Source organism: Pipistrellus kuhlii, unplaced genomic scaffold, assembly GCF_014108245.1.
Source record: "Pipistrellus kuhlii isolate mPipKuh1 unplaced genomic scaffold, mPipKuh1.p scaffold_m20_p_32, whole genome shotgun sequence".
In the NCBI taxonomy this organism is placed as follows: domain Eukaryota; kingdom Metazoa; phylum Chordata; class Mammalia; order Chiroptera; family Vespertilionidae; genus Pipistrellus; species Pipistrellus kuhlii.
Window position 1 is genome coordinate 1,449,583 of NW_023425532.1, and position 139,350 is coordinate 1,588,932.

General features: G+C 48.8%; 8 protein-coding genes and 1 long non-coding RNA gene across 21 annotated transcripts in view; 2 read left to right on the forward strand and 7 right to left on the reverse strand.

Moving 5' to 3' along the window:
- Positions 1-794: 794 nt before the first annotated feature.
- On the reverse strand, positions 795-10,026 carry WDR13 (WD repeat domain 13). Of its 3 annotated transcripts, none has more exons than XM_036460589.2 (10): positions 9,527-9,645; positions 9,179-9,258; positions 8,337-8,577; positions 6,932-7,041; positions 6,683-6,813; positions 5,341-5,648; positions 4,182-4,362; positions 3,941-4,082; positions 1,417-1,535; positions 795-1,066 (listed from the first exon to the last, which is right to left on the reverse strand). In XM_036460589.2, the coding sequence occupies exons 2-10, from the start codon at positions 9,217-9,219 to the stop codon at positions 882-884; spliced, it is 1,458 nt and encodes a 485-aa protein (XP_036316482.1). In that variant the 5' UTR covers positions 9,220-9,258; positions 9,527-9,645; the 3' UTR covers positions 795-881. The 3 variants fall into 3 exon arrangements, with proteins under 3 accessions (XP_036316482.1, XP_036316481.1, XP_045426352.1); XM_036460588.2 differs by lacking the exon at positions 9,527-9,645 and adding an exon at positions 9,367-9,501; XM_045570396.1 differs by lacking the exon at positions 8,337-8,577 and having other exon boundaries at positions 9,527-10,026.
- Positions 10,027-20,996: 10,970 nt separating this feature from the next.
- RBM3 (RNA binding motif protein 3) lies at positions 20,997-24,167 on the reverse strand. Of its 2 annotated transcripts, none has more exons than XM_036460652.2 (7): positions 24,029-24,167; positions 23,321-23,440; positions 23,024-23,130; positions 22,282-22,378; positions 22,083-22,176; positions 21,598-21,681; positions 20,997-21,442 (listed from the first exon to the last, which is right to left on the reverse strand). In XM_036460652.2, exons 2-6 carry the CDS (start codon positions 23,421-23,423, stop codon positions 21,624-21,626), a joined length of 459 nt encoding a protein of 152 aa, XP_036316545.1. In that variant the 5' UTR covers positions 23,424-23,440; positions 24,029-24,167; the 3' UTR covers positions 20,997-21,442; positions 21,598-21,623. The 2 variants fall into 2 exon arrangements, with proteins under 2 accessions (XP_036316545.1, XP_036316543.1); XM_036460650.2 differs by having other exon boundaries at positions 21,598-21,684.
- A 1,099-nt stretch (positions 24,168-25,266) lies between these two features.
- Positions 25,267-56,522, reverse strand: LOC118731784 (EBP cholestenol delta-isomerase). 5 transcript variants are annotated; one of them, XM_045570398.1, is made up of 6 exons: positions 56,367-56,522; positions 55,113-55,475; positions 51,583-51,619; positions 51,326-51,456; positions 50,056-50,282; positions 25,267-25,324 (listed from the first exon to the last, which is right to left on the reverse strand). In XM_045570398.1, the coding sequence occupies exons 2-5, from the start codon at positions 55,411-55,413 to the stop codon at positions 50,059-50,061; spliced, it is 693 nt and encodes a 230-aa protein (XP_045426354.1). In that variant the 5' UTR covers positions 55,414-55,475; positions 56,367-56,522; the 3' UTR covers positions 25,267-25,324; positions 50,056-50,058. The 5 variants fall into 5 exon arrangements, with proteins under 5 accessions (XP_045426354.1, XP_036316534.1, XP_045426355.1 ...); XM_036460641.2 differs by lacking the exon at positions 25,267-25,324 and having other exon boundaries at positions 49,907-50,282; XM_045570399.1 differs by lacking the exon at positions 25,267-25,324 and having other exon boundaries at positions 49,907-50,282; positions 55,113-55,433; positions 56,367-56,500.
- On the reverse strand, positions 28,970-44,860 carry TBC1D25 (TBC1 domain family member 25). The gene is made up of 6 exons (XM_036460546.2): positions 44,582-44,860; positions 41,654-41,763; positions 40,338-40,492; positions 31,083-31,210; positions 30,788-30,976; positions 28,970-30,543 (listed from the first exon to the last, which is right to left on the reverse strand). The coding sequence occupies exons 1-6, from the start codon at positions 44,699-44,701 to the stop codon at positions 29,182-29,184; spliced, it is 2,064 nt and encodes a 687-aa protein (XP_036316439.1). The 5' UTR covers positions 44,702-44,860; the 3' UTR covers positions 28,970-29,181.
- On the forward strand, positions 56,088-66,926 carry LOC118731800. Its single transcript, XR_004991966.2, has 3 exons — positions 56,088-56,213; positions 62,320-62,427; positions 66,785-66,926. It is a non-coding gene; the product is annotated as an uncharacterized LOC118731800 (long non-coding RNA).
- On the reverse strand, positions 58,651-69,487 carry PORCN (porcupine O-acyltransferase). 6 transcript variants are annotated; one of them, XM_036460600.2, is made up of 16 exons: positions 69,332-69,486; positions 68,908-69,018; positions 68,507-68,679; positions 66,920-67,112; positions 66,540-66,583; positions 65,959-66,140; positions 65,748-65,878; positions 65,616-65,633; positions 64,366-64,380; positions 64,140-64,265; positions 63,883-63,983; positions 62,493-62,569; positions 62,338-62,401; positions 62,143-62,228; positions 61,007-61,117; positions 58,651-59,084 (listed from the first exon to the last, which is right to left on the reverse strand). In XM_036460600.2, exons 3-16 carry the CDS (start codon positions 68,640-68,642, stop codon positions 58,983-58,985), a joined length of 1,386 nt encoding a protein of 461 aa, XP_036316493.1. In that variant the 5' UTR covers positions 68,643-68,679; positions 68,908-69,018; positions 69,332-69,486; the 3' UTR covers positions 58,651-58,982. The 6 variants fall into 6 exon arrangements, with proteins under 6 accessions (XP_036316493.1, XP_036316491.1, XP_036316494.1 ...); XM_036460598.2 differs by lacking the exon at positions 68,908-69,018 and having other exon boundaries at positions 69,332-69,487; XM_036460601.2 differs by lacking the exons at positions 64,366-64,380; positions 68,908-69,018 and having other exon boundaries at positions 69,332-69,487.
- Positions 69,488-87,290: 17,803 nt separating this feature from the next.
- FTSJ1 (FtsJ RNA 2'-O-methyltransferase 1) lies at positions 87,291-97,017 on the reverse strand. The gene is made up of 13 exons (XM_045570401.1): positions 96,603-97,017; positions 95,098-95,240; positions 94,754-94,823; positions 94,534-94,627; positions 93,900-93,978; positions 92,380-92,432; positions 92,241-92,294; positions 92,052-92,154; positions 91,866-91,949; positions 90,671-90,774; positions 90,392-90,580; positions 90,131-90,172; positions 87,291-87,622 (listed from the first exon to the last, which is right to left on the reverse strand). The coding sequence occupies exons 2-12, from the start codon at positions 95,216-95,218 to the stop codon at positions 90,140-90,142; spliced, it is 984 nt and encodes a 327-aa protein (XP_045426357.1). The 5' UTR covers positions 95,219-95,240; positions 96,603-97,017; the 3' UTR covers positions 87,291-87,622; positions 90,131-90,139.
- A 7,958-nt stretch (positions 97,018-104,975) lies between these two features.
- Positions 104,976-114,668, forward strand: SLC38A5 (solute carrier family 38 member 5). The gene is made up of 16 exons (XM_036460596.2): positions 104,976-104,999; positions 106,834-106,887; positions 106,965-107,040; positions 107,412-107,527; positions 107,616-107,689; positions 108,390-108,482; positions 108,622-108,700; positions 110,182-110,264; positions 110,625-110,683; positions 110,783-110,920; positions 111,089-111,168; positions 111,812-111,912; positions 112,167-112,282; positions 113,413-113,557; positions 113,645-113,748; positions 114,238-114,668. Exons 2-16 carry the CDS (start codon positions 106,835-106,837, stop codon positions 114,337-114,339), a joined length of 1,419 nt encoding a protein of 472 aa, XP_036316489.1. The 5' UTR covers positions 104,976-104,999; position 106,834; the 3' UTR covers positions 114,340-114,668.
- Positions 114,669-138,681: 24,013 nt separating this feature from the next.
- Positions 138,682-139,350, reverse strand: part of LOC118731795 (putative protein SSX6) — a 10,779-nt gene continuing 10,110 nt past the window's right edge. The window contains exon 4 of the mRNA XM_036460658.1: positions 138,682-138,821. Coding sequence (XP_036316551.1) covers positions 138,682-138,821 — 140 coding nt within the window. The remainder of the gene's footprint in view (positions 138,822-139,350) is intronic.

Consider the following 139,350-nt stretch of genomic DNA (forward strand, 5'->3'; position numbering starts at 1 on the left):
GGATCGGGCCGGGCTAACCTCATTCCCTGCCACATCGACCTCTGCCAATACCCCAGGGGCACGTTCCGGCCTCCGTGCCTTCGCACTGCTCTGTCTGCACCGTTCTCCCCCAGGTATCGTGGCTCTCTCTCTCACTTTTTTCGGATCTCTGTTTACCTTTCACAGTCCGGGATGTCTCCCAGGGTGACGGCACCCAAAAGAGCCCAACCTTCCACACCTGCACCGCCATCTCCTGGCCTCACTTTCTTTTTTTAAAAATATATTTTATTGATTTTTTTACGGAGAGGAAGGAGAGCCAGAAACATCAATGAGAGAGAAACATCGATCAGCTGCCTCCTGCACAGCCCCCATTGGGAATGTGCCTGCAACCAAGGCAGATGCCCTTGACCAGAATTTAACCTGGGACCCTTCAGTCCACAGGCCAACGCTCCATCTGTTGAGCCAAACCAGTTAGGGCTCTCCTGGCCTCACTTTCTTTTTCCTCCCGACGCCCATTTCCAGCTGGCCTATTATCTATTTCCGTGCGACCCCGCGAGGGAGGGCAGGGATTGGTCAGTTTAGGTCACAGCTTACCCCGAGCCTAGAACAGTCCCTGACCCATAGGACATACTTAGCAATGTCTGTCAATGCACGACTGGGAAACCCTCAAGGTGGTGCCTCTGACGAGGCAGACAGACAGTCAATGGCTGCTGAATGAGAAAAGAAATCAGAGCACACATGCATGAAGAAATAAGGGAACCCCTGCCCTCTCCCCCCTCCCCTCCCGTGCCCCCAGCAGCCCTGGGAGCCAGCTGTGGGCACGAGCACAGGATCTTTATTTACAAACAGGAGGCCGGAGCGCGGGCCGGGTGGGAAGGTGGGCAGGGTGGGGCTGGAGGCTCCTACTTCTGCTCCCGCCGCCAGACGATGACCATGCCGCTGGCGTCGCTGGAAGCCAGCAGGCTCTCGTCGCAGTTGAAGCTCACGTCCAGCACCGGGGCGCTGTGGCCCTGCAGCTTGTTCACCGCGGCCTTGGCTGCCCGCTCCACGTCGAAGAAGTGCACGCACATGTCCTCGCTGCCCGTCACTGCGCAGGGGCGGACAGGCTGTCAGCGGGTGGTGCAGGAGGTGGGGTGACCCCAGGGAAAGTCTCTGAGGTTCCAGCATGCCTGGGGGGTAGGGGGCCCCTTCCTAGACGGAGAGGCTAACTGGCCCTTTTGGTTCTACACGGAGAGATTGATGAGAGAATCCCTCTCTGCAGTGCGGTGTCTGAGCTGGTCGGGGCTCTGTGTTCCAAGTGCAAGGCCGCTGGGGTGGGAGGGGTCTCAGGGCCCGGAAGGCAGCGCCTCAGGGTGTCACGATGTCTGAGCCCCATCAGCACCGGCCTGGTCTCTGCCTGTCCCCGGCCGCCCAGACGCCCGGCCCCATGGCACTCACCCACGCAGGCGCCCTGGCGGAAGGACATGAGCGGGCAGAAGATGCTGCGGACGGGGTGCGAGCTCTGCTCGATGGGGAAGCTCCTCTTCAGCTGCAGGGTGCCCTCGTTGTCCACCACCCTGAGGAGGGGGAGAGCGGGTCAGGGCAGCCTCAGGCCCCGAGGGGGACCCGTGCTGTGCTAGTCCGTGTCCCTGTCCCTGTCCCTGCACCGAGTTCTCTCAAGGCTCATGAAATCCAGTCCTGGGACCAGTGCGTCAACCTGGAAAGCATGGCTGGTGTGGGGTTTAGTGACTATTTGGACACTCTATCTGTGTTTTTAAAAATATATATTTTATTGCTTTCCCACAGAGAGGGAGAGGGATAGAGAGTTAGAAACATCGATGGGAGATAAACATCCATCAGCTGCCTCTTGCACCCCCCGCCCCCACTGGGGATGTGTCCGCAACCAAGGTGCATGGCCTTGACCAGAATTGAACCTGGGACCTTTCAGACTGCAGCCCGACGTTCTATCCACTGAGTCAAACCGGTTAAGGCTGGACACGTTACATTCAAAGTTGTTAACATGCTTGACTGTGGCAGGCGGTGGCCAAGATGTTTCCCCGAAAATAAGACAGCCTCCGAAAATAAGACCTACTTACAGGTTTCCTTCTGAGTGAAATATAAGGCATCCCCCCGAAAATAAGGCCCCCCTTAGGCTAAACATGAGAGATTTGGTCCACTGATTCTGAAAGAAATGGAGTCACAAGAAATTCACCAGGAAATTCAGGAATTGGATTGTTATGATGATGTTCCAGAAGATGATGACATGATTGTCATTGAATAAATGAGTAAATTCTTGATACTGTAGGATTCACAGTTTGTCCGGTTTTTGTTGACAACTACCGTACTACCGTACCGTATACAGGTAATAAATTTCCTTTATTTTCATTTAACAATAAATGTGTACAGTATTGTTCTTCATGGAAAAATAAGACATCCCCTGAAAATAAGACCTAGTGCATCTTTGGGAGCAAAAACTAATATAAGACACTGTCTTATTTTGGGGGAAACAGGGTAGTAAAATGGCAAGCATCCTGTCGGGCAGTGGCCTTCAGGCATAGCTGCATGATACCTAGGGAACTTTTCAATATACCAATGCCCAGGTTGCCCCAGAGCTTCTGAAATCCCTGGCCCCATCCGGCCAGCATGGCTCAGTGGTTGAGCATCGACCTATGAACCAGGAGGTCACTGGTTCGATTCCCGGTCAGGGCACATGCCGGGATTGTGGGCTCAATCCCATGTGGGGCATGCAGGAGGCAGCTGATCAGTGATTCTCTCTCATCATTGATGTTCCTATCTCTCCCTCTCCCTTCCTCTCTGAAATCAATAAAAACATATTAAAAATAAAAAAGAAATCCCTGGTCTGGAGTGGGGCTTGGCCATGACTTAATTTGTATTATTATTTTTATTGCTTTTAGGGTGGAAGGGAGAGAGAAAGAGATTAATGAGAGAGAATCACTGATCAGCTGCCTCCTGCACCGTCCCTACTAGGGGATCAAGCCCACAACCTGGGCATGTGCCCTGACCTGGAATCCAACTGTGACCTTTTGGTTCCTAGGTTGACACTCAACCACTGAGCCACACCAGCTGGGCCTGGCCATGACTTTTGAAGTCCTTCAGGTCATTCCAACATGGGGTCCAGGCTGAGAACTGCATTTGGTAGCATGATATATGTGAGTGGGGACAGAAAAATTTCCCTCTTCAAAAAAAAAGGAAAACGGGTCACTGCTCTATGGGGCCCTAGTCCATGCTATGCCTCAGTTTGCTCATCTATAAAATGGACATGATAAGAGCACCTACCTCACAGAGCTTATGAGGATTGAATGAGATATGTATGAGGTGCTTTGAAGAGGACCTGGCCCCAGTAACTGCTCCCTAACTGCTAGCTACTGCCATTACTATTTTTTTTAAACATATTTTTATTGATTTCACAGAGAGAGGAAGGGAGAGGGAGAGAGAGAAACATCATCGATGAGCCCTAGCTGGTTTGGCTAGGTGGACAGAGCATTGGCCTGTGGACTAAAGGGTCCCAGGTTCGATTTCCGTCAAGGGCACATGCTCTGGCTGTGGGCTCGATCCCCAGTAGAGGGCGTGCAGGAGGCAGCTGATCAATGATTCTCATCATTGACGTTTCTATCTCTCCCTTCCTCTCTGACATCAAAAAAAATGTCTTTAAAAAGAAAAAGAAAAAGAAACATCATTGATGAGAGAGAATCATGGATCGGCTGCCTCCTGCACACCCCCTAGTGGGGATCAAGCCTGTGACCCAGGCCTGTGCCCTTGACAGGATTCAAATCCAGGACCCTTCAGTCCACAGGCCGATGCTCTATCCACTGAGCCAAGCCGGCCAGGGCTGCCATTACTTTTTACGGCTACTACTGAGGTCATCATAATAGGAGGGGGAGGAGGAGGGGGAGAGGGAGAGGAGCAGGGGAAGGGGAGAAGGCCTCTCCCCATCTCCAGGTAGCTGAGGAGGGAGACCCACCTGTAGAGCAGCAGCTTGTTGAGACAAGCATTTATGAGCAGCGAGGGGTCTCGGGCCTCGCGGCTGACCCAGGAGCGGGCAGAGATGCTGGTCACAGGGCTGCCTTCATGCACCACCAGGCGCTTGGCCTTGGTCAGCTTCCCTGCGACCACGGAGGGGAGAGGAGGCCAAAGTGAGGCGAGGGCTGCGGACCAGCAGGGCGGGAGTGCGAGCACCCGGATGTGGGCCTGGGGCCGCCTACCTGTGGCCATGTCGAAGAGGAAGGAGAATACACTGCCTCGGTCATCCCCTGCCCAGAGCAGCCGGCCAGGGGCGTCGAAGGACAGAGCCAGGACCCGGCCTGTCAGCTTGCTGGACCCGCCCTTCACCTTCTTGCCCGTGGAGATGTTGACGACGTGCAGGTTTTGCTTGGCATTCCCGACCTGTGGGCGAGACCCACACACCGTCATCCCGCTCCCAGCCAGTCCCCCCTGGAGTCTGACCGCCGTGGGGCTGCTGTTAACGGGACCCACTTCCCTCTGCTGGAGTCTGATGCCAGCAGGGCCGTGGTGGGTAGACTAGAGGTGACCCAGGCCCACAATCCTCCCGAGCCAGCCCTTCTTATCATCTGACCACAGCACCCAGCGCGGCAGGGACCACAGGGGCCACAGACCCACAGCGTTGGCCTCGGCCAGTGCCCACTGTGCTCAGCAAAGCACAGGGCCGTCCTGGGCGCCAGTGGTCGGCAAACTCATTAGTCACCAGAGCCAAATATCAATGGTACAACGATTGACATTTCTTTGGGGAGCCACATTTTTTAAACTTCAACTTCTTCTAACGCCACTTCTTCAACATAGACTCGCCCAGGCCGTGGTCTTTTGTGGAAGAGCCACACTCAAGGGGCCAAAGAGCTGCATGTGGCTCTCGAGCCGCAGTTTGCCGACCACGACACTAGGCCCATGATAACAGCTCCCCTGCTGGTCCTCCCCGGAGCGTGATCCCACTGGGGCGGGGGCTGCTCCCCCTCCACCCCCCAGGGCCAGGCCAGGCTTCCTTTCCTCCTGCACTGCCCGCCTCTGACTCTATCTGAGGGTCGGACCACAGTGGAGCGTCCATTGAGAGATGAGGTTTCCATCTAGTGATCCTGCTCCACACCCAGCAGCCCCTGCAGGTGGAAATGGACGACCTACTGCTGACGGGACAAAGGGGTGGCAGACCCCTGGCCCCTACCCCCCGACTGGTCACCCCTGGTGTCTGTCTACCAGTGAGACCACCCCAATCCAAGACCTACATGTCCCCATTCTGGCTGGATTCCCTGAGCCTGACCACCAGGGGACCATGGCGATGGACTGGAGGGGATGCCCCAGAGCAGCTCTCCGGGCCCAGCACCCCGCCCCCGCGCCGGCACCCCGGAGCCTGACCACGGTGAGGTTGTTGTTGACCGGCTGGAAGGTGCAGCAGAGCAGCTCGGCGCCATCGGGGTCGGGGATCTCCCGGATGCAGCGGCCATCGTCAGAGGCCCAGATGCGCATGGTAGCATCGAGTGAGGTGGACACGAGGATGTCATTGGAGAGGGACCAGGCGAAGTCCGAGACGCCACGGGTGTGGCCCCGCAGCACGCGGAGCACGGTGGGCGGAGCGGGCACCAGCTGGCACAGGGAGATGCTGCCGTCGAGCGAACAGCAGGCCAGGCGGTGGCGGTCGTCATTGGCGAAGCGCACCCGGGGCACTGCAATGCCAAGGAGCCGCTGGTAGGAGCCAGCACACCCACCGGGTGCTTTTGTTTATAAAATTTCTGCCCGGCCAGTGTGGCTCATTGGTTGAGCATGGACCTATGTACCAGGAGATCACGGTTCCATTCCTGGTCAAGGGCGCATGCCCGGGTTGTGGGCTCGTCTCCAGTGGGGGGCATGCAGGAGGCAGCTGATCAATGGCTCTCTCATCACTGATGTCTCTCTCTCTCTCTCTCTCCCTCTCCCTTCCTCTCTGTAAAAAATCAATAACGTATATTAAAAAAATTTTTTTCCCGCCGAAGTGGGTTTGGCTCAGTGGATAGAGCGTCAGCCTGCGGACTGAAAGGTCCCGGGTTTGATTCCGGTCAAGGGCATGTGCCTTGGTTGCGGGCACATCCCCGGTAGGCGGTGTGCAAGAGGCAGCTGGCCGATGTTTCTCTCTCATTCACGTTTCTAGCTATCTCTCTCCCTTCCTCTCTGTAAAAAATCAATAAAATATATTTAAATAAATAAATAAATTTTCTTTTGTTAATCTAATCCTCACCCGAGGATAGTTTTCCATTGATTTTTAGAGAGCGTAGAAGGGAGGGAGACAGAGAGAAACATCGATGTGAGTGCGACACATGGTATGGTTGCCTCCCGCACGGCCCTGACCAGGGACTGGTTGTGGGCCCTGACCTGGGATCGGTAGGCCTCCCCCAAGCTCCCCAACCAGGCCGGGCTGGAGACTGCAGCTGAGGTTCGTGCCCTTGACCGGAATTGAACGCAGGACCTTTCAGTCCACAGGCTGAGACTTTATCCACTGAGCCACACTGGCCAGGGCTGTTGAGCCCCTTCATGGTAGACAAAATACCCAAGATTGTGCAGGCCCCTCTACAGAGGGCTTTTACGTTTGTGGAAGGTTTTAAGGGTTGGCAATGCCTCCTCCGGAGGTGGGCCAGAGACTGCGTTCTGGAAAAGAGTACAATGGGTGGTCGTGAGAGGTTTGGGGCAAATTCGTGGTGATGGGACTGGCCACCTACTGGCTCACCTGCCTCGTCCACGTGCTGGTCAAAAACATGGTACATGCCCGCAAAGGCGTAGTTCTCACTCAGCGACGTATCCCCAGCCATGGCTCGACTCGCTTCCGCTGCTGATGTGGGGACCACACTGCCAGGGGGCCTGGAACCCAACCAAGGGAGGAGGTGAGAGGAGGTAGGTCCTGGCATCCAGCCTGCCATTGCCCCTGGCTCCCCTCCTCCTCACAACCCGCCCCCCCTGCGTGGTCCCTGGTGCATACCTGTCCTCATAGACGGCGCGGTTCATCTGTGCCTGCAGCTGGTAGGAGCCTCGGCTGACAGAACGGCGGTGCCCGCGGGCCCCCAGGGCCCGAGGATCATCCTCGAAGTCCTGCAGGGAGGACCAGGGTGGGCGCATCTTGAAAAGGGCCCTCAAGAACCTCTGAGGTCTAGAGCCTTCAAAATATACCCAGGACCAGACCCCTCTCAGCCCATCCCCTGCCACCACCACCACCCACCTGTACCACGGTGGCTCTGCACTAGCTACCCCGCTCCCACATGGCCATGCCCGGGAGACACTCAATAGTGGTCTCTGAACGAGAAAACCACTCAGCTCAGTGTCTGGTTTCATTCAAGTCCCAGATCAACTTTCACCTCCTCAGAGGCCTTCCCTCATCATCCCCATTAAAAATAGCTTCCTGCCCTGACCACTTTGGCCCAGTGGAGAGAGCGTCGGCCTGCGGACTGAAGGGTCCCAGGTTCGATCCCAGTCAGGGGCATGTGCCTTAGTTGCGGGCACATCCCCAGTGGGGGTGTGCAAGAGGCTGCTGATCGATGTTTCTCTATCATCGATGATGCTTCTAGCTCTCTCTCCCTCTGTGTAAAAATCAATAAAATATATTTAAAAAATAGCTTCCTGCCCTGACTGGTTTGGCCCAGTGGAGAGAGCGTCGGCCTGCGGACTGAAGGGTCCCAGGTTCGATTCCGGTCAAGGGCATGTACCTTGGTTGTGGGCACGCCCCCAGTGTGTGTGTGGGGGTGCAGGAGGCAGCTGATTGATGTTTCTCTCTCATCGATGTTTCTCTCTGTCCCTCTTCCTTCCTCTCTGTAAAAAAAACAATACAATGTATTTTAAAAAAATAGCTACTTGCCTGGCCAGCATGGAGTGGCTCAGTGTTGAGCATAGATCTATGAACCAGGTCACGGTTCCATTCCCCGTCAGAGCACAGGCCCGGGTTGCCGGCTGGATGCCCAGTGTGGGGCGTGCAGGAGGCAGCTAATCAATGATTCTATTTCTCCCCCTCTCCTTTCCGAAGTCAATTAACCACTTATCTTTATCTTATCTGTATATGAGCATCCCTTTGTCTCTACAACAGTTGTTTTAGCCCCCTAATCTGCTTTATTTTTTGCTTGTTAGCATGTATCACTATAAGCAATGGTAATTATTGGATGTTTATCTGGTTTGCTATGATTATTGACCTAGTTATCATGTTTATTGCCTACCTATCAATGTGTTTATCTTATTTATTGTCTGTTTACCGACTTATCTCATGTATTATCTCCTTTGCCCTCTACTCATCCTAAGAGCTTAGAGCTGTGCCTTGCACATAGCAGGAGCCTGACAGGTCTGTTGAATAAACACGGAGGCAGGTGGCATGCTTGGCAGGCGGCGTGGAGGAAGCTCACCTCCATGCGGTCAAGGGTAGTGCGGCTGCTGCGGACGATGCTGTTGCTATAGGCACGGGCACTGCCTGGCTCAGAGAGGGGCCCGTAGCGCTGGCCCAGGAGCTGCCCACGCAGCCTCAGGTACTGCCGCCGCAGCGCCGGGGGGTGCCCAGCCTTGGCATTCTCCCGCAGGAGCTGGCTGCGCCGCCGGATGTACTGTGTCCGAAACTGCGGAAACGTCGGCGTGCGGTACGCGTTGTACCTGTGATGGCAGGAGGCAGGCGAGCAGCAGGCACAAGACAGACGGAATCAATCAACTCGGAGGGCAGGGAAGGAGGTGAGGTGTGTGGCAGGGAGGGGCCAGGATGGCAAGTGATCAGCAGTGCTGCTGGGGGTTCCTGTGGCGATGGGCAGGGGTGCGTGTACAGTGATAATGAACATGGAGAGGTCACGTGGGCATGTGACAGCTCGGCTGAAGTTGGTATGGGGTGACTGGTCAGTCTGACATGGCGAAGGGGTGAATGTGGGGCGGGGGGGGTCAGTATGGGTTGGTGATGGGATGAGACGGGGAGACGATGGCGGTAAGAGAAGTCTGGCGGACAACGGTGGGAAATAGGGTGTCACCGGCCTGAGCTCCATCACCTCCCCCCTCCCCTCCCGCAGAGGGTCTGCTGCCAGCCTCTTTGCGCATGCCCACGTGCCCGCCTTTTCCCAGCATGCTCTCTCGACCCTCTCCGGCCGGCCCGCGGAGGGCACACCCTGCCACTGCGCATGTCACCTCCGGCATGGCCGCGCAGCCGCACGGTGCCACCGCCCGGGCACCACGCCGCGGCCGCTCCCGGGGGATCGGCCCCGCGCCTCACCTCGCGTCTACGGCTAAGACCTGCTGCCACACCGCGGCCATTCCCCGGCCTCCTCCTCCGCCGCGTCCGCCCGCGGGCGCCTGCGGGAAAGGCCTGGGAGGTCAGCGGCTGCGGCGAACGGGGCCGGCTCCGCCCCTGCCGCCGGGCGATCGTGGCCGCAGACCGTGCGTCCCTCCGAGCCGAGATACCGTGAGATCACACCGCGCCGCCAGCATGGTCGGCGCTCCGGCCGCTCCTGGCAGCTCCGGGAGGGCCCGCGGCGGCGGCTCGGACCTCACTCCGCCCCCCCGTCGCCATAGCAACGCCCCTCCCCCAGCCTAGCAACCGCGCCCGGCCTTCCCCACCCACCTGGCCCCCACCGCCCCGCCTTCCCTTTCCGGCTCCGAGGACGGGGCCTGGATCGGGAGCCGCCTCCCGGGCTGCCTCCGGCTCTCCAGGCCCCCGGGGCGGCCCCGAGGCCGGCGTCACCCTTCCCCCTCTCCAGCTCCGGGCAAGATGGCTGCCCGCGGCCGGGAAGGGCCGCCCGGCGGAACGAGGGAGAGGAGTCCTCCCCGGAACGTGGGGAAGCACGCAGGCGCACAAGGCCCGGCGGCTTCCGGCAGGAGAGCGGGGGCTCCGCCCCTTCCATTCACCCCCTTCCCAGCCCCTGACACCCCAGAATGCTGTCCAGGGGCAAGGATGCGGATCACTCACCAAAAAGCAGAAATAGGACTTTCAGAAACAGAAACAGGATTTTCTTTTTTAAGTATCTTTTTATAAATTTCAGAGCGGAAGGGAGAGGGAGAGAGAGAGAGAAACATCAATGAGAGAGAATCACGGATGGGCTGCCTTCTGCACGCCCCACACTGGGGATTGACCTATGCCCGGAATCCAGCTGGGACCTCCTGGGTCATAGGTTGATGTTCAACCCCTGAGCCACCCAGGCCAGGCCGATTTTCTTTGAAAGGAGTGGTGTGTAAGCTGCTTTTTAGCAGCACACTTTAGCCAAGCAAAATCTGAAGCATAGAATAAAACCATCACACATGCACAGCCCCCTACAAAGTCCTCCAGTTCTTAGAGCGATTGATGGGCATCCGGACACACCAGGAGGAGAAATCCGTTCTGTGGGATGGATGTGTGTGTGTGTGTGTGTGTGTGTGTGTGTGTGTCTGTGTTCGCAGCACGCGGGGGAGGGGAGGAGGGGGTGGGTGGGTGTGCTGGGCTTGAAGCTCCTAGGCAACGGTTTGGGCATGAGTCTGCAAATAATTAGGCACAACAACCTCAGGAGCCTATCCGAATCCTCCTTATTTCAACTTCTCCCGGAAGCTGCACCTCTTCATCTTAAAGCGGTCAGGATATACAGCTTAGCAAGTTGAAATACAAGGTTTAGTACTTCCTATTGGATTTTAACATCAACTGCTACAATTCTCAAAATTGTGATTTTTTTACACGATTTTTTAATCACAAATACCATAATCTGAAAAATGTCCTAAAGCCACCTGAAACAAGGAGACACATCCAAGAGCATATTGCCGCCCTGGACAGTTTAGCTCAGTAGTTAGAGCACCGACCCGTGAACCAAAGGGTCTTAGGTTAGATTCCTGGTCAAAGGCAAGTACTTTGGTTGCAGGTTCAACCCTCCACCCCCCGCTGCCCCTAGTTGGAGCGCTAGTGGGAGGCAACCAATGGGATGTTTCTCTAATATGTGGATGTATCTCTCTCTTCCCCTCACCCATACTTTCCACTCTCTCTAAATATCAATGGGAAAAATATTCTCATTCATTGGGTGAGAATTAAAATAACATTTTTTAAAAAGCATATTGCCACCCTAACCAGTTTGGCTCAGTGGATAGAGCATCTGCCTTCGGACTGAAGGGTCCCAGGTTCGATTCTGGTCAAGGGCATGTACCTTGGTTGTAGGCACATCCCCAGTGGAAGATATGCAGGAGGCAGCTGATCAATGTTTCTCTCTCACTAATGTTTCTAACTCTCCATCCCTTTCCCTTCCTCTAAAAATCAACAAAATATTTTTTAAAAAGCATATTGCCTGCCGAAACCGGTTTGGCTCAGTGGATAGAGTGTCAGCCTGCGGAATGAAAGGTCCCAGGTTCAATTCCGGTCAAGGGCATGTTCCTTGGTTGTGGGCACATCCATGGTGGGAGGTGTGCAGGAGGCGCCTGACAGATGTTCCTCTCTCATCGATGTTTCTTTTTTTAAAAATATATTTTATTGATTTTTTTTACTGAGAGGAAGGGAGAGGGATAGAGAGCTAGAAACGTCGATGAGAGAGAAACATCGACCAGCTGCCTCCTGCACACCCCTACCAGGGATGTGCCCACAACCAATGTACATGCCTTTGACCAGAATTGAACCTGGGACCTTTCAGTCCGAAGACTGACGCTCTATCCACTGAGCCAAACCGGTTTCGGCCCTCATCAATGTTTCTAACTCTATCCCTCTCCCTTCTCTCTGTAAAAAATCAATAAAATATATGAAAGAGAGGAAGGAAGGAAGGAAGGAAGGAAGGAAGGAAGGAAGGAAGGAAGGAAGGAAGGAAGAAAAAGGTGGTGGGAAGAAATCACAGGAAAGTCAGCAATGCTAGGGAGATTGAATATCTGACTGCCAGAATTCTTTTAAAATATATATATTTTTATTGACTTGAGAGGAAGGGAGAATGAGAGAAAGAAATATCAATGACAAGAATCACTGATGGGATTGGTCAAGCCTACAACCCTACAGAATCAAACCATGACCTCATGGTTCCATAGGTTGATGCTCAAGCACTGAGCCACACTGGCTTGGTCTGTTGCTTTAAAAACTTTTCCCAAGGGGGGGAGCAGACACACACACCAAATAAAAATAAATAAAAACTTTGCCTAATAGCAGATCCATCTGCCAGAGGTAGATCTGGTGCAGAAATAATGTGAGTTAGAATGACCACAGCTGCCTCCTGCATCCATCATGCACTCTGCATTTTTTCAATTTCTGTTCTTTTCTAAGCATTTACACACTCTCATTGGCTTAAAAATAGGTTTTGAACAATAAGCTAACGATAGAAAGCACTTTCAGTTGTTGGGGAGAAATGGACAGAGATTATCAGCATGAATGGCAGGTCAGAGGGAGGGGAAAGGAGGGTCTCAGGACTGGAGGTGTCAAGTCCTGAGAATCTGTTCCTGGAGGCTGTGATGTTGGTTATAACCATGACCTCCAGAAAAGAAGCTCAAGCCCCCAGAGGACCACAAGTCCTCTGCACTCCAACAGCATCAGGGTTCTTTCGCTGTCAGAATGACAGATGAGGGTCCCAGCCAATTGAACAAACTAAACTAGATTTGGACAGAAAAGACAGGGAAGCCAGAGCTGTTTGAAGATCACACCACATCACAATAGCAACTTAAATGGTGGCAGAAACAGGCAGGGGCCATGTCTGTTCTGGATTCCTCCTTCCTCCATGTACCTTCGGCCTATCTGGCCCCCAGAGTTTATTTATTTATTTTTAATATATTTTATTGATTTTTTTTACAGAGAGGAAGGGAGAGAGAGACTTAGAAACATCGACCAGCTGCCTCCTGCACACCCCCTCCTGTGGATGTGCCTGCTACCAAGGTACATGCCCTTAACCGGAATAGAACCCGGGACCTTTCAGTCCGCAGGCTGACGCTCTATCCACTGAGCCAAACGGGTTTCAGCTGGCCCCCAGAGTTTAGAAATACAAAGGTGAGTACTGAGCCACACAGTCTGTGTCCACTGTTCATTACTAACAGAGGCTAAAGTGAAACCTGGAGTTGGCCAATCTTCAGGAACAAACAGGAGCATGATCTAAAAGCCTGGGTCGTTTGGGGTGCCAAGAATCAAGGCCAGAGAGGGACATTTGGGGAGACATGGAGCTGAAGTATAACTGGAACGCAGACACGGAGTCTTTAATTTACTTATCTCATCCCTGAAGTTTCTTCCTAAATGGGACAAGTGTGGGTTGAGAGATAAAGTCATAACTTAAAATTTTATCATTTCCCCTGAAGCCAAAGTTCTCACAGTGCTCAAAGTCTTTTTTTTTTTTAAGTATTTTATTAATTTTAGAGAGAGGGAGAGGGAAAGTGAGAGGGAGAGGGAGAGGGAGAAAAATCAACGATGAGAGAGAATCATTGATTGGCTGCCTCCTATAGCCCCACACTGGAGATCCAGCCTGCAACCCGGGCATGTCTTTGATGGGGAGAGAACCGTGATCTTGGTTCATAAGTCAAGGCTCAACCACTGAGCCACACCAGCTGGGCCCATTCTTGAAGTCTTAATGGTGAGATAACTCTCCACTGCCCGAGTCAGAAACACGTTTCCCGCAGTTGGGAAAAGCCTCCCAGGCCACTTGCACACTCTGGCAGGTGGAAGCAGGGAGCCAGCCTTCCAACACTTATCAATCAGGCCCCTGCAGGTACCAGGCACTGGGCAGCAGCAGTGACCCAGGGAAATGGTCTCCAGCCTCAGGGAGTTGCCATTTTAGCTGGAAAGATAAGCAATAATGACAATCATTTATAAATTGGTCCTTACTATCATGAAAATAGTTCCCTTAGTGTTGCTAAGCTGTGGAGGGAGGGGGAAGAATGATAAAGAAATGTAAACTGGGACCTGAATAAAAGGGAGCAATAGACACAAAGCTCTGAATGCTGACTGCGTGGACAAGGCCAGTGAGGCCAGTCAGGGACCGATTCCCGAAAGGGGACAATCACTTTGCAGGGCTACAAGTAGGGCTGCTCTGCTCTTCAGATCACAATTCCTGCCTGGCCAGCATCGCTCCAGGGTTGAGCATTGACCTATGAACCAGGAGGTCATGGTTTGGTTCCTGGTCAGGGCACATGCCCAGTTGTGGGCTCGATCCCCAGTGTGGGACATGCAGGAGGCAGCCAATCAATGATTCTCTCTCATCATTGATGTTTCTCTCTCTCCTCCCTTCCTAAAATATATATATATAAAACCCTCATATGCAAATAGACGAATGGTGGAATAACCAAACACCCGGTTGCTATGACGTGCACTGACCACCAGGGGGTGCATGCGGAACATGGTGGGAGTTGGCAGCAGGTGGCAGAGCATGGAACACGGCTGCAGTGGGATGGTGGAGCAGGTGAAAGGGTGTGGGGGGGATGAGAACAAGGCAGGGCAACGGTCACTGTCATTGGGGCGAGCCTCTGGTGGTTAATGAAAACTTTGCTCCTGCGTGCTGGCCCCACTTGCACCTGCTGCCAGCGCCAGAGCTGCCACTCGCACTCGCTGCTGTCGCCCTGTGCCAGCCCCCATTGCTTGGTGCCATCAGCAGGTGTGAGCGGTGGCAGTGGCAGTGGTGGGAGCAGGGCTGCTGGCAGACAAGGGACCTGGGCTGCGATGGGAGGAGTCAGGCAGGGCGGTGCTGCTCTGCCCACTGCAGCCTTGCTGCCCACAGTTTCCTTTCAAGGTGCATGAATTCATGCACTGGGCCCCGTGTGTGTGTGTGTGTGTGTGTGTGTGTGTGTGTGTGTTTCTATATTCATTTCAGAGAGGGAGACAGAAACATCAATGATGAGAATTGAAAACCACATCACAAAAGCAACTTAAATAGTGGCAGCTGCCCCCCTACTGGGCATGGAGCCTGCAACCTGGGCACGAGCCCTTGACCAGAATCGAACCTGGGACCCTTCAGTCACAGGCTGACACTCCATCCACTGAGCCAAACCCGCTAGGGCTATATATTTTTTTAAAGTTTGGCATTCCTTTTACTCAGTGAGAGCTTTAGGGCCAGCCTGTGGGCCTGGGAGAGACTGGATCCTGGGTTCTTCTCACCTTGTTCTGTCAATCACTGAAAGCATTATCAATACACTGCATGCATCTCTGCTTTTAGAACAGTGGTCGGCAAACTCATTAGTCATCAGAGCCGCAGTTTGCCCACCACTGTTTTAGGAATGTTAAGCCGCCCTTTCTTTCCTGGGATGTGCCCCACCTGGTTTTAATGAGCTCTTACTACATCCATCTCATGTAATTGTCACAACCACAGGGGGCAGGTGCACTACTGAGCCTCATTTTGAAGATGAGAAAAGTGATCCTTCAGGGGGTTTATGTCTCACGGTCACAGAAGTAGAAAATTTGAGAACTAGCATCTGGACCCTGGCAGGAAGCAGACCTGGACAGTGTCTCATCCTGGACACCAGAGACCACGTGGTAACCAGCCAGCAGTGTTGACAATAGTGCCCCCATTCCTCTCTCTCCTCTGGACACCCCCCTGCATCCAGTCCCTAATCCATTTCCTCTCTCTTGCAACCTTCTGCATATTACACACACACACACACACACACCCCGCGTGCCCCATGGGGAGAAGCTGAGCTCTTAGGCCTCCTCTCCAACTTTGTGTCCCTTGTTGCTCTTCCGCAGTCAGGGAATGTTCCAGCACACTGACTTAATGGCACATCCTCTGAAAACTGCACAGACTGTTCCTGGGATGTGGAGTGTTCTCTTCTGTATACTCACGCAGGGAACATGTCAAAGCAGCCCACAGCAATATTACTGACACCCAGCTTGCTGTGCCAGTACTGCGGTACTCACTCTGCAGACGCAGAAAGCCTTCCTTTGTCTTCACACAACCCTGGGGAGTTGGTACAAGTATTATCCCATGTCACAGATGGGGAAATGGAGGCAAAGAGTTACTTGCCCAAGACCACACAGTAAGCTATGGAGTTGAACTTGCACCCAGGTCGCCTGGCTGAAGAATCCTTGTTCTTTTTTTTTTTTTTTTTTTTTTTTTTTTTTTTTTTTAATTAAATATACTTTTATTTATCTTTTACAGAGAGGAAGGGAGAGGGACAGAGAGTTAGAAACATCGATGATGAGAGAAACATCAATCAGCTGCTTCTTGCACACCCCCTTCTGGGGATGTGCCCACAACCAAGGTACATACATGCCCTTGACTGGAATCAAACCTGGGACCCTTCAGTCTGACGCTCTATCCACTGAGCCAAACCAGTTAGGGCTGCACTGAACTTGTTAATCACACACCAAGCAAGCTCCACCTCAGGGTCTCCACCTCAGGGCTTGCTTTTTCTTCTGCCTGTAATTCTCCCTTCCTAGACGCAAAGCTGACAGATTTGGCCAATAGAGACCAGCCTTTGCTTGATTCAAGTGTTTGCTACTTTACATAGATCGCAAAAACAAGAATAGCCCTTGGTTTGGCTCAGTGAGAGCATCAGCTCACGGACTGTAGGGTCCCAGGTTCAATTCCGGTTCCCCGGCCCTAATTGGGGTGTGTGCAGGAGGCAACCAATTGATGTGTCTCTCTCACATCGATGTTTCTGTCTCTCCCTTTCCCTTCCAGTCTCTCTAAAAATCAATGAAAAAATATATCCTCGGGCAAGGATTAATAATAATAATAATAATAATAATAATAAAACAGGTTCATTAAAAAAAAAAAAAAAGCAATAGCCGAAACCAGTTTGGCTGAGTGGTAGAGCGTCGGTCTGTGGACCGAAAGGTCCCAGGTTCGATTTTGGTCAAGGGCATGTACATTGGTTGCGGGCACATCCCCGGTAGGGGGTGTGCAAGAGGCAGCTGATCGATGTTTCTCTCTCATGGACGTTTCTAACTCTCTCCCTCTCCCCTCCTCTCTGTAAAAAATCAATAAAATATATTAAAAAAAAAAAAAAAAAAAAGAAGCAATAGCCACAGATGCCAGCTCATGCTTCTTGGGTGGGTGACATTGAAACAAAGGGGCCGATGACTGCAGCAAAAGGGGTAGGACGCCCTGGGGCAGAGAAAGTGATTCCACGCGGAGCTATTCCACAGCCCGAGCCCTCCGACCTCCGACCTCCCCAGAAGCTAGGGCAGTGTTTTTCAACCTTTATTGGGCAAAGGCACACTTGTTTCATGAAAAAAATCACGAGGCACACCACCATTAGAAAATGTTAAAAAATTTGACTCTGTGCCTATATTGACTATATATAAAGTAATTCTCTTGAATAGGAATCAAATAAACACAAAGAAAGTATCAATATTTTATAATTACTTTATTATGAAATATTAAGTAAACAAAATAGTGAAAAATTATAAAATTCTTGTCTTGTCTGCACCTACGGCACACCAGGCAACATCTCGCGGCAAACTAGTGTGCCGCGGAACAGCGGTTGAAAAACGCTGAGCTAGGGGATGAGAAACGGCTTTAGGACAGTCTCTGGTAGACGGAGGTGTTAATGAGAGCTGGTCTCCAAGCCTTTCCTCACAAGCCTGTCATGTTCTGTGTTCCAAAGACCACAGTGTCCTGCCAATTCTTAGATAGGCTATCCTACCCGGCTTACGCAGAGCTGTGCAAGACAGCCAAACGCCATGGCGGAACCACTGCACTACCCCATCTCCTCCTCCTCGCTTGCCCTCCCTCTCTCTGCATCTCTATTGGAAAGCCTCCTCCCGAGTTGCCTTCCCCGACCACGACCACCCTTTGTAAATATCACATCCCTCACTCTCCATCCTGGCTCATTTTCCTTAATGCTTGCCGCGTCCCAATGTGACATTATGCACCTGTTTACTACATCATTGACCGTGGGCCCATCAATACAAGCACGATTCCTGAGGGAAAGAAATGTGTGTATCCTGCCGAAACCGGTTTGGCTCAGTGGTAGAGCGTCGGTCTGCGGACTGAAAGGTTCCAGGTTCGATTCTGGTCAAGGGCATGTACCTTGGTTGCGGGCACATCCCCGGTAGGGGGTGTGCAAGAGGCAGCTGGTCGATGTTTCTCTCATCGACATTTCTAGCTCTCTCTCTCCCTTCCTCTCTGTAAAATATCAATAAAATATATTTAAAAAAATGTGTGTATCCTTTGCTGTGGCCCTACTGTTACCTGGTAGACATAACACTTACTGACCACATCTACCTACCAGACACTGTTCTAGATTTTCCCAAGTCTTGACTCATTTAATGGGCATTACCCCCATCGATAGGTTTTTATTTATTTTTCCCCTTTCCAATTTTTAAAAATATTTATTGTTGAAAGTTATTACATATGCCTCCCCCCCCCACACACACACATTGACTGTCTGTGCCCATGGGTTATGCATAGATGCATGCAAGGGAGAGGCAGGCTTTTAGAGGTCCTGCATTTTGGAGGAGGGAAGGCGGGGCTTCCGGTGCTGGGCAAAGGAATGGTCCCCCTGTCTAGAGAACCCAGAGAGATTCTATTAGAAATGTTTATGTAGAACAGCCAAAACCGGTTTGGCTCAGTGGTAGAGCGTCAGCCTGTGGACTGAAAGGTCCCAGGTTCGATTCCGGTCAAAGGCATGTACCTTGGTTGCAGGCACATGTAGGGGGTGTGCAAGAGGCAGCTGATCAATGATTCTCTCTCATCGATGTTTCTAACTCTCTATCCCTCTCTCTTCCTCACTATAAGAAATAAAATATATTTAAAAAAATCTTTATGTAGAACAATGCCACGGATTTAAAAAATATATTTTATTGATATTTTTTAGAGATGGAGAGGGATATTTAGAAACATCGATCAGCTGCCTCATGCACAGTACTGGGGATGTGCCCACAACCAAGGTACATGCCCTTGACTGGAATTGAACCTGGGACCCTTCAGTCCGCAGGCTGACGCTCTATCCACTGAGGCAATCTGGTCAGGGCTGCCACGGATTTTTAAAAAAACAATTTAGAAGCCCTAATGGTCTTTGGGCACTGTTATATTGAAGAAAAATCCCTTGTTTTCTAGATATTGGGGCAGTCTGAATTCCAAGGGACCATGGTCCTTGCTAGCCCGGGAAAGGATGGGAGATGGAAGAGGTATGCAGCTGGGCAGAAACACGGCAAGTTTTGTCTTGATAAGCAGAGGAGTGGTAGGAACACTGGCAGTAATCCTTATCCTTTTTTTTTTTTGGTTGTTAGCATGCCTGAAATATTCACAGCATATTTTAAAAGGCTGTTCGGGCCCTAGCTGGTTTGGCTCAGTGGATAGAGCATCTACCTGTAGACTGGTTGTGGGCTTGATCCCCAGTAGGGGGCGTGTAGGAGGTAACCCTCTTATCATTGATGTTTCTCACTTCCTCTCTGAAATCAACATTTTTAAAAACTGGAAGGCTATTTGGAAGTCTTCTACACCTCTACTTCTAGAATGGGGGCAGTATCAGGAACCTTTAACTCCATCTGGTGGGGCACTATCTCCATTTTACACATCTTGAACCTGAGGCAAAGAAGTGAAGCTAGGAAGCAAGGTCAGAAATGATTCAGTTCATAGGGGGAGGGGTGGGGCTTGGGATGTATTTGGGACCCTGCAGTGGTGGGGGGTGGTCATGGGAAGTGTAAGATAGCTCTTCATAGGCCTTGGGACACAGGTTCTCAAGGGACCTTGAAACGTTTGGGAATTGTTTGGTGGGTTCTTGGGAAACATGTTAGTGAGACGCTAAAACTGAAGTGGAGGAATCATTGGCACTTTTGTCTGGAAATTTTATTGATTAGCAATTTCAGTGTCAGGAGGGTTTGATAGAATTCAGGGGACCGTTTTGTTGCAGAACTTGCAGTTGATGGGTCTCAGGCTACAGAGGGTGAGGACACTACTCCCCAAGGTGCAGGAACCCCCTCCCCACTCAAGGCCGTAATGGTCCACTCCCTCAGCTCCTTGCAGGTCCGGCACAGAATGCCGGCTCAGACCAAGTACCCAAACGGTGAGGGTAGGACAATCTGTATGGGAGGAAGGCGGGTCCAGGCCGCCAATACTGACCCTCCCAGTACAGGGACCCAGGCTGTTTGAGCTGCTTTAACAGTGTAATTTCTCAATTCTGGAGGTTGGAAACTCAAGATCAGGGTACCAGCATGGTTCAGTTATGGTGGGGCCCTTTCAGAATGTCTTCTTGTAGCCCTAGCTAGTTTGGCTCAGGGGGTGTCCGACTGTGGACTGAAGGGTTCCAGGTTTGATTCCGGTCAAGAGCACATGCCTGGGTTGCAGGCTTGATCCTCAGTTGGTGGCATGCAGGAGGCAGCCAATCCGTGACTCCATCACTGATGTTTCTCTCTGAAATCAATGACTTCTTGTATCCTCACATGGCAGAGCCGATCAGGGAGGCAAACTATTTCTATTATGAAGGTCTCACCCTCAACAGAAAGGCCTCCTTTCTAATATTATCATATTGGGGAGGGTTGAAACATGTGTATTAAGGTGACATGCTCAGTCCATGACAATCGTGTCCCAGGAACGAGGGAATAAGGCAGTTTAAGCTGTTCAGGAACTCAAGACTAGTCAAAGGTACAAAACTAGACCAAGCCACTGCCACCACCTTAGCACTGAATCTGTGACTGAAGGGTTGGCCAATGGCTGTATATGTCTATTAAATGTGCTTTACACCCAGCAGAAAAGGTAAAATGCCCGTGGGGCTGAGGCACACAGGTTAAATGACCCACCAAGTCAAATAGCTGGGAAGCAGCAGAATCCAGTTTGAGCTTAGAATTCTGTTCTTAAAAACCAGGATTTTTCTGGGACCCTCACATTAAAGCGAGTTTAGTTTCCTTTTTTCTCATGTATCTGAGGTGTGCTTATATAACACACCCACCCAAACAATCCCAAACTTTAGTGGTACTTGCCCTGCTGACCCCTCTAAATTCTTTACTCAAAGTCTCCTTTCCCAATCTTTATTTTAGATTACAAGCCAGAGTAAGGAAAAAGCAGCAGCAGTATCAATTCTTTAGGTATCATTTTTTTAATCAGCTCCATAAAAGACATCCTAAATACTACATGAAACACAACAGAATATTTTTCTTCCAGTATTAAAAAAATGACATTCACAATTATTTTAAGAAACTTCTATATAATCAGGGCAGTGTTTTAAAAAAAACAAAAAAACAAAAAAACTCCAAGTAACCAGGTCCTTGATTTATTGCAATTATATTTGGGAATTGCTTTTTAACAATGATAAACACTGTATACAAGTTTTAAAAAACGTCTCTTAGATGCACATTATATCTGGGTGGGGGGGAAAACAGTCTGGCCAAACATTTTTTGGTCAAGACCATTCCTGAGAGCCCAAACTTTCAAAAAAAGAAAAAAAAGAAAAAAGGTAAAAGGAAATATTCCAGACTATAAATGTTCCAGAATTTGTCTTTAACCGGGAGGGAGAAAAATAATAACACATGGAGCTTTCTAAAAGGTCTTTAGCAAGCTACCTTGGGAGCTCAATTCAAAAATAGAAGTTGACATACTAAAACAGATGTTTCAGTGCAGCTCCAAAACTCTTTATAAATACAGCCATTTGGAAGGACGATCCTGGATCAGAAGTTTTATTCCTTGTGTTTGTGTATCTGAGAACAGTAAAAGGGGAAGAGCTGTGATTTTAGGAACAGGCTCACATGCTTACCTTCTGGGTTGATAAAGTTAGAGGGCTTCACAAGGACACCCCCTCATCTCCAGGGCCAGCATATTACAGGGGAGTCAGGTTTTCCCATACAAGTCTCACCTACATTAGGTGTGGCATGCCTCCTCTCAGTTGTCATAATTGTCTCTGTAATTTCCTCCTGAATAGCGGTCATAGCCACCCTGGCTTCTGGGAAAAAACCACAGTGTTGCAGAAAATGCACCAGACACCCCCAGATAATACAGAAACTCCCATTTACATATGCCATCACATCTTATAAGTATTAATGCACAAAACAGGGTATGTTAAAGCATGTGAACATCGTATAGAAAGCACAATTATACAGTATGGACGAAATTAACCACAGCACAAAACATACATGTTACCTATCATATACTGCAATTATGTGAACTTATAATAATTTATTAACACATTACACATAACTCAAAATATCCCTTGTTTGTTTTGCAGTTTCATTATGGTTTGTAAAACCGACACTAGTAATACCAAGATAAGATAGACATACAGTCAGGCAGCCCAGCTCTTAAGCAGCGCCACCCAAGCACCCCAACACTTTGGCTACCCACCTGCCACCATAGTCTCTGGATCTTCCATATCCATAGCCATAGCCTCCAGGCCGACTGTCATACCTGCCACTCCCATAGCCCTGGTCTCCACCACCTACAGTAGACAAAAAAATACTTGAACGGGCAATTGTCCCAGACAGAGGCCCCTGACAGGCGGCTCTTCCCCTCACCACAGGACCAAATTCACCATTGCTATTACCTCTAGAGTAGCTGCGGCCACGCCCTCCAAAGCCACCGCCTCGGCCCCGGGCCGACTTGCCAGCATGGTCCACGCGGATCTGGCGACCATCCAGAGACTAGGTGCGAGGAGACATAAAAGAAGATAAGTGGGTGGTCACACAGGGAAGCGGCGAGTCAAGAGCGGGCAGGGCAGGCGGGCAAAAGAGCCCAGAAACTCGTGCTGAGCACCAAGTTTTGGGTGCTATGTTCCATAACAAGCTCCTCTGACCAGAACGGCCTTAGCAGGAGCTGTAGAACCCCACACAATGACCTGAATCCACCGTGTTCCCCTGCTACTACTTACATCTTGACTGAACTCAGGTGAGTTCTCCTCCCCACTCCTCTAAGCTGCCCAACTATTCGGGCTAGATAGACACCTCTCTTGGTTTGAGGCTTCAGAGTCCGTCCCGGAAGACTCACGAGGTCCTCTCCGGGCCAGGCCCGCAGATCTGCAGACTCTACTACCTAAGCCCAGGGCAGGTCAACCATCCACAGGTGGCTTCTCGGCCTCATGCAGGACCAGTCGTCGCCTCCCAGGCAGCCCGGCTCTGTCTGCCGCTGCCCTCCACCCCCTAGAACAGAAGGCAGTCACGCTCCTGTGAGTGGGCACTGTGGGGTTTGGTGGCCGCGCTGCCCCTAGCAGACACAGAGGGAAAAACAGAAAGAATGGTAGAAGTGGTAGAGAGGGGGGCCGGACCCCTAATGCAGGTAAAAGGCCTCACCTCTCCGTTCATGGCTCTCATGGCATCGGATGCATGCTCTGGGTTGGTGAAGGTAATGAAGCCAAAACCCCGGGATCGCTGAGTCTCCCGGTCCTTGACAACGACCACTGGGGAAGAGGGGACGGGGAAGCAAAAAGTGACCCATCTTCAACAAAAAGTTATCGGGTTCTCCAAAGCCTGAACTATACTCCCTTAAACCCAAGAATCCAGCAAGGAAAAAGTAGCACAGGAAGGCCTGGGGCCCTGATTTCCGGTAACTGCCCCCCCCCCCCCCCGCGGGTCTGGCCCATCGCTCACCCTCAGAGATGGGCCCGAAGCTGCTGAAATGATCTTCCAGAGCCTGCTCGTCGGTGTTGAAGTTGAGCCCTCCAACGAAGAGCTTCCCTTCTTCAGAGGACATGGCAAGGGGTTCGAGTCCTGCGGGGAGAACACGGAAGAGCGTGGGGCCGCAAGCGGGAGAAAGGTTGGAGGAAAACGGACGAAGAGGAAAAAAATGGCGAGGGCAGAACACAGACACGAACAACAAAATAAGGTGTAACCAAGGAGAAACCAAGACGGAAAACGGCGGGGCGGCCATTTGGGGGCCGCCTTCGCGCATGCCCACAACACCCCCGCCGCCACGCCCGTCATTTTGTGCCACAGCGCAGGCCCAGAACGTCCATGCGCTCACTGTGCGCCCACAGAACAAGATGGCGGCGGTCACGTGGGGGGGGGAGGCCCTCCCCATCCCCCCGCAGTTCCCGGCCGCCGCGTGGTCACTCCCGAGACCAACCCCAGCCCAAGTCACTCCACCGGCCCCTCCTCGTGCCGGGAAACAGGGCGCCGGCATCCCACCAAACCAAAAAGTTTCACCTCCAAGCCCAGGACCCGCCCGCCTCGAAGGAGCCCGAGCCTACGTGGCCGAGGCCGCTCCCCTCCCCGCCCGCACGCCTCGCTCTAAGTCGGCGCGGCGCCCCTCAGTGAGGCCAGGAGAGACCGGACTCCGGGAAGTCGGCCGCCACTTACCTAGAAGTTCAGGAAAAGGGCCGTAAGGACAGTTTCCGCCAAGGAGCAGAGCGACTGAGGAGGAGATCGCGCGGGAAGACGCTTAATAAAGCGTACGTAGCGTGTACGTCACTGAACGTCGCCCCGCGCGCGCTCATTGGCTGAGGCCCGCGAGGGCGGCGGGGGGCGTGGTCTGCCGAGTAGAGGAAGCCAAGTTCTCTCGGCACGCTTCCGGGAACGGAGCCGGAGGTTGGTGTGGGCGGGCGCTGTGACGTCAGCACGCCTCCATTGGCCGCGGCCTTTTCCGTCTCTTCTGCGCACGAGCCTGTGGGCTCTCACATCCCTTTCCTTCCCTGCCCTTACTTCCTTGACGTCATCTCCCCACTGGTTCCCACGATTTTCTCACCACCGAGAGTCTTTTTCTAGGTCCCCGACGATGTACCTGGCAGCCGCTGGCATAACCTCCACTCACTTTCCAGTCCTCTAAAGTTTAGAGTCTAAACCTTACTATCCCTCCAGTTTCTCTGATGTCCTCACCCTTACATCAAACCGTGCATTTTCTCAGTGTCTGATCCTGACCTCTAGGTTTTCTTCTCTGTCCCGCCTGTCACAGGACCCTTTTTCCTGGCATCATTCCATCTCATTTCTTTTTTAAAAGAATATATTTTATTGATTTCAGGGAGGAAGGGAGAGGGAGAGAGTTAGACACATCAATGATGAGAATCATTGATCTGCTGCCTTCCGCACACCCCACTGGGGATCCAGCCCACAACCTGGGTGTGTGCCCTGACTGTCCATTGAACCGCGGCCTCTGGTTCACAGGTTGACGCTTAATCACTGAGCCACACCGGCTAGGCATTCCTTCTCATTTCTGACTTCAGCCCTCATCTTTATCTGACAGCCTCCGGAAGCCATTCTTGATTGCCCTCTCCCACCCCCAATAGACTGCCTGAGGGGCCTTCTTGAAAAACAAACAAAAAAAACCCCAGGATGATCCAATCTCCAGAGGAAGTAAATCCCAGTTCACACTACAATTTTTGCTGTCATTCAGGGTTGCTGAGCCCTTGATCCACAGAAAGGACTTTGACAATACACAGTGGACTTATGCAAAGTGTGTCTGACCCATTACCCATAACTTGGTCTCGTGAAGCCTTCAGTGTACATCAATGTGAGAGAATCATCGATCAGCTGCCTCTTGCATACCCCCTACTGGGGATGTGCCTGCAACCAATGTACATGCCCTTGACCAGAATCGAACCGGGACCTTTCAGTCCGCAGACTGACACTCTATCCACTGAGCCAAACCGGTTTCAGCACCTTTCAAACTATCTGATCTCTGATCATATTCCACAGTTCATGACGCATCCTCATTGTTCCATGCAAAGCCCCGATTTTATTCTTTTATTCCTGCACCCAACAATCTTTCTCTTCTTCCCACAATTTACCATTTTATTGGGTTCAATGTGTATCTTTTTGCATGATTACAAATAAAATCTACATTTTCCCTATGCTTTTAATTAAATGGTAGTATCATTCTGTGTGTCCCGTCCCCCACAACCGGCATTATGATTCATGTGTGTTGTTATGGGTGCAGATAATCTATCTGTTGTTTCTAATGGTTCCAATAAACCACAATGTGTATGTACATCTACTGCATCATTTTACCTCTCAGTGCTCCCAGTAACATACACTGGGCTGCCTTCAATACCCCATTTCAATAAATTACGCCTTGTAGCCAAAACCGGTTTGGCTCAGTGGATAGAGCGTTGGCCTGCGGACTGAAGGGTCCCGGGTTCGATTCCGGTCGAGGCCATGTACCTTGGTTGGGGGCACATCCCCAGTGGGGTGTGTGTAGGAGGCAGCTGATCGATGTCTCTCATCAATGTTTCTAGCTCTCTATCCCTCTACCTTCCTCTCTGTAAAAAAATCAATAAAATATATTAAAAAATAAATTACGCCTTGTATAATAAGTGCTTCCGATGGACCAGTGTGAACATTTCTTTAGGATGTATACTCAGAAAATAGCTGGGCCCTCTCCCTTCCTCTCTGTAAAAAAAAAATTTCTGTAAGCAGTGCCAGATTGTGATCTGGAAGAGGTGGAGCAATGTATGAAGGGCCCTACATTCCCATCTCCATCAACACTTAGCATTATCCAGCTTACTAAAATTTTCTAGTCTAGCCAGTACAGTCATATTTCATTAGTTTTTAACTTAAAAATCTAATTGGCTTTATTCAACAATTCATGAATTGGGCATCCCATCTAGTAAATAGAAAGGTGCTCTTCTTTAGTTTTTTTTAACTTGTATTTTAAAGTGATTGATAATGATTTTGAGCCCTAGCTGGTTTGGCTCAGTGGATAGAGTGTCAGCCTACGGACTGAAGGGTCCCGGGTTTGATTCCAGTCAAGGGCATGTATCTCGGTTGCAGGTTCCATCATTGGCTCTGGCGGGGTGTCTGTGGGAGACAACCAATCGATGTGTCTCTTTCACATCGATGTATTTCTGTCTCTCCCCCTTCCTTCCACTTGCTCTAAAAATAAACGGAAAAATATCTTCAGGTGAGGATTAACAGCAAAAAAGAGAGAACGATTTTGAGTACTTTTCACACGCTTGTTTAATTTTGGTTTTCTTCATGTAAATTGCTTATTCATATCTATATTCCTCTTAGGACATTTCCCATAGTTCTCTTGTTGATTTTCAGGGGCCTGTCACTTAGATCAATTATGAATCCCTTCCTATAGCCTTTCTTCATCCTTTCAAACATTTCTAGATCTTTTTTAAAAAAATCCAGTGAGAGGCCCTGGCCGGTTTGGCTCAGTGGATAGAGTGTCGGCCTGCGGACTCAGGGGTCCTGAGTTCAATTCTGGTCAAGGGCGTGTACCTTGGTTGCGGGCACATCCCCAGGTGGAGGGTGTGCAGGAGGTAGCTGATCGATGTTTCCCTCTTATCGATGTCTCTAGGTCTCTCTCCTTCTCCCTTCCTCTCTATAAAAAACAATAAAATATATTTTTAAAAAATCCAATGAGGGGTCTGTTATGTTCTACTTTTGTACTTACTATTTAAAACTTCTGACATCTCGTTTCATATTTTGTATTTACAGTGTTTTTTCTGTGTTTTTTTTTTCTTCTACTATCATTCTCATAGTATTTTGGGGGTCTTTTTATATCTCTTGTTCTTGTTTTCTCTTTTTTGTATTATCTATTTTACTTATTTAAAATTATTCGTCTGACCCAGGACTTGTTTTGGATATTATGTCACCTAGTGTGGCAGCCAGCCTCCAATATAGCCCCCAATGATCCCTGTCTCCTGTATTCACATCCTTTATAGTTCCTATGTTGTACTAGGGTTGGCCAGGTACCCCAATATCGTGGATGGTCCTCAGTGTGTGGGGTTGCCTGTGACCCTTATGTGTATCTGTTAGACCCACAGTCTTGCAGCACCCCAGATAGAGAATCGTCTTGTCCTGCTCTTCAGTGACTGAGCCCTTATCTGAGGAATGGTCAGTTTCCCTTCTTCTTCTTCTTCTTCTTCTTCTTTTTTAAAAATATATTTTATTGATTTTTTACAGAGAGGGAGAGAGAGAGAGCTAGAAACATCGATGAGAAACATCGACCAGCTGCCTCTTGCACACCCCCCACCGAGAATGTGCCCGCAACCAAGGTACATGCCCTTGACCGGAATCGAACCCGAAACCTTTCAGTCCGCAGACCGACGCTCTACCACTGAGCCAAACCAGCTTCGGCGGTCAGCTTCCCTTCTAATACTGGGAGCCTTTTAAGAGTTATCTCCATGCCCTGACTGGTTTGGCTCAGTGAATAGAGCCACGGTTTGCCGCTCTGTTGACTACTGAGTTTGCCAACCACTGGGATAGAGCGTTGGCTTGCAGACTAAGGGTCCCAGGTTTGATTCCGGTCAAGGGCATGTACCTTGGTTTTGGGCACATCCCTAGTAGGGAGTGTGCAGGAGGCAGCTGATCGGTATTTCTCATTGATGTTTCTGACTCTCTATCCCTCCCCCTTCCTCTCTGTAAAAAAAAAATCAATAAAATATATTTTTTAAAAAGCTATCTTCAGCTTTATATGGCATTCTTGGGGAGAGAGATGAGAGGATGACTACCCTGATGCCCCTTAGGGAGCAATTTCTGGCCAGAACCTGGCACAGCAAGCTCACAACCTGTAGGACCCCAGATACCCCGCTCATTGGCTGCCACTCCTTGAGGAGGATAGCACCTGGCCTGTGACACATGCGCCTTCTGAGAACGTGAGTGGGAAAAAGGACTTCCGTTTGATCACTAACCTCCAAAAAAGCAAGTGACTTCTTTTAGGGCCTGAGCTTTAGCAGTGCTTGGTTTGTCTGTCCACAGTAGTGGGTTGGAGAAGGCCAATAAAAGGTGTGTCTGTTGGTGAAGCAGTTAAGACGGGTACCCATAAGCTGGAAACCCAGTTTAGGGCTTAGAGTCTTAGGCATGGCAAGGCCACAGTCCCCCAAGCTAGCCCCAAAGCAAGTACCAAGAATAGGAGCCGCAGATCCCTGCCTAGGACTCCCAAGGAAGGTTCTAGATCCTGGTGACATGTGGAAGGCTAGAGGTGGCTGCCCAATGTTCTCTCTAAGAAGCCCACACTTCCCAGCCTTTGTGATGAACGTCTTTTGGAATCAGGAACTCTGTCATGCTTCATGCAGGGGCCTGTCCGGAAACCACACACTCACAGCTATGATCCAGAGCCTTCCAGGTGGAAGGTGGACCACACCACAGCCTCAAGGCTTCCTCCAGCTGTCCTCACCCCGGGCTCATCTTTCAGAACCAGCTTTCAGCATCCACTCTCCGACCACCAGGGACGAAGGCACTGCGTGACCCACCCTCCACCCAGTGAAGCATTTCGGCCCCATCAGGTCAAGAGCCCCTGGAGACTCCGTGTATCACAAAAACCAGAAAGAGGCAGAGAAATCAACAGACCACAGGACCTTCATGTGTGCAAAGTACAGTTAAAAACAAAGCGACAACAGAAACGAGGCTGTGGCCTCCATGGGACAGTGCTGAGCAGAGCCCCTATTCCCAGACCTGTGGAGAGGGTCCCGCACCCCAACAGGTCTAGGGCTGGCAGGCGGGGAGGCAGGGTCTCCCGTGGAGGCCCTCGTGGCCAATAATGGAGATTGCTGGGGCTAGTGGGAGCCCGATTACAGCGGGGCGGTGGCCTCGGCCCCCTCCTCGGAGTCCCACACCTCGGACTGCAGGTAATCAGCGAAGAGGGCCTTGGCCCGGCGCAGCACGCGCCCCAGGTGGTGTTTCCGCACGAGGCGGTCAAAGTGCATGGCCAGCTCGTTGTAATCCAGCCCGTTGCGCATGATGTGGTCGCGGTGCTCCAGCAGGATGGCGAGGCAGAGGAAGAGCATGAACGGGTTCCCCTGGCCAAACTCCTGGGGCGGAGGCAGGCCCAATGGGTGTGGGGGTGGCAGAGACTTCTCAGGGTCCTGTGGGGAGCCCGCCTCAGGCATCAGGGAGGACCCTGCAGCCACATCACCAGCAGGAGAGGCCTCCTGGGAGGATGGCGGAGACGAGGAGGACGGCGAGTCGGGGCGGGAAGAGGAGGAGAGCAGTGGGTCTGAGGAGTTCAGCAAAGGCTCCGAGAGGGACTTGGAGCTGATGAGGGCGACTGGGTGGGGCAGCTGGACCCGAGGGTCCCTCCTGGGGCTGGTGTTGTCCCTGAGTTGCTGGAAGTCATCCAGACTGGCCTGTCTCAGGAGACGTCCCCCGCCACCGGGCCCCTGACCGGTCATGGCCAAGTGGTCCACCGCATCTTCAAAAGCACCGTCTCCCCCGCCGGCAGGCCTCAGCATGTGCCTCTGCCGCACGGGCCGCCCCCGGTGGCTGCCGAAGCCGGCGTCTGCCACTTGGCTCGGGGGTCCGATGAGCTCCACCTCGTGCTCGGGAGGATCGGGGGGCAGCGAGCTCCAGGTGACCTCGAGCATGCGCAGGGCGTCGTCAAAGGCGAACTCGCGCTTGAGCTCCAGCAGCAGCCAGCGGTAGCAGAAGAAGAGGTCGTCAGCACCAGCTTCCTGCAGGTATTGGTAGAAGTCGGGGTCGGCGTGGCGCAGCAGCAGCTTGAGGTGCGCGAACTTAGTGGCCATGGCGCGGCCGTCGGGGTGGAAGTTCCCCGCCAGGCGCTTCATGATGCCGCAGAAACAGACGAAGGCGTGGCCCTCGTGGTCCATGACAGCGAGGATGGGCGAGGCGAGGTCGCTCATGCCCTGGCAGTAGGACACCTGTGGGTGGGTGACGGCGTAGGTGGTGAGCAGGTCGTGCAGTGCGCGCAGGTGCGGGCCGTCCTCGGGCCCCGCGTAGTAGGGGTGGGCCCGGTCGGTGCGCAGCACGTCCTTGAGGACTGTGCTGCGGATGAACTCCAGGTCCTCGGGGCTGGCTCGCTGTGCCCACTCGCTCTTAAGCTGCTCGTATTCCCGACTCTTCCGTTTCATGTAGTCCATCCTCTCGCGGCCTGTCAGCCCGTCTGGGTACACGTTCAGCAGGTAGCGCCACACCACCTGGCCGGGGACAAAGAGGATGAGGCTGAGGATCTGCAGAGGAGCCGCCACGTGCCAGGGTCTATCTGTCACCACCCCCCTCCTTCCCACCTTTGACTCCTAGCCCCTCGGGAAGGAGAGCTGGCTGCCCAGGAACATCAGCACTCCACCCCATGACAGCGTGGATCCCTGCATGTGTCTCATGAGCTACTCATGACGGCGGGAGGAGTGGATCCAGCGAGTGGTGGTGGCGGTGGGGGCTCACCTTGCGCAGGGAGGGCTCCACACCGCCGTGATAGATGCGCAGGCGCAGCTCCTCGGGGCGGGATAGCTGGCCCTCGTGGTTCAGGTACGTGTGGAACTCAGCATCGCTCAGGGGCGGCTTGAAAGGCTTGACGTCCTCCCCGTACGACCAGCTCAGCACCTGTTGGACCTTGGACAGGGTGCGGCCCACCTGTGAAGGGGGTAGGGGAGGCACCGATCAGCTGGCAGGCCAGGGGCAGGTGCCACCCAGCACACCCGGAATCAGGGGAGCCGGGCAGGTCCTGCCCTACAGCCACCTGGGAGAGGATGGACTGCGTGAAGGGCAGGGCGGCCGCCGTCAGCGATGACCGTTTCTCAGCCAGCAGCACGTCCGAGCCGATGACATCCTTGGGGCTGATGATGTCCCAGTCTTCCAGCAGCGGGCCTGCCACACAGAGCGGAGCAACATGAAAATGGGGGTGAGAACCCCACCCCTCCGGGCTGGGCTCCTCTCACGCCAAAACCAGGCACCCACAGGGTAATGAGCGACTCCCACGCTCTCTCTCCATGTCATCTAAATCACGCACAGCATAGGGCCATAAATGATTTCTTCCTATTATATTCGACTGGCTGTATTTTATATTAGATAACAATCTCACACAATGGCTGGGCAGACTCCAACAGTAATATTTACCATGTGTCAGGTTCTACGTACGTACGTACGTGACAAGGGCTAAGCTTTAACATAAATAGTAACACGAGACAATGTTTCCATAGTGCTCAGTGCCAGGAAGTGTTCTGAGCCCTTAGCTTTTTTTTTTTTTTTAATATATTTTATTAATTTTTTACAGGGAGGAAGAGAGAGGGATAGAGAGAAACATCGATGAGAGAGAATCATCGATAAGCTGACTCTTACACACCCCCTACTGGGGATGTGCCTGCAACCAATGTACATGCCCTTGACCAGAATCGAACCTGGGACCTTTCAGTCCACAGGCCGACACTCTAGCCACTGAGCCAAACTGACCTCGGGCCTTAGCTTTTTTTTAAGAGTTGAATTTTTAAATATTTTTTTAATTGATTTCTGACAGGAAGGGAGGGGAGAGAGATAGAAACATCAATGACGAGAGACCCGTGGTCGGCAAACTGTGGATCGCGAGCCACATGCGGCTTTTTGGCCCCTTGAGTATAGCTCTTCCACAAAAAACAAATGGGAGCCTGAGAGCCACTCTACACATGGCCTCCTCTGCTCCTCGTATGAGTGAGCAGTGTCTGTCTGTTCAGTTGCTAAGCCAGAAACCTGAGAGGCGTCCTTTCTGCCTCCCACCCTCTCAGCTCCCAGTGCCAAACCGTTGCTAAGCGTGGCTCATGCATGCAGGCAGAACATGCTTTCATTCCACCTCTCCTCTCGTTTCCACCTTGTCAGCCTGTGTGAGCCACATCTCCCACCTGAAACGGCCGCCTAACTAGTCCCTGCTTCCTTTTGATTGGATTTTAAAATAGTTTTTGTATTTAAAACAGCTGCTAGAGTGGTCTTCCTAAAACGTCAACCAGAGCATTAAAACACAGCAGGTAAAATGGAGTTCGTGCTACTGGACGGGTCAAATGAAGGAGGAGAAGACCAAGGAGAACCCCTTCTAGGCACAGACCTACGCTTGAGGATTCGAGTGACAAAGTAGAGAGATCTGGAGGGCCAAAACACCTAATACTCAAACATTAGAAAACGCAGGGGAGGAGGGGGATCAGGTGAAGACCCTGAGTCACACAGACACGAAGGAGAATGCCCTTGAGATGAAGAAATGGCTCGCCAAGCCTTAGACAGGATTACTGAACAAACCACACATATAATAGGCCTTTCCAGCTCTATCCAGACGCTAGTGAAATGCCCAAATTCCAGGAAGGAAGAAAAACTCCTGCCAGCTTCCAAAGTCGAGGAATAGGCTGCTAACTCCAGAAAGAAGGTCATCAGAACTCCAGAAGCAAGAAGACAGTGGCTTGTGGCACAAATGGAGCGCTCAGAAGAAAGGCCCAAGACCCCAGGGCTCCATGCCCAGCCGAACAGTACCTGTCTATGGCGGCCTAAAGAAGACATTTTTGGTCAGTAGAGTACATCTAACTCAAATACCTTATTGGGAGAGGACGAAGAAGTTCTCAAAGGAAATGACTACAACGGCTCAAGGGAGGGAAGGCAAAGGAAGTGTGAACGGTGATGAGCCACAGTTTGTAACATATATAGTTAAACATGACATGACAGCGACGCTGTGATTGGGTGCTTGTAATCTTAAATGTCACTTTAGCATTCCTGAAACTTAAGCAACCTACTATAAAGAAAAGATAATGATAGCCTGGAATTTAAAAAGAAGCAAAAATTACTGTCTCAGCAAAACCCACAAGTTAAGGGTTAGGGATTAGAAGAAGAATTAGAATTAAAAGCATTCCATGTGCCGAAACCAATGTGGCTCAGTGGATGTTTCTCTCTCATCGATGTTTCTAGCTCTCTATCCCTCTCTCTTCCTCTCTGTAAAAAATCAATAAAATATATATATATTTAAAAATAATAAAAATAAAAGTGTTCCAGCCCTGGCTTGGTATCTCGGTTAGGACATCATCCCGATATGCCAAATTTGTGGATCCCATTCCCAATCAGGGCACATACAGAAATCAACCAATGAATGTATAAACAGGTGAAACAACAAATCTCTCAATCTTTCTCTCTCTCTCTCTCCCTCTTCCCCCTCTTCCTCTCCAAAAATCAATTAAAAGAAAAAGTATTCCAAAGCTTTCTTTTCAAGGGCCAGGGAGGGTAGAAAACCCTGGACAAGAAAAGTAAGTGGGCCAAAACCGGTGTGGCTAGAGGGTTGGCCTGCAGACTGAGGGGTCCCAGGTTCGATTCCAGTTGGAGGCACGTACCTCGGTTGTGGGCACATCCCCAGGAGGGGGTGTACAGGGGGCAGCTGATTGATGTTTCTAACTATCTCCCTTCCTCTCTGTGAAAAATCAATAAAATATATATTTTTTAAAAAGTAAGTGGCCTTAACCGGAAGTGGCCAAGCCAAGAATGGATTGGGGCCAGGGGCAACACCCGGAAGTGGTCCAGTGGCTAAGGCCATGGGGCCCTGTGAATGAGGATGGGGGTTCCCAGTGGCCGCAAAAACCCCATCTTCCCGAGGTCCAGACTGGACGCCATCAAGAAGGTCCCTTGTCCTCAAGGAAGGGCTTTCCCCGTGAAAGGGGCAGAAAGCCTGCCCTCAGGGCCCAGCGACCAGTAAGTACCCTGTTTCCCCGAAAATAGGACATCCTCCGAAAACAAGACCCACTTACAGGTTTTCTTCTGAGTGAAATATAAGGCATCCCCCCAAAATAAGCCCCTCCCCCCTAGGTTAACCATGAGAGTTTTGGTCCACTGATTCTTTAAGAAACGGAGTCACAAGAAATTCACCATGAAATTCAGCAATTGGATTGTTATGATGATGTTCCAGAAGATGTTGACGTGATTGTCATTGAATCACTGAGTAAATTCTTGATACTTATAGAATTCACAGTTTGTTTGGTTTGTGTTGACAACTACCATACTACCGTACCATGTACAGATAATAAATTTCCTTTCTTTTCATTTAAAAAAATAAATAAAAATAAAAAGTAAGTGGCCTAAAGATTTCACTGTCGCCCTAGCTGGTTTGCCTCAGTGTATAGTGCATTGGCCTGAAGACTAAAGGATCCTGGGTTCAATTCCGGTCAAGGGTATATGCTGGGTTGCAGGCTCAATCCCCAGTGGGGGGTGTGCAGGAGGCAGCCAACCAATGATTTTCCCTTATCATTGATGTTTTTATCTCTCTTTCCCTCTCCTTTCCTATCTGAAATCAATAAATATTTTTTTAAAAAAAGATTTCACTGTCAATTGTGTAAAAAAAGCACATATCCGGCTATGGGATTTTAATGAGAGATATACCTAAAATTAGGTGACAAAGAAAAGATGGAAATTGGCCCTGGCTGACTTGGCTTAGTGGGTAGAGCGTCAGCCTGAGGACTGAAGGGTCCTAGATTCGATCCCTGGTCAGGGGCATGTGCCCGGGTTGCGGGCTTGATCCCCAGTGTGGGGTGTGCGGGAGGCAGCCAATCAATGATCCTCTCTCATCATTCATGTTTCTCTCTCTCTCTCCCTCTCCCTTTCCTCTTTAAAACCAATAAAAATATATTTAAAAAAAACTATCAGAGACTGAAAAAAAGAAAAGAAAAGATGAAAATTGAAGAAACCTGAAGCAATACCTAACAGACACAAACAGAACAAGAGCAGCAATGTGAATGTCAGAAAAAAACAAAAACAAAACACCACTTAAGGCCAAAAACATTACAGGAAAAAAGAGGCAGTCTTATGAGGGACCCGGGTTCGATTCCGGTCAAGGGCATGTGCCTTGGTTGCGGGCATATCCCCAGTGGGGGGTGTGCAAGAGGCAGCTGATCGATGACTCTCCCTCATCGATGTTTCTAGCTCTCTATCTCTCTCCCTTCCTCTCTGTACAAAATCAATAAAATATATTTAAAAAAAAAAGAGAGACAGTCTTATATTGATTTTAAAAAGAAAGAACCCATTGGGTGAAAGATTTCTACAAGTACAAACTCATCTAGTGGCAAAACCTGATCTGAACTGACTTGAGACTATTTCTAGTCTTTACGTAACCCACTGAGTGTGGATATGCATACATTTCCCTGAAGAATCACCCAAGTATTTTATTACAGGGTGTTGCCTCAGGCCCTGCATGCGATATTACATAATAGATGCTGTACACACTACACTTCCTCATCATAAAATTATCAAACTTCTCAAACCCCAAATTAATACGTAAATGCTGTGTGATGCCAAGCGGAAATGCAGTGGGATTTTTCCTGGAACTGGATAAAATTATTTTAATTTTATGTTCATATGAAAGAATTCTCCGTTAAGGATAGTTAAGGAAAGAAGAGTCATGAAAAAGAATGGTGGGAGAATGGCAATGCTTGACTTATTAATATTTACCACAAAAATACTATGATAAAAATATGATGTTAGCCGAGACCGGTTTGGCTCAATGGATAGAGCGTCGGCTTGGGGACTGAAAGGTCCCGGGTTCGATTCCGGTCAAGGGCATGTACCTTGGTTGCGGGCACATCCCCAGTAGGGGGTGTGCAAGAGGCGGCTGATCGATGACTCTCTCTCATTGATGTTTCTAACTCTCTATCTCTCTCCCTTCCCCTCTGTACAAAATCAATAAAATATATTAAAAAAAAAATATGATGTTAGCATAGTAGTAGAGAAAGAAAGCCAATTAGTAAAATACAATAGAAAGCCCAGAAATAATTCCAAGTACACATGGGAACTCAGTATTGACAAAAATGGCATTTCAAATCAGTGTAGAAAAGGAGGTTATTTAAAAAATGCTAGCTGAAACCGGTTTGGCTCAGCGGTAGAGCATCGGTCTGCGGACTGAATGGTCCCTGGTTCAATTCCAGTCAAGGGCATGTACGTTGGTTGCAGGCACATCCCTGGTAGGGGGTGTGCAAGAGGCAGCTGGTCGATGTTTCTCTCTTATCGACGTTTCTAGCTCTCTATCTCTCTCCCTTCCTCTCTGTAAAAAAAATCAATAAAATATATTTTTTTTAAAATGCTGCTGCTCTGGCCGGTGTGGCTCGGTTGGTTGGATCGTCATCCTGTACAACAAAAGGCGGCAAGTTCCACTCCCGGTCAGGGCACATACCCAGGTTGCAGGTTCAATCCCTGTTCAGGGCACGTGCAGGAAGCAACTGATTCGTGTTTCTCTCTCATCTCTCCCTCTCTCTCTTAATAAATAAATAACATGTATACATGATGCTGGCATAATTGACTAGAATTTAAAAATCTATGTCTAGTTATGAGAATGTTGACAGAGTAGAGATTTACAAATCCTATCTAATAAAAGTAATATACAAATTAACCGCCATACCAAGTCACAAGATGGCTGCCCCCATGTGGTCAAAGATGGTTGCCCCCATATGAACCCAAGATGGCCACAGCAAGATGGCCTACAGGGGAAGGCAGTTATGGGCAGTTAGGGATGACCAGGCCAGCAGAGGAAGGCAGTTGGGGGTGACCAGGCCAGCAAGGGAGGGTAGTTGGGAGAGAGCAGGTCAGCAGGGGAGAGCAGTTGGGGAGGACCAGGACTGCAGGGAAGGGCAGTTGGGGGGAACCAGGCCTGCAGGGTAGGGCAGTTGAGAGGGACCATGCCTGCAGAAAAGGGCAGTTGTGGGCGATCAGGCTAACAGGAAGGACAGTTAGGGGTGATCGGGCCAGCAGAGCAGGGCAGTTGGGGGAGACCAGGACTGTAGGGGAGGGCAATTGTGGGGGACCAGGCCTGCAGGATAGGGCAGTTAGGGGGACCATGACTGCAGGGAAGGGCAGTTGTGGGCGATCAGACCAACAGGAAGGACAGTTAGGGGTGACCGGACCAGCAGAGCAGGGCAGTTGGGAGAGACCAGGTCAGCAGCGGAATAGGCAGTTGCAGGGGGACCAGGACTGCAGGGGAGGGCAGTTGGGAGCCAGTAGTCCTGGATTGTGAGAGAGATGTCCAACCTAAACGGGTGATCCAACATCCCTCAAGCGGTCCCAGATTGGAGAGGGTGTTGGCTGGGCTGAGGGGACCCCCCCCCCTGCACGAATTTCATGCACTGGGACTCTAATAAAGAAAATAATAAGCATATTAGGACAGTGTTTTTCAACCTTTTTTGGGCAAAGGCACTCTTGTTTCATGAAAAAAATCACGAGGCACACCACCATTAGAAAATGTTAAAAAATTTAACTCTGTGCCTATATTGACTATATATAAAGTAATTCTCTTGAATAGGAATCAAATAAACACAAATAAAGTATTTTATAATTACTTTATTATGAAATATTAAGTAAACAAAATAGTGAAAAATTATAAAATTCTTGTCTTGTCTGCACCTACGGCACACCAGGCAACATCTCGCGGCACACTAGTGTGCCACGGAACAGCAGTTGAAAAACGCTGTATTAGGAGATATAGGGGAAGGTGTTCCAAATTAAGAGGAGAATCTTAGAAATCATAAAGAAATAGGGATCCTATATAATACAACCCTAGTGTGCAAATTGACCAAATGGTGGAAAGACCCTATGATGCACACTGACCACCAGGGGGCAGACACTCAGCACAGGAGCTGCCCCTGATGATCAGTGTGCTCTCATAGGGGAAGCACCGCTCAGCCAGAAGCCGGGCTCACAGCTGGCAAGCGAAGCAGTGGTGGTGGTGGGAGCCCTCCCGCCTCTGCGGCAGCTCTAAGGAGCAGCTTGCAGGTGGGTGGTAAGGAGTAAGGGGTCCCGGACTTCGAGAAGGCACAGGTCAGGCTGAGGGACTGCCACCTGTCCCCCCACCCCCCACGAATTTGGGGCACTGGTCCTCTAGTATTATCTAATAAAGAGAGAATATGCTAATTGACCATCACTCCATCACAAAGATGGCTGCACCCACAGGTGAGGCCAAGTTCCCATAAGGAGCTTTAAGGAGCAATCAGCAGGGACCTGAGGCTATGCCCTCCCCTGCCCCCATGTGGCCTGATAGGGGACCTCAGGCCATGCCCCCCACCCTGGCATCAGGCTGGAGGACCTCAGACTGTACCCCACGCCCCAGTGCTTGGCCAGGGGACCCGAGGCCCCGCCCAGCAGGGCTTGATGGGGGACCTCAAGGTGTGCTTTCCATCCTGGTGCTGGGCTGGGGGGCCTCAGGCTGCTCCCCTGTCCCAGCGCCAGGACAGGGGACCTCAGGCCACACCCCCCAGCAGGGCTTGATGGGGGATCTTAAGGTGCACCCCCAGTGTTGAGTTGGGGGAACTTGGGCCATGCCCCCCACCCAGTGGGGCTTGACAGGGGATCTCAGGCTATATCCGCCACCTGGCAGGGCTTGACCTCAAGGCACATCCCCACCCCAGTCTGGGCTGGGGGACCTCAAGTCATGCCCCCTATCCTGGAGCTGGGCCAGGGGACCTGAGGCTGTGCCCCATGCCTGGCCAGGCTTGACAGGGTGGGACCAGCTGGGTCTGGATCTAGCCCAATGGGGGGCAGGCCAGCCAGGTCTAGGTCTCACATAATTTTGAGGTGCATGTGGGTGGGCAGGAACTTGACTCTTTGGGTCCCGTGGTGTGCCCCAGACTCTGACAGGAGGAAGGTTTTCATATACATTTTACTAATTTTCTTTTATCTCTGACACTTCTATTATAGAGAAAGGGCAAATAGAAATATTAAATTATTTCCTCTAATTAATCCCCTTTTAATGTGCATGAATTTTGTGCACTGGGTCAGTAGTATATGTATAAGATTGCATCTACATTTTAATTTTCTTAAAAAATATATTTTTATTGATTTCAGAGAGGAAGGGAAAAGGAGAGATAGAAACATCAATGAGAGAATCATGGATTGGCTGCCTCCTGCATGCCTCCTATTGGGGATCAAACTCAAAACCCGAGCATGTGCCCTGACTAGGAATTGAACTGTGACCTCCTGGTTCATAGGTGGATGCTCAACCACTAAGCCACACCAGCAGGGCTTACTTTTTGAGAGGACAAAAAAGATACCATAACCAAAACCATTAAACAAAAGGTAAGCTGGGCAAAAACATTTGCAATTCATCTAATTGAAAGAAGATTCCTTTTTAAAAATGTATTTTTATTTATTTCAGAGAGGAAAGATAGGGAGAGAGAAATAGAAACATCAATGATGAGAGAGAATCTACAGACAAATGAACCAGGAGGTCATGGTTCAATTCCCCGTCAGGCCAATTTGAGGTTGTGAGCTTAATCCTCAGTAGGGGGTATGCAGGAGGCAGTCGATCAATGATTCTCTCTAATCACTAATGCTTCTATCTCTCCCTCTCCCTTCCTCTCTGAAATCAATAAAAACAAATTTAAAAAATAAATACAACTGCCATTATTATAATCACATTGCTACATTTACATGTTATTATAATTAAAACATATCTATAGCTCTATTGTTTTGGCATTGTATAATTATATATTACTAGATTATATGCTACAACAATAAATATAATTATTGTTACTAGAACTAATACTTTTAAAAATATTTTTATTGATTTTTTTACAGAGAGGAAGGGAGAGGAAGAGAGAGTTAGAAACATCAATGAGAAACATCAATCAGCTGCCTCCTGCACACCCCCCACTGGGGATGTGCCCGCAACCAAGGTACATGCCCTTGACTGGGAATCGAACCCGAGACACTTCAGTCTGCAGGCCGAGACTCTATCCACTGAGCCACACCGGTTTCGGAGAGCTAAAACTCTTTGAGCATTTACTATGTAACAATGCACCGTTGCAGGCATTTTACATGAATTCCCTGTTTAATCCTCTCAATAGCCCTAAGACACCGTTATCTCTACAGGTAAATGAACTGAGGCCCAGTGGCCAACCCAGAGCTTGGAATGCGGCTCCCTCTCTCCCTAGCCCACTGTGAGGGAGTGTACTGCCAGGGTGGCATCAGCCTACAGGGACAGGGTGGGGCCCAGAGCAGTGCCCCCAGGACACTGGGTACTCACTGTCCTCAGTGGGCCGAATATCCACACGCAGCTGCAGGTAAGGCTTGGAGGCAGTGGCGAAGGCTGTGCTGAGGTCCCAGTCAGACAGGAGCGAGAGGTAAGCTTCCTGCCCCAGCCGGTCCCGGCCCAGGTAGCTGATGCCGAAGTTCTTCTTCCTGGACACGGGAGGTGGGCAGCGCTCAGTGCCCAGTGCCCCGGAGGCTCGGGGACAGTTCCCAAAAGGACCAGGGGAAGGTAAACGGTGTGGACGACAACTTTCTACTATGTGCTAGGTACTGTGCTAAGGACGGAGGGCGGATCCCTCATCTCTACTTGGTTACGCTAACACAGAAACACACACATACACACACACCTGCTTGTGTCTGGAGGACACACTGGAAACTGGTAAAATGTTGGTACCCTCTAGGGAGGGCAACAGGGTAGTTGAAGGGTAGAAGTGGAAAGAAAGCAGCTTCTTACTGCGTAAGAAAAGCAATCTGTGTGATTGTCATTTTTCACAACAAAAGAGGTCTACGAGAAAAAGTCAAATAACAACTAGGAACTTGTTCTCAGGTACATTCGTGTAACTATGCAAAGAAGTATGTTGTGTGCTGACTACTGTAACCATGGCAACATCCTAACTACCCATTACGTTGGTACTCTTTGAGTTTGTTACCGTGTGCTTGTATTCCTCCAAAATAGCCCCCAAAACAAAAGGACCATCACACCTGCCCCCAAAAGACCCCGATTTTCATCTAGCAGGTTCGCAAAATTTCCAGTATTTTATAATAACCGTGTTTGTGAGGGTGTGAGGGAAACAGGCGTTTTATACACTGAGGGCCAGATGATGATGATTTCTGAACGCCTAATAATCTGGCCACTCAGTGTATATCCTATATAATAAAGACTTAATATGCAAATTGTCCCCTCCACCATGAGTTCAACCAGCAGGCAGGCTGGCCAACCGCCCATGTCCCCTCCCCCTGGCCAGGCTAGCCAGACCGCACCCATGCATGAATTCATGCACCAGACCTCTAATATATATATATATATACTGAGTGGCCAGATTAGTATGCGTTCAGAGATCATCATAATCTGGCCACTCAGTGTATACTGCTGCTGAGACTGTAAATTGGTAAAACCTGTCCGGAGAGCATTTTGGAACCACCCATTGAAAATTTAAAAAGCAGACACCCTTGAATCCAGCAACACCAGTGCTAGGTGGCTGTTCACGGTAGGGTTATTTATAATAAACCAAACAACGACAATGGAAAGGCCAATCAGTCACTGTTGAGGTGGGTAGCCCAATGGTCAGTCACCAGCATCCCCTTACTCACCCATTCAAGTCAAATGCTCGGATGAGGATGTGCTGCAACACATCGAGTGAGGTGATCTGGGGGTCAACAGCAAAAGAGCGGAACTCAGGTGGCAAGAAGCTCTCACATTTCTGGGGAGAGAAGACCCGGGAGGCCATCAGGGGTTATGTCACCACGCTGAAGCAGAGGGAGCAGCAGGAGGCAAGGTCAAAGGAGTGGTGGGGGCCAGATCAAGGTGGGCATTCTGGACGATGGTGAAGACTGTTGTTTTTTAAAATATATATATATTTTATTGATTTCTTTTTACAGAGAGGAAGGGAGAGGGATAGAGAGCTAGAAACATCGATGAGAGAGAAACATCAATCAGCTGCCTCCTGCACACCCCGTACTGGAGATGTGCCTGCAACCCAGGTACATGCCCTTGACTGGAATCGAACCTGAGACCTTTCAGTCCGCAGGCCGATGCTCTATCCACCGAGCCAAACCAGCCAGGGCCAGACTTTGGTTTTTGCTCTGAGTGAGGCAGTAGCATTGGGAGGGTTCTGAGCAGAGGTATGAATGTGGTCTGACTTAAGGTCTGATTTACAGGATCCTTCTGGCTTCTCTGCTTGGGACAGACTGTGGGGTGCAAGGGAGAAAGCAGCACTTGAGTGAGGAGGAGGCTACTGCAATGGTCCAGACACCCAGTCTTTCTTCTATATTCCCTCAACGACGGTTGTCAGGAAAACCATGTAACCATGTCGTCTGGCCTCTATTAAATTCGTCCTCCATGCTGAGACCAATCTAGCACATCGAGCTACAACTCTCCCCTGCTTAAATATCTTTTTTAAAGAAAATATTTTTATTGATTTCAGAGAGCAAAGGAGAAGGAAAGAGAGAGAGAAACAATGATGGGAGAGAAGCATTTGATCACTTGTCTCCTGTACACCCCCAACTGGGGATCGAGCCCACAAACCGGGCATGTGCCCTTGACCAGAATCAAACCTGGGACCCTTCAGTCCACAGGCCAACACTCTATCCACTGAGCCAAAATGGCTAGGGCTTAAATATCTTTAAAAGGGTCCAATAGGACTGCAGCCAGTCTCTCTCCATCAGCTATTTAAAAATATATATTTTATTGAGTTTTTACAGAGAGTAAGAAGAGGGATAGAGAGTTAGAAACATTGATAAGAGAAAAACATGGATCAGCTGCCTCCTGCACACTCCCTACTGGGGATGTGCCCACAACCAAGGTACATGCCCTTGACCGGAATCAAGGGACCCTTCAGTCCGCAGGGTGATGCTCTATCCACTGAGCCAAACGGGTTAGGGCCCATCAGCTATTTTGTGGTGTTTTGTTTTGTTTTCAATCCTCACCTGAGGATATTTTCCATTTATTTTTAGGGAGTGGAAGAGAGAGGGAAGAAAGAGAAATATCAGTGTGAGAGAAACACTTCAATTGGTTGCCTCCTGCACATGCCCTGACCAGGGTCTGGGCAGGGGAGGAGCTTGCAACCCAACAGAGGAATATGTCCTAGACCAGAATCGCACCCGGGACCCTTCGGTCAGGTCTGCAGGATACGCTATCCATCAAGTCAAACTGGCTGGGGCCCATCAGCTTTTTTGAACTTGACACTCGTACTGCCAAATTGCTGTAAGTTGACTTCTCTCCAGAACCTACCCTCTTCCCAGTACCACCAGCGCCACAACCTTAGTCTGAGCCACCATCATGCTTACTGGGACTAGTACAGTGGTTGGCAAACCGCGGCTTGCGAGCCACATGGGGCTCTTTGGCCCTTGAGTATGGCTCTTCCACAAAATACCACGGCCTGGGCGAGTCTATTTTGAAGAAGCGGCATTAGAAGTTGAAGTTTAAGAAATGTGGCTCCCAGCTGAAACCGGTTTGGCTCAGTGGATAGAGCTTCGGCCTGCGGACTGAAGGGTCCCGGGTTCGATTCCGGTCAGGGGCATGTACCTTGGTTGCGGGCACATCCCCGGTAGGGGGTGTGCAAGAGGCAGCTGGTCGATGTTTCTCTCTCATCGATGTTTCTGACTTTCTATCGCTCTCCCTTCCTCTCTGTAAAAAATCAATAAAATATATTTAAAAAAAGAAAAGAAAAGAAAAGAAACGTGGCTCCCAAAAGAAATGTCACTCATTGTACTGTTGATATGTGGCTCTGGTGACTAATGAGTTTGCCGACCACTGGCCTAGTGCAACAGCTTTCTTACTCAGAGCACACTTCAAAGGCCCTTCACCATCTGCCCCTCACCCCTCTGATTCACCTTCATCCACTTCCCCTCCCTCCCTCCAGGGCTCCAGGAATATGGGAACCTAAGGGCACAGGCCAAGTCCCCCCCCCCCCCCATCCTTTGCCCTTGCTGTTCTCGGCCTAAAACACTCATCCCCACCCCCACCCCCACCCCCACCAGGCACAGGCTGACTCCTTTAACTCGGTGTCTGCTCCTTCAATGCCTTCCTGGGGACTCCCCGGTACAGCCTGGGCTAAAGTGACGCCTGGCTGAGAACCTTCGCCAGTATCTCCTCATGACATTCACCAGCGCCCGAAGCACCTCATTTATTTGGCTGTCTCCCTCACCCGGTGGGCACCTGCACAGAAGTGCGCTCTCAACACATATGTTACCTGGCCTAGGCGCCTCCTTTTCAGACAGCAGCCCCCCACCCATCTCAGGGACCCACTCCTCAAGTAAGGCTCCCTCCTCCATCCCTGCCGCCCCTCTTCCCCCAGAACCCCCAGCCTGCCATTTTCATCTCCCCGCCTTCCAGCCCGGGACCCGCATTCCCACGTCCTGCCCACTCCGCCCCTGTCACTGTCACCAGGCGGGCCCTCCAGCCTCGCCCCTCCGGTGACACCCCAAATCTCAGGGCCCGCCCTCCATCCTAGGCCAGCCACCGCCTCCTCCTCCCCTGGGAGCCCCCGGGCCGGCTGGTGGAGCGGCAGCCGACCTCACCTTGACTCGGACCCGTACCACTTCTCGCTCCTCCTCCTCAGCCGCCGCCGCTTGGACTCCCCCGCCAGGCGGGGGCGCCCCGGAGCCGGCCAAATCCGAGGACCCAGTCCCCGTCGCCATCCCGCCGCCGCCACCCGCCCGAGGGTGACGGGTGACGGTTACCCCCCCGGCCCCGGCGCGCACTCCAGATTGCGGGCGCCCGCAGCCCCACCTTGCGCCGGGGCGCAGGCGCAGAGGGCGCTGCGCGACCCTAGCAACCCCCAAACCTGAGCGTGGAGGTGGCTTCTGCGCGTGCGCAAAGAGTGCCATTGCCAGGAGCCCCGCCCCACAACGCCGCGAGTTTTGCTTCACGTCGGCCAGTGCGCTGGCGCCGACTTAAGTCCCACCTTTCCTCGCCCGTGATTGGGTGGTTTGGAGAGTTTATTTCCGGATTCACCTCGTTCGTGGTAAAGTGCTGACCTATTCCAGCGAGGGGAGTGGGCGGGGAAAGGAAGCGGCTGCGCGATGACGTCAGGGCCCCCATAGCCTGCTGCAAGTGGCCTTGTGCCTCCGCTTACAGGTGATGTCATCTATTTCAGAGGCTGGGGCCCTCTTCAAAGGATTCCGCCGAACAGAAAAATAACCCTTTTTCTCGAACCTTTTCAAAAAATAGTTTACACGTTGTGAAAGTAAATGGAGCCATACATTTTAAATGTTTGTGATTTTGTTCACGTGTTATACTTAAATATTGTAATTTTCTAGAAAAGCCATTTTCACGCGGAGATCCTAGCTTTTAATTTATTTTTATAATTAAAAAATATGTATTTTAATTAATTTTTTACAGAGAGGAAGGGAGAGGAATAGAGTTAGAAACATCTATGAGAGAGAAACATTGATCAGCTGCCTCTTGCACACCCCCTACTGGGGATGTGCCCACAACCAAGGTACATGCCCTTGATTGGAATCGAACCTGGGACCCTTACTCTATCCACTGAGCCAAACCGGTTAGGGCGAGATCCTAGTTTTTTAAAGTTTGCCTTCATTTTATTTAATCCTTGAAGACAACATGTTGAGGTGAGTCCTGTTATTAAATGGTGTGCCCACTAAATATTGGCTGAATGATCGAATATATCTTAGATTCCTCTGAGAAACTTTATGTATGGAAAAATGCACAAACACATTCTCCTTACTGGTACTTTACTGCACAATATCCATATGGTTTGCACAAAACACAGACTGCTCTTGCAAATGTAATTTTTTGGGGTATTTTGTATCTTTTTTTCCTTTTTCTTCAAATGTAATTTCTAACAAAGGAATCCTGTAAGATGCCTGGACTTCGGCTATTGTTGCAGTGTTATGTGGATGATACCCTTAACATCAACTTTTTAAAGAAGACTGCAATTCTGTTCTGGTATCTTTTAAAATAATTTGTTGCTTAGGTACTAATATTAAATTGACATCTATTTTCTGGAATCTATATGTATAAAAGCCTAAGTGACTGAACAACTGGTTGACCGGTTGCTATGATGTGCATTGACCACCAGGGGGCCAGTGTGCTCCCACAGCGGCAGCGCCACTCAGCTGACCGTTGGGCACCAGATGCAAGGCTCACAGCTGGCCACCACTGCCTGGAGACCGCAGCAGAGCAGCAGTGAGCCTACTGAGCGGTGCAGTAGCAGGTGCAGTGGGGCCCAGATGAGCAGGAGTGGCAGGCAGGAGGGCAGGTGATGTTGAACTGCTGGTTTCAGCCTGATCCTCACAGGCTATGCCAAGGAACCCACCCGTACACAAATCCATGCACCGGGCCATTAGTGTATAAATAATGATTTAAAATATATATATATTTTTTATTGATTTTTTACAGAGAGGAAGGGAGAGAAATAGAGAGCTAGAAACATCAATGAGAGAGAGAGACATCGAACAGCTGCTTCCTGCACACCCCCTACTGGAGATGTGCCCGCAACCAAGGTACATGCCCTTGACTGGAATCGAACCCGGGACTTTTCAGTCCCCAGGCCGATGCTCTATCCACTGAGCCAAACCAATTTTGGCTGATTTATTCTTTCATTCAACAAATAGAAATTGTATGCCAGAGAGTCTACATATATTGATTCATTTGATTGGCATAAAACCCTATGAGGTAGTCACTATTATTACAAGCATTTTACAGATGAGAGCATTGAAGGTCAGGAAGAAACATGCTCAAGGTCAAAGGGATAGGAAGTGATACAGAGTGCAATGGATGGAAGGTGGAGCTGTGCCTGGCGTGTTTGAGGAAAAGCAAGAAGGCCAGGAGGCCTTAAGCCAGTGTTTCCCAAAGTGTGGTACGCGTACCCCCAGGGGTACGGGAAGAGTTCAGTGGGGGTACACATTGCACCGGAGTTTGGTGGGGATATGCACTGCACCGTGCTTAGCTGAACCTAATTCTACATTCTCATGAGTACGGGGGGTACTCAGCGTTATGAAAATTATAGAAGGGGTACACATATGTCAAAAGTTTGGGAAACACTGCACTTAAGTAATGAGGTAAGTGATGGATATGAGGTGAGGAAGTAACTCACAGCTTTGACCTTACAAATGAGGCACTTCTCAAAAGTTATACTGTAAGCTCAAGCAGAACCAAGATTGTAACTGAAATCCTGCTCTGCACAGTCACCTGGAACCAGTCTACAGGTATCTGTAATTTTATTATTCCTGTCATCTCCTCTAAATTCGTCAAGTTCCCATTTCATATATATATATATATTTATTTATTTATTTATATTTATATTTCAGAGAGAGAGGGAAAGATAGAAACATCAATGATGAGAGAGAATCAATTGGCTGGCAACTGCATTCCCCCTACTAGGGATTGAGCCCGCAACCTGGGCATGTGCCCTTGACCAGAATCGAACCAAGGACCCTTCAGTCTGCAGGCTGATGCTCTATCCACTGATCCAAACCAGCTTGGGCAAGTACCCATGGTTTTATGATTGAAGGTCTATGAGGTTAATGACAGAGACTGTGAGATGAATGATGATGAATTCTTCAAGGTGAGTTATGGGGATTTTTTTAATACTATATAATAAAGAGTTAATATGCAAATTGACTGTCACTTTCCAGGGGTCCTCAAACTTTTTAAAGTGGGGGCCAGATCACGGTCCCTCAGAGAGCTGGAGGGCCGGACTATATGAACTACTATATAATTCCTACTGTAACACCTCGGCTGCGCTCACTGCCCAAAAAACCTGGCGGGCCGGATCAGACTCCTCTGCGGGCAGCATGTGGCCCGCGGGCCGTAGTTTGAAGACGCCTGCAACACACAAGATGGTCGCCCCCATGTGGTCAAAGATGGTCAACTGTGGGCCATCAGGCCAGCAGGGAAGGGCAGTTAGGGGCAATAGGGACTGCAGGGGAGGACAGTTGGGGTCGACTGGACAGGCAAAGGAGGGCAGTTGGGGTTGATTGGGCTGGCAGGGGAGTGGTTAGAGGGCGATCAGGCTGGCAGGCAAGTGAGCAGTTGGGAGCCAGCAATCTTGGGTTGTGAGAGGGATCCCAGACTGGAGAAGGTATAGGCTGGGCTGAGGGACACCCCACCCCCAGTGCACAAATTTATATATAATATATAATAAACATATATTAGTTATTTAAGATATGTTTATAGATTTCAGAGAACGGAGTGGGAAAGTAGAAACATCAGCGATTAGAGAGAATCATTGATTGGCTGCCTCCTGCACACCACACACTGGGGATCGAGCTCGCAACCCAGGCATGTCCTTGGTAGGAACTGAACCCGGGTCTCTTCAGTCCACAGGCTGACACTCTATCCACTGAGCCAAACCACCTAGGGCAGTTATGGGGATTTTAAAGAGTGGGTGATGGGACCTAACCGGTTTGGCTCAGTGGATAGAGCATCAGCCTGCAGACTAAAGAGTCCCAGGTTCGATTCCGGTTAAGGGCATGTACCTTGGTTGCGGGCACATCCCCAGTAGGGGGCGTGCAAGAGGCAGCTGGTCGATGTGCCCCTCTCTTCGATGTTTCTAGCTAGCTCTCTATCCTTCTCCCTTCCTCTCTGTAAAAAATCAATAAAATGTATATTTTTAAAAAAAGAGTGGGTGATGGGGCATCTGTAGAGTGATGAAAGGCCAATAGGGTAAATGATAGGGTTCTGAGTGATATGTGATGAGGAGGATCTAGCAGGCATCTTCAAACTAAGGCCCGTGGGCCACATGCTGCCCGCAGAGGAGTCTGATCCGGCCCGCCAGGTTTTTTGGGCAGTGAGCACAGCCGAGGTGTTACAGTAGGAATTAGTAGTTCATATAGTCCGGCCCTCCAGCTCTCTGAGGGACCGTGATCTGGCCCCCACTTTAAAAAGTTTGAGGACCCCTGATAGGATGAGTCATGGGGTTTCTGGGTACATGATGAGAGGTCTGTTGGGGCAAGTGATAGGTCCATGGTGCGATAGAGGTCTGTGAGTGATAAGAGATCAGTCTATAGGGTAAATGAAAGGCTGTTGTGGGGCCCTCACTGGTCTGGTCGGTTGGCCTGTGGACTGAAGGGTCCCAGGTTCGATTCCGGTCAAGGGCATGTACCTTGGTTGCAGGCACATCCCCAATAGGGGGTGTGCAAGAGGCAGCTGATCGATGTCTCTCTCTCATTGGTTTCTAACTCTCTATCCCTCTCCCTTCCTCTCCATAAAAAATCAATAAAATATATATATAAAAAAAGGCTGTTATGGGGAGAGTGATAGGTGTCTTAAGGGGTAATGATGGGGTATATAGGGTAAGTGGTGGGAGGGTCTGTGGGGATGAGTTTTGTGGGGTCACGGGTAAATGATGGGGATCTGTAGAGTAGTGATGGGTGTCTGTGGGGTCAGTGTTGGGTTTTTGGAGTACGTGGGGGGGGTCTGTGAGTTGAGTGATGGGGTTTCTGTGGGATGCTTAATCAGGAGACACGAGGCTGAGTAAATTGAAGAACTTGAAGATTTGGGAAATCCTCAGCTTATCCCTATTGCAAACAATGAGCAAGCGTGTTCTGGAGAGAACACCAGGATGTGGGGTTCTCTCCTTATAAGAGATTGCGGGTGTGTGACTCATGAATCTCATCAGCCACCATGGGACTTTCTGGAGTTAGTGATGGGGGTCTGTGACGTCTACACGACTGAAGGTCTGTGTGACGGGGATGGGAATCTATGGCTGAGATAATGGTGTCTGTGGAATGAGTGAGTGAGAGGTGTCTTTGGGGTCAGTAACTCAAGATCTTTCAGGGTTAGGGTCATGACCTTTTATTTCCTTGTTTCAAAAATTACCACCACTGCAGACCTTGTGGGTTCTCTTGGACTTCTGTCCCAACAGCATTTTGCAATAGCCCCATGGCTGGCCCTTTTGGTGCCCGCCCATCATCCTGAGCTTGACAGATCAATTCACTTTTTTATTCCCACCTGTGGGAGCAAGGAACAGGCTCCCCTGGCAGATGGAGAGTTCGTCATCAGCCCGTGGGGAAGCCCAGTCCATCACGCATTACTTCTGCTTGCTCTTCATTTTTGTGGCTTTGACATCCACCATGCTCTGGGCGTGCATGAGCTGCTGCACAGAATCGAGCACGAGGATTCCAGGCAGCAGAATCCACAGGGCATTCAGGAAGACAAAGTAGAACCAGAAGTAGAGGGGGTGGCCCAGCTCGCTGTGCTTGAATCCGTCACGGTACTCGGTCAGGAAGTAAAGCACATCCCCGTACATCTGACCTGTGGGAGGAGGAAGGGAGAGGTGAGGAGGAGGAGCCATTGCAAGGCATTTTCCAAGTCATCGTTTGAGGTCTCAGTCCTTAGGACTCCCAAATCCAGAGAGCTAAACACTCTGAAATCCTAGAGCTAATAAGTTGAGAAATCAGAAAAGTGAGAATTCCAGAAATTGGAAGTTGAGAATTTCAGAACCCGGGAGAGCTCATATCGCCAGAATGTTAGGAAGCTCAAAGTCCTTCCATTCAAGACAGCTGAGGATTCCAGGACTAAAGATAACCCGCCATTTCTTGGACTAAAGAAAGCTATTAACATAAGAACACTGGATCTTAGGTGAAAGAGCTGGAAATCCTAAGCTTTCAGGAAGGATCCAAGGACTTCCTGCCAGCGTGGGCCACCTCATGTAACCTTCACAGGAGACTGTTTAAAAAAAAAAAAAAAATTATTGATTTTTTACAGAGAGGAAGAGAGAGGGACAGAGAGTTAGAAACATCGATGAGGGAGAATCAACAATTGACTGCCTCTTGCACACCTCCTACTGGGGATGTGCCCGCAACCAAGGTGCATGCTCTTGACCGGAATCGAACCTGGGACCTTTCGGTCCACAGGCTGACTCTCTATCCACTGAGCCAAACCGGGTTCAGCTTAAAACATTAAAAAAAAAAACATATTTTTATTGATTTCAGAGAGGAAGGGAGAGGGAGAGAGAGACAGAAACATCAACGATGAGAGAGAATCATTGATCGGCTGCTTCCTGCATGACCCACACTAGGGATCTAGCCTGCAATCCCGGCATGTGCCCTGACCGGGAATCAAATCGTGACCATCTTCACAGGAGACTTTGTGATGGAGGAGGAAGAGAAATGAACATGTCGCACTTGAGAACACAGGCTGAGAGGGGCATAGCTGTTCTAGAACCTCAGGGAATTTATCATTCGATCTGACTCAGCCCTGGGTGGGCACAATTGAGAGATCCTACCCACACGGATGCCCCCATATCCTCGCGTCCCTGATAATCCCTCCAGCACCAGTGTGGGCTCTCTTCTCACCTGCAGAGATCACGAGCTGTAGGATAAAGCGGGCAGGATGCTGGCGAAGAAAGGCAATCACCGCGCAAATGCTGAGCGGTCCCCACAGGAAAGCCGTGATGGTCTCCATGCATATCATGAAGTTGTCATTCCTGCAGGAGAAAGGGTGAGGCGACACTGGGATCACTGTGCTCGAAGCTCAGGGAGTCCCGTTAGTGCTCCCTGACTCACCCCCCCCAAACCCATTCAGGTCTCCCTTGACAGAGGCATACACTTACAGGATGTAACGGCTGTCTCCCTTGGAATACTCTTTCCCTGCAGAAGACAAGAGACACACGTGATGAATAAAGGCAGGAAAAGAAACTCGTACGTAGGAGAGCGGAGGGCCCATGGAGTAAGGCAGGCTTCATAACCTCTCCCTGCCTCTGACTCCTCCTCTGCAATGAGGATTTTAGAGTTAATATATGTATGCAAGACATGTGGGCAAACCTGACATGGAACAGTGAGTGCTGCTGTGATTGTCTGGCATTCCATAAATATCTGTAGAATAATGGAGGCAGGTATAGATGATGAAGTGAATGACGTAGCCAATGAGAGAGAGAGAGAGAGAGAGAGAGAGAGAGAGAGAGAGAGAGAGAGAGAGAGCGCGCGCGAGAGAGAGAGAGAAAAGAAGAAGAAGAAGAAGAAGAAGAAGAAGAAGAAGAAGAAGAAGAAGAAGAAGAAGAAGAAGGAGGAGGAGGAGAAGGAGAAGAAGAAGTAGTAGTGAAGGAGGAGGAGGAAGGGGGAGGAGAGAAAGGGAAAGAGGGAGGGAGGGAAGGAGGAAGGGACTGAGAAAGAGAAAGTGAACAGATGAATGAATGAAAACACAAGCAGAGAATCAATAAGAAAAGGCAGATCACATGACATAAAAACAGGCAGGAGACTGGAGTAGGTTCTTCACCAAAGAGGATTTCCAGATGGTCAATACACCAATGAAAAGTGCTCAGACTTACATTTATCATTAAGTAAAAGCAAATCAAAACCCCAGAATGAGAGAGTACTCACATCCACTAGAATAGGGGTGTCGAACTCAATCAGAGAAGGGGCCAAAATCTAAAATCCAGCCTAAATTGCGGGCCGAATGGTTTACTGAACAGTCATAAACTGTCATTGTGATGGAAACACAGCGGAGTGCAGTGATGACAGCGTGGTGCGGGCCACATTGCAAGGCCTGGCGGGACGGATTTGGCCCGCGGGCCTTGTGTTTGACACATGTGCACTAGAAGGTCTACAATTTAAGAAACACCCGACCATACCAAGTGAATATGTATATACTGCTGGTGGGAATATAAAATGATGCAGCAGTTTTTCATAAAGTTAAACACACATCTACCATACAACCCAGCCACTCCTCCATATTTACCTGAGAGAAATGAAAGCAGAGCCCCACACAAAGATTCTTATAACAATGTTCATAGCCGTTTTATTCATGAGACCACAAGGAGTATTACTTATAACAGCAAAATACTGGAGGAAATGATACTAGACAAGCCAAGCCTGGCTGGTGTGGCTCAGTGGTTGAGCATGGACCTATGAACCTGGAGGTCACACAGTTCGATTCCTGGTCAGGGCATATGCCTGGGTTGTGGGCTCCATCCCCAGTTCAGGATGTGCAGGAGGCAGTCAATCCATGATTCTCTCTCATCATTTATTTATTTTTTCTCTCTCCCTGTTCCTCTCTGAAATTAATAAAAATATATTTAAAAAATCCTGGACAGTCAAATAATTATGTAACACTTAAGCTTTGAAAGCTCTTTAAGAGCTGATGAGGAGTGACCTGATTAAAAAAAGCAAAGTTTAGCCAAAACCGGTTTGGCTCAGGATAGAGTGTCAGCCTGTGGACTGAAAGGTCCCAGGTTCGATTCCGGTCAGAGGCATGCACATTGGTTGCGGGCACATCCCTGGTGTGGGGTGTGCAGGAGGCAGCTGGTCTATGTCTCTCTCTCATCGATGTTTCTAGCTCTCTATCTCTCTCCTCTCCCTTCTTCTCTGTAAAAAATCAATAAAATATATATATATTCTAAAAAGCAAAGTTCAGAAGTGTATATAGCATGTTTCCATTTGTTTATATAAAAGGGAAAAATGGTGATAATAAAATTATATAGCATCTGTTGTCTGCCTAATAATAATAATAAAGTTATATGGCTTGCCAAACATTGTTCTAAATGCCTTACATATATTTGGGTATTACTATCATACTTCTTTTACAATTAAGAAAACTGAGGCCAAAGCTGGTTTGGCTCAGTAGATAGAGCGTCGGCCTGTGGACTGAGGGGTCCCAGGTTTGATTACGGTCAAGAGCGTATACCTTGGTAGCGGGCACATCCCCAGTAGGGGGTGTGCAGGAGGCAGCTGATCGATGTTTCTAACTCTCTATCTCTCTACCTTCCTCTCTTTAAAAAAATCAACAAAATATATATCAAAAAAAACCCCTGAGACTTCTGTGTATAATTTATGTGTAAATAAACCCTGGAAGAAAACAAGCAATTGTTAACACTGGTTAATAATTGAGGAAACTTGGTGGACAGGAGGTAGATTTTCACTTCATGCTTCTTTTTATTATTTGTTAAACTGCACCTGGTGATATATTTTCCACTGCTTTTCAGAGAGAGTGGGAGGGAGGGAAGAAGATGGGAGAAACATCAATGTGAGAGAGACACATCAATTGGTCTCCTGCATGCACCCCAACCAGGGTGGGGTACTGAACCTGCAACCCAGGTTTGTGCCCTTGACCTGGAACGGAACCTCAACCCTTTGATGCACAGGCCGATGCTCTAACCACTGAACCATGCTGGTCAGGGCACACTGCATACCTCTTTATTATTTATTTATGTCATATATTTTTATTGATTTCAGAGAGGAAGGGAGAGAAACATCAATGACGAGAGAGAAGCATTGATCAGCTGCCTCCTGCACGCCCACACTGGGATTTGAGCCCACAACCCAGGCACATGCCCTGACCGGGAATCGAACTGTGACCGCCTGATTCATAGCTGAACACTCAACCACTGAGCCACACTGGCCAGGCTGCATACTTCTTTTTTTTTTAAGTCAGTCAAGTGTGGTTGTGTGGAGAGAGACAATGTTAATCAGCTTAACAATAACCCACAACCTTCCGACCAACTGCATACCTCTTTTATTTTATTTATTTTAATTTTATCTTTTAAAAATATATTTTATTGATTTTTTACAGAGAAGAAGGGAGAGCGATAGAAAGCTAGAAACGTTGATGAAAGAGAAACATCGACCAGCTGCCTCTTGCACACCCCCTACTGGGGATGTGCCTGCAACCAACGTACATGCCCCTGACCGGAATCGAACCTGGGACCTTTCAGTCCGCAGACCGACGCTCTACCGCTGAGCCAAACTGGTTTTGGCTTTTTTAAATTGTTTGTTTTTTGACCCATATGAATATATATGCGACAGTTAAATAAAATTTTAAAATAAACGAATAGAAGAAAAGTTGTGCCGAAACCGGTTTGGCTCAGTGGTAGAGCGTAGGTCTGAGGACTGAAAGGTCCCAGGTTCGATTCCGGTCAGGGGCATGTACGTTGGTTGCGGGCACATCCCCAGTAGGGGGTGTGCAAGAGGCAGCTGGTCGATGTTTCTCTCTCATCGACGTTTCTAACTCTCTATCTCTCTCCCTTCCTCTCTGTAAAGAAATCAATAAAATACATTAAAAAAAAAGAAAAAAAAGAAAGAAAATTTGTTAGCCAACCCCTGCCCCCAAAATTCCCTCCCACAGCGTATGAAAGAACTCAGGACTCACAGAGCTGGGACAAGAAGGCTTGGTCTCCAAGAAGCTCCTTGCTGTAGAGGCTGAACCAGCCCTCGATCACCATGTGAATGAACCCACACACTGCAAACCAGCACAGTGACAGGCGTCGCCAGATTCCCAGGGGGACGATGGCATTAGGTCCTGACAACAGCCATGTGGTCCCAACTACGACCCCAGTGGCAGAGAAGAGGCCAGCTACGATGTGCCAGGCAGGGTAGTCGTTAGGCACATAGTTGTCCAGTTTCAGGTGCCGAGGCCAGTATGGGTGCAGGGGGCTAGCACTGGCGGCCATGTCTTCGCAGGCTGATGGCTGTGTGTGGATAAGCAGAAAGAAGAAAAAAGGAAGAGAAAAACCTGAACAAATAGAAAGCACAGAATGAGATCATCAATCACATCCAATCCAAATGGCTTATGATCACAAAAAACGCAAATGGACTATATTGATGTTACTAGACTCGTAAAACTGGCTCAAACCCCAACATGGAATCGTATGCTGCTTTAAGGCCACAGAAAGAACGGAAACCTGTTCCAGCCCTGTGGGACCCACAGGTGGTAAACAGCACCCAGACCAGCTCCCTGCCCTCAGGGTCAGAGTCAGCCAGGGAAGACAGGAATCGGGACGCTCCCTGCTCTCATTGGTCACCGTCGGTGGGCAGACAGAAGACTCTGACTGGGTCATAGCCCTCGTTGGTCACACCCAGCTTAGGTTAGACACAGGAACCGAGCTCGGTCCGTGCCCTCGGGGGTCCCAGGTTGCTGGGAGGAGAAACAGACCACAGGTAGGTTCCCACGGCTGGAGTCACAGCGGAGAGCTAGCCCTTCTCTGTAGCCCTGGGAACCGCGGGACAGACGAGACGACACTTACGAGAACGACCACCCTCGGGAGCAGCGTGCGGAGAGTCAAACGCCGCCTCCCGCAACCGCGCACACCGTCCGCAACCTGCAGGGAACCGGCGAGTGGAAGGTACCGGTCCCCGCGGCGCTTCGAGGGGAGGAGGAGGGATCAATGCAGAGACCACCAATCAGAACTCGACCCTCTAGTCCAGCTGCCCAATGAGAAGGAGGATCTGCGGTAGCCGGGGCGACGACGCGGTACCGGGGGTCTCGCGCAGGCGCGTGGGGTACGTGGCGCGCTGGCGGGCTGCAGGGGGAAAGGGGGCTCGCGCAGGCGCGCCCGCGGCGGCCGTTGGGCGGCGGAGAGCGACGGGATGGAGCGGCCGGCGGGGCGGGGGGGGGAGCACTCACCCGGCGGCGCTGTCTCCGCAACCTGTCCGGCAGGGTCCCCGGCTCCGCTGAGCTGGCCTGCGGCTCCGCGACGAGCTAGTTCAGACCCATTGCCCCACCAGTTCCTCGTCTTATGGAGTTGGCCAATGGAGGGGCTGGGAGGCGGCCAGCGCCACACCCAACCAATCAGAGCCCTCTGTGCGCCCCCGGCCCCGCCCTCAGGCGTGGTGCCACTTTCGTTGTTGGCTGAGCCAGGAGTGTGGAGGTGGGTGAAGGCAGGGAGTGCTCCGGTTGGTGGGCGTTTTCCACCGAAACCGACTTGCAAGAGGTCTTGGCTTCGGTTTCCCTATTCTCTGATCAGGCAGCGTTGAATCAGCATTGCATTGTGTCCTGTCTTCCTTGCCCTCCTTTTCTAATCAGACCGCTGAATCCGTTGCCAGACCAGACCTGCATTGTTGTTTTTTTACAAAGTACGTTCTTACTGATTTTTAGAGAGAGTGGGAGGAAGAGGGTTGGAGATAGAAACATAGAAGAGAAACATCATCCACTGGCTGTCTCCTGCACGCCCCCTACTCCGGATGGAGCTGCAACTCGGGCATGTGATCTTGACCGGAATCGAATCAGGGACCCTTCAGTTCGCAGGCTGATGCTCTATGCAATGAGCGAAACCGGCTAAGGCCAAAAGCCTTCATTTTTTATTGCCCGAATGAAACAATATTATGAGCACATCCTGTTAACTACACCTCTGTCCTCTACCTCAGCGCTCAGGACTCCTTAGCGGTGGTCATCCTCACCTCTCTCGACTTCAGGTCAGAGATGCCAATCAAAACACCTTGAGAGCCTATTGGCACGGAGATACTCAATCTCCCCGTGGCAGCTCTACTGAACCACATTGAACTCCACAGTTCTAAGCCAGTGAGCACCCAGACTGCACAGTCAGAATCCAGACCCATCCCAAACCTCCTGTCCAATTACAGCTCATAACCCTCAGTCCTAAGGATCAGTAAGCATCACCTGTGTGTATATATATATACTAGAGGCCCAGTGTATGACATTCGTGAAGTGGGGAGGTGGGGGTGGGGAGTCGGGGTCCCTCAGACCAGCTTGCGCCCTCTCTCGCAGTTCAGATCTCTCAGGGGATGTCCACCTCCAGCTCCTGCCACGGCTGCTGGAGCCCAGCTTCTGGCTGAGCAGCACTCCCCCTGTGGGAGCGCACTGACCACCAGGGGGCAGCAACTGCCCTGAGCGTCTGCCCCCTGGGGGTCAGTGCACATCATAGCGACCAGACATTCCATTGTTTGGTTGATTTGCATAGTAGCCTTTTATTATATAGGATATACTAGAGGCCTGGTGCATGGATTTGGGTACCGATGGGGTCCCTTGGCCTGGCCTGTGGGGGTTGGGCTGAAACCAGCTCTAGGACATCCCCTAAGCCTTAGGGGATCCTGGATTTCAAGAGGGCAGTTCTGCCAAAACTGGTTTGGCTCAGTGGTAGAGCGTCGGTTCAATTCCGGTCAAGGGCATGTATGTTGGTTGCGGGCACATCCCCAGTAGGGGGTGTGCAAGAGGCAGCTGGTCGATGTTTCTCTCTCATTGACGCTTCTAGTTCTCTATCTCTCTCCCTTCCTCTCTGTAAAAAATCAATAAAAAAAAAAAAAAGGGCAGTTCTCAGGTGACACATTCCGGAATCGGGCTCCCTCCTGTCTGGTTCCAGCGGTTATCTGAGAACTGCTGCTGCCAAGCGACCACAGCTCAGCAGCTCCTGCTTTGAGCATCTGCCCTCTGGTGGTCAGTGTGCATCATAGCAACTGGCCAGTAGGCTGGTTACTTAGGCTTTTATATATGTAGATATATATCAGAGAGAGGGAGAGTTAGAAACATCAATGATGAGATAGAATCATTGATCGGCTGCCTCCTGTATGCCCCACACTGGCGATCAAGCTGCAACTGGGCATGTGTCTTGACCAGGAATCGAACTGTGACCTCCTGATTCATAGGTTGATTCTCAACCACTGAGCCATGTTGGCCAGACTCAACGGTGTCTTGCTTTCTTTTTTCTCTGTCCCAGTTAGAGTAACCAGTCAGTTTTCCTGCCAGTTGATATCAGGCCTCCCACACACACAACTAATTTGTCCCAGCCCTGCTTATATCAGGCCGTGCCATCTTCTGTCTCAACATCTAATCATGAACCATGAACTGATCACAAGCTGTTCCCTCTTCATGGTTTCAGCTTCCAAACCTTTATCCACGCTGTGCCCCCTTCCTCACTCACTTCTACTCCCCACTAAGCAGTGAAGAAAGAGTCTTTTGTATATTTCCTACTTTTATTTGACAATAACAAACTGTATATAAAAAGGGAGTGGGAAGGCGGGAAGGCTGTGATCTCCCCCTCTCTGCTTCCCTAAGTACCCCCCATCCCTTGGCCCCGCAGGGACCACCCCCTTCCCGCCTTATGGTGGGGTGGGGATCAGCAGGCATGAAAATGGTGTGTGTGTGTGTGTGTGTGTGTGTAAGAATGTTAGGGGGACTATGATGGACGGGGTGAAGAATTAGAGGGCCCTCCCTCATCCTCCATCAGAGCTGGCTCCCTGAGGAGGGTTGAGTCTTGAGGGAAGTTGGAGGGTCCACAGATGTGCCTCAGCCTATGAGACGGTAGAAGATCCAGCATCCAAAAGTGACCCAGTGACTGGCCCAGCTGAGCTCTGACCACTTGTGGACAGTGTATGCCATGCCATAACCCTGTGGGAGAGAAAGAAGTGATGGTCCCACTCAGCAAGAACAAAGAAGGTCTCAGGAAAACCCATCTTTTGCTCAAGGCCATTTCTGTGACTCCATGGTGACCTTAGGTGAGGCCCCAGAGAAAAAACTGGGTGATATAAAAGATAAACAGGTTTAGTTTTATTTCTTTTGTGTTTTCTTCTTCAACCCCACTCTCTGACCTGTACTCTCCTTCATATGTAAAGAGCTCCTAGAAATCAATATTTTAAAAAGACAAAAATTGGCAAAGGAGGTGAGTAGACCGTTCTCCATAAAGGAGAAAACCAAATAGCTCTTAAATGTATGGCCTCACTCACAATCTTCCTCCTCTCAAACTGGCAAACACATCCAGGAAGTCTGAGAGGCACTCTGTTGGTGGAGGGACAGACATGTTCACACACTGCTGGTGGGAGAGCAAAAAGGTAACTTCTCCATTTTGACTACCAAAAATCAATCCTACAGCTCTGTCTGCACCTGTGTGACTCTACATGGGTATGAGGCTCTTACTTGCTGCAATGTGATTTGCAATAGGAAAAGACTGGAAATCACCTGGGTGTCCACGGATAAGGGACAGACTACCCTATATCATAGCCTTACAATGGAAAAAAGTGAGTGAGGACACTCTATGTACTGAGGTGGAAGATTTTCAAGGATCATCATATAGAAAAGCAACATGTAGTGCACACTTCATCCATGAGTTACCTTTAGGGTCAAAACCAGGGGAGGGAATTAAAAGATGCTTTTATATTCGCTTATTATACTTACATTTTTGAAAGGTATTTTAATAAAATGAAGGAAAGTGGTTACCTGGAAGAGGGCAGTGAGTAGACCGTAGGAGGAAGACTTTCCCCTGCATATCTTAAATACTGTTTGTTTGTTTTTAACTTTGTGATATACATGAACTATTTTTAAATGTTTTGATTAAAACAAGATAAAAACTTTATTTAAAAAAAAGGCAAAAACCTGCCCTGGCCGGTGTGCATAGTGGTTAGAACATTGGCCCGCACACCGAAGGGTCTCAGGTTTGATTCCTGGTCAAGGGCACATACCTGAGTTGCAGGTTCATGCTCCACCCCCTGATCCGGGTGTGTGTGGTAGGCAGCTAGTTAATGTATCTCTCTCACATCAATGTTTCTCTCTCTCTCCCTCTCTCTCTCTTTCTCTCTCTTTCCCTTCCTTCCCTCCCTCCCTCCCTTCTACTCTCTTTGAAAAGCAACAACAAAAAGGAACCCCCAAAATAAGAAGAAGCAAAACCCAGATTTTGCACACTCAACCTGATTAGAAATTAAAAGCTGTTTTTAATGATGAAAATAATATAAAGTTTTATTTTTAGTTAAAAACAAAAATGCAAAAGAGAAGCAAAGCCTGGATCCTGCAAGAGCTATGTGAGCAAACATTATTTTAGAAATTGTTTTGAATTTAAAATCTGGAATGTGCATACTCCACATGAATAAAAATAGCCTATCCATTTTAATAGCAATTTTAAAAGTAGAGTCTAGAGTTTGCATAATTCACTTGAGTGAAGATTAAAAAAAAAAAAAAAATTAAAGAATAAACCTTGCGGATTTGACCTAAACAAAAATAGGATAAAATGACTCATTGGAAAAAAAAAAAAAAAAAAAAAAAAAAAAAAAAAAAAAAAAAAAAGGAAAACCTGTATTTTGCATTCCATCTCTATAAAATAAGTAAAATAAAATAGATTTTGCAAACTCCACCCAAAGAAAAGACCCAGCAGTGCCCGCAGGGACAACGGGAGGGAAGGACCGAGGAGCACTAGCTGCACAAAGGAGAGACACACCACACAAGGCCTTATGTCTCGGCCTCCCCGCCCCCCTTTCATCTTCATGGTTCCCATGAGCAGGTGGCACATCCCTGGGTTCCCCCAGCCCAGGGCCCCACCTCACCTGCTCCTCTGTGGTATCATCCACATCGACATCAAACAGGGAGCCCAGGTAGGCCAGGTGGAAGATGGCCAGGGCCCCAAAGAGCAGGTTTAAGGCTCGTACCCCCAGGCCCTGTGGGGGACAGATGGATTTGCTTGGCAGCTGGACCTACTTGCTGTCCCTCAGTGCCACCTGGGCACGGGAGCCCAGGGAGATGCACCAAGTGCAGTGGGTTCCAGGCATGAGGATGTCCATGGTACCCCCGGGTAGGAACGAGATGGTTCAGGTCCTCCTACGGGAGCCCAAAAGGTCCCCAGGGCTCAGGGTACTGTTTGCATGGAGGGCGTCCAGGTTGGGGGAGATGCGAGTGTTCAGGCAAAGGAGGCAGAATAGTGGAGCTCTGACTTGGGGGTTTATGGGAAGAAACATCAGTTGTCTGATAGGAGACAAAGCTGAGGTTGTCCATACTTCTTATTGCAAACAGAAGGAAAAAAAGAAAAAGAAAAAATCAAAATTCCTAGTATGTCCTACAGGTCCCATAGTTCTCCCCCTCGCTCGCTTTGCTCAAGCCACACTGGCCTCCTCGCTGTTCCTCAGATATTCCAGGCCTTCTCCCGTCTTGGGGCCTTGACATTGTTTCTTCCCTTTGCCTGGAATGCTTCTGGCCCTCACCTCCCTCAGCTGAGGGACTCAAAAGGCATCTCCCTATGCAAGATGGAATCCATTCGCCCCCTGATCATTCCCTTCTCCTTTCCCTTGTGCATTTCCTCCTTGGCACTAATCACCACCTGATAGACTCTTACACCTCGCTGACTTATTGTTTATTTACTGACTCCCCTGTTAACATGTGTGCCCAGAGGGCTGGCACTTCATAGTCTGTTGGTCACCACTGTGTCTCCAGCATCTAAAATAGCGCCTGGTAACAGCAGGTGTTCAATATGTGTTCCCTGGGGACATGAATGCCCGGTGTGCATACAGCAGGTGCTTGATAAGTGTTTGTTAGAGAGACGCATGGCAGTGAACGGAGGTGAAGTTCTGGGATGGCTCAGGCACCAGAACAGGAAGCTGGGCACCCTGAGGCACATATAAGATGGAGACGGAAGCAACGTTTTTGAGGGGGAGTGTTGGGCTTGAGGTTGCCCAGGCTGAACCCTCACCAAGCGATGCTGGTGCGAACAGTCTGGCGGGCACCGTTTCGACAAGACGCAGGCACTGAGGATCCGAGCCAGGCGTTTCCGGAGGACTGGGGGAGATGAGGGGAGGAAAAGGGGGTCAGGGTAGCTTCAGGGGACAGTGGTTCTAGCCCCCCAGCAACCTCCCATCCTGTCTCCTAGGCTGGGCTCCCAACTCACCGTGCTCCACGTAAGTGATAAATGCCAGCGACAGCAGTACCGCAGCCAGATGGAAGCTGAAGCCCTGGTGGGGCCCCAGGGGGCAAGGAGGTGAGTGAGGAGAAGGCCCTGCCACCCCCACCCAGCTCCCACCCTGACCCCCATCCCCTACTCACGTGCAGGAGGGCACTGGCTGCGTAGGTGACCAGCACGGCTGAGAAGGTGCCCAGGCGGAGAGCATTCTTGAAAACATCTGGAAGAGGGAGATGCGGGTCAAGAGTCACCCAAGATTCTCTCCTGCCCTGGGGGCGGGGGGGCATTGAGCAGGGTGAGGATGTGCTGGAAGGCCTGGGATAAAGTCTGTGTAATGGTCTCCCTCTTCCTCTGTCCAAATCTTAGCTCCTGAACTTCCCTCCAGTCTGTTTCTCCCACAGCCTGTCCAAGTTCAGCCAATGTCAATCAACTCCCCCGGTCCAGTTCCTCAGGGCATAAACCTGAGAATCCCCCTTAATCTGCCCTGCCCTCACTCCCACAGCCAAACTCAGCAATCCTAGGAGTGTCACCATCAGAATTTACCCGGAGTCTGACCTCTCCTCGCCAATGCCCACTGCCTCCACCACCCGGACTACCGCCCTGGCCTCCTCACTGCTTCCGCCTGGCTCCCTCCCCCCATCTGTCCTCACAGCAGCCAGAGGGTCCTGTTACACCCAAGTCAGCCCAAAGCCCTCCTCTGCTCAGACCCCTGCTGTGGCTCCAGCTCTTTGTGACAAGGCCAAAGGCCTCCCGTGGCCAGTGAGGGCCCACAGGCCCAGGCCCCCGTCACCTCTCCAACCTCACCTCCTGCTACTGGTCCTCTTGCTCTCTTTCCTTCTGCCAAACTGGTCTCCTCAAACACGTCAGGCACGTTCCTGTCTCAGGACCTTTGCACTGGCTGTTCCCTCCATCTGTTACATCCCTCCCCCACATTTTACAATGCTTGCTCTCTCACCTTATGCAGATCTCGGCTCAAATGTCACCTCCTCCGTGGGACTTATTCTGTTAATGTATTTAAAATTGCAACATCCCGCCCACACTGCCAACACTCCAGATCACCCTTTCCTGCTTGATTATTATTATTTTTCACCATAGCACTTATCACCATCTGAGCTCTTCTGTATTTTTCTCTTTCAAGAAAATCTTTTTATTGATTTCACAGAGGAAGGGAGAGGGAAACAGAGATAGAAACACCAAGGATGAGAGAGAATCATTGGTCGGCTGCCTCCTGCACGCCTCCCTACTGAGGATCAAGCCCGAAGCTGGGACATGTGCCCTGACCGACTTGGAATCGAACTGTGACCTCCTGGTTCATAGGTCGTTGCTCAACCACTGAGCAGCCCCAGCCGGGCCATTACTTCTCTTATGATGTGCTTCCCCCACAAAAATACCAGCTCCACAAGGGCAGGAATTTGGGGCTGGTGTGGTTTTTTGGTCCCTGCACACAATAAGATCTCGATGAATGTTGTATGAGTATGTAAAAGGGCCTGGGGTGAGAGCTCCCCACTCTTGATTGGCGGCTTGATGACTCACAGTTATTGAGCCAATAAGACATGGGCAGGTTCCAGCTTGTGACAACTTGCACCATGGACCGAGGCAGCTCCACGTTCAGTGGCTTGGACACTGTCAGGTCCCTGTGGGCAGAAGGTATACGAATTCACCTGGGATCCCCACTCCTGATGGCCACACATTTGTCTTGGCTGTCTCCTCCCCCGGGAGCACCCCATTCCTCCCTGCGGCTCCTCTAGGCAACACCCCGAAGGAGAGGACGGCCCCCCAGCCCTCCCCACCATTTCAGGTGATCCTTCTCCTCGGTGAAGCCAGCGCCTGCCAACGTGGTCGTGGCCTCGGACAGGAAGCCCACGAAATAGTTGCTGAAGTGGAAGGAGACGGCGCTCTCGTAGGCTCGCAGCCACCTGGGGGGGGGAAGGAGCAGGGGGAGGGGCATCAGGCCCGGGGGGCCGGCGTGCCACCCCACCATGTGCCATCATCCCCAGCCCCACTCTGTAGACTCACCTCACCATGGTGCCCCTAAGGCCCCCGGGGGTCAGGAAGGCAGCAGAGAAGAAAGGAAAGAGAGTCAGAGGCCCAGGAGGCTGGCCTGAGTTGCTCTTAGACAAGACAGAAACACAGTGGCAAAAAACACAGGTGCAGTGTGACAGCCACACACATGCAGACACGGTCAGTTTCATGGGGCTCGGATGGGAGTGTGAGCTGCTCTGCCATACACTATCGTCCCGCAGTCCCACGTGGCCGGGCATCCAGACCCGACTTCTGTCAGAGGCCCATCCTAACGGCCCTACACCATGACATTGCCATGTGGCCAGACGCAAATAGCATCAGACTCCCAGCTCTCTAACCTGACTCGGTGACCATGAGACATACGAAAGTCCTGTAGTTAGGCACAGATCATCAGGCTCCCTGCTACGCACACATACACAAGTCTACCCCCCCCCCCCACATAGTCACTGTCACTCTGTCAATCACACAATTGACACAGGCAAATCCTGCGTTGGCAAAGGCTGCTTCTGGAATCAGGCCTGGGATTGACGCCTGGCTGCTTAACTGGGTGACACTGGGCAAGTCACTCCACCTCCCAGAGCCTCATTCAGCATTAGACACAATCAGCTGCCAGTGAGTAGGGGGGAGGGAGGGGCCATCCGATCTAAGGGCTGGACGGAATCCTAGTTGTACCGGAGGCAGATGGTCAGTCAGTCACAACCCCTTAGCTAGACAACACCATGCAGCCAGAGAAGGCAGACCCACAGGCAGGCCCATCAGAGAGGCACAATGACATGCTACAGTCAGACCCATTCCCAGCCAGAGTGACAGACAAGCCAGACTTACCCAACGACAGCCACACACCCCGTCATTGACAATGGCACAGCCAGAACTCCAGTCCCACATCGGGAGTCAGCGGCTGAGAGACAAACAACCCATACACACGCCTAGCCAGAGTCTCAGACAGGTCAGCGTCACCAGCCAACCCATACTTGTCACTCCCTGTTACAGTCATGTGATTGGCTTCTAAAGGTGAAACAGCGGGACGGATGGACATTCAGACATAGTATGTGTCAGGGAGTCAGTCATACATGGAGTTACAGAGCCAATCTTGGCCAAACAACAGCCACAGACAGACATTCAATCTCGGTCCAGTCATGGGGTGCATGGTCAGATAGTCTCAGACTGAACAGAACCAAGAGGTCACAGACTATGCCCCCAGCCCCCAGTTAGCCCACTCGCCCTCAGCACCTGCCCTCATTTACCTGGCTTTGCGTTTCTTGCTGTAGTAACAGAAGATAGACAGAAGCATTAAGAGACAGGCTCAGAGCTGGGGAGACCCCAGGTCCCTACCCAACCCCCTCTTGCAGGGCAGAGGCCTCGAAGGCCTTGCTCACTTTCGAAGGAGGCGGTCGCCATCGAGGGGGATGAAGTACGGGAAGAGGTAAGGGCCCACACAGGTGGACAGCACAAGGCACAGCAGGGCCAGCGCCAGGCTCCGGGTCACCTTCTGCAGCCACCGGCGGCTCTGTGGGCATCAAGGCTCCATGAAGACTGCCCTGTGGGGGCTCCCACAGTCCCTGCCCACCTGCCCACCCAGGACCTCACCAGAGGGCGACCTTGGACAGCCTGCAGGTAGCTTTGGAAGGATATCCAGGGCCCAAAGACGATGGTGCCCACGAAGTAGAGGTAGCCCATGAACTCCACGGGTGAGGGCACCGCGCCCACCTCGCCCCGGTCCAGGTCGAAGCCCAGGGACACCGCCTTCATGGCCACGATCATCTGGGCCCCTATGTGTGGTGCCCATAATCAAGCAAATGGGCACAGAGCAGGTCAGCATTGGGGGGGGGGGGCGGTGGGGGAAGCACCAGGGAGGGGTGATAGGAAAAGAGAAGTTCAAGGGTGTGCAAGTGGGCACACAGTCTGATAGGCAGATGAGCAGGTAGGCCCAGGACTGGCAGATGCCTTTTTTCAAGAGTCAGGCACATACATGAGATGGGAAAGGCAGATGGGGGCGAGGGGGGTGGCCTAGTAGAGAGAGACAGGTGTAAAGGGCATCTGAGACCTGCATGTCCAGCGGGGTGGAAAAGGAGGGACAAAAGCGGGGAGGGAAGGACATGGTTGGGGGAGTTAGGAGATGCGGAGTGGGGCAGGGGGCTGGGGCAGGTGAGCGAGCCAGGGCCTCCTACCTCGCATCTTGTGCCACGTCACAGTGTCCACCATGTGCATCTCACTGAGGAGAGAAGGTGGTGGTCTTGGGCTCAGAGACCACAAAGGGGGGTGGGGATCAAGGTGCAGAGAGGCTTATACCCCTGTCCAGCACACCCTCCTGGAGGAATAATTCTCCGGGACTCCCTCCTCCAGGGGGAGCCCAAGCTCAGCCTGTCCTGTACAGCCTTTAAAAATAACTCGTCCCCCACACTCCCTCCTCCAGGAACACCCCGTGCTCTTCCTGTCCTGCACAGCCGCCTGAGGAGCAGCCAGGGGACCCACCCACCCGGGACCCACCCACCCGGGACCCACCCACCCTTCTGCCAACAGTGTGGGGGCGGGGGGCTCACACCCGTACCCCATGAGCAGGTAGATCAGGATGGTGACGGAGAGGAAGACGCCTCGATGGGAGGAATGTCGGCAGAGGAATAGCACGAGGTAGCACAGGAGGCTGAGCAGCACAACCCAGACCATGTGCAGCTGGAAGAAGTGGTAGAGGCTGAAAAACCCTCCTGCCACGGTGCTAGCGTGCTTCAGGTAGGATGGCAACCCTTCAGGGGAGAGAGACAGAGGCCAAGAAAGGGAGGGTGGGTGGGCTGGCAACAAGGGAGGGCAACCTGAGCAGAGGGCACAGCCTGGGAGTGTGGTGGGCTTGCAGGGGGCTCAGGGCAGGTGTTGAGGAGCTGGAGAGGTGGCAGGGCCTGGAATTATTTGTTTATTTTATTGATTGATTTGAGAGAGAGATGGGGGGGAGAGAGGGAGGGAGAGAGAGAGAGAGAGAGAGAGAGAGAGAGAGAGAGAGAGAGAGAGAGGAACATCGATGTGTTATTCCACTAATTTATGCATGCATTGGTTGATTCTTGTATGTGCCCTGATTGGGAATTGCATTGCAATCTTGGCATATGGGAACGATGTTCTAACCAACTGTGCTACCCGACCAGGACCAAATCCCAGGTTTGAAAAAAAGGAGCATCTAGAAAGGACATTTGGGAACCCTGGGAGAAATGTGAGTATCAATTTATATTGGGTAATATTATTGCATCCGGATTAGATTTCTTTGGGGGGGGGGTGATGGTTTCGGCTGTGGTTGTTGGGGGAAGTTGTCCTTGTTTTGGGGGGGATACACACTGATGCATTCGGGGTGAAGTGCCAGCAGGTTATTCAAATGATTTAGAAAGATGATAGATAGATAGATAGATAATAGAGCAGGCTAGTGTGGGAAGATGCTGACCCTTGGGAATCTGGTGATGCATATAATGGGTGTTCTTTGCATTATTCTTTCAATTTAACTTCAGTAACCGAAATATTTCAAAATGATAAGCCTAAGAAAAAAATAAAACATCCATTTAAAATAAAAATAGAATGTAGGACTTTTGAATTTCAGATTTCCAAAATTCTCAGCATCCTATAGGGACCTTGGGAACTTGGAGTTTTAGCATTCGGATGCCGGCTTGCTGTGAATGTGGAAACATTCCAGAATCCCAGCATTCAGAAATCTCATCATGCCCTGATTCTAGAAATCCATACTGCGAGCATTTTGGAAGCCTAGGATGTGAGAATTTCTACTTGTCAGCTCCCAAACCCTATAGTGTGGCACTTTGGGATTCCATAACCCTTTGACACCTGCATTGCCAAATCTTATAACGCTGGGATGTAGACATTCCAGGTCCCCCAAATCCAAAAACCTCAGCTTTCCAGAACCCTTGCACCCAGGAATACTAAAAGGCATGCCTTGGCATGGCTGACGTGGCTTGGCAATGTATGGCTGGGCATAGTGGGATGTGGTGTGGTAGCCTGGTGCTTCGCCTGGTGGGAGGGGGTGGGCTGGACATACCGGCGCCTGGCTTGGCCTGGCAAGATGCTGCAGGATAAGGTGTGGCTTGGTACTGGTGAATGTGGCAGTGGGATATGGCCTGGCATGGCGCATAGTGGGGCAGGCACTTACCGAGCCTCCAGAAGAGGCGGCAGGCGAGGCAGATGGCAAGGAGCAGCCAGATCTGGTCAAGGCCCTGCTGGGCAGTAGGCAGGAGACAGCCCTGCAGCAGCTGCTGGAAAAATTCCTGGCGGCTGAAGGTGGCCATCGCAGCCCCTCACGGATGGATGGACAGATGGATAGACCTGTCAAAGTGGGGACACAGAGCAGGGATGTCCATGGGGCAGACCATAGACTTGAGCGCTCAGATTTCAGTTTGGGGCTGTCCAACCCATTTCGACACACAGTGCTGGGGGGCGGGGGGACCAGGAGAGGGTGTGGGTGTCAGGTACATCAGCCTGAGCCGCCAGCTGTGCGTGTGGGAGCGTCCTGGGTGCACACACACAGCCCATGACCTGTGCTGAATGAAGGACCTGTGCCTCTCCTATGCTGTGAGGAGTCGGGTCCGATGGGGAATGAATGGTGTGCATTCCAGGCCGGTATATCAAATGGGGACGCTCTCTGGTTTCCAAGGTAGAGTCAGTCTGTGCGGAGGGCAGAGAGGGAGATCCTGTGACACTTGGGGGCCGTGTGCATCTCTCCTTGTACGGATGTGAGGGGTGTCCTGTATCCCCAGCGTGCCCCATCTCACCCCCGTCCGGCCACTCCCGGCCACCGAGAAAGCCCTGCCCAGGCCCCGGGGCTTCGGGGAGGTGGTGGTGGTGGCTGGGGACAGAGCCGAAGGGGGAGTCTGAAAGGTGATGGAGAGGGGACCCAAGAACACGCGCTGCAGATCGGTGCGGGGAGGCCGTCTCAGGATGGGAGCGGAGGAGCCGCGCGCGCACCCCCGTGACCTACCTGGCAGGAAGGAAGCTGCGGTCCCGGGGACCGGGGACGCACTGCCGCCGCCACCGTCGCCTCCTCCTCCGGGCAGCCTCCCCCGCAGGCCGCAAGGCCGGGACCAGCTGCGGCTGGGAGAGCAGCGCGGCGAGCGGGCCCTTTAAATCCCGGGGAGGCCCGGCCGGCCGGCTCGGCCAATGGGAGGGCAGGAGCGGGGCGGGGCCGGCAGAGGTGGTGGGAGGCGGGAGGGTCTAGGGAAGGAGGAGTGGGAGGTTGAGAGGAGCGGGGTGCTGCGGGGGACCTCTGCGCCAGCACCTTTGGGGCCCTGAGTGGTGCAGCCCCTGCCCGTCCTCGCCCGGAGGGGTCTGGCGGGCCCGGAACCGGCGCCTCCATAGCCAGATCCGCAATCCCGGGAGCCGCGATGGGGACGACAGGGGAGGGAGGGAGGAGGGAAAGCCCCTCACCTTGACTGCTCACCCACGCACGTTCTCGCGCCGTGCGCCTCGGCTCCCAGATGGGAAATGAGCCGAGCTCTGTCCTGCCCCATCCTTGGAGGGAACCGAAGGCATTTCCAACCCGCTCCCGCCCCGGGGACGGGCCCGAAACGTTCCTCCGTCTTGTCTGTGTCACCGAGGAACACCCATTAGGCGCCTGAGCTTCCCCTAGGGGACTCCCTGTGGGCACCGGGCTGGCGGTTGAGAACCGATTTGCTTGCTTCATTCCCGGGCCCGTACTGATTCACCTTGCACCCGGGGTGACCCCGGCGAGCAGTGCGTGAGCCAGGAGGCTGGATCGGAGCACCCGACCGATCCCCAGCATTTGGGAAGCGTTTACAAGCGTCCCCAACACTGCCCCAGCACAGGATTGACGCTGCACCTGCTGTCTGCCTCCCTTCCCCGCAGTGCTGGGCACCCCACTCGGTCCCCAGGCTGCTGAAGGGCCTGTTTTTCCCAAAGGCACAGTTTTTGCGCAGGTACTGCGCGCTCAGCTACGATGTGGAAGGGAGAGGGAAGCCCAGATCAAGCCGGACCCCCGCCGTCACCTGAGGAGCGAAGGAAAACAGGCTCTAATCAGATTAGTGCTTGCCTGCATGGGGCTGGGGAAGTCATGCCCACTCGCCTGGCTTTGGTATCCCTTTCGTTTAAACAAAAGAATGGGATTAGCACTTCTTTGCTTGGCAAGAGCGGTGGCAATGGGAGAGAAATGCGCGGCTCCTCTTTTTCACACGAATGTTGACGTGAAGCCAAGGGGAGTTTTCGCTCCTGAGTTCATATTCCTGTATCACAAGCAGGAAAAAATGGAACCCAGACACTGCAAATAAATTACATAGACCTGATTCGCCCATGCGAATCCCTCTTCTTCTTTATTTCTCTTCTTTTTGCTAATTCCCTTTCTTAAACGCAGAGTGCAGGCCATAAATTTCATAAAGTAGGATTCATTCTTATTTCCCCCCCCCCTCTATTTTCAGACACACTCAAGTAGAGTCAACAATGACCCACCGCACATGCCAGAAATATTTCCCTTAATTGCAAGTCTTGGTATTTCAAAACGGAAAGATCCTTACTATATGCCTCGCTGAGCTTCACAGACTTAATTGTTTCATTCTAGTCTTTTGATGTGCGTGATAAAGACCTGGTATCTAGATTCTGGGATGTATAAAGCACAGCTACAAATCAATCAGGGGAGGACAAGCACCATCCTAGAAAATGGACAGTGGATATGAGTAGGGAATTCACAGCAGAATCCCCATAAATGGCCAATATGTATAACCTGTGAGAAGATAACTCATTCTTTTTCGTAAGCAGGGAGATGCAAAATGAAAGCAAGAATTAGGTCCATTTCACATCTACCAGGTCCATTTCCTATTTTTGTCACTGGAGCTTAGTAGAGAGTGGCACTCAATAAATAGCTTTCAAATTGGATAGCTTTTGTGGTCATTCTGCATTATGGTTTCGGGGGCATTTTAAATGGTCTCTCCATAATAAAAGAGGGGCAAACGGATACAACGAGAGCATAGTTCTCACTTATTGGATTGGCAAAAATTGCCAAGCCTCATAATAACCACATTGTAGCTATCTATTTATCTCTATCCCTTTCTATATATTTTTCTAAACTGTTTGATCGGAGTTGCAGACACCATGGCCTTTCAGCTAAATAGTGAAGTATGAATTTCCCAACAAGGACATTTTCCTACATGCCTACCAGCAGTGTCTGAGGGCTCCGATATCTGCACATCCTCAGCACTTGTTATCTGACTTTTTCATTCTGGCCACCCCAGTGGGTGCGCCAGTAATGTGCCTCCATAGGAAAAGGAAATCCCGGGTCACATGCTGCCTGCTGTTATCAGGTCTTTTGAGCCTCCCTCCGTCGCAACAATGCCACACTCATCCCTTAACTTTCCTGATCTTTCACAAAGTCACAGGCCAATTATTTGGAAGAATGTCCTTCACTTTTGGGTTATCTGATATTTCCTCGGGGTTAGATGTGGATTCTGCATTTTTGGCAGGAATTCCAAAGAAGTGACCTATGTTTGTCTCAGTGTGTCCGGAGGCACAAGGTATTGGCTAGGTCCCAAATTGGTATTAGCTGTGGTGATTTGATCAAGGTGGCATCTTCTGGGTTTCTCCACTGTCCTCCGTGTACTATTTCCCTTTGTAATGAAGAAGTATCTTGCAGGGACATGCTTTGAGACGCTGTAATTCCCCTGTTTTTCTTCAGACTTCCACCCACTAGTTTAGCACCGTCTCGGTGATTCTTGCCTGAAGCAATGACTGCGATTATGGTGGTCAAATGATTTTCTTTTGCACGTGCAGCTGGGATTTTACTGTAAGGAAGCGCTTTCCTTTCTCACCCACGTATTTATTTATACATTTCTTTATTTGTATCAGTATGAGACTCATGAATTCTTCTTTTAATTTACAGGTTAAAGTCAGTTGCTTTATTTATTAATAAAAAATAGCTTAGCCCTGCCGATGTGGCTCAGTGGTTGACCGTTGACCTATGAACCAGGAGGTCATGGTTTAATTCCCCATCAGGGCATATGCCAGGGTTGTGGGCTCGATCAGAAGGTAACCGATCAATGATTCTCTCTCATCATTGGTGCTTTCTCTCTCTCTCTCTCTCTCTCTCTCTCTCTCTCTCTCGCTCTCGCTCTCGCTCTCGCTCTCGCTCTCGCTCTCTCCCTCTCCATTCCTCTCTGAAATCAATAAAAATATATTAAAAAATAAAAGTCATTTAATTGAGGTATAATTAACATACCATAAATTTCACCTGAGGTAGTTGCACAATGCTCAGATTGTTCTAGATGTGGCCATGGGAGTCCCCTCAAGTTGGCTCTCATGTCCTTTTGGCATACCTTCATCATTTTTTTGAGCCAGTCTACCCTTTAGATTACATCAGGGTGGTTCAGGCTCATCTTGTACTTTCCCAGTTCTGGTCCTGGAGTCGGCCATCTCCCCCAAGAAGCTTTGTTTCCTTTCAGTGAAGAATGGCATCCAGGAAACCAAGATCTGGCACTAGAAGTACTTACTGCCTCTGTGGTGTGGCTTGTTCCAGGCTCTCTCAGTGGACAGAGTTAGGGTATATGTGTAATCTCCTATATATGTACCATTTGTAGTGAAACCATATACATATAGGTATGTACAATAAATACATCCACACATCTATCTTATATGTATATCTACTTATATATATATATATAAACCCATGAATTCTTATTGATATCTATAATACCAATCCCATACTAGGGTGTTCATCATAGCTTTTTTAAAAAATATATATTTTATTGATATTTTACAGAGGGAAAGGGAGGGGGATAGAGAATTAGAAACATTGATGGGAGAGAAACATCAATCAGCTGCCTCCTGCACACCCCCTACTGGTGATGTGCCCGCAACCAAGGTACATGCTCTTGACTGGAATCGAACCAGGGACCTTTCAGTCCGCAGGCCGACGCTCTATCTACTGAACCAAACCGGTTAGAGCTCATCATAGCTTTTTCCTTTTCTGTATTCTCCAACAGTGAGAAACCTAATTCTCATTATCCACAAGGATTTTACTTATTTGTCAGTCCTAGGTTACACATTTAGTAGTTTCAGATTCATGCCCTGGCTGGTTTGGCTCAGTGAATAGAGCGTCAGCCTGTGGACTGAAGAGTCCTGGGTTTGATTCCAGTCAAGGGCACAGGCCTGGGTTGGGGTCTCAATCCCCAGTAGGGGGCGTGCAGTAGGCAGCCGATCAATGATTCTCATCATTGATGTTCCTCCTTGATGTTTCTCTCTTTCTCCCTCTCCCTTCCTCTTTGAAAAAAAAAAATATATATATATGTGTGTGTGTGTGTGTGTGTGTATATATATATATATATATATATATATATATATATATATATATAAATATATATAAATAGTTTCAGATTCACTACCCATACCACTATAGAAGACAAATCTACTACCTAGAGGTCAGTATTTGTTACAGTCCTTTTTGTCTTCAACCTGATGAACACCAGGATCAAAAGTTACTTGGGTTAGTTCTTCTCATTCCCTTTGAGTGAGGCTGTGTTTAAAATGCAATTAAGGTTCATCTGTTTCTGATTGTGTTCTGTTTTAGGATCCCCCCTCCCATCCTTGTTATTTTTATTTACTTTTTTAGTATGTGAAACATGAACATGGTTTCAAAAGTCAGAACTATTCCAACCAGCAAACTCAGAAGTATCACTTTTGTTCCTTCTGGTCTGCTCTCACCCAGCGCCTCTAGGCAACCAATCTCAATAGTTGCTGGTTTATCCCTCCTTTGTTTCTTTTTGTAAAGATAAGCAAATATACATGTTTTCTGGTTAATCCTCACTGAAGATAATTTTTCCATTGTTTTTTTTTTTAGAGAGAGAGACTGGAAAGAAGGGGGAGGGGGAGAGAGAAACATCATGTGAGGGAGACATATCAACTGGTTGCATCCTGAACCGCCCTGCCTGGGACCGGGCATTGAACCTGCAACCCAGGTAAGTGCCCTTGACTAGGAATCTAACCTGCAACCCTTTGGTGCTCAGGCTAATGCTCTAACCACTGATCAACATTGGCCAGGGCACTTATATCATCTTGGTTTCTTTTTTCTTCTACTTTTTTTCTCTTTTTTAAAAATTAAATTATTATCTGTGTACATATACCATTGCCCCCTCCCCACCCCCACCCCCCCTTATCATCTTGGTTTCTACATGAAGGCTTGTATACTATAGATACTGGTGTGCATTTTGCTTTTTTTTTTTTTTTTTTTCCTTTTCACTTTAACTGTATGTTCTGGAAACTACTCATCAGTTCATAGTTTTCTTCCATTGCTGTGTAAGATTCCATTCTATGAATGTATCACAGTTTATTCAACCACTGCCTACGCCTAGGAACTGACATTGTTGCCTTCCCTCCACCCCACCCCCCAATTATCAGCCAAGCTCCAATGAATAAACTTGTGCATATGTATTTTCACATTGTTGGAAGTTTATCTTTAGGGCAAATTGCCAGGAGTGGGATTGCTAGGACAAAAGAGAAGCACATATTCATTTTTGTTAGATGACAAATTCCCTTCCATTGGGGTTATAAAAAGGACGTTTTAAAAAGCACAAAGAAGAAAAGCTGCTATTCATAAGAGAAACCAAACAGTCTTTCTTGCTGCCATTTAGTAGTCCATGTTGGTTTTAAGATTGAGGGATTTAACTTAAAAAAGACTGGCTTTCACAGAGTGATTAGATTTCACCAACATTGTTTGAACCTCTGTCCATGGTTACACCCTCCCCCCCAACAACCTAATTCTGCCATCAGAATAGCCCATTTCACGGAGGCAGCAACTGAGGTCACATATAATAAGCCATAAGAGGGGCCACCTATGGACTGGGATCTGTGATACAAACCTTGTCTGTATGGGCCACAGGCGATTTTAGAGAGTAAGCATTTGCTTCTTTGTGGGATCCAAGGCTCCCCAGAAAATCTGAGAAAGAGAAAAGCTGCCCCCACATCCAGGAACTGGCCTCCCACTCACAGCTAGACCTTGGTGTCTTCCTGCTGAACATGAACAAATGTATAGACCAGTGGTCGGCAAACTCATTAGTCAGCAGAGCCAAATATCATCGGTACTATGACTGAAATTTCTTTGGAGAGCCACATTTTTTAAACTTGAACTTCCTCTAACTCCACTTCTTCAACATAAACTCTCCCAGGCTGTGGTATTTTGTGGAAGAGCCACACTCAAGGGGCCAAATTGCCGCATATGGCTCGCGAGCTGCAGTTTGCCGACCACGGGTATAGACCATCAGCTTCAGACAAGACCACTCTGCGACTGGGATAGAGAGAGATGAAACAAGACCACTCCATAATCACATCTGAATACCGATAGAACACAAGCATTGTTCAAGCCACACAAATGACCAGCTGACCCTGCCACAAAGAACTTATCTGTAATCTTCCAGAGGAATAATCCTCCTTCTTTAGAAAGATCCCCTTTCCATGTTAGAAACCGATGCTTGGTGAATACACACCTATACGAGGAAGGGAGCAGAAGAGCCTAGAGCTCTGACATGCCTGGAAGGGCCAGCTGCCTTGAATGGAGACCTAAGAGGAGAAGGAGATCTCTCCTCCTGGCCTTCCTTTGGACCGTTAGGTCCAGTGCATCCTTGGAAGTCTCCCAGGAGACCGCTCGGTCCTTTTCTCACGCTGCCCTACTTTCTGCCATTAGATCCATCTCACCATTTCCAGTGCGGCTTTGCCTTCTTCCACACACATGTTGAACCACTGCTGGACATTGACATTTTCCTGTAAACTCCCTTCTACTCATCTGTCACAGGAGGCAGAATTTCTGGTGGCTGAGAGAGATGAGGTAACTTTACTGCACGAACCTGAGGTTGTCCAAATGGTGGCAGAGAGGGACCAAGGCTGCCAGTGATTACATTAAAAAAAAAAATCTTATTGATTTGTTACAGAGAAGAAGGGAGAGGAATAGAGAGTTAAAAACATCGATGAGAGAGAAACATCGATCAGCTGCCTCTTGCACACCCCCCACCTGGGAGGTGCCGGCAACCAAGGTACATGCCCTTGACTGGAATCGAACCCGGGACCTTTCAGTCCCCAGGCTGACGCTCTATCCACTGAGCCAAACCGGTTAGGGCCAGTGGTTACATTTAAGGATGCAGTGGTGGCCTATTGTGGCAGGCAGGTATTCCTTTTGTCAACTCAGCACGCCTTCCTCTTCTATTGAACACCACCCTCCATTTTCTCTTGGTGACACACCTCACCCCTCATGTAGTTCCTACGGGACTAACTCCCCTAGAGTCCAAAACTCTAGGAGTGGACCCTTGACTAGCATAGTTGATAGAGCAATTTGTCATCCCGTCCACAGAGCCAGGAGTGGGTATGTGACCCAAGCCCGGTCACATGACCTACAAAGCTGGCACTACAGGGAAAGATGTGTTTCTATACTTTTGGGCTTCTACCTGTTCAGGGTAAAGTGAGGTGGCCCAACATGATGTGCGGCCATCACATGAGAAGAGCCTGCTGAGGGTGAAGCTGTCAAAAAGTAGAACCCACTTCCAGGGAAAGATAGGGTTCTTAGATGTGGGGTGCATACCCCCTGCTCACTCTGCCTTGGTCTCTTCAGTTACCCAAGTCTCTTTTTCTTCAGCTGGTTTAATCTGTGCTTCTGTCACTTACAACCCCTAAATCCCTGAAGAATACATCCATCTTCCCATTTTCGCATGTCCCGGTGGAGTTATTTGCTCACTTTATTTACTTATTCAATTATTTTATTTTATTTGCTCATTTTAAATGTTGGTCCTCTGAGATCACAGAAATGTCACAACTAGGAGTCAGTTCCAAGGGCTGGAAGGGACCCCTCAGGCCTTGAATCCACCACTTGGGAACATGGGCTGCTGGCCAACTCTGCCTTCCAACCTACACTGAGTGGCCAGATTGTCTCTGAATGCATAATAATCTGGCCACTCAGTATATATCCTATATAATAAAAGGTTAATATGCAAATTGTCCCCTTGACCAGGAGTTCGACCAGCAGGCAGGCCAGCTAGCCGCCCATGTCCCCTCCCCCTGGCCAGACCCCGCCCTTGCACGAATTCATGCACCAGGCCTCTAATATATATACACTGAGTGGCCAGATTATTATGATCTCTGAACGCATAATAATCTGGCCATTCAGTGTATTTCGGTGACTTCTGGTGGTATGGAGGGGAGTGCCTTTCCCCTACTTGTCTTCTCTGGTTTGTCTCCAGAAGCAGAGCCTGGATTGGGAGATCTTCAGCTTCCAGCTACTACTGGTATGTTCTTGGAGACCATATGTTTTTCCCTAAAAGGTGGCTGCAGAGGACCTCAGCAATTCCCAGCTCTAAAGTGCCAATGGAGAAACCAAGGCTCTTAGAAATGACTCTCCCCCAATCCCAGGCACCACAGAGTTACCTGTAAGGAATTCACTTTTCCTTATCCTCCTCCCCTTTGTCCTCCAGATCCCCAGATCCCCTGGGTCGGACCATGGGAGTGCCAGAGAGAGCAGGTCGGGCATAACCTTACTGGCCAGGGACCTGACCCCCTGATCCATCACCCAGCAAGCACTTGCTGAGGGTCTTAGCCAAGGATGGAGCAATTGGCTCCTCCTGGGCCAGCATCTGGAAGGAGTCCCAAGCATCCTTTCCCAAATGCCTGCTTCTGGAAATTCTGCAAAGTGAACAGACCTAATGACTGACAGCTGGTATTTATTGAGTGCTTGCTGTATACTGAGCTATGTAAAGAGCTTTACATCCACTAACTCATTTAATGTCCACACCACTGTCAGGCAGGAACCATATTACATGCATTTTTTTGATAAGGAAACTGAGGAGGCCCAGCAGTTGAAACAACCCACCCCAGAATACAGCCCTTCCCACAGGTGTCACCAGCACAGCGTCCAGGATGGCAATGGGGCATTTCAGCACCCACATGTCCTCAATAAACTCACCCAAACTCCCACTGGAGGGGGGACTGTCTGTGTCTTGGACCTGAATGGAGGCACAGAACAAAGGGTGGGAAGCAATGTGGGAGGCCAAAGGGATCTTTCCACATTCTCAGAGTGGGGGGATGTGTCACAGCTTCCCATTCCACAGCCCCCTCCCTCCAGGAGCAGGGCAGAGTCCAGAATGTTCTGGATTAAGCTCTGTCTCCCAGTCCCAGCCCCTGAGAATCACTTGAAGCCAGTCTCCTCCCTCTCGGTGACCTCGCTATACTATGAGCTGGTAGATGCAGTTAAAGGATAACTTCTGAAACGATAATATCACTGCTCACACAAATGTAAAATGCACATGCATCAGAGGTCTTTTATTAACGAACAAACTGGCAAGATGTTAGCAATTCTTGGAGGAGAATCTGCAGAACAGATACATGTATAGGCTACCGTGATACTGAAATGAATTTGCCAGTAGATGCACCAGAACCGTGGTCGGCAAACTGTGGTTTGCAAGCCACATGTGGTTCTTTGGCCCCTTGAGTGTGGCTCTTCCACAAAATACCACGGCCTGGGCAAGTCTATGTTGAAGAAGTGATGTTAGGAGAAGTTTAAGTTTAAAAATGTGGCTCTCCAAAGAAATGTCAATCGTTGTACTGTTGATACTTGGCTCTGTGGACTAATGAGTTTGCCAGCCACTGCACTAGAATATTTATAATCATCTTTTCCACAGGGCAGAATAAAATGTATCTCGACAGGACCAAACGCATTTGCATGTTTACGAATGGGAATTGCCAGCCCTGCACATGTTAACTCTTGTCTGTACAGGCCCAGAGACAGAGGAGCTGGGTCGGCTATACATCAGCATTCCATTGAAGGGACACCTGGGGCTAGTTCTGTCCCGTTAAAAGCCTTTCAGAGTCTTTCCCGACAGCGCAGAGGACTGGTCTAGACAATGGCTGAGACTTTTCCGGTTCAGAGGCAGCCTGGGCTAAGGCGTGCCCAGCCCTCAGACTGTGACCACTTTCTGACTCATCTCCAGACTTCTCTGCCTTTAAAGACCTGGACGCTTAGGGGCGCCACTAGCTTGCTCACATAGCGCTTTGGTGAACTTCAAAAAGAGGCCCCTTCCTCCTGAGGGAGGCAGCCCGAAGTCAGAACCAGAGGGAGGTAAGAGGGGCCCAGGCTGCATTTCTGTCCCCACTCTCCTCGCGGGCCGGGCATTCTTTGTCAGGGCACAGCCTGTGCAACTAGTGGCCTGCTGCCAGACAGCACAGTCAGCGGTGACTAAGAGAAGTCATCAGGCTGAAACCGGTTTGGCTCAGTGGATAGAACAGTCAGCCTGCTGACTGAAAGGTCCCAGGTCAAGGGCACGCACCTTGGTTGTGGACACATCCCACAGTAGGAGTTGTGCCTGAGGCAGCTGATCGATGTTTAACTATCTTCTCTCCTCCTCTCTGTAAAAAATCAATAAAATACATCTTTAAAAAAAGAAAAGAAAGCCATCGGTTTGGGGTTGAGGTGGTGGCACAGATAGGTCCTGACCCTGCACCTGAGGGGATTTTGGGGTGGGGTGCTGAGACTGGAAGGAGAGACCCCTCTGCCCTCACCAAACCTGCTCTGCCTCTGAGTCAGACTTGGAATTCAGGAGCAGTGGTCATCCCTTGTTCAACCAGAGCCTGAGTTTCCCCTGGGGCACCCCAGTGGGTTGATGGGGGGCCGGGGCTAGTGGTGGAGGTGCCCCTTCCTAGTCCAGGTTGTGCCTGCACCAGGTCCGGCCTACCTGCACCAGGTCCGGCCTACCCCCAGCCCATTTCTGAGCGTTGTCCCTGGAGGCAGGGTGTGAGGACTCAGAGATGGCAGAGGAGCTGGAGGGGGCCCAATCTTGGGGAGTAGCCACGTGTCTGCTCACTACCTGTGAGCTACTCTTAGGTTAGATGCTTCCCTGGGCCTCGGCTGCAGACAGGCGAGCTATTTGGCAACAAAGAGAGTACTGAGGCTTAGCCCTGGATAGAGCATCAGCCCGCAGACTGGAGTAGTGGGTTTGATTCTGGTCAAGGGCGTGTACCTTGGTTGTAGGCTGGATCCCTGGCCCTGGGCTTGTGCGGGAGGCAGCCAATAGATGTGACTCTCTCACATCGATGTTTATCTCAGTCTCTCCCCCGCCCTTTCACCTTCTCTAAAAAAAAACAATGGAAAATGTCCTCAGGTGAGGATTACCAACAACAAGAGTAAAAGGAAAGTAAGAGTCCTGAGGCCAGAAAGGGCAGGCGGCTTACCCTAGGGAACTTGTGGCTCCGGGAATCTTCCTAAGTGTAGGCTACCCGTTCCAGGGACAGAGAGACAACTCTCCTGCCACCAGCCCCGTTCATCTCTGGGACCTTTCAGGCCTGGACACTCGGTCACCTCTCTCAGCCACAGGCAGCTTCCTGGCCCAACAAACTGCAGTCCCGCTTCCAGGCCTTTGCCTTCTGAGTTTTCCTTGCCCCGACTTCTGTCTCCCTACTCCCACACCTGCGTGTCCAGGCTCCCCATTCCGTTGCTATGGGCTCCCCTCTCTCGGCCCCTGCCCCCCAGGAAGCCTTACTGGAGGCTCTTCTCCCTGCTCCGAGCGGTTTCCCGGCAGCTCTGCGTCATCGCGTGGTGACTTACAAGCATTGCTCATCCCTCCGGGAATCGAGTCTGGCCACATTGCCTCTGGGTTGCAACAGAGCCCAGTGCAGTGCTCAAGTCAGGAGCACAGTGTTAAATGAAGAAAGGGGACTTTCCCAACTCCAGTTTTGTCCCAAGGATCAAGGTGTTGTTGTTGTTGTTTTGAATATATACTTTATTGAATTTTTTACAGAGAGGAAGGGAGAGAGATAGTCAGAAACATCAATGAAAGAGAAACATTGATCAGCTTCCTCCTATACACCGTCTACTGGAGATATGCCCACAACCAAGGTACATGCCCTTGATTGGAATCGAACCTGGGACCTTTCAGTCTGCAAACCAACGCTCTGTCCCCTGAGCCAAACTGGTTAAGGCCCAAGTATCAAGGTTTGAGGAAAGGAAAGTGGTCTTGACTCCCCCTCCTCTGGCTCTGTGGAAACCTGGATTCCTAGAGGAAGGGCATTCCCTGATTTTCCTTACTGTCCCAGCCAGGTGTAGGTGGAAGTGAAGCTACACACCTATCCCAGCACACATGCATGCACATATGTCATATGTGGGCCCCCAAGGAGACACCAAGATCCAAGACCACAGATAGGCACATCTGAACACATGACCATATCCATGCATGGGCCCCTGGGGATACACATACATCCATGCCCTGACCCAGACCCAGGCCCACATATTTTACATGTTGAAACCATGCACACACACATGCATGGGCACCTGTTACACATGCATAGATATGGAGGCCCAGGCTTATGCACACACCTGTACCCATCCACATATAAACGTTCATACAGGGTCCATGTGCACAAGCACCAAGACCCAGGCCCATGGACAAATACACACTTGTGTGCAAACACACATTTATGAGCATGTTGGGGTACATGTGCACAGATGCCCAGGCCTGAACCCACGGTTACACCTGCATTCTGCACACACACACATTCATGGCTGCCCAGAGGTCCCTGTGCAAAGACACCACGGTCCAGACTACTGGGTGCTTGTGCATTCATGGACACACATGTGTGCTTTCATGAGTTCCACCCCTCCCCCTGGCATGAAAATACCCATAGAAATACCTGCACTCATGCCACACACATGTCAGACACAGGCTCTCAGGAGTACATGTGTACCGATAACCAGGCTCAGCCATGTGTGCACCTGTTACCTCACATCTTCACCTTCAACTTGACAAAGAAGATGTGCCGAATTTTTCCTTTCAATCGAATGCTTGCTTCCCTCACACATGGCCGAGATATCTTCTTTTTTTTTATTTTTTTTATTGATTTTCCACAGAAAGGAAGGGAGAGGGATAGAGAGCTAGAAATGTCGATGAGAGAGAAACATCGACCAGCTGCCTCCTGCACACTCCCTACCGGGGATGTGCCCCCAACCAACGTACATGCTTTTGACCGGAATCAAACCAGGGACCTTTCAGTCTACAGGCCGACACTCTATCCATTGAGCCAAACCGGTTTCGGCGGCCGAGATATCTTGAAGTCAGATCTGAAACTGAGAGGCAATATGTGAGTCTGCTCAGGCTGTCATAACAAAATACCACAGACTGAGTGGCTTACACAACATTTATTTCCTCATCGACCTGGAGGCTGGAAGTCCAAGATCAAGATGCCAGCAGGGTTGGTTTCCGGTGAGGACTCTCTTCCAGACTTGTAGACGGCCACCTTTCTACTGTCTTCACATGGCCTTTCCTCTGTGCATGTGTGTGAGGAAAGAGCACACTGGTGTATCTTCCTTTTCTTATATTGCCACTAGTCCTATCAGATTAGGAGATATATGCTCTTATGATATCATTTAGCCTTTATTACCTCCTTAAAAACCCATCTACAAATGCAGCCACTAGGAGGTTAGTTAGGGTCTAACATATGAATTTTGAGAAGGCACAGTTCAGGTCCTAACAGTCAATAAATGAAGCACTACCTTTTTTTAAAAAAATCCTCACCTGAGGACACTCCCTGCATTGATTTTCAGAGAGAGAGGAAGGGAAGGATGAGTAGAGGGAAAGAGAAACATTGATGTGAGAGGGCCACATCAATTGGCTGCCTCCTGCACCTGTTGCCCAGGGCAGGTGGATCGAACCTGCAACCTGAGGCCTTTCTGTGCACAGGCCAACACTCCAACCACTGAGCAACACCAGCCAGGGTAACAAAGCCCTGCCTTGAAGAACTTTAGGATGTTCAAGGCGTCTCCTTTTCCTTAGGTGCATTCCTGAGACATGTCTGTGCAGACACCACACAGAGAGAAGTAACAACAGGCATGATCACAACTCTCTTATGCACATAGAATTCTTTATTGCTTGCAAAGTATTGCACTTAAAAAAAGGTCATGTGTATTGAGGCATATTTTACATACAGTAAACTTTTCCCTTTGTAGCATACAGTTCTCTGAGGCTTGACAAAAAATAGTTGGTTAACTGCCACCACAAATAGATACAGAACAGTTCTCTCACTTCAAAATACTTTATTTTTCTTCATCTGAGGATATGTTTACATAGAAGAGGAGAAGGAGGAGGAGGAGGAGGAGGAGGAGGAGGAGGAGGAGGAGGAGGAGGAAGAGGTGGAGGTAGAGGAAGAGGTGGAGGTGAAGGAGGAAGAGGAGGAGCAGAAGGTGGAGGAAGAGGAGGAGGAGGAGGAGGAGGAAGAAGAAGAGGAGGAGACTGTGTTGTAGACGCCCTTGTGGGTTGAGAAAGACTAGGGTGTGGTACCCCTTAGGTTATAAAGACTGGGAAATGGACACCCATTGTTGTTATACAGTTTGAAGGATTGACAACAAACCTGTGGTCAAACTGACTGGGGCATGTATACTTTTGGGGTGACACAGACTGGGTTCTGGACGACCTGGGGCCACACACAATGGAAAGCAGTCATTTCTGTCACCACAGCCTGGGGTGGAAACACTCCAGGAGCCACTCGGCCTGAAGCACTCCACTGAGGACACACGGCCAGAAGTCATGTGTACCTCTGTGGGCAAACTGACTGGTACGGGAAGTTCGGAAGTTACACAGAGGGGTGTGGACACTCCTGGGGTCACAGTCAGGGCTGGGCAGATAGAGAGGGGTGCCCCTGAGGTCAGAGACGGTCTGGGTCAGACTGGTCCCTCCTGGGCCACACACATGGGAGTGTAGACACCACTGGGTCACACAGATTGGAGATTAGATATTGCTCCTGTCACAGCTACTTGCATGCGCATACTTTGGATGCCACACAGATGGGGCAGACTAGGGACATATAGCCTGAGGTGAGTACACTCTTGAGGTAGAGAAGGCAGTGTTTATGTTCCTGGAAATTGAGATGTGAACACTCCTGTGACAGAGACGGAAGTGTGCTCACTCCTGGGATCTCATAGACTGTAGTGTTGACACTGCTGGATTCTTAAAAAAAAAAAAAAAAAAAAAAAAAAAAAAAAAAAAATATATATATATATATATATATATATATATATATATATATATATATATATATATATATATATTTTATTGCCAAAACCGGTTTGGCTCAGTGGATAGAGCGTCAGCCTGCGGACTGAAGGGTCCCAGGTTTGATTCCAATCAAGGGCATGTATCTTGGTTGCGGCACATCCCCAGGGGGGGGATGTGCAGGAGGCAGCTGATCAATAATTCTCTCTTATCATTGATGTTTCTTTCTTGTTTTCCTTCTTTTTTTAAAAAGATATTTTATTGATTTTTCAGAGAGGAAGAGAGAGGGATAGAGAGTTAGAAACATCGATGAGAGAGAAACATCGATCAGCTGCCTCCTACACACCCCCTACTGGGGATGTGCCCGCAACCAACATACATGCCTTTAACTGGAATTGAACCCAGGACCTTTCAGTCCGCAGGCCGACGCTCTATCCACTGAGCCAAACCGGTTTCGGCTGGACCTCTTTTTTTAAAAATTAATTTTTTATTGTTGAACGTATTACATATGTTCCCTTTCCCCCCCATTGACCCCTTCTAGCCCACTCCCACCCCAGGCCTTCACCACCCTACTGTCCGTGCCCATGGGCTATGCATATATGCATACAAGTTCTTTGGTTGATCTCTTCCCACCCACCCACCCTCCCCTGCCTTCCCTCTGAGATTTCAGTCTGTTCCATGTCTCTGAATCTATACTTTTTAAAAATATATATATTTTATTGATATTTTACAGAGAGGAAGAGAGAGGGACAGAGAGTTAGAAACATCGATGAGAGAGAATCATCGACCAGCTGCCTCTTGCACACCCCCTACTGGAGATGCGCCCGTAACCAAGGTACATGCCTCTGACCTGAATCAAACCCGGGACCTTTCAGTCGCAGGCCGACGATCTATGCACTGAGCCAAATCAGTTTCGGCTGAATCTATTCTGTTCATGTTTATTTTGTTCATTGGATTCCACATATGAGTGAGATCATGTGATATTGCCTTTCTCTTACTGGCTTATTTGGCTTAGCACAATACTCTCCAGGTCTGATCTGTGGACCTATTAAATAATATTTTATAAAGCATACACATGCAGCCCTGGCCAATGTGATCAGTGGTTAGAGCGTCCACCTGCTCACCAATGGGTTGTGGCTTTGATTCTTGGTCTTGGTTGGGGCATTTGCAGGAGGCAACACACCAATGCATCTTTCTCACATTGATGTTTCTCTCCCTCTCTCTCCCTCCCTCTCTACCTACACTCTCTCTAAAAATCAATGGAAAAAAATATCCTCGGGTGAGAATTCACACACACACACACACACACACACAGAGCAAAAAACACACTCGGATACAAACGATTACTATTAAACCAATTGAGTAGTACAGGGCTTCCTCTAAAAGTTAAATAGCACTACCACATGATCCAGGAATCCCGCTTCTTGTATTTATCCAAAGGAGATGAAAACACTATCTCAAAGAGATAGCTGCACCTCTATGTTCACAGCAGCATTATTCAACACAGACAAGATATGAAAACAGCCTACGCGTCTGCTGGCGGATGGATTGGTACAGAAAATGTAGTGTATGCATCCAATGAAATACTAAAGCTGCAGGTATGCCCATCCCACATAAGAACTGACTGCTAGAACGTGCAGCCATAAAAAAGGAAAGCCTGCCATTTGTGACAATATGGATGGACCCTGAGGGTTAGGATTAGGGAGCTAAGTTAGACAAAGACCAAAGCCAGGCGATTTCATTTATATGTGGAATCTTTAAAAAATGAACTCAGAGAAACGGAGACCAGATTGGTGGTTGCCAGAGGTGGGGGTGGGGTTAGGGACCTGGGTGAGTGGTTAAAAGGTACAAACTTCCAGTTATAAATAAGTCATGGGAATGTGATGTATAGCATGGTGACTATAGTTAATATGGTATTGTGGTCCGTCCAGTGTGGCTCAGTGGTTGAGCGTTGGCCCATGATCCAGGAGGTCACGGTCCGATTCCCAGTCAAGGCACATGCCTGGGTTGTCAGCTTGATCCCAAGTGTGGGCTGTGCAGGAGGCAGCTGATCAATGATTCTCTCTCATCATGGATGTTTTTTTTTCTTCTCTCTCTCTTCCTCTCCCTTCCTTTGAAATAAAAACATATTAAAAAATAATATGATATTGTGTATTTGAAAGTTGCCAAGAGAGATCCATCATGCCAAAAAAAAATATCCATCATGCCGAAACCGGTTTAGCTCAGTGGATAGAGTGTCAGCCTTGGGACTGAAAGGTCCCAGGTTCGATCTGGTCTAGGGCATGTCCCTTGGTTGTGGGCACATCCCCAGTAGAGGGTGTGCAGGAGGCGACTGATCGATGTTTCTCTCTCTCTCCCTTCCTTTCTGTAAAAAATCAATAAAATATATTTTAAAAAATACCCATCAGAGAAAAAAGATTTAACTCTGTGAACAGACATTTCACAATATACTATGTGGTAAACATTTCACAATATGCATACATATCAAAGGATTATGTTGCACATTTTAAATTCATATGTCAATTATATCTCAATGAAACTGGAAAAATTATGACCATCCATATTAATTTTTTTAATCCTCACCTAAGGATATTTTTTCCATTGCTTTTCAGAGTGGGAGAAACATCAATGTGAGAAACATCAACTAGCTACCTCCCACATGCATCCCAACTGGGGGTGGGGAGTGAACTTGCAACCCGGGTACATGCCATCTGCGGTGCTTAGGTCAACACTAACCACTGTACACACCAGCCAGGGCTGCCGTCTATATTAAAATGAAACAACATTGGGATGTAATAATAGATGGCATTTTTATTAATAAATCAAATGATAAAATATCCCATGATTCGAATGTGAACAATACTTCATGATGCAATGTCTACTATAAAAATGAACTGATCTGATTTGGTTTGGCAGAAAAGGTGCAGGCACTGCTTTCATAATCATGATTTACTGCTAGAAATTCATATTTGGGAATATAGCTAAATTTTAGTCATATTAGTGAAAATAAAGATGTACTATATTCCTCCATCCAATTCCTGGATACCCCTGGGAAGACTCAGAGAAGAGGTAAGATCTCAGTCAAGAACCCCTTCTGTAGTTCAGACGAACATTCCATGATGTTCTTTCCTGGCTGTGTTCCTGGTGGCCATTGCAGGTTCCCACTGGAAGCCCAGTGACGAGATATTTGAAAAACAAGGTCATTAACACAAGTTCTGGCTCTCCTGACGACAAAAAGCTTCCACGTCGTCGCAGACTGCCAGCTATGAAAAGGGCAAAGAAAAAGTTTTAAACAAAAATGCATTTCCCACCAAAACTGGTTTGGCTCAATGGATAGAGCGTCAGCTTGGGGACTGAAGGGTCCCAGGTTCGATTCCGGTCAAGGGCATGTACCTTGGTTGCGGGCATATCCCCAGTGGGGGGTGTGCAAGAGGTGGCTGATCAATGATGACTCTCTCTCATCGATGTTTCTAACTCTCTATCTCTCTCTCTTCCTCTCTGTACAAAATCAATAAAATATATTTTAAAAAAATGCATTTCCCCACTTTCTTTGGTGAAGTTTCCTCCCTACTTTTACTTTATTATAATTTTATTTAAAAATATGTTTTTATTGATTTCAGAGAGAGAGAGGGAGATACAGAAACATCAAGAATCATTCATTGGCTGCCTCTTGCACGCCCCCTACTGGGGGTTGAGCCCACAACCCAGGCATGTGTCCTTGATGGAATTGAACGTGGGACCCTTCAGTCTGCAGGCTGACGCTCTACCCACTGAGCCAAACCAGCTAGGGCTCCTCCCTACTTTTATTATAAGCATACAGAAAAATGCATAAAATACATATATGTTCCGTTTAATGAGTAATATTAGGGTCTTATTTCATATAATCATAGGATATTCATTCTCGTTGTTGATAATGCTCTGCTGTGAATAAACCATGATTTAATAAATCATTCTTTTTATTTTTATTGATTTCAGAGAGGGAGAGAAATATCAGTGATGAGAGAGACTCATTGATTGGCTGCCTTCTGCATGGCCCCTACTGGGGATGGAATCAAACCAGTGACCTTTTGGTTTCTGGGTTGATGCTCAACCGCTGAGCCACACCTGGCTGGGCTAACAATCTATCCTTCAGTTGATGGATGTTTGCACTGTTTCTAGTCCCGGGGAACTATAAATAGTGCCAACCAGGAAATTTTAGTACTTATTTATAAGCCATTGTCAGGGGGGATGTCCCTTAACTTGGCCTCAGGATGAGAAACTCTGGCCCTACAGGTTTAGTCCACTCTGCTACAGGTAAACTGGCCCCTCACTGCTCCCTTGCACACCAGGCACAGTTCCGCCTCAGGGTCAGCCATTGCATTTGCTGTTTCCTCTCCCTGGAATGCTCTCCCTAGGTAGGTGCATGGATTCCCTCCCTCATCTCCTTCAGGTCTCTGCTCAAACGCTACCTCAGTGAGGCCTTTCATGCCAACACTTTTAGAAAGTGCACACTCCCACCCCCAGAATTCCTGATTCTCTTTACCCTGCTTTATTTAAACTTTTTTCATAATCAATATTTAAAAAAATATTTTTAAAATTGATTTCAGAGAGGAAGGGAGAGGGAGAGAGAGAAACATCAATGACGAGAGAGACTCATTGATTGGCTGCCTCCTGCATGCCCCCTACTGGGGATATGGCCCAAAACCTGGGCATGTGCCCTGACTGGGAATCGAACCCTGACCTCCTGGTTCAGGGGCCAATGCTCAACCACTGAGCAACACCAACAGGGCCAATATTACTTTTACATATCATATATAAAATACTAGAGGCCTGATGCATGAAATTTGTGCAGTAGGCCTTCTTTCCCCTAGCACTCCATACTCCATGATCTCCCTCACAGCCCCGGCACTGTCTGGAAGGTTGTCTGGTCTAATTAGCATATTATGCTTTTATTATTATAGATATCTACACTAATAAAAGAGAAAAATGCTAATTGACCGTACCTTTGCTATACCCACAGCCAGAGTATGCAAATTAACCCAACAAAGATGGCGGTTAATTTGCATTCACGGAGGGAGGAAGGAGTGAAGACTGAAGACAGCATAGAAAGAAGAGGGAGGGAAAGTGGAAAGCAAGGCGGCTGCTGGAGGGAAAGCACTGGTGGCAGGTGCAGGGTGGGGCGGGGTGCGCAACGGCCTCAGAGGCGGGCGGCAGGTCGGGCTTGTGGGGTGGGATGCGCAGCAGTGCCAGTGCATGAGGCCACGGAGGCCGTGGCCCTGGGCGTGGTGGGGTGGGATGGACGGGCAGGAGAGGTGTGGGGGGCAGGAGAGGTGGGAGTCTTGTAGGAATAGTCCTGCAACGGGTCTCTAGTGTCTATATAAAACACATTATATTATAATGCAAACTGTATAAATACATAGTGAAATGCAAGCTATACAGGTGTATATATGTGTGGAGGGCAACTCCAGCATTCAGACTGTTTTATTTATTACCTGTTCCCCAATCTAGAAGCTCCACCAGGGCCATGGTATTTCCCTGTTTCCCCTACTCTACCTCCAAACCTAGAACAATGCCCAGCACACAGTACAGGTTTAATAAATGTTTACCTAATGCCTCAACATGTAATATGTAAAATGCTTAAAGCAGTTCCTGACATACAATTTCAGATGCTTAGTAAAGGTTTGCTGAATGAAATCTTATCAGTTGCTGTAAAAATGTCACAGGTGCAATTTACTGATCTTTTTCTTAAAGGTGTCCTTTACTCAAACTCTCAGATAAAAAGGCAGATTTACCTTGATGTGTTAAGGTGAACAATTCATTCCACCATCTTCCACCTACTCAAGGAAAAGAAAAGAGTCTCAGATGCTTGGCTAAGCTTTTCCATTCATTACAGTTGGTTTTACCCATTGATTTTTACAGCCATTGGGAGGCAGGGAAGAGAATTTTGATCCCGGAAGCCACATGATTTGGGGGCAGAAAGAGGAGTACTGGGAGGGGTCACTATGGGTACAGAGAAAGGGCACAGAAGTGCCCTGGGCCACATGTTTTCAAACCTCAGAGGCCACCAGGGTATGGCGCTGTGGGGCAGCCAGGGGAGTGTCCACTGTGTTGACGGGACAGCCCTGGGAGTGAATCTCCTTGGCCAGCCGCCCCTTCTTCTTCAACGTGCAGGCTTCCTGGTATGGCGGTGAGATGGGGGGCTGCGTGGGGGGCGTGTACTTGTACTCTGAGCCATCCTCCAGCTGCAAGGGCACACAGCGGGGAGATGGTGGGGATCTGGGAACCTACGAGAGCACCCACCCTCCTCTGCCTACTGTCAGTTGGGCACTCACGTCCAGAGGGTAACTGCGGTCGGAATCATAGGAGCTCAGGTCCCCACAGGCTACAAATGGCACAATGATGCGGGTGGGTCCATCTAATTGGTTGAGATCTGGATCTGACAAGCAGGGAGAAATAAGACAGGACAAGGCCGGCGTGCCTGGGATCGGTCATGAATTGGGCTGCAGCATGGGTGCCGAGGTCTCCCGTTTATCCACCAGCTACTCTCACACTCCTCCACCATGAGGTTCAGATCACTTTCTCAGGGAGGCCCTCCATGATCACCCCTTCTAAAATATCAGCCCCACTGTACTTTCTTTTAAAAAATATATATATTTTATTGGTTTTTTACAGAGAAGAAGGGAGATGGATAGAGAGGAACATCGATGAGAGAGAAACATTGATCAGCTGCCTCCTGCACACCCCCTACTGAGGATGTGCCTGCAACCAAGGTACATGCCCTTGACGGGAATCGAACCTGGGACCCCTCAGTCCGCAGGCTGATGCTCTATCCACTGAGCCAAACCGGCCAGGGCTCCACACTGTACTTTCATGTCTATCTGCCTTTCTATCATATACAGCCTGAACCTTGTCTCACTCAATCATGCTTGCTACATGAGCAGGCTCTGTGCCCTTTCCCACTCAGAGCCAGGTGAGTCCAGCTGGTGTGGCTCAGTGGTTGAGTATCAACCATGAACCAGTAGGTCACGCTTCAATTCCTGGTGAGGGCACATCCCTGGGTTGCAAGCATAGTCCCCAGTAGGCAGCAAGCAGGAGGCAGCCGATCAATATTTCTCTCTCATCAATGTTTCTATCTTTGTATCCCTCTCCCTGCCTCTCTCTAAAAAAAGGGCCAGGCATAAGAACCTCATGGGGCAAAATTCCCACATGGGTAGGGTTTCCACATGGGGGTGTGACTGAATCTTTTTAGGCTATAAACTCCTTAGGCAGGTGTCTCAACTGGGGCAGAGCTCAGACCTTCCTGGGACAGAATTTCACCAGGTCCAAGAGTAGTTATCACTAGAGGTCTGGGCTGAAGATCCTCCTGGGATATAATATCCAGATGGTGGGGGGATTTCCACCAGAGGGTGGGGCTGAGTCTCTAGGAACAGAGCCTCTACCAGAGGGTGAGGCTAAGAGTCCTCCTGAAACACAAATTCCACCAGGGGGCAGTGTCCCCAGGGACAAGCAGAAGGCTCTGGCTCTCACCGTAAGAGTGGTCCAGCAGGGGTTTGGTCAGGTCCGGCAGGAAGCCCTCCGGGGGGTCATAACCCTGACAGACGGCGAAGGCCTCTGTGGGTGAAAAGTAGAGTGAGGGGCGACTGTCATCTCCACCTCGGGGCAGGACATGTCCCTGAGATGGCATTGATCACCCAGCCCTTCCACCCCACTGACCGATGCTGGAGTTCCGGCTGCTCCTAGGCTTGGCACAGAGCACGTTGGAAAAGAAGACCCGCAGCTGGCTGTAGATCAGTGTCACATCCCGGCCTCGGAAGATCTGCAGGATGGAGAGGCGGAGATGGAGGCAGGAGGGCGACCCTCAGGGACCCATCTCTGTCCCCCACTAGGTTTCCCAAGGCTTACCTTGGCTACGAAGCAGCCCCCTGGCTTCAAGACGTGCGTAGCAATGTTTAGAGCCTGTGGACAGGGCAGATAGCTAAGGCTGAGGCAGAGAGAGCCAGGAGGGGGCCAAACTGAGGCAAGGGCAGCCAGGGTTACTCACGGCTAGGAGAAGCTGGGCCTGCATATACTCATCAACATCATGGAGGCCAGTTACTGCGGCAAGAGGAACGGCATTAGGGGGGCCATCCAGTTCTAGCTATCTTTTTGTCCCAGAGAGGTGAGAAGGCTAAACATTTTCCCGGCTCTCTTACTGCTAAGGTTCTGCATGCAAATTAATACCTTTTAACTAGATGCACATTCTGAGCTCCTAACCTCTAGGAGCTCATTTTAATTCTCAAAATAACCTTATTTGCAATTCTCTTTGTCATCATTTTTATCTCCAGTTCAGATTCTTAAACTCCAGACTCAGATCAGAGTTGACATCTGAGAGTTGAGCTGTTCAAAACCAAACTCCTGCCCTTCCTGCCCAAACCTGTTCCTCTCGCCATCTTCCCTGTCTCACCTGATCCTGCCAGTTGTTCAGACCAAAAACCTTCCTTACCTTTGACAAGCTCTATTCTCTCCTCACACCCATAGTCAAGCCATTTTGCAAATCCTGTTGGCCCTACTTTCAAGAGATCTCCTGAACTCACCCTCTTCTGTCATCACTACTGTCATCACTCACCTGGATTACTGCAATGGCCTCCTCCTCCCCAGGCCCCCCAGCTTACATCCTCGCCCCTCACACTGCTCACAGCAGCCAGGGGGATCCTGTCACAGCCCAGAGTCAGACATGGCCCTCCACTGCTCATCACCCTCTCACAGTTTTCTCCAAGTTCTTATCTCAGTGAAAAAGTCAAAGTTCTCACTGTGTCCCATGAGGATCCACATAAGGGTCTGTCCTTTTGTCACCTCATGACCTCACCGCCTACCACTCTCCTCACTCTGACCCAACCACACTGATCTCCACATGAGTGTTCACACACACCAAGCACCCTCCCACCTGAGGGCCTTTGCACAGCCTGGTCCTTTTGCCTGGATTGTTCTTCCTCCAGGCATGCCTCTGGCCCACTCTCTCACCTTTAGGTCTTTGGAAGACCTTTCCTAGCCACTTTATTTAATATTCTAATAGGTACCTCCTCCTTCCCCTTTTCATTGACTTCCCCATGGTGCTTATCCCTTTTGATATGCCACAGAGCTCAGTCATGTTTCTTTTCCATCTGCTCCCACTAGATCACCAGTTCTATGAGGTCAGAGATTAGTGGAGTTTTATTCACAAATGTTTTCCCAACATCTAGAACAGTGCCTGACACACAATAGGTGCTCAGTAAATGTGTGCTGAATGGATGACTGACTGACTGACAAAAATGAATGGGCTGTAAGGTAGATTGGAGAGCTTCAGAGAGAAGAAAGACAAGATATGAAAGGAGGGAAGGGTGGACAACAGACAAAACTAAAGTGGTAGGAGGGAGAAGATGGAGGCAGAGAGCAGGCAGCAGGGTAGGGAGAAGTTGCCAGATGTGGGAAACAGCTGACAGAGGAGGAGAGGCAGGGAGTTGACACGGTGAAAGAAGACATAAAATGGGAGATACAGAAAGATACACATGGGACCCCCCACCTGGTCTCCCAACCCGTGTTTACCATCGGGAGCCCCGTCACACACCACTAGGTCCGCGGGGCAGCCCTCAAAGTGCCGGATGATCTCCTTGGCAGTGGACAGCTATGGAAGAGAGGGCGGATGAGTAGCCCCAAGGCCCCCGCATGCTGTGGCCATCTGACCCCACCTGTCCATGGCCATAGCCCAGTGGTTGGCAAACTCCTTAGTCAACAGAGCCAAATATCGACAGCACAACGATTAAAATTTCTTTGGAGAGCCACATTTTTTAAACTTCAACTTCTAACGCCACTTCTTCAATATAGACTTGCCCAGGCTGTGGTATTTTGTGGAAGAGCCACACTCAAGGGACCAAAGAGCTGTAGTTTGCCGACCACTGCCCTAGCCCATAGGCCCAGAGTCAGACAGACGCTCATGCTTTGCCTGTCTAAGACCACACTTGGTCTCTGAAGACCCAGTCCCATAATTTTTTGCCATCTCTCTGGGATGACAGCCTGCTGGCTCTGTTTCTCTGCTTCCCGGTCACACTGTCTCTGGTTCTCTCCGGTACTTTATTTCTGTCTCTCTCAGTCTGTTTCTGTCTCTTCCACTTTCTGTAGCCCCCAGGTGAGAGGATCTTCACCCAGGAAACACCTCCCACACCCTCAGCCATGCTCTTACCTGGGTGATGTCCCCCTGGATCTGTAACACACCTGGGAGTGGAGCCATAGCTTGAAGGTCCACAGCCACCACATGGCCAGACCCCTGTGGACTCCTGTGGACAACATGACCCATGTCAGCCCAGTTTTCACTCCTGGCTCGCTGCACGCATCCCCTCCCCCCCTCGCCCCCGCACCTAACCTGCCCTCCAGGAAACCCCCATCTGGGACTCCACACTCACCCAATCTTCTGGCTCAGGACCTGGCTCCAGCTGCCCGGGGCTGCACACAGGTCAACTGCCCGTGTCACACCTGACCACACACAGGAAGGTGTAGTGTCAGATTCATCTACTGCTCCAACCCGGGGATCCTTCAAAATTCATCCCTCTCCCTTGGGGAGCTCTCACATCTATCTCTGCCCAGGGGCCCAAGACTTCTTGAGTATCCGCACACCTTTCTGCTTGGTCCCTGCCTCACAGACCTTTCTAGCTAGCCCACCCACCACAGATCGCTCTGCAGACCTAGTTCATTTGCCTGTTCCCTGTGCCTGCCCCATCCCCCAGTGATCTGCCTGGCAGGTGGGGACCTTGGAAGAGTTGGAATTCCTCATTGAGTTGTAGCAGCTTGAAGGCACTGCGGGCGCGCCAGCCATTCTCCTTGGCCAGGCGGTAGTAGACATCCCGCTTGTCCTTCGACGTCCGTCCCATCTTGCACAGTTTGCCCAGGAACCTGCCAACAGTAAGGTGATGCCATCCTGTATCAGTAACCAGGTGAGTGGACCACCACCTGACTCTGTAGGACAGTGAAAAACCACACTGGGCTCAACTGACCCATGTGACAGCTCACTCAGCAGATCAGAAGACTGGAACCCTGTCACCGATCCCACTGACCTCACAGAGCCTGAAGAACTCCAGACAGAACCCAGGCTCCACCCCTCCCTCCCACGGAACCCATCACTCACTGCACAGACCCCCCAAACCCCAAACTTATCGCAGAGATGAATCATTACTGATCCTGTCAGCCTCCACTCTTGTCACCCACACTCCACATATTCCACCCCAAGACTCTATAACCCTTCTCTGCCCACCTTATCCCCCTTAACATCTCACTGTCTCCCCAAATGTCCTCATTGCCCGTAGATTAATATAGCCCTATTCGTCCCTCATTAATCCGTTTCATCCCCCTTATCTTAATACTATCTCATTGTTCTCCCCACCCCCTTAATATCTCTCTCCCTACTAACTTTTTATTAATCCCTGAAATGATTAGGCCCCCAGTAATTCCTTTTACTACATTGTTATCAATACCCATTAATGCCTGGAGGATCATGGGCTATTAGTTCCCATTAAGCTCTCAATTGCTATGATTTATCAATCCCCATTAATTCAGCCCTCCAATTGATCTCTCATAGATCACACCATTTGTACCTCATAATTCCTTCATTACCACACACTAATGTTAATCCCGCATGATCAGTTTCCCATTCTCCCCTCACTGCACATTTTGCCCCCCCCCCAATAATTACTTGATGATCACCTCCCAACACTTACTATTACCCTTTCTTTGTTCAATTACCATTAATTCCTCAATGATCATACCATGATCACCCATTAAAAGCCTTTGACTACAATACTGTTTGTCTCTCATTTCCTTTTCTTGATCGCTGCTTTCATTAGTTCCTTGATCATGACCCCCATTGGTCTCTATTATTCCCTGCATAGCCTCACCATTATCTTTCCAGTTACCATGCCCCTGCACTCTTCATTAACCTGTAGAAATCATACCTCCATCACTCCCTTAGGGATCACACCCCCATTTGCCTTCCATTACCTTCTAGTTGCTTACTCTACCACCATCTCATTAACCAATGACTACACCCCCAGTGGCCCCTCTGTCACAGCCCCACTAGAGCTCCGTACGCTCATGCCTTCCCCAATGAACAGCCCTCTGGTCTCACCACTGTTCCCTCTGTAGTAACTCAAAGACCATGTCCCTACTGTGGCCTTCAGATCCCCCTCAGGGCGGATCCGCTGGTACCTGGACCCCTGCCTCCCCCAGCCCACCCCGCGATAGTAGTCCCCTTCTACTCGCAAACCTGGGTCTGCAGCCTCCCCGCTGTCAGCTGGCCAGACGACTAGCTGCAGCGACGACGGCGAACTTCTCTCCTTCCCTCGCGGGCGGGACAGTGCAGTCGTGCCTCAACTGCCCTCCGTGCCCCAGGGCCTACCGTAGCTTTCCAAGTGGGGAGGAGCGGGACGCAAGAGTGCGGTCCGCCAGCAGCCCAGTCCGATCGGTGGGAAATCTGAGTGTCTCAGTTTCTGCTCTTAGTTGCTCTGAGCGCCGATCGCGCACGCCTGCGGGCTTCAGCGGCGGGGCGATCCTGTCATCGCGGAATGCGGAGGCGCCCGCGAGGTCCGGACCGACCCGAACTTACAGCGCGTGTCCCGTCACCTTGTGTCGACGTAGCTGGACGGGAGGACTGCGGTTCCCAGCATGCAAAGGGTATGACCAAAGCTGCTGAACTCGCGCATGCGTGATGGAAACGTCACCGGGGACACACACACACACACACACACACACACACACACACACACACACACACACAAACTGCCTTTGTTCTTTTGTCCCAAGGCGAAGATCGGTTTTCTCCCCCGCTCCTTCCTTCTCAGTGGGCGGTGTGGACTACATTTCCCAGAATGCAACGAGACACGACAACACCCATTCATTTTAGGAGTGCCGCGAAGTGAAATTAGGGAGGGAATGTGAGTTCAAGTGCACTAGCATTTCACTTCCTCAACGTGATGCTGCCTGTCTTAGAACTTGTCTCTCCACCTGTGAAATGGGGAAATAAGTACTACAAATAAGATTTCACAGAGTTATCGGGAGACTAAATACCTCCGTGGAGGATTTTATAAGAGTTTTTCTTGAGCCAAACCGACAACATATGCCAGGGAGCAAGATCTCAAATGTTCCTGAGGATAACAGTTTTGCAGCTTCTTTTATGCATTTGAAACTAAGGAGCAAGCTTATATGGAAAATTGGAGAAAGCAAGGCAGGTGTTGCATTACAGGACAGTTAAGATTATGTCTTCTCTTGATGGTGAATACCCCCTTCGTAGGGTATTACTTCTGATATCTCAAAGATGTGTTAATCTAGATGCACAAGAATAATGGACAGGGCTGGCTTAAAACCTTTCACTAAAGAAGTTACAGGTCACCCTGGCTGGTTTGGCTCAGTGGATGGAGCATCGGCCTGCGGACTGGAGGGTACCGGGTTCCATTCCAGTCAAGGGCATGTACCTTGGTTGCAGGCACATCCCCAGTAGGGGGTGTGCAGGAGGCAGCTGATCGATGATTCTCTTTGTTGTTTCTAGCTCTCTGTCCCTCTCCCTCTCTGTAAAAAAAAAAATCAATAATATATATATATATATTGTGTATATATATATATATATATATATATATATTTTTTTTTTTTTTTTTAAGAAGTTACAGGCCGAGGGCGTAACTACACAGGCCTTGTGCAATTCTGTCTTCTTCAAACATTTTTAACTGTGACCCACAAAAACAAACAAACAAACAAACAAAACCCAGCCCTATACATCCCCACCAGAGCAAAGGCAAATATAATGGAAGCATTTATTACACAGTTTACCATGTGCCAGTCACTAGGCTAAGTGCTCTCAGTGGTGTGCTGGTAAATGGTTAACAACTGTTTGAGGGGAGAGAGGGAGGAAGTCCTGCTTTCAAACATTTGCCAATGTCCATGGTTTACACAACTGTCACCTTGCTAGTTTTCAAGTCATTGATATGTTGTCACAGTACACTGAAGTGCACCATTGCGTAACATTTTTTATCTTAGTTAAAATAGGGGTACATAAACCCAAGAGCATAGAGAATAGTGAAATAAGAAAGTGAGTTTTGAGTATTTGTTATCTTTAAAAATATATAATTTATTTAACTGTAAGTTTATATCGTTTTGTTTTTAATAGCAGCGTGTTTAAAACAACCAGTTCACAAAATTCCTGAAAATCGCTCAAACAATCTGTACAAGTAGGTTCCGGTGCAGAGCTGAACCCTTTCCTTAAACTCATTTTAATCCTTACAACAACCATGTGAGCAAGTTACTGTGACTATCCCCAATTTATAGATCAGGAAAAGGAGACAAGGGAGGGTGGATAGTAAGTCCTCCCTTAACATTGCAAATATGTTTTTGGAAACTGGGACTTTAAGTGACATGACATATAATCAACAAAACCAATTTTACCATAGGCTAATTGACGTAACATGAATTAAGTTTCTACAGCAAAAAATCAATTCTTGAAATAAAGACCAAGCTTCTAAAACAAAGACCCCAAACACTTGTAATACTAAACATTGAAATACATGTGAGCTAGCCATACATGTAAGAAAGAGTAATGATAATAATGAAAAGGGAAGATGAATAAAAATAAGTAAGAGACTTATTTTCTAACCCACTTAGTCCAGGTCAGGGTCATGGTGGGTAGAGTCTATCTCCATAGCTCAGGGTAGAAGGTAGGACCCAACCCTGGACAGTATGCCCTTCCAATATACATTTACTTACTAAAATCACTGTACTAAATATAAATATACCATTAAAAAATCCTCACCTGCGGATAGAAAGAAACATCCACATGAGAGAGACACATCAATTGGTTGCCTCCCACATGTGCCCTGACTAGGGGTTGGATTGGGTCTGCAATCTGAGGTAGGTACCCTTGACCAGGAATCAAACCCATGTTCTCACCACTGAGCAACCGGCCAGGGCTAAACATACTATTAAATATGTAAATATCTAATGTTGTATCAGGTGGTATAAAAGCTATGAAGAATAATAAGGTAGGGTGACAGAAATGGGGAGGAATTGAGCTGTTCTGTGTCAGAGAAATCTTCTCTGAGAAGGTGACCTTTGGGCTGAGACCTGAAGGGGAGCACACCCTACCAACATTTGGAGAAAGAACCCTCCAGGCAGAGAGAACCCCAAGTGAAAAGACCCTGAAGTGGAAACAGGCTTGGTGAGTATTAAAAGAACCGAATGGCCCTAACCGGTTTGGCTCAGTGGATAGAGCATTGGCCTGCAGACTCAAGGGTCCCAAGTTCGATTCCAGCCAAGGGCATGTACCTTGGTTGCGGGCACATCCCCAGGTGGGGGGTGTGCAGGAGGCAGCTGATGGATGTTTCTCATCAATGTTTCTGACTCTCTGTCCCTCTCTCTTCCTCTCTGCAAATAATCGCTAAAACATATTTAAAAAATAAATCACACAAAGCTATGAAAATAAAAAGAACTGAATGATTGAACGATCATTCCTTAGAACTGCGAGTGTCCCTGGTTCTTTCTTGTTCACTGCTACCTCCCAAACACTTAGAATAGGGCTCGCCACACAGTGGGGGTTAGGTAGCACGTTGTCTGAATCCACCCTTTGGTTACTTTTTTCTTCATTCTTTCCTCAGCGGTGTGTTTTGCATTTATGTGGGGCCCTGGGAGGTGTAGCCAGATGACAGACGGATCCAGACAGGGAGAGACACCTCCTGGAGTCTGAGAGCCAGGGAAGAAGTAAAAGCTTGCAAGGGGAGCTCCGGGTCTGGTGGGGGTGGTGGGAACGCGGGTGCCTGCAGAAAGAAGTAAACAATTGTGAGACAGCAAGGATTCCAGCCACCAGCCATTGAACCACTGAGTGGAGAGGCTGCCAGGCATGGGGGACCCCTGCAGACATGTGCACCCTGTGGGGTGCTTTCCACGTCCTGTTTCTTGCTGACCAAAAGAGGATGATTCGTCTGATGTCTATTTCTTATCTATGCTTCTTCTTCTTCTTTATTCTTATTCTTTTCTTCTTCTTCTTTTTCTTCTCTTCTTCTTCTTATCCTCCTTCTTCTCCTCCTCCTCCTCTTCCTCCTCCTCCTCCTCCTCCTCCTCCTCCTCCTCCTCCTTCCCTCCTCTCCTCCTCCTCCTCCTCCTCCCCTCCTCCTCCTCCTCTCCTTCTCTTCTTCTTCTTCTTCTTCTTCTTTTTTTGCAAAGAAACTTGCTTCCTCCAGCAGGGCCAGGGGATAGGAGGACAGGAACCGGCTCTGAACCCCCCAGGCTCTTCCTGAAGTAGGGCGTCTGCATGCAGCTCCCACCTGATACCCCACTGAGAATAAAGGTGTCCTCTCCGTGGCCTCCTGAAGCCGTCAAGGAAGGGAGGCTGCCAGGCTGGCTCTGCACCTAGAGCAGAGAGCGCCTCACAGCTGGAGGGAAGGACGCGGGTGGTCCAGGTGTGGGGGCTGCTCGCTGACTCAGCCGCCTTGCTGCCCTGGGGCTGCTTGGAGGGACCAAAGAGTCACTCAGTGGGGGGCCTGCATGAAAGGGGAGATAAGAACCCTAAGGGCAACCCCTGAGAGGCCGCTTTCCCAGCAGGAGTTGTCTTCATGAATTCCTTTAGCAAATATGTTATTGAGCAATTACGACGTTGTCAAGCATTGTTCTGAGTGATTTACCAGTATTCATTCAACCTCCCCCATGGCTCATGCCCCAGGGGAAGCTGAAACTGTCGGGTTTCAGAAGTTGCTCCCGGCCACCCAGCTACAAAAGTGGAGGAGCTGAGAAAGCTCCCTCTCTTAACAGTTGCGCTCTGCTCCCTCCCCTGAAGGCTGCTGAGTAGAGACCCGTTTTAATGAAAAATAGGTTCTTGTCAGTCCTTCCTGCTTGGAAGGACTGACAAGAACCCAAACGGACCTTTAAAAGATGCACTAGGAATTCCAAATGTCACCCAAGGGCCTGCTTTCCTGAACCAATAAAACTTTTAAATGACTCTGAGGAAGGGCCCTACTGTGATGGACTAATAAAGCATTCTGATCCCTGACACAGCGTCAATACCTAGGTCAAGTTTAAAGACATCTGTTCCTTCCAAAGCAAGCTTCCCTGCACAGTCAGACTTCCCTTTCTCTTTGTATGCCTACCGGCATATGTTGAGCACCTGCTGTTTGCAGTGCCTTGAGGCTTAGCTGAGCTATGGGGTGTAGAGCTGGGTGAAGGTTAGTCCCTCTCTTAGAAGACCTCACTTGGCAGAAATAAAGAAAATAATGATGATAATATGACAAGAATAAGTGGCATCTATTGCGCACTTGTTACGTGTCTGGTGGCCCTGTGCTGGGTAATGGTGGAGGGCCTGGGAGGGGAGGGAGTGATCAGAATAGGAAGCTGCTGGGGGAAGTGGTAGATGGGGGTATGTGTTTCTTTGTCCAAGGTAGGACCTAGTTCTTTGGGAAATACAGACTTTTCTTTCTTTTAAAAAAATATATATTTTATTGATTTTTTACAGAGAGGAAGAGAGAGGGATAGAGAGCTAAAAACATCGTTGATAGAGAAACATTGATCAGCTGCCTCCTGCATACGCCCCACTGGGGATGTGCCCACAACCAAGGCACGTGCCCTTGACTGGAATTGAACCAGGAACCCCCTCAGTCCGCAGGCCGATGCTCTATCCACGGAGCCAAATCGGTTTCTGCCAGACTTTTCTTGAAATCTAGACAGCTGCTTAGCTCCCGCCCCCTCCCCCCTTAGCCATCTGGGTCAAGGCCTCTGCTAACAGGTGTCTCTTTCCCTGGCCTGCCTGTGGCACAGATGTGTAATGGCTCTGAGGGGGTGGGGTATCAGAGGAGAGAGACACCAGAGAAGGTCAGGATATATAGGGGAGTGTGTGTGTGTGTGTGTGTGTGTGTGTGTGTGTGAGCTCCTTGAATGTTTATGTGCCTCCTTTATAATGCTTGTGGGTGATTAGTGTGTTTCTACTGTGTTTGTCTCCTATGTATGCGCATCTTTTTTAAAAAATATATATTTTATTGATTAAAAAAATATATTTTATTGATTTTGTACAGAGAGGAAGGGAGAGAGATAGAGAGTTAGAAACATTGATGAGAGAGAGTCATTGATCAGCTGCCTCTTGCACACCCTCTACTGGGGATATGACCACAACCAAGGTACTTGTCCTTGACCGGAATTGAACCCGGGACTTTTCGGTCCCCAAGCTGATGCTCTATCCATTGAGCCAAACCAGTTTCGGCTGTATGCACATCTTTCTTCTCTGCCACTGTGCTTCTGTCTCTCCTTGGTGAGTGGCTGCTACAGGTATGCGTGCTCTATGGCTATTTCTTTTTTTTATGGCTATTTTTATTTATTGGTAGATTTTTTTTAAAGGGGAGAAGAAGGGAGAGAGAGATCAACTGTTCCGCTTTATTTATTCATTCATTTGTTGATTCTTGTATGTGCCCTGATTGGACACCGAAGCCACCACCTTTGGCATATCAGGGCAATGCTCTAATCAACTGAGCTACCAGTCAGGGCACTATGGATGTTTCCTTTGGTGCCACTATATATGTACCATCTGATTCCCTTGTTTCTTCTTTATGCAGCTTTAGGTGTATTTCCGTTTCATAACAATAGAAAGAGAATACTCTATATTCTGATTTTCCTGGTAGCGTGCCTGTCTATGTTTCTTCTCTGACTTGGTATATCAATAGTTAGGTGTGTACACTGTGTGTGCAGTTACCTGCTTGAATACAGTTGTGTGCGAGTCTGTGGCTGTGGCTTCTCTGTACAATCATGTCTGCTGTGAGTATCTCTCTCTGCCACCAGAGCCGCATGTGGTCCCAAGTTCACACATGAGTTCATATGCACACAGGTATCGTTATAAAGCCTGAATCTGGACTTTGGCCCGAGGGCTCTCTGAATGAGGAAGTGTGTGTGTGTGAGGCCCTGGGTCTGTGTACGCTGTTGTTGGCTGAGTGAAATCAGGCTTGTCTATGCACTTTGTGTGTGGCCGTGAGTCCGTGGGCCATGGTGTCCATGAATCTATGGTGGTTCAGTGTGAGCCTATTCCTGTGCCACTCTCTGCTTTCTGGGTGTGGTCTGGGGCTGTGGGTGATGAAGTCTGTGAGACTAAGTCACTCTGTGCGGCTCTGAGTGTGTGACTACCATGGCCTGGGCTCTCCATTCATATTTGTCAGCACATATTCTGTGTGTGTGGCTGTGGGTCTGCAGGAAAGTTTGTATCTCTGTCGGTGATGGCAAGTCTGCCTCTATCTCTGAGCCCCTGGATGGAGCTGAGTGTGGGGGAGTCTCTCTCCTGCGGTGGGGAAGTAAACACCCATCCCTTGCCCTCCTCCAATTGCACTTGGGGTGGGGGCATCTAGGTTAGCTTTGAACCCCAGCCAGCCCCTGGCCTTTCCGGGAATTCTGTGCTCTCTATGGGGGGTGGACAGGTGGGTGGAGGGGCCTTTTGTCCACTAGGGCCTTAAGCAGCTCAGTAGATTTGGGCCGAGACCCCAAGTCCACCCTGTCTGACTTCCTCCTGGTGACATATGCCTGCCACATGCCTGGATGGGAGTGCACAGACACTCCCCCCATATACGACAGGCAGACACACAGTAGAGCTCTTAGGTTTAGGGTGTGGGTAGGCCTCACCCAATGCCTGGGCTCGGTCCAGGACTTCAGGGTGTGCCTAGTTTGCAGACTGTGTGTGTCCACCCTCCCTATGCAACCATAAATGTCTTCCCTGACTCTCTGGGGACTTCCAAGGGGACTTCCAAGATCTAAGGTCCTCTCTCGGCCAGGTTGTGTATCTGAGGTCAATTTATAGTGGCCTGCCTGTGTCTGTCTATCCTGCACTTTTCCCACTACTGTCCCCAGGTCTGTCCATCTACCCTGTGCAACCTTCTGCCTGAATCTGACTTTCTCCACCTCTTGTCATCTGTCCCCCAAGTTGTCCCTCTGCCTCCATCACTTCCCGTGTCCTTTGTCTCTCTGGGCTGGTGTGCCTGTTTCCAACCTCTGTTTGGGGATGTATCAGGCTGTGTCCACCTATCTGCCAGTTGTGCCTCCTAGTTACGACTGGGCCTGCCTGTTGCCCCTCAGTGCTTGCACAGGCCCATCCCGTTAGTTTCTGAGTCTGTCTGTAGTCTCTTTCTCCCAGTGAATGCCTCTTTGTCTGTCTACCACCCCCCATACCCTGTCTATATTTCTGTCCTCTCTGTTGTCTGTCCTTGTGCCTGCCTGTCTATATTTGTGACTGTTTCTCTTACTATCTCTGTCTCTCCTCTCCGCATGTCTTCCCTCCATCCATTTCCCATCCCACCGTCGGGCTGACCCCTCAGTCAATTCTCTCTGTCTGCCTGGCCGTTTCTTTGGGTGTGGCTCTCCTCCCTCCGTCTTTCTGTCCACTGCCCCTCCCCACAACCAAGACCTACACACACCTCAGGTTCCCTCCATGTGTGTCCTTTCCTCACTACTGCCCGCCCAGAGCCACAAGGAGGGAAACAGAATTAAAATGAAAACTGGTTCCTAGAAAAAAAAAAAAAAAAAAACCACAAAAAACGCTGGCCAGAAGGGGCTGCTCTGATCTGATTGGCCACTGGCGCTGGGCGGGGGCAGGTTCTAGAGAGCCGCGCGCGGCAGCTGTCCCTGAACTCTCTATCTGGAGTTGAGAAGAGCAGAGAGGTGAGGAGGGGGGCTCTGGCCTGGGTGGGGGGTCTTTGGAGACCCCAAAGCACGAGTGGAGGTCCCGGGAGGGGCCTCGGGGGATCCCCGGAGATCTTTTTAGCATTAGTGGGGAATTGAATGGGAGAGGGGTCCTTTGGTAACTGGTTCCTAAGAGTGAATTCAGGAGTGGGTAGGAGTCCTCAGAGGGCGCTCAGGGCTGAGGATGGTGCTTCATAAGAGCCCGCCCAGTCCCAGGAAAGGGACTCAAGACTTGGGGCTGGTGTCTCTTGGAGGCAGTTTTAGCAATGATGGGGGCATGGAAGACAGGGACTGTAGACTGGCCTGGGGATCAGAGACACCCTCAACCCCAGGAACACATCAGGTCCTGGAAGGGGTTTCTGATGAGGTCTCGGAGACAGCTCCTCCTCAGGAGGGGAAATTAGGTCTCAGGCAAGATTCCCGAGACACCCTGAGCCCAGGAAGGGTCTCAAGTCTGGAAGTGACCACAGTTCCTTCTGCCAGAAGAACCGTGTTTAAGACTTGACAGGGAATCTAGAAAACACCTCTGGTTCCTACAAGGGAGATTCATGGGGGTTCCCAGGGCACTTCTGTTCCTGGAAGGGTGCTCAGTTGGGAAACTGTTTATGGCATCTAGTGAGGATATTCAGAGTTGTGGCAGAGAGCTCGCCAAGTCAGGGGCTGGGGTCTCCTACCCCCAGCCCAGTGGACAGGTTGCATCAGCTCTGGGCTAGACTTGGGGCCCAGGCTTGGGGCCCAGGCAGGAAGGAGGGGGGCAGGAGGCATTGTGAGAAGTGGGGCAGTCAGCAGATACGTGGCCTGAGTGGAGATCTGCCATGTGGTGAGGGTGAAGGGATGTTGGGGGTGGGGGTCGGTTGGAGGGAGATCTGGCAAGGGAAGAGATAGCACAGCAAGAAGATAGAGTGTGAAGGTTTGGGGGGGAGGCTATTGCAGCTCCAGATGGCCATCTCGTCTGTGGAGTGGCTGCTTTCTCTCTATTTCTGTTTTTCTCTTTCCTCCATATTTATCTCTCCCAGTATGAGTAACTGTAGCTCTCCTCTGATGCCCTTTTCTCGCTCTCATCTCTTCTCTCAGCCTCTCACTCTTTTATTTATTTATTTATTTATTTATTTATTTATTTATTTATTTTAGTGACATGGAATCTTTATTTTTTTATTTTTTTTATATTTTATTTTATTTTATTTATATATATATATATATTTTTTATAAGTTTTTATTGTTCCTATTATTACAAATGTTCCTTTTTCCCGCCTCTCACTCTTTTAAAAAAATTTACTTTGTAAAGGAAATTAAAAAAATATATATATTTTATTGATTTTTCTTACAGAGAGGAAGGGGGAGAGACAGAGAGCTAGAAACATCGACCAGCTGCCTCTTGCACACCCCCTACTGGGGATGTGCCGGCAACCAATGTACATGCCCTTGACCGGAATCGAACCTGGGACCCCTCAGTCCGCAGACCAACGCTCTATCCACTGAGCCAAACCGGTTTCGGCTGTAAAGGAAATTTTATAGTTTACATTCAGTATGCTTTGTGTCAGTTCCAGGTGTACATCATAGGTGTATAGCTTTGTATACTTGACAAAGCGAACCCCCTGATATTTCAAATACCCATCTCAGCCTTTTACTCTTCAGTTCTCTCCATTTACTTCCCTGTCTCTGTCATCCTTCTGTTCCCTTCCCCCTCACCTCATCTCTGTTTCTGTTTCTCTACCTGTCTGCCTCGAGCTGAACCCCTACCCCTCCACCTAGCTCTCCCACCTTGTAGCCCCCTGCTGCACCTCTGACCCCCACCCCCTTTCCCTGCCCACAGGATGGAACTGCAGGACCCAAAGATGAATGGAGACCTGCCTGCGGGTGCTGTGGGGTGAGTCAGGGCCTGAGGGTCTGGGTCAGAGGGTCAGGATTACCTCTCATCAGCACCAATTTCTCTGCCCTCTCCAGCTGCAGGCAGGAACGTGAGGGCTTTCTGCACAGCCATAATTCTGCTCCTGGGAGGAAGTCAGCTGAGTTCATGGATGTGAGTGACCCTACAGGATCTGTCCCAGCTGCACCTTGCCCAGTTCATCTCCTCCCCTACTCTTCCCTCTTCCCAGCTACTCCCCTCCCCAGCTGTTTGCCTTTGGTAGCTGCTCCACCCTCTCTGGTTCCTCTCCACTAAGAGATGCTCCCCTCCAAAATTTCTCCTAGTTTTCCCTTTCCTGGTTCTCCTTTTCCCAGCTCCTTTCCATCTTCAACTCCTTTTCTTTAACTTCTTGGTTTCTCCTTTGGCCCTTCCTGGGCTTCCTCCTGTCCCAGTCACTTCCTCCCTGGTCTTTCTGGGCCCAGAGCTGATCTCCTTACTTGCTCCCCCCCATCCATGTGTTCCTGGGCCTTGCCCCTTACCCACAGTTCGAGGGGAAGACATCATTTGGAATGTCAGTGTTCAACCTCAGCAACGCCATCATGGGCAGCGGCATCCTGGGGCTGGCCTATGCCATGGCCCACACAGGGGTCCTCTTCTTCTTGTGAGTCCTAAGCAGCCTGGGGGGCAGGGGTGTTTGGGGGCAGGCGGGAGGCCTTGGGGCCAAGTCTGAGTTGTGCCATCTGCCACAGGGTCCTGCTGCTGTGCATTGCTCTTCTGTCTTCCTACTCCATCCATCTCCTGCTGACCTGTGCTGGCGTTGTAGGTGAGCCCCAGAGCTCAATCCAGACCCCTGCCCCACTCCCCTGACCGGAGACACCAGATTTCAACCCAAACCCCCGACTCTGGACATACCACCCTGACCCCAGATCTTAGACCCAGGACCCCAAAACCCACTTAACTCCCTGGACTCCAGACCCCAGACTGGCCCTGGCCCTTAGACCTCATCTCCCAGATCCGCAATTCCCAATCCCCAGCCCTCAGCCCTCAGTCTGGCCATAAACCCCATTGTTCAGACCCTCCTCCTCCCTAGACCACTACATTCCTCCTCTAACTCCTCCCTTCAGTCTCTAGTCCCCACAACCATGGAAGCCAGCTAGCTGTAGAACCCCGAGACCCCCTGGTCCTCAGACCCAAGCTTTCATTGCTCTAGATCTCAGACTTTACTCCCACGAGGGACTCAGACCATGTGTATGTGGTCTCAGACTATGTATATAGTGCTTTGCTCCCCAAATCCCCACTACCTAACTCCAGTCCGCCTCCTACCTTCTCCTTGGCCACAGTTCCTGATCACAGAGCCCACCTCCCAGATTCCACCCCAAGCCCAATTGTAAGTAACTCTCATCCCCAGCCCCCATCAATCAGATGCAATTACTCTAAACCCCAACTCCCCAACTCCCAGACCTTTTGGCCCCCAACCCCTGGCTTCCTGGACCACAACCTGTTCCTTCCTGTCCCCCCTGCAGGCATCCGAGCCTATGAGCAGCTGGGACAGAGGGCACTGGGGCCTGTGGGGAAGGTGGTGGTGGCCATGGTCATCTGTCTGCACAATGTTGGGGGTGAGGATTCTTGGAGTTGGAGGGATCAGCTTGGGGGAAGAGGCTGGGGTGTGGTGGGCTTCCCCAGGCTGGGCTGGGGAAAATGGGGTAAGGGGGTGAGGGAAATCCTTTTGTTTAAACCTCCCCCCACCTGTACCAGCCATGTCCAGTTACCTGTTCATCATCAAATCCGAACTCCCCCTGGTTATTGGCACCTTCCTGGAGATGGACCCTAATGGGTAAGTAAACAACACCTCTTGGCTCTGATGCACAGGTCACTGACTCCGCCTGTCAGGTCTGACTGCTGTCTTCAACTCTGTGTCCCAAATGGTCTACTTTGAGACTGTCGGCCACTTTGATCAGACTGTGATTCCTGTGTATTGTGATGCCAGCAGTATGTGTGACTGTTGCTCTGACTATAGGAGTTTAATAGACAGTGCTGATTTCTGTGACTGTTGTTTACTCTGACTTTCCATGTTCAACAGATTCTGTTTGATTCTGGGTCCATCAGGCTGGCTGAATCTGTCTCGCTTATAAATGTGTGGTCACTGACTCCAACAGTGTGTATGTATGTGTGTGATGTATACTGAGGTGCCAACTATGTATATGTGATTTCCTCCAAATGTATGTGCCAATAGACTACATCTCTGTTTAATTTAGTGACCATTGTTATGGCAAATTCTCTCTGGCTGTGTGTGAGTGATCCTCACCTATAACTGTACATGCTCTCTGTATTGTTCCAACCATGTATGCTTGATTGTTGTTCTGAGTATGCATTCAAATGACTGCATATTTAAAATCCTGGATCCATATACTGGCTTGAATCTGTCCAGTTGTTTGGATATGATGGTTGATTCTGTGTATCTTGTTAGATTTTTGGTATGATTCTGAAACCATCTAGGTAGCCGGCAGTCTGTGTACCTAGGTGTGTCTAATTATTATAATTAGCTCCCATTGTATACGTGGCCAATGATGTTTTGTAGGTTTATGTCAGTGTAATTATGTGTATGTATGAGATATAACCTAGTAGGCACTCAATAAAATTCTTTTGAACAAATGAGCAGTTGTTCAACTGATTCTGTGTTAACTGTCTTGCTTGAGCACCTCCCTCCAATATCTATATAGATCCCAGTCTTTCTTTGAGTGTGGTTCCAAAAGTGTGGCCAGCTGGCTGATTCATATGGTCTCTATTTCTGTCTTTGGTCACGTGGCCAAATTAGCCCAGCTACTTTCAGGTGTTCAACAAACCTTGAACTGTTCAAACAACCACACGTGTGCTTCTCACTTTTTGTCTGACTCTGCATCATTGTCTGCCAGCCAAATCATCAGACTATTGTTCTACCTGTCAGACACCAGGGTCATGGCTCACTCTGTTTCTGGAACTTTGTGTTGGATTACATGAGTCTGACTGACTTGGAGGTGTTGTTTACCCATCTGGTTGTGTATTCACTTGTGAGTCTGACAGCACAGTTTTGTCTAGCTGTGCATGTGTTCTTAGATGTACCTCTCTGACAGTGTCTGGCAGTCTGATAATTAGTCTGGCTGTTTCTATCAATCTTGTTGTGCCATCATTGTAACCACCTGAATGACTTCTCCCAGCTGAGGTGTTGGCTCATATCCTGATTACGGGCAGAAATCTGTCTGTCCAGCCATCTTCTATGTCCGCCTGACAATTTTTTTTTGGCCGGCAACTAGTCACTATATTTACCTATCTATCTAGGAGCTGGTTCTTGAATGGAAACCTTCTCATCATCATGGTCAGTGTGTTAATCATCCTGCCACTGGCCCTCATGAGACACTTGGGTAAGAGGCTTCCTGTGTTGGTCATTGGATAGTGGGATTGAGAGAACCCCATTTTCAAGGGCTATTGAACACTAGGGGAGAGCTTTTTTGATGTGGGTTTTAACAGATGAATAGGAGTTTGCTCTGGAGGGAAGGCTGGTCCAGGCAGAAGTAAAAGCTTATGCAAAGGTGTGGCATAATTGGGCTGAGGGGGTCTTGAAGGCTAGACTAGGGGTTTAATATTTGCTGTAGGGCAAGCATGTCAAACTCGTGGTTGGTGGGCCACATAAATAAGGCATTTGGCCCGCTTACCGAGAGTTTGACATGCTTGCCATAGGGGGTCCCTGGATTTCTGAGTTTCTGCGTTATTGCTATTTGCAGGCTACCTTGGATATACTAGTGGTCTTTCTCTGACCTGCATGCTGTTTTTCCTCATTTCGGTGAGTCTGAGAGAAGGACTTGAAGAAGTGGAGAGAGAGTTTGGGGCATTGGGACACACCCTTCCCTGTAACCTCATTTTCCCATCCTTTCTTCTTCAGGTCATCTATAAGAAGTTCCATATTAGCTGTGATGTGGGCCATAATGAGACAGCAGCAGAGAGTAAGAGCCCCCCAGTCCATCCCATCCAGGGGCTCAACGTAAGCTGTGAGGCCCAGATGTTCACAGTGGACTCACAGGTGCGTATGTAGGTCAATAGGGCTTGCACCACACTTAGGCCCTCTGGAGCCATGTATTGGACATTGGGGGCTTCCAAATATCTGATATGAAGAGCAATGGTGGGCCCAGGAACATGGAGAGTAGGGGATGGAACCCTGTAGGTTCTGATCTGATGTACATTCCCCCAGATGTTCTATACAGTGCCCATTATGGCTTTTGCCTTTGTCTGCCACCCTGAGGTGCTGCCCATCTACACGGAGCTCTGCCGGTGAGTGGACAGGAAAGTGGGCGTGTGTGATGAACCAGCAGGTAGGGTGATAGTCATAATGTCTGACAATCCCTACAGCAGTTCTGGGACTGTAACTTGATTGTTGATTGTAGATTATGCAAAGGGGGGGGGGGTTTGAGGTGGTCAGGAGGTCTTGGGAGACACAGGAAAGTGACTGTTTATTGATTGGGGCTCAAGTATTTTACTTTTTTAACATCCAATACAGTTATTAATGGACAGAGTGGAGCTGCAGAGATGATCAAATGGAGGTGGTGGCATGCACAGATGGGGACAGGGATATGACAGGCAAAAGGGGCTCAGGGATGATATGATAGGAAATGTGTGGATAATTAGGTATGGATGGTCAGATGAGGGAAGGGCAGTGACAGTCAAATGGAAGGGAGAGGCAGAGATGGTCAGACAGAGGAGATGGACAAAGATGGTCCTATGGGATGAGATATGGATGGACAGAGAGGGGAGGTTTGGCTAGTTACACAAGGGAGGTAGAGATGGGAATCCAAGAGTGTGCCAGCTGAATGCCAGCTCTGGGAGAAGTGGACCTGGAGGGTGGAGGCTGGTTTTGAGGGGCCTGGACTAAGTCCAGGGATATGGGCATTAGAATTCTATGACCTCTGTACCTTAGGCCCTCCAAGCGCAGAATGCAAGCTGTAGCCAACGTGTCCATCGGTGCCATGTTCTGCATGTATGCACTTACAGCCACCTTTGGATACCTTACCTTCTACAGTGAGTGGAGCTGGATCCAGGGTTGGGTGGCAGCTGGGGTGGGGACTGGGAAGGCTGGTGGGGCAGGAGCCTGAGCACTTTCCCTCCATGACTCCGGACTCATCAGTTTCCAAATGGACGGTATGCATCACATATGTATATTTTGTTACTCTCTCTCTGTGTGTGTGTGTAGGGGGGTGGTGGTGGGAGGAGGGACACTGGTTCTGGTTCTCCTACCACATACAGCATCCCTTGTCCCATGTCCCATGGCCCAGGCAGTGTGGAGGCAGAGATGCTACAAATGTACAGCCAGAAGGACCTGCTCATCCTCTGTGTGCGCCTGGCGGTGCTGCTTGCAGTCACTCTCACTGTGCCAGTTGTGTTATTCCCTGTGCGTGGGGACCAAGGGGGGCCATGGAGCAGAGGGACATGGGTAGAGAGGGTGCAGGCATAGATGTTTGTATGGATGTTGGAGATAGGAGTGGATGAAGGGATGGATGGAGGAGGCAGGGATGGACAGACAGGGAAGGCAGAGTTGTCAGATTGACAGAGAAGGCAAAAATATATGGTAGTACAGAGACAGTTGGGAGGACAAGGGTGTGGGAAAGCACGGGACTTGGTTGGAATGTCTGTGAGGAGGATTCTTTGAAAGGTCAGGGGCCTCTGAAGGGACCTTGCTGAAGGTGGCAGCCCCTGCCATGACTTTCCCAAACAAGTCTGATCCCCCAGGTATTTTACTAGAATATCTATGTTTAGTCTTTAGACACTACCTTGTAGAAGCATGTGCTTCCTCAGGGATACTTGCCCTGCTGATTGTATCCAGAGGTTAATTTTAGTTCAAGCGGTTGTTACAATAAACGGCTAATGAGGCAGGCAATCAAGGTTTTTTTTTTTGGCTCCTTATGCCAATTAACCCCTTAGCCTCTCTTTCACAGAAACATATGTCAGAATAATCATTCATCCATCACTGAGGGTCTGCCAGTCAGCCCCAGCACAGGGGTAGTAGTTGAAGGAAGGAGGTACATATGTCTGCCTAGACAGAAGAGGGAAGCAAAATGGTCAGACAGAGGGTAGTGGCATAGATGGACAGTCAGAATGAAGAAACGGGCTGGACAGAAAAAGGGTGGAAGCAGAAGTAATAAGGTATAAGAAGGACAAAGCTCTCAGATGAGGAGGTGGAATGATTAGAAAGAGGGGAGAGATAGTCAGATGGAAAGAGGCAGGGATCTCAGATAGGATGGAAGGACAAGTGGGTAGTCAGGGGAGGAGAAATAGAGATATAGTGGGTAGAGGCATAGATGGATGATCTGGCAGAAAGAAAAAGGCATGGATTATCAGAAGGGAGGTGGATGCTCACTCAGAAGTTGAAGGCACAGATGGATGGTCAGATAAAGTGGAGACAGTCAGATGGAAGGGAAATCAGGGATCTCAGACAGAGGGTGGAGGCAAAGACAGATGACCACAAGGAGAGGGAGGCAGCATTTTGGCACTGACTTGTGTCCCACCCTACTCTGGCTACAGATCCGCCGGGCCCTACAGCAGCTGCTCTTCCCAAGCAAAGCCTTCAGCTGGCTACGGCATGTGGCCATAGCCGTGATTCTGCTCATCTTGGTTAATGTCCTTGTCATCTACGTACCCACCATCCGGGATATCTTTGGAGTTATCGGTCAGTACCCAAACCTCAGTCCCCATTGAATATGGGCCTTGTACCCCAAACTTACATAGGCTCTTATTCCTCCTGCTTATACTTCAGGGTCCACCTCAGCCCCCAGCCTCATCTTCATCCTTCCCAGTGTCTTCTATCTTCGCATTGTACCCTCTGAGGTGGAGCCTCTCTCCTCTTGGCCCAAGATCCAGGTGAGTTTTCCAGGGAGGGCTGGGGAAAGGTGGGTGCTCTGAGGATGGAGCACTCCAAGATGGCTAGAGATAGAAGGAACTTTTTCAAGAGGGGCTTGGGCGAAGATGGTGCATTCAGAAAAGTGGTTAGTCTGAAAGAATGAAGAAGATTGTCTTAGGAAGGGGCTGAGCAAACAGAGCACCATCAGGGTCTGGGAAGACAGAGGGGACACTCAATGAGGCCTGGCATAGAGGAAGTGTTCTCCAGATGGAAAGTGCACTATTAGAATAGAGTCAGGAGAACTTTCAAGGAAGATGGAGGAGAGTACTCCCTAAAAGGTTATAGGAAGGTAGAAGGAAGATTCAAGGAATGGTCTGGATTTAAGGAAAGAGGAGCACAAAAGAGAGTCAGAAATGAATGGGGACTCTCTGGAGGGCCTTGAAGAACATTCTCAGGAGGAGCTCTGCTGTGGTGTCCCATCCAGTCTCATCTCTCCCTCTTGTCCACAGGCTCTGTGTTTTGGTGTCTTAGGGGTCCTCTTCATGGTGATCAGTCTAGGCTTCATGTTTTTCAACTGGGCCACAGGCCGGAGCCATGTGTCTGGACACTGATTGTGCCCTGTTCCAGCAAGACTCCTGTGTGCATGCATCTCTGTGTGTGGAAGAAGATGGGGCCACTCTACCAAGTCCCTCCTGTCTGGTGTGTGAAGGTGGCTGGTTCCCATTAACATGGCTGTCAGAAGTAGGCGGCCACAGAGACTGCAGAGTGGTCCACTGTCCTCCCCAGGGATCCTGAGCTTGGATCACGGTCTTAATCTCAACTCTACAGGAGCAGGAGGAGGCCAGGTCCTCAGAGAGGCCCTGCCCAACCCAGTCTGTATTGCCTTCTCCTGGTAGAATGTGTCAGGATTACACTCAAGTTAAAGGGAAAAATAAAGATGTTACTTGCAACGCTTGCCTCAGCCTTCTGATCTTTCTAAAACTTCTTGGTGGAGCTTGCTTAGGTTCAGACAGGGGTAAACTGAGACCCTGAGAGGAGTATTGAGCTGACTCTCATATGTTTGCTCACTTCTCCACTCCTTCAGTAACTTGCTACCCAAATCATTGTTTCATTCATTTGCTCATTTCAGAAACGTCTATTGAGAGCCTACTAGATGCCAGGCAGTGTTCTAGGCGCAGGGGTACTGCGCAAATCAAGCAGACAATTAGCCCTGGAATTGACGTTCTAGCACCAGAATGGGAGAATTATGGCCCACAGGCCAAATTCAACCCACGATCTATTTTTGGCCCTTGAACTAAGAATGGTTTGTATATTTCTAATTGATTGAAAAAAAAATCAAAAGAATAATTTGTGACACTTGAAAATTATACGAAGAAAGACTTGAATTTTCAAATTGAAAAGAGTCCTAAGTTAGCCCTAAGTTCTGAACTTTATTAATGCACACAGGCAAGTGTACACACGTGCGGAAGTAAGAGCCCATATCCTCTCACTGGAGCCCCCACCTCTGGCCTAGATCAAAGGGAAACAGTTAATGGCAGGAAACTCCTGTGGTGGTCATTGAAGTCACAACAAGGCCCCCTCCCAACCAGAAGGTGGAGTCAGAATTTGGCGCCACAAAGCTTGGAGACAACCCTCCCCTTAGAAACAAAATTCCAAGAAGTAACTGACCACAGAATACCTAACTTGTGGTTTGGCCTATGTCCACTTGAATGCATATTTCTTGCTCCTTTCACAGCGGTGCTCACACCCTGGCCTCTTTCTTTTCCTCTGTCTGAATAAACCTGCTTTGTTCTCAGTTCAATTCTTCCTTGACATTTTTCCTGGGTGAGTCAAGGACCTGGAGGTCCTCTGACACTCAAAAGGTCCCCTGTTGTGCAGGGGTAGGACCAGCCCCCCTCCCATTGCCTTGCAGAAGCTGTCCTTAACAGGCGGAGGCATTTTGGATTTCCAAGGGAGCATGTGCAGTTCCCAAACATGTTTGGAAGATAGCTAGCTACTAGTACACATAACACGTCTCATTTTAATGTTAAACACCCCTGGATGTAATTTTTAGTATACTAATGAAGAAAAGTTCTTCCCGCCTTGGCTTGGGAAGGGGTTTTAGGTGCAGTCTTGGATTTTCCAGTTCAAACATTTCTTGAGGGTGGTCCTTGGATTTCTCATTTGATTCCTGTGAGCAGGCTTAGCTAGCCCTGGAATTTATGTCTTTTTTTCCTCTCTCTCTCTCTCTCTCTCTCTCTCTTTTTTTTTTTTCCTAGTTCAGCCTGCTTTTTGTCAGGGGATATGTTGGAGAAATACAAGAAAGTCAGTAGAAGTTTAAAGATTAACTAATGATGTGGTGGCACAACCTGGTGACATGAAGAAGGAGAATTTTTGTGCATTGCTAAGCAAGAATCTGCTTTAATCATTCACCATTGTAAACGCTTTTTAAATTTAAAGTTCTTTTTTGACCCCAAGGAGAGTACTATATCAAATTTAAAAATTCATTCTATTGCAATTCTGATAGTTGCTTTACTTTGAACCTTACTGAATATTTAGACAGCTACAAATCACTCACTTTGATATGTATGTACATATTTTAATTAATTAATTAATTAATTTATTTATTAAATATATCTTATTGATTTTTTTACAGAGAGGAAGGGAGAGAGATAGAGAGCTAGAAACGTCGATGAGAAAGAAACATCGACCAGCTGCCTCCTGCACACCCCCCACGGGGGATGTGCCCACAACCAAGGTACATGCCCTTGACCGGAATCGAACCCGGGACCCTTCAGTCCGCAGACCGTTGCTCTACCACTGAGCCAAATTGGCTTTGGCTATTTATTTTATTTTTTAAATAGCCAAGATTTTATTTTTCTCTGATTTCAAAAATATATTTTACTGATTTTTTTTTTTTTTTTTTTTTTTTTTTTACAGAGAGGAAGGGAAAGGGATAGAGTCAGGAACATTAATGAGAGAGAATCATCAATCAGCTGCCTCCTGCACGCCCCCTACTGGGGATGTGCCTGCAACCAAGGTACATGCTCTTGACTGGAATTGAACCTGGGACCCTTCAGTCTGCAGGCCCATGCTCTATTCACTGAGCCTAACGGATTAGGGTTATGTACATCTTTTTAAAAGCTAAATAAATCTCTTGCCAGCCCATAACCCACGGATGACTTTCTTAAGAGCCTTGGACCCATCTCTTTGAAATATAATGTCAAGGAAGATAAGCACCCCACCACTCTCTCACCTGGGAATTTAACTTGGGTGCCTGGCTCAAAGCTATAAATAGTTCAGTCACTTGTCATAAAGATAGTTTAATTTTTCTTTTAGATTAAGGCAATTAGCCAGCACAGCTGACTACTACAATTAACAGGTGAATTTAGGACTTGCCTGGGGGTATGTGGTTCTCACACTTGGATGCTGCTGTGAAGACAGGCCAATGAGCTGCACAGTTGGACTTTCCAGCTCCTTCCACCATTTTTGGAATGTATGAAACACTACACCTTGAAGTGTGGTGTTTGGTTTCCAAAACAGCTGCCCCAGGGGCCAGATGATGCAATCTAGAAATATGGGGGAGTTAGTATCTGTTGGGTACATTTTGACCATTAAGAAAAGAAACTGGGAATGAGCCAAGCAAATTCTCCCTCCTTCCTCCCTCTCACGCACTATTCTGCGTATGGTTTCTTTGTATTGTTTGTTTGGAGACTAAAAAAAATATTTTTATTGATTTTTAGAAAGAGAGAGAGAAAAAGAGAGGAGGAGAGAAGGGAGAGGGCTAGAGAAATAAAAGCATCAATGAGAGAGAAACATTGATCTGCTGCCTCCTGCATACCCCTTACTGGGGATTGAGCTGCAACCTGGGTATATGCCCTGACTGGGAATTGAACCATGACCTCCTGGTCGACACTCAATCACTGAGCCACAATGGCTGGACAAGGATAATTTTTTAACAGTACAGGAAAACAAGAAAAGGTGCTGGTGGGCCACCAGAAATACTGAAGGACTCCTGGAAGACAGAAAATTGGAATCAAATTGATAGAGAAATCCAAGGAGATAAAATTGCAGTTAAAATCACCAGAGGCAAGAGCTGTTCTTTGTAACAGTCTTTTTAAAAAACTCCAATCTCAGAATGAAAAAGGAGAAAGAGGGAATACTACGCTGCTGTAAAAAAGGAAGGAACTCCTACCATTTGAAACAGCGTGGATGGACCTGGAGAGCATTGTGCTAAGCGAAATAAGCCAGTCAGAGAAAGATACATATCACATGATCTCACTCATTTGTGGAATATAATGAACAACATAAACTGATGAACAAATACAGATCCAGAGACAGAGAAACATTGATCAGACCGTCAAACCTCAGAGGGAAGGCAGGGGAGGGTGGGGGGAAGGGGAAGAGAAAAACCAGAGGACTTATATGCATGCATATACGCCTGACCAATGGACACTGACACCAGGGGGGTATGAACTTGGAGGTGGGGGGGAATAGGGGATAAGAACACACATGTAATACCTTAATCAATAAAGAATAAAAAAAAGAGAGAAAAAGGAGAAAGAGCAGGAGTGGGCCTTAGGTAAGTTATTGGGTGGAAGGGGGCAAAAAGGGTGAAATCAGAGACATCTGTAATACTGTCAACAATAAAATAAAATAATTTTTTAAAAGTTCATTTGTAGATTCTCCTCCAGCACCTCATAGATTGGCTAGAAGCTGTCACTTTCACCTCTATAATGAAACTCCAAGAATTGTTATTTAATGAAAGTGAACAATTTATCTGCCCAACCAATAACCATGAACATTAAAACATTTGATCATGTCATAGGCCATAAATACAACCTTGAGAACCCTGTGTATCGTAGAAAAATGTAAGGGAGATTTTCTGAACACAATATAATCAAACTAAAACAACTTTTCATACTACGTAGGAAGTTTTATAAAACATCCTTAAAGTCTATCTGAAAATGGCTGCTTTAGTTAACTTGTCTACCTCCCCAGTGATCCACTGAAACGACAGAAGAATTAATAAAGTACAGATGTTCCTTAACTTATAATGGGGCTATGGCCCCAATAAACTCATCCTAAGTTGAAAACTCATTTAATACTGAACATTATACCATAGAGTAGACTACCTCAAACTTGCTCAGAGCATTTACATTAGACTCCAGTTGGGCAAAATCATCTAACATAATACCTATTTTATAATAAAGTTTTGACTATCATGTAATTTATGCATAAACACAAAACAGAATTAAAAAACACCCTGAAAACACAAGAGTATCAGTTGTTTACCCTCACGATTATGTGACTGATGAACCTGTGCTCATTGCCAATCACAAGAGAGCACTGTATCAAATATTGCTAGCCTGGGAAAACATCAAAATTTGAACTACGGTTTCCACTGAATGCATATTGCTTTTGCACTATTGTAAATGTGAAAACTTGTAAGGTGAACCATCATTAGTAGGGAAACCAGCTCTACTGGAAAATAAGAAATTCTGAAGAATTCACCGAGACCGGTTTGGCTCAGTGGATAGAGCATCAGTCTGCGGACTCAAGGGTCCCAGGTTTGATTCCGGTCAAGGGCATGTACATTGGTTGCGGGCACATACCCAGTGGGGGATGTGCAAGAGGCAGCTGATCCATGATTCTCTCTCATCGATGTTTCTAACTCTCTATCCCTCTCTCTTCCTCTCTGTGAAAAATCAATAAAATATATTTTAAAAAATATTAAAAAAAAGAAATTCTGAAGAATTCCTTAAAAAACGAAAGAAGTTCAGATAAGATATAAAAGGGTGAAAGGAATCAGAAACCAAAATAAGCAGGAGGAATCAACTAAGAAGATAAGAGTATATCCAGAGAAACTCAAAGCAGAGCATAAATGAATGGAAAAAGCAAGAACTACCCCCAGAACTAAAGGGCTAGTTGGGCCTGTAACACTCTTACACCAGCAGGTGGCACTCTAATAACCTTTAATGACTGAACTTCCTACCTACTTCCTAGGAAGGGCTCCCTACGATAGATGTGGGGAATGCCAAGAAAGGAGCACATCAGGGTCTGAGGAACCCTCAACCCATCACAGAAATAATGGAAAGAAGCACATGTGTAGAGAGGGAACTACTTCAGCCTATCTGTTATCTGGTTAATCACCCTAAAGGAAAGAGGATGGTCAGCGTGTCCTACCCTCTTATATAGTGTCTGAACCAGGTCCCATACAGTGATATCTTGATTCATACATTTTATGAATATACAATAATATTCACATAAAACTATAAAACACATAATATGTTGCTCAAAGCACCATTGGCTTATATCATTGGTGCAAAAACAATGTTCTAATAAGAACATGTTTCCCTAAGAAAGAATAAATCTTAATAAAGCCAACAGAGTGAAATGAACTGGACTAAATCTACCGTGTTTTCCCGAAAATAAGACATCCTCCAAAAATAAGACCTACTTACAGGTTTCCTTCTGAGTGAAATATAAGGCATCCCCCCGAAAATAAGCCCCCCCCCCCCCCCCGGCTAAACATGAGAGATTTGGTCCACTGATTCTGAAAGAAATGGAGTCACAAGAAATTCACCAGGAAATTCAGGAATTGGATTGTTATGATGATGTTCCAGAAGATGATGACATGATTGTCATTGAATAAATGAGTAAATTCTTGATACTGTAGGATTCAGTTTGTCTGGTTTGTGTTGACAGCTACCATACTACTGTACTATATACAGGTAATAAATTTCCTTTATTTTCACTTAACAATAAATGTGTACCGCATTCTTATTCATGGAAAAATAAGACATCCCCTGAAAATAAGACCTAGTGCATCTTTGGGAGCAAAACTTAATATAAGACACTGTCTTATTTTCGGGGACACAGGGTAGGCAATATTATGGAGCCAGTGTAGTTTTCTCATTGTTTCCCAGTTTTCTTTTTTTTCTTTCTTTCTTTTCTTTTTTTTTTTTTTTTACAGAGAGAAGGAGAGAAAAATAGAGAGCTAGAAACGTGGATGAGAGCGAAACATCGACCAGCTGCCTCTTGCACACCCCCTACCGGGGATGTGCCCGCAACCAATGTACATGCCCTTGACTGGAATCGAACCTGGGACCTTTCAGTCCCCAAACCGACGCTCTACCACTGAGCCAAACCGGTTTTGGCCCAGTTTTCTTTCTTTCTCTGTCCCCCATCCAGTACTTTCCTGATTTTTAAAGTCTATTGTTCCATCAAAAGTAGAAAAGTTATGATGACTGTGCTTCTCATATGTGGTTGGTTGGCTGATTTTCAGGGTAAAGGTCATACACCCCTAGCAGTGCCCCTCCAACCCTCTGTCTTTAATGGAGAAACTGAAGATCTGTTTTCTCTAACAGTTCCTTCAGGTGTCAATGGGATAGTAGGGACTGAGCACTTCTCTGATCCTCAGGTTCCCACCACCCTTATAGGTTCTTGTGAGAAATAGAGATTAACAACAGAAACTAAATCAAACAAAAAAATGTACAAACTGTGGATGCAACCAATAATAAAACATTACAGAAAACACAAAAATACCTTAAAAATGGAGAAATAGCCCAGGTTCTTGGATGGAAAGACTTGGCAATGTAAATATGTCACTATCCGCCCCCCCCCAATTGATCTATAAATTCAAAGGAATTCCAATCAGAATCCCAATAGTTTTAAAAAAATCATGGAGCTTGACCAGCAGATTCTAAAATATACCTTATGAGTAGATAAAAAGCTGTGGTACATTTATACAGTGGAATACTACTCGGCCATAAAAAGGAAATGTTACCTTTTGCAACAGCATGGATGTATCCAGAGAGCATTATGCAAAATGAAATAAGCCAGTCAGAGAAAGATAAGTACCATATGATTTCACTCATATGTGGAATCTAATGAACAAAATGAACTAACAAACTAACAAACAAAATAGTATCAAACTCTTAGAGAACAGACTGACAGGTGTCAGAGGGGAGGGGGCTGGAGGGATAGATGGAAAAGATGAAGGGAGTGGTCTTAGGCTCTACAGCAGCGGTTCTCAACCTGTGGGTCGCCTAAGACCATTGGAAAACACAGATATTTACATTATGATTCATAACAGTAGCAAAATGACAGGAAATAACAATGAAAATAATTTTATGGTTGGGGTCACCACATGAGGAGCTGTATTAAAGGGTCGCAGCATTAGAAAGGTTGAGAACCACTGTTTTAGAGAATAGGTTAGTGTGAGGGAAAAGCCAGAAGTGTTCTGACTGTGGTAGTAGCCTGACACTAAAGAAGAAACACTGGAGTATTTGCCCAGACACCAGAGATGCCTCCCCCATCCACGATCACCCCTGGTCAGGCCTGGCCCAGGGGAAATATAAGTCTCACAGTCACCATTTCACAAGAAACTGCCTCAGAGAAAAATAGAGGCCTCCTTTAACCTTCTCTACAGGACTCAGAGCAGGGAGGCACCTGGGACACACACAGGGACCATGTAGAAGGGCTTTCCTAGCCGCAGATTGTAACTCATGACCAGGCCAGTAGAATGCTCTATGTCACTAGAGCAGAATTTCATGTCTTTAATGAATTACAATGGGATAACACAGCGCACCGCAGAACAGAATAGAAAATACCAGGCTGCATCACATGTGCAAAGGGTCAGTATGGTTTCATGGACCATTTGTCTTAGAGTCACTGCGAAATGTGTTGTGTATTGTGGGTCTTGGTGAAGAAAGCTCAGAAGGCCCCTCTTGTGATCATGCACTGCTCTTTGTCACAGATCCCTGCATTTTCCAGTTCTCTGCTGGGAATAGGGATTAGCTATAGACCCAGCCTAAAAATGATTGAAACACAAACGAAACAGACAGGAGGGTATAAACAGTCATTTAGGACGTCATCAGAAGAGCATATGCATCCACACGGGGCATCAGGCTTTGGGAGTGTGTGTGAGAAGTCTAATGGGGCATAGACTTGGATCCATGTACAGGGTGATTTCTGGGTTTGGGCAAAACCCTAGTCTCCTGACATCTCAAAATCTGGACCTGCCTCATGGAGCCGGTGGACAGAGGAGTGGGGGCGGAGAGGGAACATTGTCTACCCACAGAACCAGAGGAAAAACATTTATGGTGCTGACTTCAAAGTGATTTGAAGTCGTCTTTTCTTGCATGTCTACTGGCTGGGCATCCATTCGGAGGGTCCCATCTCCCCAGGGGGAAGATAAATGAAATCTTTTTTTTTTTTTTGACTTTGAAAATATTTTATTTGAATAGTAAATAGTTATACAGTCGAAACAGTTCTATTGAAGCTGTCTATAAATAGCTAACAATTAAGAAAATAATGTTATGTAGAAAAGAGATTGCATTTAAAAGTAAGAGCTGTTGGTTGTACAAGGGCCTCGGGTGGGGTAAATGAAATCTTTCAGTTGCTATTGTGGGGATTCGCTTCTGTCTTCACATGGACAAGAATGTACCCAATGTGTAATATCAGAATATTGAATTTGAAGAAGGCAGATCTGTATTAGGGCAAAGGAGAGTTTGTTTCAGCTGAGGCAGAGGTGGAGCAGCTTCCTCACTGACCCAGGCAGGACTCTCCTCTCACTGCTAAGCCACTCAGAGCGTGCTCCTAGTTGTGGGGGCCCTCAGCTCCTAGATATACTGACCCCTCACACCTTCCTTTTGGGCACGCTCTCCTTCGGGGGCTGTGATAGCACACACTGGGTCCTGGGTCTCCCTTGCCTGCAAGCCAGGCACTCTCCCACACACACTGTGCATCTGCGTCCTCCCCTGCCCACACTATCACCAGGACACTGGCTCTCCCTCTCTGCATGTTCTGCCCTGGAGGTCCCAGTCATGGGAAAATGATTCCACATCTTCTCCCCTGAGTACTGGGACAGAGTCTAGAGCAACTCTGTTTCCTCCCACACATTCCACAATGGACTCTCCCAGCTCCTGAGCCTGAGATCTGACAGTTAGTGAAGTCAGGGATTCAACACGTAAAAACCGGTAATATCCCTCAGAAGGTCAAGCTCAGGTGGGCAAGGATATTTGTGTCTTGTTCCCTAATGTCTTCTCAGCACCACGGACAGCGCTCAGTACCCAGTATATGGCTCTTAGGTGTTTGTTGAACAAATGAAATCTTTGATGCAGCAATTCCATTTCTCTTTATGTGTACAAATGAACCACTCACACACGTGAACAGAGTTTGTGCATAAAAAGAAGAGGAGCAATCAACTGTTTATTAACTAACAGTAACTGATACAGGGTAAATGAGTAGTCGGGGTTTGCAAAACAGAACAACTGCAGAACAGAACAAGAAGAGCATGCCCAGAACACTTAGTAGAGAAAGCAAATAGAAGATGCCCACAATCAAACCGTAGTGTGTGTGTGTGTGTGTGTGTGTGTGTGTGCTGCACCGCTGATGGCCAGTAGTTCACAGTAGTGCCCATGGTCACGAAGGGCCACCAGGTTCTGCTTCTTTTCATGGGCACATGTCACATCCCTGAGGTGGAGACAAGGAGAGAGAAGTGGCAATGAGCTCCCCTTGCCTGATCGTCAATACCCAACCCCTCATCTGACTGCAGGACCCTGAGCACTCAGATTCCTCCCCACCACATGCTATGCACACATCACCCACTGCTCCTCAAAGTGAATCTTCTGCTCATACCACAGGGACTCTCACCTGCTGTATAAGTTGCTAGGCTAGAGGCAGCTGAGGGCTATAGTTCAGGAGCTGACCAGAGGGGAGGCCCAGGGCATCCTGGGTAGGGAGATCCCTGCTACACAGAGCAGGGAGTACAAAGAGGAAGGGAAGCCTGGTCATTTAGTGTCAACGCTGCACTCCAAGGGTCTTGGTAAAGGGACGATTTTGGGAAGGAATGACAAGGTGTGACTATGAGAACAGTGTGGTTTGCAGTGGTGTGGGCTGGAAGCAAAGGCCACTTACGTACTTAGTCATCTTCCTCTGGGTCACTGATCTCTTCATAGACTATGTGGTTCTTTCTTTCCCTCAGCCTGCCAAGCCAGGCATTAGTCTCCTCTTCCCTGGATCCCAGGAGCTCCAGCACTGGGGCAGCAGCTTCAAAGGAACCTGGGACATTCGGGATGAAAGTAACTTATTTACCTGAAATGAGGACGGGAGCTGGAGGAGCAGCTTTCTCCCAGACAGAAATCCCTGCAGAGGACATTGTTCCTCTTCTGATCCCTCCAGCCACAGAACCAGCAGACAGGGAACCATATCTGAGTCTCTATACCATATCTGAACCATATCTGGCTCATACTTTCTGACCTACCCTGGTGATCCTCTGAGACTCTGCCCCTCCTTACTTGCAGGCTCATCCAAGCCATTTCCAGTGGCTTTTCACTGTGGGAAGTTCATAGCTTTACAAGCCTACCTCAAAAAAAATATAAGAAAAACTGCTAATAAATTATCTAACTCTTCAACTTGAAGAATTAGAAAGAGAGCAAGAAGAAAAGCCCAGAGTGAGCAGAAGGAAGGAAATAATAAAGATCAGAGCGGAAATAAATGACATAGAACCAAAAACAAGAGACAACATTACAAAAGAACAATGAAACCAAGATCTGGTTCTTTGAAAGAATAAACAAGATTGATGAACCTCTAGCCAGGATCACCAAGAAGCAAAGAGAGAGGACCCATATAAACAAACTCAGAAATAAAGTGGCGAAATGACAACAGACCACACGGAAATATTAGGCATCATAAAAAAATACTATAAGCAATTTTATTCCAACAAACTGGTCAACCTAGAAGAAATGGACATATTCTTAGAAAAATACGACCTTCCAAAAGTGAATTAGGAAGAATAAAAAAATCTGAATAGGCTGATAACTGTGGGGGGAATTAAAACAAAAATAAAAGAAAAACTTCCAACAAACAAAAGCCCTGGACCAGATGGCTTCACAGGGGAGTTTTACCAAACATTCAAAGAACTAAAATCTATCTTTCTCAGACTATTCCAAAAAATTCAAGAGGAAGGAAAACTTTCAAACTCTTTCTACAAAGCCAGCATTACCCCAATCCCAAAACCAGATAAAGATACTACAAAAAAAAAAAAAAAAGAGATTTACAGGCCAATATACCTCATGAACATAGATGCCAAAATTCTCAACAAAATTCTAGCAATCAGATCCAGCATTACATTAGAAAGATCATACATCTCGACCAAGTGGGATTTATTCCGGGGATGCAAGGACGATACACCACAAACCAAGGATGATCCGCAAATCACTAAATGTGATACACCACATAAATAAGTCTAGAGATAAAAATCATATTGCAATATAATCATATCCATTGATGCAGAAAAAGCTAATATCCTTTTTTTGTTATGTCTTTCTTTTTAGAGATAATTTTTATAAAATATATTTTATTTTATTTTATTTTATTTTATTTTATTTTTACAGAGGAAGGGAGAGAGATAGAGTGTTTGGAACATAGATGAGAAACATCTATCAGCTGCCTAGTTCACACTTCCTACTGGGGATGTGCCCACAACCAAGGTACATGCCCTTAACCTGAATAGAACCTGGGAACTTTCAATCCGCATGCTGATGCTCTATCCACTGAGCCAAACTGGTTAGAGGTCAAACATCATTTCTTGATAAAAATTATCAGCAAGGTGGGAATAGAAGGATCATACCTCAACATAATAAAAGCCATATATGACAAACCCACAGCCAACATCATACTCAAGGGGATAAAACTAAAACCATCCCCCTACAAACAGGAACAAGACAGGGATGCCCACTCTCACCATTTCTGTTCAACATAGTACTGGAAGTATTAGCCATTGCGATCAGACAAGAAGAACTAAAAGGCATTCATATTGGAAAAGAAGAAGTAAAACTGTCCTTATTTGCATATGACATGATATTATACATAGAAAACCCCAAAGATTCCATCAGAAAAAAACTACTAGACTTAAAAAATCAATTCAACAATGTAGCAGGATACAAAATTAACACCCAGAAATCTATGGTTTTTCTATATACCAATAATGAACTCACAGAAAAAGAAATTAAAAAAAGCAGTCCCATTTACCATTGCAACTAAATAATTAAGGTACCTAGGAATAAGCTTCACCAAGGAGACAAAAAACCTATACTCAGAAAATTTCAGGATACTAAAAAAAGAGATAGAGAAAGACATGAACAAATGGAAGAATATACCATGTTAATGGTTTGGTATAATCAACATCATTAAAATGTCCATACTACCCAACACAATTTATAAATTCAAAGCAATCCTCATTAAAACACCAACGGCATACTTCAAAGACATATCAATAGAACAAATTCTCCAAAAATTCATCTGGAATAAAAAAAGACCCTGGAAAAAAAATACCCTGAATAATTGCAGTAATCTTAAGAAAGAATAAATGTTGGAGGGATCACAATGCAAGATATCAAGCTATACTACCAAGCCACTGTTCTCAAAACAGCCTGGCACTGGCACAAGAACAGACAAATACAATAGACCAGTGGAACATAACAGAGTACCCAGAGATCAACCCAAGCCATTATGCTCAGTTAATATTTGACAAAGGAGGCAAGAACATACAGTGGAGACTATATGTTGGGAAATGATGTTGGGAAAACTGGACAGATACATGCAAAGAAATGAAACTAGACCAGCAACTTACACCATATACAAAAATTAACTCAAAATGGACAAAGTACTTTAACGTAAGATCAAAAACCATAAAAATCTTAGAAAAAGCCATAGACAGCAAAATATCAAACATATGTTGTAACAATACTTTACTGATACAGTACCTAAGGCAAGGGAAACTAAGGAGAAAATAAATAAAAGGGACTATATCAAAATAAAAAGCTTCTGCACAGCAAAAGAAACCATCAACAAAACAACAAGAAATCCCACTGCATGAGAGAACATATTTGCCAATGTTATCTCCAATAAGGGTTTAATCTCCAATTTTTACAAGGAACTCAAGGAGCATATGACTTAAACAAAGGAAGATAAACAATCCAATAAAAAATGGACAAAGGACTTAATTAGACACTTTTCGAAAGAGGATATACAGAAGCCCAAGGAACACACGAAAACATGCTTGAAGTCACTAATCATCCAAGAGATGAAAATCAAAACAATGAGGTACCCTCTGACACCTGCCAGAATGGCTATCATTAACAGAGGACAAGTGCTGGGGATGATGCGGAGAAAAAAAGATGCACTGCTGGTGGGAATGCAGACTGGTGCAGCCACTGTGGAGAACAGTATGGCATTTCCTCAAAAATTTAAAAATGGAACTCCCATTTGACCCAGTAATACCACTTCTAGAAATATATCCCAAGAAACTAGAAACACGAATCAGAAAGGACATATGCACTCCTATGTTCATAGCAGCACAATTCATCATAGCTAAGATTTGTAAATACAGTAAAAGCCCATTAGCAGATGAGTGGATTAAAAAACTGTGGTACATCTACACAGTGGAATACTATGCTGCTATAAAAAAGAAGGAATTCTTACCATTTGTAGCAGCATGGATGGACCTGGAGAGCATTATGCTAAACAAAAAAAGTCAGAGGCCGAAACTGGTTTGGCTCAGTGGTAGAGCGTCGGTCTGCAGACTGAAAGGTCCCGGGTTCGATTCCGGTCAGGGGCATGTACGTTGGTTGCGGGCACATGCCCGGTGGGGGGTGTGCAAGAGGCAGCTGGTCGATGTTTCTCTCTCATCGACGTTTCTAGCTCTCTATCTCTCTCCCTTCCTCTCTGTAAAAAATCAATAAAATATATTAAAAAAAAGTCAGAGAAAGATAAATATCACACAATCTCACTCATTTGTGGAATAAAAAGAACATCATAAATTGATGAACAAATATAGATACAGAGACAAAGAAGCATTGAACCAAACAGATTGTCAAATTACAGTGGGAAAGCAGAGAAGGATGGGGAGGAGGGGAAGAGATCAACCAAAGGATTTCTATGTATGCATATAAGCATAATCAATGGACACAATGGAATCTAAAAATAAAATTGAATGAACAAGAACAGAAACAGATTCATAAATACAGAGAAAATTTTGATAGTTGCCAGATGTTTGCAGGTATGGATGAAAAAGGTAAAGGGATGCAGAAGTACAAATCAGCCATAGAACATGCACACAGAAAACAGACAGGCAAAGGTCTGGGATGGTGGGAGAGGGTTGGAGGGAGGCAAAGGGGCTGAAACAGGGGACATCTGTAATACTCTCAACAATAAAATAAATTAAAATAAAATGGCTTACAAGTGGCAAAAGAAGGACCCCCCTAGAACCTTTTCTGAGCAGCTGGATCTCAAAGAAGTTGGTCTTTAGGAACTATTTCCAGGCCCTTCCTGTTACTAACCATGATTCCCGGGGTCCTGAGCTTCATCAGAATCATGTTTACGAGCTTCTGTCATTTGATTATTTGGATGCATGGAACCTGTAACGGTGTTGATGAGACCTGGGAGAAGCAAAATAGAAGCTTAAGAGACAACCTGAGAGGAGGGTGGATGCAGGGAGGGAACAGGGACAGGAAAGGTTATGAGGTGTGGGAATGGAACAAGGCCACTGGGAGTGAAAATGCAGGGTCCAGGTATGAGCATCTCTGTGGCGACTCCTGACCTTGAGCCCTGTTCAAGATACAATAAAAAAAGAAGGTTCTGAAGCTGCCCAGGGATTTCTCTCTGCACAAATGAAATGGGGTAGATTTTGCTGAGCCTAAGAAGCCATGTAAAGGAAAAGAGGGGCCAGCCAGCATGACTCAATGGTTGAGCAAAGACCTATGAACCAGGAAGTCATAGTTTGATTTCTGGTCTGGGTGCATGCAAGGGTTGTGGGCTCAAGCCCGAGTGTGGGGCGTGAAGGAGGCAGCTGACCAGTAATTCTCCATCATCATTGATGATTCTATCTCCCTACCCATCTACCATCCTCTCAGAAATCAATAAAAATATATTTAAAAAAACAACCCAATAAAAAAATGGGCAACTGACCTAAATAGATACTCTCGAAAGAAGACAGAAGGAAGGCCAGGAGACACATGAAAACATGCTCAAAGTCACTAATCATCTGAGAGATGTAAATCAAAACAATAACGTGGTACTATCTCCCACCTGTCAGAATGGCTATCAACAAATCAATAAATGACAAGTGCTGGCGAGAATGTGGAGAAAAGGAACCCTCGTGCACTGCTGGTGGGAATGCGCACTGGTGCAGCCACTGTGGGGAACAGTATGGAGTGTCCTGAAAAAACTAAAAATGGAACTCCCATTTGACTCACTAGGAATATATCCCAAGAAACTAGAAACACGAATCAGAAAGGATATATGCACCCCACGTTCACAGTGGCACAATTCACCATGGCTAAGATTTGGAAACAGCCTAAGTGCCCGTCAGCAGATGACTGGATTAAAAAACTGTGGTACATCTACACAATGGAATACTACACTGCTGTAAAAAAGTAGTTCTTACCATTTGCAACAACATGGATGGAGCTGCAGAGCATTATGCTAAGTGAAATAAGCCAGTCAGAGAAAGATAAATATCACATGATCACACTCATTTATGGAATATGATGAGCAACATAAACCGATGAACAAAAACAGATCCAGAGACAGAGAAGCATCTATCAGAATGTTAAACCTCAGGGAGATAGGGGATGGTGGGGATAAGGGGGAGAGATCAACCAAAGGAATTATATGCATGCATATAAGCCCAATCAATGGATACAGACACCAGTGGGGTGAGGGCATGAATGGGGGGATTGGGGAGTAAGAACAAACACACATATGTAATACCTTAATCAATAAAGAAAGTAAAAAAAAAACACTAAAAAATAAAGGGAAAGAAGAATGGTCTTGTGTTCCCAGGCATGCCTAAATCCAGAAGTTCCTGTTACCTTGCCCAATCAGGTACTCATAGTTTTTCTTCATGTACACACAAATTTTTTGGCCTAAACGTCCCAGTTTTGCACACTCTTCTTCAGAGAAATATTGGCGAACCTCATCGAATTGCTAGGAAAAGGAGAAATAAATGAATCCCTGCAGCCGCTCAGGTGAAAATGTTTTCCCTTTAGCCTGTCCTCTTCCTGCGCTGCAGAACCTGTGTTGGACCTGTAAACTGGAGCTAAGAGTTCCCCCTGGTGATGTCACAGGGAACTGAGAGGACAAGGGTAACCAGGCTCAGCCTCTCCCCTGCATGCAGCAGGTGATCCATGCTGCTGGTGGGCTCTCCTCCCACCTTCCAGAATGGACTGAGAGTCACCAAGTGCAGCCAAGGTCACAGGGATGACCTGTTTTCTTCAGGGATGCTGGGCAAGTGCCACGTGAGGGTGGGAAGCTCCTGAGGCTCGGGATCTCCGCCCACCCTGGAACGCTGCTGGCTGTCCTCCCTGCCTGTGACCTCACGTCCTCAGAGATGTAGTCACCCTGCTCTGTGCCCCTTCACTTCTTGATACGCCCCAGTGCCCTCACCTCGCGTGTCTCCTGTGAATCCTGGGAGTCCTCCATGGGGTTGTTATCCAAGGAGCTGTCTCTGCTCATGCCTCTGGGTGTGCTGTGATCTGGAAGGGATACACGGAGTCTCTGAGGTCACCCAGCCCAGGGTCTTTGGGGATGAAGCCCTGAGGCAGGGTCAAACTCAGAGTGTCCTGGAATTAAGATTCTGCCTTTGCCACAATGAGCTATCACCGCGCTCCTGCCAGGATGGCTACCATCAGTAACACAACAAACAACTGCTGGTGAGGATGTGGAGAGAGGGAACCCTACTGCCTAGCGGGTGGGAATGCAGACTGGTACAGCTACTGTGGACAACAGGGTGGCGTTTCCTCAAAGCCTTAAAAGTGCTGCTGCCATTTGACCCAGTGATCCGACTTCTTGGAGTATACCCTACAAACCCAGAAACACCAATCAGAAGGAATATTTGCACCCCTGTGTTTACAGCACCATTCCTTACAATAGCCCAGATGGGGAAACAGCCCATCCAAGTGCCCATCAGTAGATGAGTGGATAAAAAAGCTGTGGTACATTTACACAGTAAAATACTTCATGTCTGTAAAAAAAAGAAGGAACTTCAATGCTTTACAACAGGATGGATGGACCTGGTGATTATTATGGTAAGCAAAATAAACCAGTCAGAGAAAGACAAATTCCACATGACCTCACTTACAAGTGGAATCCAATGCACAAAATAAACTAATGAACAACATAGAACCAGAGGCATGGATACGTGGAAAACACTGACAAAGGCCAGAGGGGAGGTGGGTGGGTTGGGGCTGGATAAAGAAGGTGAAGGGAGTAACCATGGAAAACACATGCAGAGCACATGGTCCCAGGCATCAGCGTGCTGAAGGCCATGGGAGCAGAGAGGGGGCACTGGGTGGAGGGGACCTAGTGGGGGAAATGTGGGAATTCCGGAATAGGGTGAGCAATAAAAAACATATTCCCTGTTCTCCGTTGTGCCTTATTGGTCCCTGAGGGAGGTGAGAGGAGAAAAGGGCCGAGGTGTCTGGGAGAGCAACTGTTTGGGAGGACAGGTTCCAAGGATCATAGGCTTTGAGGTGTTTTGTTACTGTTGCAGGGGGTCATTTATCTGGAAAGTGCTTCCTGAAGGAAGGATAACAACCCCTGCTGTGTAGGCAGCTACTGGGGGCGCTGTTAATAGGGTGTGTTTTGCTGCAAAGGGCCGTGGGAGGGAAGCCCAGGGACCATGTGGTGTGGACACAGGCAAAGGCATGTGGGGTTTTCCTGCTGAAAGCAAACGAAGACTGCTCCGATGAGTGAGGTGGAGGCCAGTCCCGGGTCCTTTGGAAATGGGGAGGGCCCCGAGGGCTGGGCTTCCTGAGACCCCAGGACCCTTCACATTTCCATCCCCTGCCGAGAAGGGAGGGTTCAGGGCAGGTCCCGTGCTCCCCTGAGTGAGGGCACTGGGGTCTCAGGAGGGTTTCCCAGGCCAAGAGGACGGCCGCTCTCACCCACGTGCCCATTGATGGACGGTGGGTGGAACACAGGGTGCCGTCTGCCAGGGAAGGCCCTCGGCACAAGAAGAAGGAATCTTCCCGCGGGTCAGGAGCACATTCCCGCTGGGCTGGAGCACATTCCCGCCGGGCAGGAGCACACACTCCCTGCCGGGCAGGAGCACATTCCCAGTGGGAAGGAGCACATCCCCGCCGGGCAGGAGCACTCACTCCCCGCCGGGCAGGAGCACATTCCCCGCCGGGCAGGAGCACACACTCCCCGCCGGGCTGGAGCACATTCCCACTGGGAAGGAGCACATTCCCGCCGTGCAGGAGCACATTCCCAGTGGGAAGGAGCACATTCCCACTGCGAAGGAGCACATTCCCGCCGGGCAGGAGCACATTCCCGCCGGGCAGGAGCACACACTCCCTGCTGGGCAGGAGCACAGATGCAGAGGGTGTGTTGACCCCGGCCTCGGGCATGCGGTGCCAATGGCCCCCACAGGCAGGCAGCCAGGAAGGGAGAGGGCAGAGGGGAGGACAGAGAGCCCTGCGGTGGCTCCCAGCTCCGGTGACACCGGGCCCGGGCTGCGGCCGCTCAGCGTGGGGTGTGCCGCCGGAGGAGGAGCAGCATGGCGGCTCCTCACGGACGGACGGACGGCCGGACGGCCGGAAGGACAGGGGCAGCTCTCGCTCCGCTGTGCCGAAGGCAGCCCCGAGAGGGCCGTGCAGACCCTCACCCGTGACCGTCCGGCTGCTGGGCCCGCGGAGACCCCCTGGAGCAGTCCGGAGGCTCCGGTCTCTCCGTGACGCCCCCCGTGTCCGGCCCGGCGGAGACAAGGCCCGCGGGGGAAGCGGGGCCAGGTCAGCCCGGAGGGGAGACACCCCTCAGTGCAATATGGGGCCTCTGCTGCCTTACCGCTTCTGAGGTGACCTGCGCTCGGGGCCGGTAACACACGGGTCGCGGAGCCGGAGAGAGTGGCGAGGCCAGTATGGAGTGTGGACCGTCTTCCAAGATGGCCGCCGCCGCCGCCTTTCCCGCCTGCAGCCAGGTGGCCAGCGCAGGCGCAGTGGGCCACTCCTGGCTCCCTCAGTGGGCATGCGCAGATGGTGTCTTGGCCTCTGCCCTATTCTCTGCTATGTGTAATCGTGCTTTTTTTTTTTAAAAAAAAAAATATATATATATTTTATTGATTTTTTTACAGAGAGGAAGGGAGAGAGATAGAGAGCTAGAAACGTCAACGTACATGCCCCTGACCGGAATCGAACCCGGGACCTTTCAGTCCGCAGACCGACGCTCTACCGCTGAGCCAAACCAGTTTCGGCGCTTTTTTTGTTTTTCAATATGTATCTAATTCTGTTTTATTTTAATAAAGAAAAAAATTAAATAATCGGTTACTGTGTTTTTTATCTCACTAGAAGATATGCTTGTTTACTTGTCAGGAGAGAGAGAGAGAGAGAGAGAGAGAGAGAGAGAGAGAGAGAGAGAGAGAGAGATCCAGCTCTGCCTGTCTTTATGTGCCAGGATGGAATATTAGTCCTGCTACCATTTTGGGTGTTGGGACAACCCTCCAACTAACTGAGCCTTCGTGCTAGAGCTGTTGTTTTATTTTAATAAATGGAGTGTAGGAGGTGGCTACCTTCTCCGTTCCTTTTCATTGGAACAGAACAGTGGGTTCAGCTGTATGAGGTTATGAAAACCAATCTTGATAAGCAGGTTCGGGAGCAAAAACAAAGAGGTTTGATTCAAGTGCTATTTGTGACCTGGGAGAAGTGTGGACTCCCCTGTCATAGACCACTACCTCTTCCTGATCAACCCCAGGGTTTTCATAGGTATACGGAGCAGAGGGTTTTTCTCTCTCTCAAATATTATGATAGTTTAGAGTGCCCTCGTGTCCTGTCCATTCAACTCTCTCATTTTTGATGGTCTTAGTGAAAGAACCTCCTCCTGCCCCATCTTTCTTTCTTTTTCTTTTTCTTTTTTAATTTAATTTTTTATTAAATTATTATCTGTGTACATATTATACCATTGCCCCCCTCCCATACATACCCCCCCCAGAGTTTTGTGTCCATTTATTTATTTATTTTTAATATTAATATTTTATTGATTTTTACAGAGAGGAAGGGAGAGAGATAGACAGTTAGAAAAATCAATGAGAGAGAATCATTGATTGGATGCCTCCTGCACACCCCCTAATGATGTGCCCACAACCATGGTACATGACCTTGACTGGAATTGAACCTGGGACCCTACAGTCGGCAGGCTGACAATCTATCCACTGAGCCAAATTGGCCAGGGCTCCATTTTTATTTTTTAATGTATTACATATGTACCCCTTTTCCTGCCCTGACCCCTTTTAGTTTTCCCTATCCCCCTGCAGAGTATCTGAGAAATCAGCTGACAGCCTTATGGGAGCTCCTTTGTAGGTAGCAAATTGCTTTTCTCATGCTGCTTCAAGTTTCTCTCTTTGTCTTTAATTTTTGGCATTTTAGTAATTATGTATCTGGGCATGGGCCTGTTTGGTTTTTTTTTTGCTTGGGACTCCCGGTGCCTCCTGAACTTGTGTGGCTTTTTCCTTCACCAGGTTAGGGAAGTTTTCTGCGATATTTCTTCAAACATGCTCTCCATGCCATGCTCACTTTCGTCCCCTTCTGTCACACCTATTATATGAATATTATTTCATGGCTCCCTTAAACTGTCCTCTAGTTTTTTTTTAAAGTTTTTTTTTTTCTTTTTGATTCTCTGATTGCTTAATTTTTTCTACCCTATCTTCTAATTCACTAATCTAAACTATGAAGCCTGAACATCGTGCTGTCAGTATGGAGGCCCTGAGTCCACAGACAGTCTTTATTCCCCAGGAGACCCAGGCCTGAGAAAGCATCATGTGGCCTCCTTTCCCCTTCTCTACAGGACTCAGAGCAGGGAGGCACCTGGGACACACACAGGGACCATGTAGAAGGGCTTTCCCAGCCGCAGGTTGTAACTCATGAACAGGCCAGTAGAATGCTGTATGTCATTGGAGCAGAATTTTGTCTTTAATGAATTACAATGGGATAACACAGCGCACCGCAGAACAGAATAGAAAATACCAGGCTGTATCACATGTGCAAAGGGTCAGTATGGTTTCATGGACCATTTGTCTTAGAGTCACTGCGAAATGTGTTGTGTACTGTGGGTCTTGGTGAAGAAAGTTCAGAAGGCTCCTCTTGTGATCATGCACTGCTCTTTGTCACACATCCCTGCATTTTCCAGTTCTCTGCTGGGAATAGGGATTAGCTATAGACCCAGCCTAAAAATGATTGAAACACAAATGAAACAGACAGGAGGGTATAAACAGTCATTTAGGACGTCATCAGAAGAGCATATGCATCCACACGGGGCATCAGGCTTTGGGGGTGTGTGTGAGAAGGCTAATGGGGCGTGGACTTGGATCCATGTACAGGGTGATTTCTGGGTTTGGGTAAAACCCTAGTCTCCTGCTGAAACCGGTTTGACTCAATGGATAGAGCGTCGGCTTGGGGACTGAAAGGTTCCGGGTTAGATTCTGGTCAAGGGCATGTACTTTGCTTGGGGACATATCCCCAGTGGGGGGTGTGCAAGAGGCAGCTGGTGGATGACTCTCTCTCATCGATGTTTCTAACTCTCTATCTCTTTCCCTTCCTCTCTGTACAAAAAAAAAAAAAAAATCAATAAAATATATTAAAAAAACACACACAAAAAAACAAACAAAAAACAACAAAAAACAAAAACAAAAACAAAAGTCTCCTGAGATCTCAAATTCTGGACCTACCTCACGGAGCAAGCATGAGGTGCGGGGGAGGAAAGCATTATTTACCCACAGAACCTGAGGAAAAACATTTATGGTGCTGACTGCTAAGTGATTTGAAGTCGTCTTTTCTTGCATGTCTACTGGCTGGGCATTCATTCGGTGGGTCCCATCTTCCCAGGGGGAAGATAAATGAAATCTTTCAGTTGCTATTGTGGAGATTCGCTTCTGTCTTCACATGGACAAGAATGTACCCAGTGTCTAATATAAGAATATTGAGTTTGAAGAACGCAGATCTGTATTAGGGCAAAGGAGAGTTTGTTTCAGCTGAGGCAGTGGTGGAGCAGCATCCTCACTGACCCAGGCAGGACTCTCCTGTCACTGCTGAGCCACCCAGAGCGTGCTCCTAATTGTGGGGGCACTCAGCTCCTAGATATACTGACCCCTCACACCTTCCTTCCGGCACGCTCTCCTTCGGGGGCTGTGATAGCACACACTGGGTCCTGGGTCTCCCTTGCCTGCATGCCAGGCACTCTCCCACACACACTGTGCATCTGCGTCCTCCCCTGCCCACACTATCACCAGGACACTGGCACTCCCTCTCTGCATGTTCTGCCCTGGAGGTCCCAGTCATGGGAAAATGATTCCACATCTTCTCCCCTGAGTTCTGGGACAGAGTCTAGAGCATCTCTGTTTCCTCTCACACATTCCACAATAGACAATATCAGCTCCTGAGCCTGAGATCTGACAGTTAGTGAAGTCAGGGTTTCAACACGTAAAAACTGGTAATATCCCCCAGAAGAAGGTCAAGCTCACATGGACACATTTTTTTCTTGTTCCCTGATGTCTTCTCAGCACCAAGGACAGCATTCAGTTCTAAGAAAAGGGCCTGTAATGTGTTTGTTGAATGAATGAAACCTTTGAAATAACAATCTACTTCTTTTCTAAAAAAATCCCCACCAGAGGATATTTTTGAATTAATTTTTAGAGAAGTGGAAGAGAGAGGAAAAAGACAGGGAGAAATAGTGCTTTAGGGAAACACATTGATTGACTGCCTCCTGCACAAGCCCCAAGCATGGCCTGGGTTGGGGAGTATCCTGCATCCAAGGTACATTCCCTTGTGAGAATCAAACCCAGGAAACTTTCGTCTGCAGGCCGATGTTCTACCCACTTAGCAAAACTGGTTAGTGCAGCAATTCCACTTCTCTTTATGTGTTCAAATGAACCACTCACACATGTGAACAGGGTTTGTGCATAAGAAGAGGAGCAACCGAGAAAAACTTTTGTTTATTAACTAACAGTACCTGATACAGGGTAAATGAGTAATAGGGGTTAGCAACACAGAACAACTGCAGAACAGAGCAAGAGGAGCATGCCCAGAACACTTAGTAGAGAAAGTAAATAGAAGATGCCCACAGTCAAACCTAAGTGTGTGTGTGTGTGTGTGTGTGTGTGTGCGCGCGCGCGCGCGCGCGTGCGCACATGTACCTGGGTGGGTGTGTACAAATGCAGAGAAAGATTCTGGAATCCAACTCCTGGTGTGCCTTACAAGTCACCTCTGTGCAGAAACACCTGCCAATGCTGTTTCTCAAGGTAAGTTCATGGAGACACGGACACAAACATGCATTAAGAACAGGTATTACTACACCTTTTAAAGTGAACATCTAACAGATCATTTGTCACCCATTAAGAAACAAACTCTTAATGACTGGGAACCTTTCTTTTAATTGCTGCACCCCTGATGGCCAGTAGTTCACAGTCATGCCCATGGTCACGATGGGCCACCACATTCTGCTTGTCTTCATAGGCACTTGTCATATCCCTGAGGTGGAGACAAGGAGAGAGAAGGAAAGGAAGTGGTAGTGAGCTCCTGATCATTAATACCCAACCCCTCATCTGACTGCAGGACCCTGAGCACTCAGATTCCTCCCCACCACATGCTGTTCACACATCGCCCACTGCTCCTCAAAGTGAATCTTCTGCTCATACCACAGGGACTCTCACCTGCTGTATAAGTTGCTAGGCTAGAGGCAGCTGAGGGCTATAGTTCAGGAGCTGACCAGAGGGGAGGCCCAGGGCATCCTGGGTAGGGAGATCCCTGCTACACAGAGCAGGGAGTACAAAGAGGAAGGGAAGCCTGGTCATTTAGTGTCAACGCTGCACTCCAAGGGTCTTGGTAAAGGGACGATTTTGGGAAGGAATGACAAGGTGTGACTATGAGAACAGTGTGGTTTGCAGTGGTGTGGGCTGGAAGCAAAGGCCACTTACGTACTTAGTCATCTTCCTCTGGGTCACTGATCTCTTCATAGACTATGTGGTTCTTTCTTTCCCTCAGCCTGCCAAGCCAGGCATTAGTCTCCTCTTCCCTGGATCCCAGGAGCTCCAGCACTGGGGCAGCAGCTTCAAAGGAACCTGGGACATTCGGGATGAAAGTAACTTATTTACCTGAAATGAGGACGGGAGCTGGAGGAGCAGCTTTCTCCCAGACAGAAATCCCTGCAGAGGACATTGTTCCTCTTCTGATCCCTCCAGCCACAGAACCAGCAGACAGGGAACCATATCTGAGTCTCTATCACCTGGCTCACACTTTCTGACCAACCCTGGTGATCCTCTGAGACTCTGCCCCTCCTTACTTGCAGGCTCATCCAAGCCATTTCCAGTGGCTTTTCCATACAAATGGCCTCTCTTGCCTCAAGCTTTGGATTTTACTAAAATTTCCCAAACAAGCAGCAACTGCCCTCAGTGTGCTCTGAACCTCTAAATAAGCAACCCTAAGCCAGTCTCTAGCAGCAACCCACCTCGGTTCAGAGCTTGGCCTCTCCTGGACACCCCCATACCCAACACTAGTAGCAGCCATCTGTAGATTGCTTTATTGCTCATGCTGGGTGGCCCCAGGCAGGGCACAGGAAGTGGTTGATTTTGCACTACACAGGTGGTTCTA

Bases quoted from the DNA above. Each gene is read 5' to 3' on its own strand.
- RBM3 (XM_036460650.2), bottom strand. From the start codon at position 23,423: ATGTCCTCTGAAGAAGGGAAGCTCTTCGTTGGAGGGCTCAACTTCAAC. The intron at 22,379-23,023 runs GTGAGGCCTTTT...CCTCGCACCTAG, and splicing joins TGAGAGCCATGAACGGAGAG to TCTCTGGATGGTCGCCAGAT. The intron at 22,177-22,281 runs GTAATAGCAATG...TGTCTACTGTAG, and splicing joins TGGCCGCAGCTACTCTAGAG to GTGGTGGAGACCAGGGCTAT.
- LOC118731784 (XM_045570398.1), bottom strand. From the start codon at position 55,413: ATGGCCGCCAGTGCTAGCCCCCTGCACCCATACTGGCCTCGGCACCTG. The intron at 51,457-51,582 runs GTAAGTGTATGC...TTTCTCCTGCAG, and splicing joins GGAGACAGCCGTTACATCCT to GAATGACAACTTCATGATAT. The intron at 50,283-51,325 runs GTGAGAAGAGAG...CTCCTCCCACAG, and splicing joins ACAGCTCGTGATCTCTGCAG to GTCAGATGTACGGGGATGTG.
- WDR13 (XM_045570396.1), bottom strand. From the start codon at position 9,806: ATGGAAGGGGCGGAGCCCCCGCTCTCCTGCCGGAAGCCGCCGGGCCTT. The intron at 9,259-9,526 runs GTGGGTGGGGAA...CCTTTCCCGCAG, and splicing joins GGCGGGGCGGTGGGGGCCAG to GCGCCCGCGGGCGGACGCGG. The intron at 4,083-4,181 runs GTAGGCGGCCCC...CCGTGGTCGCAG, and splicing joins CCTCTTCGACATGGCCACAG to GGAAGCTGACCAAGGCCAAG.
- PORCN (XM_036460598.2), bottom strand. From the start codon at position 68,642: ATGGCCACCTTCAGCCGCCAGGAATTTTTCCAGCAGCTGCTGCAGGGC. The intron at 66,141-66,539 runs GTAGGAGGCCCT...CACCACACATAG, and splicing joins GACGTGGCACAAGATGCGAG to GGGCCCAGATGATCGTGGCC. The intron at 62,229-62,337 runs GTGAGTTGGGAG...CATCTCCCCCAG, and splicing joins TATCACTTACGTGGAGCACG to TCCTCCGGAAACGCCTGGCT.
- SLC38A5 (XM_036460596.2), top strand. From the start codon at position 106,835: ATGGAACTGCAGGACCCAAAGATGAATGGAGACCTGCCTGCGGGTGCT. The intron at 106,888-106,964 runs GTGAGTCAGGGC...TGCCCTCTCCAG, and splicing joins CTGCCTGCGGGTGCTGTGGG to CTGCAGGCAGGAACGTGAGG. The intron at 107,041-107,411 runs GTGAGTGACCCT...CCTTACCCACAG, and splicing joins AGTCAGCTGAGTTCATGGAT to TTCGAGGGGAAGACATCATT.
- FTSJ1 (XM_045570401.1), bottom strand. From the start codon at position 95,218: ATGGGACGGACGTCGAAGGACAAGCGGGATGTCTACTACCGCCTGGCC. The intron at 94,628-94,753 runs GTGAGTGTGGAG...TGTTGTCCACAG, and splicing joins GTCCTGAGCCAGAAGATTGG to GAGTCCACAGGGGTCTGGCC. The intron at 93,979-94,533 runs GTAAGAGCATGG...TCTCTTCCATAG, and splicing joins TCCAGGGGGACATCACCCAG to CTGTCCACTGCCAAGGAGAT.
- TBC1D25 (XM_036460546.2), bottom strand. From the start codon at position 44,701: ATGGCGACGGGGACTGGGTCCTCGGATTTGGCCGGCTCCGGGGCGCCC. The intron at 31,211-40,337 runs GTGAGTACCCAG...TCTGTGTGGCAG, and splicing joins TATTCGGCCCACTGAGGACA to GCCCGCTGCTGGAAGACTGG. The intron at 30,977-31,082 runs GTGGCTGTAGGG...CCCCCTTCACAG, and splicing joins CGCAGTCCATCCTCTCCCAG to GTGGGCCGCACCCTGTCCAA.